The 144,179-nt window shown below is 34.5% G+C and overlaps 1 protein-coding gene across 1 annotated transcript; it reads left to right on the top strand.

The window, feature by feature from the left end:
* The first annotated feature begins 48,396 nt into the window (after positions 1-48,396).
* LOC138697601 (prion-like-(Q/N-rich) domain-bearing protein 25) lies at positions 48,397-107,655 on the top strand. Its single transcript, XM_069822982.1, has 14 exons — positions 48,397-48,508; positions 58,694-58,837; positions 60,406-60,549; positions 72,672-72,815; positions 75,025-75,141; positions 79,503-79,688; positions 81,201-81,320; positions 84,867-85,022; positions 87,225-87,356; positions 88,852-88,983; positions 99,663-99,794; positions 101,403-101,546; positions 102,181-102,312; positions 104,082-107,655. The coding sequence occupies exons 1-14, from the start codon at positions 48,454-48,456 to the stop codon at positions 104,177-104,179; spliced, it is 1,836 nt and encodes a 611-aa protein (XP_069679083.1). The 5' UTR covers positions 48,397-48,453; the 3' UTR covers positions 104,180-107,655.
* Positions 107,656-144,179: the final 36,524 nt, after the last annotated feature.

Below are 144,179 nucleotides of genomic sequence, written 5' to 3'. Positions count from 1 at the left end.
TCTACTAAAATTATAGCATACTAGTGGCTTGTGCAGCAAATACTGCTGCAAACTAAGTTCGTTAGACGTTCAAATAAAAATTTTTCAGATTTATTTTCAATGAAGAATACTTGTCTTTTTGATAGTTATTTGCTTCCATAATAATGAAACATACTCCCTCTGAATGGATTTTTTTAGGCCAAATACTTTTTCTTGAACCTATCCACTTTCAGTTTTTGAGTTTCAACGCGAAAACGCAAGTATCAATGTCAGGACGATAGCAGTAGCTATTTCAGGTCATTGTGGATTGTAGGCAAAAGTTAAAAGAATGTCAGGTTTGCTAAGCATTCGAACAAAAGCATTTTCGTATAGCTGCTGCATGTAGAACTTGAAATGTAGAGCGTAAAATCATTTTATCCTACTAAGAGATCTTGCTGAAATGATCTGGAGACTACAAAATTTTCTAGGCCTCTTATTTTATCAGTAAATAATACCTTTTTATCTTTCCTTAGGAACTGTAATTTTTGCGCTCTCTCGAGCCAATACTGAAGACAATGACACATATCAATATCTACACTACACCGCCATTAAATATATGAATAAGACCCAACCCCACTGGGTTAATAAGCATAAAATATTTGATTTTTAATAACAATATTATTATCTTACTTAAGTTTTGTAGTTATATATAGCAGCCACTCAGTAAATTATAGGAATGAAGATCAAAATTAAGATATTCTCTACATTTACTTACATAACCTCAAAACAGTTACTTTCATGTCATCAATATAGCATCAATATTATGTACAATTAATGAAAAAGACTATAATAATATTTAATTTCTAATGGTAATAATGTCATCAAACCACCTTAAGTTTCGTAGATTTGAATATCCAATACACAGCTGTACTCAGAAAATTATACACTGAAGAATCAGTTTTTAATAACAAATTGAATTGAGCTCTAAATATATCGGCAATCCTGCAGGTCATGGCCTTCGTGTAATAGCCTATTGTTTATTGTAGTGTGTGTTTTGTTCTGAAATTCAATCGAGTCGGCCGTGATTTAATAAAATTAGTTCTCAAAACTGACAATAGATGGATTTTGGAAAATAGGAAAATTATGTAGGAAAATTGACATTTCACTGAAAACTACTACTTTTCCGAAAAACTTTGGATGCCAGGCATGAAAATGAGGGGTCACTCATTAAAATCCGTTCAGCCGTTTTCCCGTAATTTCCATTACCAATTCAAATTATATAGATAGCCTATTAACCTGTTGTATCTTATAGGATACTTTGTCAATTTAAGGGTTAAGTAGTAAGCTTAGAGAATCATTATGCTCTCTGAAACTAAATTTATTAAGAAAAGCCCACTACTCGGCGTTACTGTAGCCTATAGAAGGCAATAGGATCGATGCAAAAAAATATTTCCTAAATCATCAAAACATTAGATTTGCAGCTACCTAATTATAATATATAATTTTAAAATAGTTTTCTATATAAATTACAGATCACCTAAAAATTTGAAAGGAGTTTCAGTTCACATTCGTATTAACAGATTATTTGGCGTTGATGGGAGTGGTGGTAGCGAGATGGTATTTGGCGAGATGACGCCGAGGATTCTCCATAGATTACCTGACATTCGCCTTACTGTTGCAGAAAACCTCGGAAAAACTCAACCAGGTAATCAGCCTAAGGGGGAATCGAACCCGCACCCGAGAACAATTCCACATCGGCGGCCGACTGAGCTACGCCGGTGACTCCATGCCTTCTTCACTTCGGCATTAGAATGAGGTTGACAACGCCACGCTCTGATCGTCTTTACCCCGGCTGATAGTCTTTGGCAACGAGAAAATCCCACCATCAACCGGAATTTAACCCGGAACCTTCCAACTGACCTTCCTGGCCACAAGCTTTTTATATAATAATAATAATAATAATAATAATAATAATAATAATAATAATAATAATAATAATAATAATAAATCATATAATTCAATAATATTATATTATATTTTCATTCATTTATTTATTCAGTGTTCTACCCAAGGACAGGTCTTTCACTGTAAACCTAGCATTCCCCAATCCATCCTTTTGTATGTCTTTTAACTACGAACTGCTCCTTTTCAGAAATAATTTAGTTCGGAATAAAATAATTTTTTGAAAATCAAAATCTAACCATAACCTTTTCGCGAATAAACCATAACAGGAATCACTTTTACCATCTGAACCACCGAGGACAGCGAAACGAAACGTCTTGTATTCTGTTGCTACTAGGTGGCGGAGTGTGCTTCAAGTTGGATGTTAGATTGTGTCGGGAATTTCGCAATGCAGTCAGTTGAGTGGCCTGCTTGGCATGTCTTTACAGTTCGCTGTGTTTTCTCATAAATTACGTGTAATATATTTTTACTAAGATAATTTTCTGCAATAAAGATGACTATCATCTACAGCAGTGAACAACAAAATAAAATAACCTCTAACTGGAACTCAGATGCTATTAACTAGTACATCTACTCGTATTTGAGCGGCTTTTATACATTTTATAGTAATACAGTTTTTATGCTCACTACGACGAGGCATTTTGTGGAATATGAAACAAAATTACCCACAGATTCCACAATTCTCAGCACATAATTCACTATATTTATTGTAGAGCGATGTGATAAATGTACGCATAGGCCTGTAAGGGTAAACATTTAGAAAATTCAGGAAATCTACAGCTTTTGATATAAGTACATATTAAATTATTCTGATTTGTACCTCTACTTGTAGAATGACTAATACAACTCCATCTCTATGTTATACATAATCTCTTCATCCTGTTGCAATACTTCGTTAAGTTACTTTCGGTAATATTTCAACTTACACTCTGCTTAAGTGTCCTAACCAAATCCTGTTGTATTACTTCGTTAAGCTACTTTCGGTAATATTTCAGCTTACACTCTGCTTAAGTGTCCTAACCAAATCCTGTTGTATTACTTCATTAAGCTACTTTCGATAATATTTCAACTTACACTCTACTTAAGTGTCCTAACCAAATCCTGTTGTATTACTTCGTTAAGTTACTTTCGGTAATATTTCAACTTACACTCTGCTTAAGTGTCCTAACCAAATCCTGTTGTATTACTTCGTTAAGCTACTTTCGGTAATATTTCAACTTACACTCTGCTTAAGTGTCCTAACCAAATCCTGTTGTATTACTTCGTTAAGTTACTTTCGGTAATATTTCAACTTACACTCTGCTTAAGTGTCCTAACCAAATCCTGTTGTATTACTTCGTTAAGTTACTTTCGGTAATACTTCAACTTACACTCTGCTTAAGTGTCCTAACCAAATCCTGTTGTATTACTTCGTTAAGTTACTTTCGGTAATATTTCAACTTACACTCTGCTTAAGTGTCCTAACCAAATCCTGTTGTATTACTTCGTTAAGCTACTTTCGGTAATACTTCAACTTACACTCTGCTTAAGTGTCCTAACCAAATCCTGTTGTATTACTTCGTTAAGTTACTTTCGGTAATACTTCAACTTACACTCTGCTTAAGTGTCCTAACCAAATCCTGTTGTATTACTTTGTTAAATTACTTTCGGTAATATTTCAACTTACACTCTGCTTAAGTGTCCTAACCAAATCCTGTTGTATTACTTCGTTAAGCTACTTTCCGTAATATTTCATCTTACACTCTGCTTAAATGTCCTAACCAAATCCTGTTGTATTACTTCGTTAAGCTACTTTCGGTAATATTTCAACTTACACTCTGCTTAAGTGTCCTAACCAAATCCTGTTGTATTACTTCGTTAAGCTACTTTCGGTAATATTTCAACTTACACTCTACTTAAGTGTCCTAACCAAATCCTGTTGTATTACTTCGTTAAGCTACTTTCGGTAATATTTCAACTTACACTCTGCTTAAGTGTCTCAACCAAATCCTGTTGTATTACTTCGTTAAGTTACTTTCGGTAATACTTCAACTTACACTCTGCTTAAGTGTCCTAACCAAATCCTGTTGTATTACTTCGTTAAGTTACTTTCGGTAATATTTCAACTTACACTCTGCTTAAGTGTCCTAACCAAATCCTGTTGTATTACTTCGTTAAGCTACTTTCGGTAATATTTCAACTTACACTCTGCTTAAGTGTCCTAACCAAATCCTGTTGTATTACTTCGTTAAGCTACTTTCGGTAATATTTCAACTTACACTCTGCTTAAGTGTCCTAACCAAATCCTGTTGTATTACTTCGTTAAGTTACTTTCGGTAATATTTCAACTTACACTCTGCTTAAGTGTCCTAACCAAATCCTGTTGTATTACTTCGTTAAGCTACTTTCGGTAATATTTCAACTTACACTCTGCTTAAGTGTCCTAACCAAATCCTGTTGTATTACTTCGTTAAGCTACTTTCGGTAATATTTCAACTTACACTCTGCTTAAGTGTCCTAACCAAATCCTGTTGTATTACTTCGTTAAGCTACTTTCGGTAATATTTCAACTTACACTCTGCTTAAGTGTCCTAACCAAATCCTGTTGTATTACTTCGTTAAGCTACTTTCGGTAATATTTCAACTTACACTCTGCTTAAGTGTCCTAACCAAATCCTGTTGTATTACTTCGTTAAGCTACTTTCGGTAATATTTATAGTCAACCACTCCGAACGTCTGCAGCGCCACTATTCTGTGGCTGTGGCTGTGTCTGAAGGCCTCTATTTAAATCCATTATTCGCGTTAGCAGCGCTTCTAAAAGTGTCCTCGTCTGAAGTGTCTTATTTATTTCAAATCTTCAATTCGTTTCTATAGCAACCAGTCTGCGTGTAGTAAATCCAACTGAAGGCCTGCTTCCACTTAGCAGAATCGAATTGAACAGATTTTCTCTTCACAATGTATTTAAATGAAACATAGCAGAAACCGGCGCGTCGAATCAAATCGAACAGAATAGAATTCAAGAGTTAGAATATTTATTCTACTGCCGGAACAAAATTTCTTGTTTCGGGTATGATCGTATGTTCTCGTGAAGCCTTCGTGAAAAAAAAGAAATGAACCACATCCATTTTTGGCAGCTTAATTTGTTTGCTATTTAAGGGGTTAGGTTCAGCTTAAAGCAGTAAAATTTTGGAAATATTCAACATTTTTTCCTCCATTATTGTATCTTGTACAATAATGAAAATTGGTATGTGTAAAACACTGTCCTTCTGCAATATGAAAAAAATATTTTTACGATTAAAAATAATTATTTAGATTTCTTTTCGAAATTCAGTTCACTGTACAGTGATGAAGCGTTTCCCATACAACTCGAAAACTATCCAACATCCTGTGATGAAACATTTTGTGTGTATTTTATGTATATCACATTTACAATATGATGTAAGATCACTTCTCTACCTTTGATAGATTGTCTGATAAAAAATAAATTCATTTTTAAAAATGGTAAAATATAAGTATTTTCTTCTAACACAAAATAAAAAAGATATTATTTATTAAGGAATGTAGTTGAAAGAGCATGATATTCTAAACATGAGTTTCAGCAACAAAATAAAAGAGCGAGAACATGAAAAAGTTAACAAGTTTACGAGTTACGAGGGAAACGGTTCATCACTGCACTGTGAACTACCACCATTTTGAATTTTGAAAAAAAAAAAAATATATATATATATATACAGTATATATATAACATTTTTTTTTAAATCATAAAAATATATGTTTTTTCATATAGCAGAAGAACAGTGTTTTACACATAACCATTTTCATTATTGTACAAGATACAGTAATGGCGGAAAAAAGTGTTGAATATTTCCAAAAATTTTACTGCTGTAAGCTATACCTAACCCCTTAAAGTTATTGCTGAAATAGTACGTATACAAAAATAACAACTTAATATGAACGAAGAAAATTTAATAAATCTTGTGCAGAATTATCCTCTTTTGTATGACAAAACAGAAAAGTACTGTTTGGTTCGATTCCACTAGATGTGAGCACTTTTCGATTCGGTTCGACTCCGCTAAGTGGCAGCGGGCCTTTAAAAGGACTATCAACAATAGGAGTAAGTGTAAAAAATTATATTATTAATGACTGTAATATAGAGTAAAGGTTGGTAATACTGTGACACGAGTAATATTGTGATAGGCTATTTTTGAGAATGTATTACAATTTTACTGAGTGAGAGAAGGGCCGGTTTTGTGCAGAAACTTGTCCACGAACATTCCCTTAATACGAGGCGCATCCAGAAAGTAAGTTTCCCTATTTTTTTTAAAAGAACACACACTTTCAGGAAAACATTTATTGGCAACAGGTACAGCAATGTTTCAGCTATTCTTCAACATAGCCACCATCAGAATTGAGACACTTGTCGTATCGTGGGATCAACTTTTGTATCCCTCTGTCGTACAACTCTGCCGCCTGTGAATGGAACCAGCGTGTGACAGACGTCTGCAGCTCTTCGTCGTTGCCAAAACTCTCACCGGAGGACAGGAATTTCTTGAGGTGCAAGAAAACGTGAAAATCGCTGGGAGCAAGATCAGGACTGTAGGGCGGATGATGAAACAATTCCCAGCCAAATTCCGTCAAAACAGCTGCTGTGCGCCGAGCCATATGTGGACGAGCATTGTCATGGAGGAGCACAACACCTGCAGTAAGCATTCCATGCCTCTTCTTTTGAATGGCACGTCGCAATTTTCGCATTGCTTCACAGTAACGGTCAGCATTCACTGTTTCATCTCTTGGAAGGAAGTCAATGAGCAGAATGCCCTTCTTGTCCCAGAACAACGTGCACATCACTTTCCGTACCAACAGCGTTTATTTGAATTTCCACCTGACCGGAGATCCACTATGCCGCCAATGCATTGACTGCTGCTTGGTTTCCGGGGTGAAGTGCGAAATCTAAGTCTCATCGCCCGTGACGATCCTGTCGAGGAATTCGTCGCCGTCATCGTGATACCGTTGCAGAAATGTCAGTGCTGCTCCTAAACGTTGCATTTTGTGTTCGGGTGTCAGGTGTTTCGGCACCCACCTGACACACACTTTTTTGAACAGCAGGTGACAATGTCATGCAACAATGATCGCGATATAAAATGGCTGCTCAGCTCCGTAATCCTGAAGCGACGGTTCTCCATAATGCACTGCCGCACCAGCTCAACACGATCATCATTGATGAGGGACGGTCGCCCACTGCGCTCTTCATCATGGACACTTTGAGGACCTTCGGAAAACTGCCTACACCAGCGACGCACCATCTGCTTACTCATGATGTTCGGCCCATAGACCTGACAGAGCTGCCGATGAATTTCAATTGGCGCATTGCTTTGTGCATTAAAGAACTTTATCACCGACCGAACCTCGCAGGCGGCGGAAGAAGGAATAAGAGCTTCCATTTCGGACCACTGCTGCCACGCTACTGGCACCAGGAGGGACCTGTCCGGCTGACATATGATTGATACGTCATAGATCTGTTACGCATGCGCAATTAACACGGCTAATTACGTTTACTTTCAAGGGAAAAAAATTGGGAAACTTACTTTCTGAATGTGCCTCGTACGTTGACGCAAAAAAACCGATCTTCCTCTCGCTCAGTAAAATTGTAATAAATTCTTAAAAAAGAAACTATCACAATATTACCAACCTTTACCCTATAGGCATATAGCTGTTTTATGTAAGTTTGTACAGATTAGTTACATATTCTAATCGTACTTAAAATGTAGAATTTATAACTGACGTCAACTAATTGCTTTAATTTGAAATCATAGAGACTGCCTTTGTGCGTAATCCTGAGATGGAAAATAGTTTTCATCAGAGTACATATTACATAGTTTCATTTGAGTTTGTGTTTCAAAAACATTGCAAGAAAAACTGAAAATGCATTAGTATTCGCAGCATGATGAAGAAACTGGATTGTTGTGAAACGTGTATAATGCTTAATACCTAGGTACTTAAATTATTCTGATCAAGGTACTTTTCTACTCTAATTAATGATCGCAGAAATCTTTAAACATAAATAAGTTACACACATAGGCCTACATACATACATACATACATAGGCCTACATAAATACATACATAGTGTTCTCCCAAATGGCAGGTCTTTCACTGCAAACTCAGCATTCTTCAATCTTTCCTATTTTCTGATTTTCCTCTTAAAGAATAGAATAGTGCAGATCCCTATTTCGGAATTATGAAAATCAGATGTTTAACCTTAGAACTGTAGACGTATTTTAATTTAAATTAATATCTATATTTTCTTTTGCAGATGATACTGTACTAACATTTAATCGGGAAAATGGTAATAACACTTATTTAAATGCTAGCAATGGAATTAATGCAGTGAAAAATTGGCTTGACTTTAGTCTCCCGTCCTTAAATACTAATAAAACTACCTATATTCCATTTTCTTTAACAACGAAAGGTTTACCTCAACCTATGACTAATTATCACTTAGTAATAGATAATATTTCATGCAATAAATTAACAAATAATTATTGTAATTGCCCATATCTAACAACTTCCACACAAGTCAAATATTTAGGAATTATTATAGATCAGCATTTACGTTGGGACAAACAAATTGATTTTATGTGAACAAGTATTATAAAGACAATTTATAAATTCATATTAGGCCTACTTCGAAATTTGATCACTAAGGAGGTATTGAGAATAATATTTTTAGCTTTGGTACAATCATTAGTACAATTCAATATGGTTTAATAAATTGGGGTGGAATACACTTTATTACACAAAAGATTAATAAAAATTTGTCTAACCAAAAATATGGATATACTCAATAAATTTAATTTATATAGATTTTAAAGTAGGGTATTAACTATTAAAGAAATTTATAAATATAGTTTACTAACCTACTACCACAGAAATCAAACAAAACATAAATCTAATCGACATGAATATCGTACTCGAAGACAAAAGTCAACTTTCCCATTAACTGAGCCTAAATGTCATACAAGAGCAGCTCTTAAACATTGTGCTAGTTTCGGCCCAAGACTTTATAATAAAATTACAAACCATTTTCCAAATTTGAAATATTTTAAAATTGAAGCTTTTAAAAAAGAAATTTATAAAATTATTCATGCTATATAATATTAACAAATGTGTGTATTTTTTTACCTTTTATTTCTGTCGACTATATTCATGTTTTTATTGAATATCACTGGCTTCTGTCTGATTGTCAATTTATACTAAATGTGTTTTTTTTTCTCTCTTTTTGTCTTTTTTTTTGCTCTTGTGTGTTATTTATTGGTTTGAATTAAGCTACTTACTGTATTTAGTAATCTGTCCTTGCAAATTTTACTGTATGTTATATTATTGACTAAGACCACACCGTACACGAGCCTGGCTCTTACGGTAGTGGCTAGAAACATGTTTGTTTTATAATTTTAATTTGTACTCACTAGCTAGCTAGCTAGCTAGTTACATAAAATTAAATAAATAAATTTAATGAGTGCAGTATAACCTTCCTTTGTTTCGTTACAAATATCTGCAACTCACTAAAACAAAACGAAATAATAATCATAATTACAGGAAAATGTATTATCTGTTAAGAGTGCTTAGTCAAGATGCTTATATGGAAAACCGTAGCAACCTTTAATGTCTTCGTAATGACTGGAACAGAAATAAAACAAATGAAAAATGTTCATACCATACTTTAATTACAAATCGTAGAAAAGGACTCTCTTATACTCACGCCACAATTATATTACGTATCTAGAAACAAGCAAGACAAAAGGAACAATATATTAAAGATAAATGCGCCTTATGTTCTCGAGGTCACGCAGAGCGTTACCGGTACCGCTTCTGCGATTCCACTAATGCGGTTGGCAAATGCCTACGTATTATAGCAGCGATAAAAACGTGTGCGCATTCTTTTGTTGAAGTTCGTGAAATTGTTTAGCGCATTTACATTTTCAAGACAATGTTCATGTCTAGTATATATTAAACAAACGAACACAATTTTTTTTTCGAACTTTCGAGACAATTCCAAAGCTCTAGAGCAAGTATGCTCATTCTCTGACTCCCGATTACGTTCTGTAATCACAACCTTCGAATGTACAGCGTGCTGTTCCTCGTTCGAAGCTCGACGGATGACTGCGGAAGGCAGTTCAAGTACTTAGTAAACGTACGAACATTGTGGGATAATGACACAGTCAAAACATTCTGTAAGCAAACGATCATTCCGTACAGTGTGGGAGGAAGACTATTTTTGTTGTGAAAACGTAAAGTGTTTGTTATGTTGTAAGGTACTGTCAGGAATACTACTGAGCAACATAAAACATTATACGCTTTGCCATCCAGAACATGACGAAATGAAAGGAAAGCTGTTTTCTATAATATGTATTCATATATCAACATTATTATTATTATTTTTATTATTATTATTACTACTACTACTACAATTATTGTTATTGTTCATGATTTTATTCCAACAGAAATACATGTTATGATACAGTAATTTTTCAGGGGTGCAACGTGGGCTACAGCTTCAAGAATTGAAAGCACTTCATCAAAGGCCAAACATTGAAGAGAGTCGAACAATTCAGAGTCTATGTTTAGGAGCAAGTTGTGTAGTATGTTGGGAATTAGCTAAGGCACTAAAAACCCTTCACGGATGGTGAACTTGTAAAGAAATCTCTGGTGCCTGAACAAAATATAGTTAATTACATCTCTGTACTGGAACAGCTCAAATGTGAATTCACAGAACATAGATTTAATGGTTTTAGACGTATGGAAAGTGATATTAATCTTTTTTATTAATCCTTTCATAGTAAATTGAGTATAATCCGTGAGAGTGCAGTTCCAGGACGAGTCAATTGATTTACAAAGTCACGTAGAATTCAGAACTAAATGCGGAGAATATGACTTGCCAAGCATAGAAGTATTCAAAAATGAACAAAACGAAATATCTCAAGATGAGCTTATTCGCTGTCACTCGAAATGCAGTATATGTGCAAACAATTATTTTCGAGAATGAAGGTTGCTAAATCCAAAAATTCAAACATAGATCCCGATTAGCAGATGAGGATCTTTTGTACATTGCAGTAAATTCGTTGGAAATAGATTTCCGATTACTTGCAGAAAAGAATAGGCCTACACATGTTGAATGTGGAATATGAAAATAACATTATCTATGATATAATAGTATCATAAATGTATAAAATATAATAAATAATGTAATAACTGAATATTTCCTTTTTCAAAACCAGTTTATTATCCGTATTTGTAAGACAGTGAGAGCGATGCCACGGGCGGTGCTGGAATGTAGTTGCGGAGCCCAGTCCGTACACAGTGTGTGTTATGCAGTGCAGTATCATCCGTGTAATCGGCGCTTTTACAATTTTGAGCATACCTGCTCTAGAGCAAGACCGTCTCCGTATTGGAGACGGTCTTGTCTAGAGCTACACTCTGAAAACCCATTTCTGTATAATGTATTAAAAAGAAGATAATCAACAGTAATCTCACTAGAGGTTTTGATTTATCTAGAGAAAATCAAAACTCGAGTGGGATTTAATTGACTATTACACGATTAGAAGAAAGTATATAAAGATTAGAAGTAACAAAGTACTCCAATACAATAAAATATTAATTGGCTTACGAAAATACAACTGTCTTCAAATGTATTATTGTACCATCTCAACATTACGCTAGATGGCAGTAGTGTTTTACGATTATGTTTTCTTGTTACCGGTATCAGTTGTGCCAACTATGGAATCATCATTGAACTCTGTGGACTGTTACTAGTCAAGAAGGCTTTGTTGATTCAGTTTCATTTTTATTAAAACATTTGCATTCCACTTCAATCATCCGGATCCCAGTAATCAACGTCACTTGACATATGATTTCCAATAAATCTTAGTATTAAACAATCTCTGATACGTGACTATCCATAATATCATACAGCAGAAGGTATAACAAATATAACCTAAATAATATAAACAAGTGTTAGAAAAGTTTTAATTAGGGATGATGATATAAACAAGAAACGTTTTAATTAACGATGATGAAATAAAAAATAATCAAGAATAATTTTAAAAGAAAAAATTATTGCAAGTACAATTTTCAAAGTTGAATGTTTTAGTGGTTGGTGGTTCAGTTGATGTTATATTGGACGTGTGCGTAAAAGAAGTGAAGTCGTTGATGTCCTACATGGTGTATCCCTCAACTTATTCAGGATTTCCGAATGGTGCTCTTCATATATGACCAGTGATCTTAATTAATTCTTGTTCTTGAATACCAATGCGAGTCATATTTGAAAGTGCTGTGCATCGACTGGAGTGGTTTGTAATTTTATGTTTTTTGACGTCCAGACCAGTGCAGTTTGAAATGTTGGCAAACAAAGAAACAAATGCTAGGGTAGTGATAAAAATAAACAAATGCTAGGGACGCGATAAAATTAAACAAATGCTAGGGACGCGATAAAATTGTACAATAAGCAGCCATGATTGGTTGAAAAACGTCCTTTCGTACTGTTTTATTGGTCAAAAGTAGTGTGACGTAGTAAAAGTGTAATAGTCAGTATAAGAACATAGACCTACTAGAACTGTTATATAGTGACAGAGTGTACGTACATTAAATATCACTTATTTTTGTTGAAGATAAACGCAAAATATTTGTTAAAATGATTAGGATGAAAAATACTACTTAAAAACATTGCTACGGGAAGGCATGGCGATGAAATTAATAAGAGGGAGAAATAAGAAATATATTGAAAAGTAAGTTAAATATTTTATCATTTACAACAGGCACAATAGGTGTAATATATAATATAGGCCGCGTCATCGTTTTCGGCATGTCAAATTAGTAACGAGAACCACAAGTGCGAGTGTCTTACATCTATAGTAGTCTATGGACGAATAAAGCTGGCAATTGTGATTGGCAGATTGTTGATGTAACGTGTATTTAGGAGGAGGTGCCATTCTCAGCTGCAGTGACAACAGAAACTCACGGGAAAATCGCAATAAGCAGAACGTAGAAGCTCCGCCCACGACCCCTTCCACTTTTTCCCTACAAGCCCATCAGACACTCTACGTGATAGGCGAGTGTTATGTCACATGCACATTTCATGTGGGTGAGGATAACTTCCCCTACTGGCGTTCTCTTTACTGCGATTTATCCAAACTCACTGACCGGACACTGTAGTCTACTCCAGGACACACCATAGGAACGCTAGCGTAGGGAAACTTATGGTCCGTCCCAGGGATCTGTAGACCAGTCAGTAGTTCCCAAACTTTCTGAAGGCGCGACCCACTTTTGGGCGTGACTTTCTTTTGCGACCCCTTCCTCCTACCGTACCGGTACTAAAGGCTGTGTGATGTATCTTGTCTCACTGTGAAAAGATAGAGAAAGGAGATATGTCTTACTTCGTCTGTGTTGTTATGGCGATGGGGGAGTGGAGCGATGCCATCCATCCATCCAGTAGTCCACATCTGTGGAGTAACGGTCAGCGCGTCTGGCCGTGAAACCAGGTGGCCCGGGTTCGATTCCCGGTCGGGGCAAGTTACCTGGTTGAGGTTTTTTCCGGGGTTTTCCCTCAACCCAATATACGCAAATGCTGGGTAACTTTCGGTGCTGGACCCCGGACTCATTTCACCGGCATTATCACCTTCATCTCATTCAGACGCTAAATAACCTAAAATGTCGATAAAGCGTCGTAAAATAACCTACTAAAAAATCCATCCAGTGGCGGAAGGGACTAGTTGATACATTCTGTAGCGCAAAATAAAATAACAAAATATCTCTCTTCTTACTGTGTAGTTCCGCCACTGAGCTTTCTTTCAAGGAACTGAGTTCCGGCAGCCTGTACAATAAGAAGGTTTTGAAAGGAATCCTGAAAATTTACAACCCTCCTATAATCTCCACCCTCATTTGAAGGGGCTTGGTTTTATTGCTACTGAGACAAGATAAACCTTACCAGGTATAAACCACATTTGAAAAATATAAAACTTTGTAAAATCGAAAATAATAACAATTTTATTCAAAATCAGTGGATGTCACCAAAAGTATAACCAAATTGAATTATGGAACAACAATTACACGAAATATTAGGCAAATATCGTTTATAGTACTTCAAACCATTACCATTGTGGCGTTGCGGTAATAGACTATTGTTCAATACAAAGTGGTAAATTCCATCAAAGAAAAGGCGTTGCAAACTCGTATTTTCAGCAAAATTTGTGAAGGTATGGGTTTGTTATATGAAAATACTCTTTATCACACGGAAGTTGGCTTTCTTGGGGTAATGTGTTGAAGAGTTTTACAGTTAAGAACAGAACTTTTAATATACCTGTACGCAGGGTGCGAATTAACGGGGGGATGAAGGGGATTTCCCCCCTGCTTGAACGTTATCCCCCTCTCATACATTCATATTAACATCCCTGTCAGGGACAACTTCTATCCCCACCTCACAAAATATAATTGTTTTAATACAACTATATGTACTTTATAAAGTGCAGTACAGTAGAACCTCCATTATCTGTGGTAATGTAGGGGGTAGAGTGAACGGTTAATCGAAAAAGTTGGATAATCCGTACCATTTAAGGTTTTCATAAATTAAGTGATAATACAGTTTCGTAATTTCCTCCATGTTCTTCTGTTTTAACACGCTAGATAGCTCATAGATTAGAAATTCACTAATTTAAGTCCGGTTTTCAACAGTAGTTGTATAGTACAGTTCTAATGTTATAGATTTACATACTTTATATTTGTTCTTCATTAAATGGTGCACAGTTGTAATTCCTATTTCGTACTCTGATGCGAGATGAACCACAATTTTTTTCCCCAAACTACTCAATTATTTACACTTTTTTCGTAGCACAGCATGTTTTCTTTTGACATCTGTGGAAGATATTTTGCATAGAAGTTAGACAGTACGGCCCCTCGAAGATGAGACCATACTGTATAAGGGTAAAAGTTTGTGAAAAAACACTCTGTATAAAACATTCGTACTAATATAATGTACAGTACTTCATATTTGTTCTGCAGCAAAAAAAAAAATACGAGAAAAACAGTCGGATAATCCATCAATCGGTTAATAGGGTGACGGAAAATCAGGGTTCTACTGTATAAAGTAAGCAAAGAAAATAATATTGATGTATTATCATCATCCCCAAGCTGAGAACAATCAATAACTTAGGAATTGCACATCTCATCCTAAGCCTGCTCACGGATATAATTATTATTATGATGAAGATGCAAGACAAGCAACTCAGTGCAACCAAGTGTTGAGCCGTATCGAATGAGGTTAATAATAATTTTATGTATGGTATTCTCTGTCTAGGATTCTACCCCCACTTCATCAGAAATCTTGATTAGCACCTTACCTGTACGTACAAGACGAGAAATCAGAATACATGCCAACTTATTTCCCAATTGAAAAATGTGATACCGAAACTCACTCAGTCCATTTGGCCATTTTTATTATTTACACATATATTATATATATGACTTTTTTATATTTCTGTCATATTTTAATTAAGCTTCTTTTCATACAAACAACAGTCCTTGTTGGTGACACTAACGAAACAAAAGAACGACCATGCGATAAATTGTTAGTGATAAATCGAGCTGCAAAAATTATCGCGATGTATGGCTGTGATTTGTTGGAATTCAAAATTTCATTACACTTCATTGGTCGAAAATGGAATGATGTCATATAAACGAAATGGTCACAAATAAAAGAAGGTAATATTATAGTTTTATCAACAGTAATCTCACTAGAGGTTTTCATTTATCTAGAGAAAATCAAAACTCGAGTGGGATTTAATTGACTATTACACGATTAGAAGAAAGTAGGCTATATAAAGATTAGAAGTAACAAAGTGTACAATAAAATATTAATTGGCTTACGAAAATACAACTGTCTTCAAATGTATTATTGTACCATCTCAGCATTACGCTAGATGGCAGCAGTGTTTTATGATGATGTTTTCTTGTTACCGGTATCAGTTGTGCCAACTATGGAATCATCATTGAACTCTGTGGCCTGTTACTAGTCAAGAAGGCTTTGTTGATTCAGTTTCATTTTTATTAAGACAGTTGCATTCCACTTCAATTATCCGAATACCAGTAATCAACGTCACTTGATAGATGATTTTCAATAAATCTTAATATTAAACAATCTCTGATACGTGACTATCCATAACATCATATAGCAGAAGCCATAACATAACATAACTAATATACACAAGTGTTAGAAAAGTTTTATTTAACGACGATGACATAAAAAATAAACATGAATAATTTTAAAAGGAATAATTATTGAATGCACAATTTTCAAATTTGAATGTGGTTGGTGGTTCAATTGATGTTATATTGGACGTGTGCATAATAGAAGTGGAACTCGTTGATTTAGGCCTACATGGTGTATTCAACTTATTCAGGATTTCTGAATGAATAATTTTAAAAGGAATAATTATTGAATGTATAATTTTAAAATTTGAATGTGGTTGGTGGTTCAATTGATGTTATATTGGACGTGTGCGTAATAGAAGTGGAACTCGTTGATTTAGGCCTACATGGTGTATTCAACTTATTCAGGATTTCTGAATGAATAATTTTAAAAGGAATAATTATTGAATGTATAATTTTAAAATTTGAATGTGGTTGGTGGTTCAATTGATGTTATATTGGACGTGTGCGTAATAGAAGTGGAACTCGTTGATTTAGGCCTACATGGTGTATTCAACTTATTCAGGATTTCTGAATGAATAATTTTAAAAGGAATAATTATTGAATGTATAATTTTAAAATTTGAATGTGGTTGGTGGTTCAATTGATGTTATATTGGACGTGTACGTAATAGAAGTGGAACTCGTTGATTTAGGCCTACATGGTGTATTCAACTTATTCAGGATTTCTGAATGAATAATTTTGAAAGGAATAATTATTGAATGTATAATTTTGAAATTTGAATGTGGTTGGTGGTTCAATTGATGTTATATTGGACGTGTGCGTAATAGAAGTGGAACTCGTTGATTTAGGCCTACATGGTGTATTCAACTTATTCAGGATTTCTGAATGAATAATTTTAAAAGGAATAATTATTGAATGTATAATTTTGAAATTTGAATGTGGTTGGTGGTTCAATTGATGTTATATTGGACGTGTGCATAATAGAAGTGGAACTCGTTGATTTAGGCCTACATGGTGTATTCAACTTATTCAGGATTTCCGAATGAATAATTTTGAAAGGAATAATTATTGAATGCACAATTTTCAAATTTGAATGTGGTTGGTGGTTCAATTGATGTTATATTGGACGTGTGCATAATAGAAGTGGAACTCGTTGATTTAGGCCTACATGGTGTATTCAACTTATTCAGGATTTCTGAATGAATAATTTTGAAAGGAATAATTATTGAATGCACAATTTTCAAATTTGAATGTGGTTGGTGGTTCAATTGATGTTATATTGGACGTGTGCATAATAGAAGTGGAACTCGTTGATTTAGGCCTACATGGTGTATTCAACTTATTCAGGATTTCTGAATGAATAATTTTAAAAGGAATAATTATTGAATGTACAATTTTAAAATTTGAATGTGGTTGGTGGTTCAATTGATGTTATATTGGACGTGTGCGTAATAGAAGTGGAACTAGTTGATTTAGGCCTACATGGTGTATTCAACTTATTCAGGATTTCTGAATGAATAATTTTAAAAGGAATAATTATTGAATGTATAATTTTAAAATTTGAATGTGGTTGGTGGTTCAATTGATGTTATATTGGACGTGTGCGTAATAGAAGTGGAACTCGTTGATTTAGGCCTACATGGTGTATTCAACTTATTCAGGATTTCTGAATGAATAATTTTAAAAGGAATAATTATTGAATGTATAATTTTAAAATTTGAATGTGGTTGGTGGTTCAATTGATGTTATATTGGACGTGTGCATAATAGAAGTGGAACTCGTTGATTTAGGCCTACATGGTGTATTCAACTTATTCAGGATTTCTGAATGAATAATTTTAAAAGGAATAATTATTGAATGTACAATTTTAAAATTTGAATGTGGTTGGTGGTTCAATTGATGTTATATTGGACGTGTGCGTAATAGAAGTGGAACTAGTTGATTTAGGCCTACATGGTGTATTCAACTTATTCAGGATTTCTGAATGAATAATTTTAAAAGGAATAATTATTGAATGTATAATTTTAAAATTTGAATGTGGTTGGTGGTTCAATTGATGTTATATTGGACGTGTGCGTAATAGAAGTGGAACTCGTTGATTTAGGCCTACATGGTGTATTCAACTTATTCAGGATTTCTGAATGAATAATTTTAAAAGGAATAATTATTGAATGTATAATTTTAAAATTTGAATGTGGTTGGTGGTTCAATTGATGTTATATTGGACGTGTACGTAATAGAAGTGGAACTCGTTGATTTAGGCCTACATGGTGTATTCAACTTATTCAGGATTTCTGAATGAATAATTTTGAAAGGAATAATTATTGAATGTATAATTTTGAAATTTGAATGTGGTTGGTGGTTCAATTGATGTTATATTGGACGTGTGCGTAATAGAAGTGGAACTCGTTGATTTAGGCCTACATGGTGTATTCAACTTATTCAGGATTTCTGAATGAATAATTTTAAAAGGAATAATTATTGAATGTATAATTTTGAAATTTGAATGTGGTTGGTGGTTCAATTGATGTTATATTGGACGTGTGCATAATAGAAGTGGAACTCGTTGATTTAGGCCTACATGGTGTATTCAACTTATTCAGGATTTCCGAATGAATAATTTTGAAAGGAATAATTATTGAATGCACAATTTTCAAATTTGAATGTGGTTGGTGGTTCAATTGATGTTATATTGGACGTGTGCATAATAGAAGTGGAACTCGTTGATTTAGGCCTACATGGTGTATTCAACTTATTCAGGATTTCTGAATGAATAATTTTGAAAGGAATAATTATTGAATGCACAATTTTCAAATTTGAATGTGGTTGGTGGTTCAATTGATGTTATATTGGACGTGTGCATAATAGAAGTGGAACTCGTTGATTTAGGCCTACATGGTGTATTCAACTTATTCAGGATTTCTGAATGAATAATTTTGAAAGGAATAATTATTGAATGCACAATTTTCAAATTTGAATGTGGTTGGTGGTTCAATTGATGTTATATTGGACGTGTGCATAATAGAAGTGGAACTCGTTGATTTAGGCCTACATGGTGTATTCAACTTATTCAGGATTTCTGAATGAATAATTTTAAAAGGAATAATTATTGAATGTACAATTTTAAAATTTGAATGTGGTTGGTGGTTCAATTGATGTTATATTGGACGTGTGCGTAATAGAAGTGGAACTAGTTGATTTAGGCCTACATGGTGTATTCAACTTATTCAGGATTTCCGAATGGTGCTCTTCATTTATTTGTAAATCGGATTTCAGAAGATGCATAAGTATGATCAGTGATTTTGATTAATTCTTGTTCTTGAATGCCAATGCGAGTCATATTTGAAACTGCTCTGCATCGACTGGAGAGGTTTGTAATTATATATATATATATATATATATATATATTTTTTTTTGACGTCCAGACCAGCGCAGTTTCAAATGTTGGCAAACAAAGAAAAAATGCTAGGAACGCGATAAAATTAAACAAATGCTAGGGACGCGATAAAATTGTGCGATAAGCAGCCATGATTGGTTGAAATACGTCCTTTCGTACCGTTTTATTGGTCAAAAGTAGTATGACGTAGTAAGAGTGTAATAGTTAACTTTAAAAAGTAAACACGAAAAAATAGGGAAATACACCTCACGAACTGTAAGAAGATTGGTTTTTCATTCAACAGAAATTAAGAAAATTAGTCATTTTGTTCAAGAAAATTGGTCATTTTGTTCAAGAAAATTGGTCATTTTGTTCAAGAAAATTGGTCATTTTGTTCAAGAAAATTGGTCATTTTGTTCAAGAAAATTGGTCATTTTGTTCAAGAAAATTAGTCATTTTGTTCAAGAAAATTGGTCATTTTGTTCAAGAAAATTGGTCATTTTGTTCAAGAAAATTAGTCATTTTGTTCAAGAAAATTGGTCATTTTGTTCAAGAAAATTGGTCATTTTGTTCAAGAAAATTGGCCATTTTGTTCAAGAAAATTGGTCATTCTGTTCAAGAAAATTGGTCATTTTGTTCAAGAAAATTGGCCATTTTGTTCAAGAAAATTGGTCATTTTGTTCAAGAAAATTGGTCATTTTGTTCAAGAAAATTGGCCATTTTGTTCAAGAAAATTGGCCATTTTGTTCAAGAAAATTGGTCATTTTGTTCAAGAAAATTGGTGATTTTGTTCAAGAAAATTAGTCATTTTGTTCAAGAAAATTGGTCATTTTGTTCAAGAAAATTGGCCATTTTGTTCAAGAAAATGAAGAAATACGTACTATTTCACTAAGGCAGTTATATCAGATATTGCATTAAGGGTCGTATGACTCAATCCCTCAGGTCAAATCGAAGGAACAAACAAAAGCCGCCCGTGTGAATGAACGTTAAGATTAAATTTATGAAACTTGAAGCAGAAATAAGTGAAGTTCAAGAACTTTCAAGTTTGAATCTGATTGCGTTCTTCACATTTTATCGTCTAGATTACCTGATAAACTTTAACACTTTTACTACAGGGTCAGAATAATAAAAGCTAACCTTTCCTGTCAAGTTCCCTAAAATATACAATCAATAATGGATATATTTATGGTTCGTGTATAATGTGGAAACCTTCGGTCAACTATGACAGATTTGACAACGAGATATCATTGTCAACGTTAAACATACATATATATGTCTCAGTTTACAAAAGATTCATCTTGTGAAAAAGTTAATTATGCCAATGAAAAGAAGTGATGTACATACTAGTGTCCTGCAGTGTTCGAATGTCAGAGAGGCAACCAAGACACTTATTTCATAGTTTGGCCATAGTTGAATCTGTTATCCAATATGGTATAACTGGATGGGGAGGCATTACAAAAACTGCTCTTTCTCCTCTAATTATGTTGCAAAAACGTATAATCAAAATTTGTTTGAAAAGGCGACTGGATTATTCAACAAATTTGATCCATTCCGAATTGAATGTTTTTAGAATTGACCAAATTTATAAATACTCTTTAATGAAATTCTATCATAAAAATAGAATGAATTTTGTAGCTCAGCCACATGCTCATAATACAAGACGAAGTGAAATTCTTAAATTAGTTGAACCTAAATGTTTCACATCTGCTGCTTTACTACACAGTACAAATTATGGTCCACGTCTATATAATTCGATAATAAAATTTCATCCAGAATTGACTACTTTAAGCAATGAAATTTTCAGATCCAGAATTAAAAAATTTATATGACAGACTTCCCTATATTTATATTATGTACCATGTATTGTAAAACAAGTTTATTTCTATCCTAAGTGTATTTTTCTATTTTATCTTGGTTACTATATCAACATGACCTGCACTAATTATACTACTAATAATAATGTAAATTTTATTAGTAACAACAATGTAATTTATTCGCCACAACAATAATTCCTTTCTACAATTCGCCTTAAATGCTCTCGTCAACAATTGGATTTTCACTCAACACAATATTCGTTATAAAACTCCACCGACGACAATGACAATTTACTTGGACTATCACGCACAACAATGAACTGTTAATCTTAACTAATATTTACAAAGCACTATTTACAAATCAGAACTACCAGTTCTCAGTTCACAGTTCTTCTATCTCAGTCACACGAGTTCACAGTATCTCGAACCACAGACTTTCAGAGACAGTTCACTGTACTCGAACTCGGGTCCCTCCAACTGCGGTCCACTGCACTCGAACTCAGGTCCCTCCAACTGCGATCCACTACACTCGAACTCAGGCCTTCGGATGCTGACGCAGATGCGGACGCACACTCGAGTCGAACTCCGGTTGGCTTGACTGGCTTGCTTGCTCTGGCTTACTCACTGACTGAATAACTGAAAACTCTGCTCTAGTTCGCTGGCGCTTCTTCTTTTATAACAAAATCATAGTTGCGAGAACCTTCTACAGGTGTGTAGAGAATTATCTGGATATCTCCACTTCGACGCATTTCTGGAAGGGCCGGGAAGGTCCGTTCCCCCTTCCCTCCGTAAGCAGCTGCGCGCGCGATCTCCCCTCGTCGCGTGGGCCCCTTTCCCCTTTCTCCGCCGCGCGCCGACCCAAAGTGCTCCGCGCGATCTTCTCTCTTGCGGGACGCTGGTCGTGAGTTCGATTCTCACGTCGCTGTCACAATAAGTTAATATTAATCCACCAATCTCAACATCGTCTCTTTTTTCACTCAGTTATTACTAGTATTATTATTTACTAATTTTATTATCATCTTTATGTTAGCTTTTTTCTTAAGTATTTTGTCTACAAAGTATGTATATCTATGTAACGGAACTGTCCCCGAACACGAGCTTTGCTCTTTCGGGGTATTTTAATGTAACGTTTTTATGTATATGTTATTATTAAATAAATAAATAAATGTTATAAAATTAATTGCAAGATCTGTGCTAAAATCCTTCAGCGGTTAAAACACGAATGGAGAACAACGAATATGTTTATAACAAAGTGGAACAAACACGACAAGCCTCCTTCTGCAGAAAGAACATCAACGAATAACGAATTTCACCATATTCGACAAACTTAACCGAACATAGCACCAGTATCACACAACGCTAGTACATACACCGGCCCACCTCATAGCTGTCTGATTTATCCAACGATTACTTTCATGATGAATATCGCCACCACTACCACCATAAAAATAAGTATAATAATTTATCTTTTAAAATTAGATTAAAGGGTTACATACACACATTCTAGGATAAAAGAATTATTTTTTCATATTTCTTTGAAGGTAGCCTATCTATAAAATTATCCAAGTTACGCATTAAAGGGTCCTGCCATGCAAACACAGACTAATACCAGCCAGCAATATGTAAACTTATCACTCATTATCTCAAAACTGATTAATCATAGGCTATTATCTTTCACAATTATTTAGATGATTGCATGAAATTTTTCGTGGCTGTTTCTCTTAGTAAGATCAACAAACTGTAGCTAAATCTCTAACCTACGTTTAACAGAAATTAAAAAAAAATGATAATAAAAACGTCTATGAATATTTTTTTTTAAATTTAATATATTTCTTACTTACTTACTTACAAATGGCTTTTAAGGAACCCGAAGGTTCATTGCCGCCCTCACATAAGCCCGCCAGCGGTCCCTATCCTGTGCAAGATTAATCCAGTCTTTATCATCATACCCCATCTCCCTCAAATCCATTTTAATATTATCCTTCCATCTACGTCTCGGCCTCTCTAAAGGTCCAAATCTCAAAACCTTATTCCTTTGCTGTGGTCGTGCCAGAGAATCAGTCCTATTCCGAGGCTTATTATAGGGATACGTAACAAGCTGTTTTTTACGGTGATGGGTTGTTAGCCCTTCGCCCAACCCCCAAGCTGGAGGACCACCCCTTATCGGCTGTCCACGACTGCTTATTCAATATATTCGCAGCTACCCTCCATATCTGGAGGCCGTCTCCTCTTCTACCTCTAGTAATACAGATATTCTAACTACTGAGCTAGGACTTGGTAATATTACGAATGTTGTCTTTAAAGCAAAAAAAAAATACTAAACAATATTAATAACTTGGGACTATTTTTTTTTTTTAACATCAGGTTGATAGAAATTGCAAAATTAAAATTCTGAAAATTTACAATTACAAAAACATTTTATGTATGCAGATATATTTTTTAGATCAAAAGGAGTCCACACCTGTGGAGTAACGGTCAGCGCGTCTGGCCGCGAAACCAGGTGGCCCGGGTTCGAATCCCGGTCGGGGCAAGTTACCTGGTTGAGGTTTTTTCCGGGGTTTCCCTCAACTCAATACGAGAAAATGCTGGGTAACTTTCGGTGCTGGACCCTGGACTCATTTCACCGGCATTATCACCTTCATTTCATTCAGACGCTAAATAACCTAGATGTTGATACAGCGTCGTAAAATAACCCAATAAAATAAAATAGATCAAAAGGTAATTTTCAAATATTACAGTTTCATACGAGATGTGATCGGGCTGCAGTATGTTCATCTCTTGAGTGGATCCTCCCCTTGCATTGTGTGTGAACACTGTAATCTGTAGGGCTGAAAACGTGCAGATTTCAATATTCTGCGAACAGATTCTCTACTGATAATACTTTCTCGACCCACATAGCGCACTGACCTTTTAGGGCTGGCCGTCATCTTCGCAACCACGTCTATTGGACCTTCCTGCTCGCATTTCTCCACCAACCCCCACATTCACAGCAATTTTCGACCTTCATTTGTAAAATTTGCTCGGCACTCAATTTCTTTTCTTTACGACATCTGTGACTCGTCTAGGACCCAAGAATGTAAATGGGTCATTTGCAGAATTTATATAGGCTAACAAATGATGTCCATCAATTCTTAACCTTCCCATTATTGCAGTTATAACGATAGAGTTATAAATTCCTAACAGTGAGTAGTTTCAATACTAATGTAGTAAACGTCACAAGAATTATTTCCTTCATGTGAAATATTTCACGAAAATAAAATAAAATTCTCATAGTGACAGCTAAAATGCCGTGTCCATACTAGTTAAGTTTTTAAAATGGAGCATGATTATGTCCAGATTAAGGTTTGTTTAATAATGTAATTGAGGAAAATTAAAGAAACATTTGATATTATTAAAACTTCTTCATTTATATCTGAGTTTATATTTCCTTGAACATGATTACATAATTACTCTAGTCCAGTAAGTCAGTCAGGTCTGTTACACCATTCTGTTCCTATGGATACACAGCTGAAAAAGAAATCCCACAGATGTCAGCAAAGCCAAGATGATGCACAAAGACCCATTTTGATTGTACTGCTATGTTCAGCCATTTTGATTTGGCGAGTTTGTGTGTCATACTCTTGCTTTATGTTTTAGTCTAAGCGTGCATTTTTACTCTGTCTGAACTGTTTGTGTTGTGTTTTCCACAAATAACAACATATAAAGTCAAGATCAAGAGGACATAATAGTACACGTGTCCAGTAGTTAAGTTGCTATTTTGAAGATTTTAAGCAAAAAAATTTTAGGTTAGTATACATCCTTGTTTGCTTTGTCAAGTCTGTTACCTGTCAGATCTGTTACTCCATGTCATGTCTGTTACATCATTCAAAACAACGCTGTAAAGCAATGTGAGTGTACAGTGGCTGATTACTATGACAGAGACATTGTACTACATTAAAACATGCAGGATATGCACTAAATAGTACTTTAATTTTGACGTTCTCAATCGTCCATTTGTTATACAAATTTTGCAAATGACCCAAATACATTTGTGTCTTAACGTGGTAACGCTATAGTAAAGAAATATCACAGAAAAATAATTTAGTGTTCCTATTTTGTTTGCGTTGGATTTTTGGTCAGTCACTGGATTCCTCCAATTTGCACTTGTTTCTTCAAACTTTTCCATTGCTCTGCTTAACAACTCCCAGTTCTCTCTTTGCTTAATGTCAACTGCTGTGTTCTATGTAAATATCGACCTAAACGATCAATTTGGGCGTTCTTACGTGCCCCGGGTGGCGTGCAATCAAATCCGCATGCGACCTGTCAGAGCATGAGAGGTGGTTCCTTTGGAAATAGGCGAATGTAATAACAACTCCGTATTACTTATTTCCAGTATCTATAGCAACTAAGTTTCTAGACTCCTTCCGATGCAAAATGGCTCGCTCTTAGCAAATACCAAACTTACCTGGTTTATATAAATAAAAACAAATAAGTTAGGCCTACATTTTTGTAAAGTGAAGCACTACATACAATGCATGTCAATTGAAATCCCACAAGTTAATAGATTTTTTAAGACGAAATTAAAAAGTAACTTATGCTTCTCAACAAAAAATTTTACACAGTACAGGAATATATTCAATGTAATTTTAACTACTCACAATTTGTATGAAAATAGCTTTAACTTTGACTAAGTCTATTGTAGTTTTATATTATTTAATAGCTTTTAAATAAACTAAACTAAGTAAACTAAAGTAAAGTAAACTAAATTAAGCTAAACTAAAATAAACTAAACTAAAGTAAACTAAATTAAATTAAACTAAACTAAAGTAAACTAAACTAAAGTAAACTAAAATAGACTAAACTAAATTAAATTAAAATAAACTAAATTAAAGTAAACTAAACTAAATTAAACTAAACTAAAGCAAATTAATGAAACTAAAGTAAAGTAAACTAAACTAAAGTAAATTAAACTAAACTAAACTAAATTAAAGTAAACTAAAATAAACTAAACTAAAATAAATTAAACTAAACTAAAGTGAAGTAAACTAAACTAAAGTAAATTAAAATAAACTAAACTAAATTAAACTACACTAAAGTAAATTAAACTAAAATAAATTAAACTAAAGTAAACTAAACTAAAGTAAATTAACTAAACTAAACTAAAGTAAACTAAACTAAACTAAAGTAAATTAAACTAAACTAAACCAAAGTAAACCAAAATAAACTAAACTAAAATAAATTAAACTAAACTAAAGTAAATTAAACTAAACTAAAGTAAATTAAAATATGCTAAACTAAATTAAACTAAACTAAACTATAGTAAACTAAAATAAACTAAACTAAAATAAATTAAACTAAACTAAAGTAAACTAACCTAAACTAAAGTAAATTAAGGAAACTAAACTAAAGTAAATTAAACTAAAGTAAACTAAAATAAACTAAAGTAAACTAAACTAAATTAAACTAATCTAAAGTAAAGTAAAGTAAACTAAACTAAACTAAATTAAACTGAAGTAAAGTGAAGTAAACTAAACTAAAAAGAAAACTAAACTAAATTAAAAATAAAGTAAACTAAACTAATTAAACCAAACTAAAGTAAACTAAACTAAATAAAAAATAAAGTAAACTGAACTAAAGTACACTAAACTAAATTAAACTAAACTGAAGTAAACTAAACTAAATTAAACTAAACTGAAGTAAACTAAACTAAATCAAACTAAACTGAAGTAAACTAAACTAAATTAAACTAAACTAAAGTAAACTAAACTAAATTAAACCGAACTAAAATAAACTAAATTAAACTAAACTAATCTAAAGTAAACTAATCTAAAGTAAACTAAACTAAATTAAACCAAACTAAAGTAAACTAAACTAAATAAAAAATAAAGTAAACTGAACTAAAGTACACTAAACAAAATTAAACCAAACTAAAGTAAACTAAACTAAATAAAAAATAAAGTAAACTGAACTAAAGTACACTAAACTAAATTAAACCAAACTAAAGTAAACTAAACTAAATAAAAATAAAGTAAACTGAACTAAAGTACACTAAACTAAATTAAACCAAACTAAAGTAAACTAAACTAAATAAAAAATAAAGTAAACTGAACTAAAGTACACTAAACTAAATTAAACCAAACTAAAGTAAACTAAACTAAATAAAAAATAAAGTAAACTAAACTAAATAAAAAATAAAGTAAACTGAACTAAAGTACACTAAACTAAATTAAACCAAACTAAAGTAAACTAAACTAAATAAAAAATAAAGTAAACTAAACTAAAGTACACTAAACTAAATTAAACAAAACTAAAGTAAACTAAACCAAATAAAAAATAAAGTAAACTGAACTAAAGTACACTAAACTAAATTAAACCAAACTAAAGTAAACTAAACTAAATAAAAAATAAAGTAAACTGAACTAAAGTACACTAAACTAAATTAAACCAAACTAAAGTAAACTAAACTAAATAAAAAATAAAGTAAACTGAACTAAAGTACACTAAACTAAATTAAACCAAACTAAAGTAAACTAAACTAAATAAAAAATAAAGTAAACTGAACTAAAGTACACTAAACTAAATTAAACCAAAGTAAAGTAAACTAAACTAAATAAAAAATAAAGTAAACTGAACTAAAGTACACTAAACTAAATTAAACCAAACTAAAGTAAACTAAACTAAATAAAAAATAAAGTAAACGGAACTAAAGTACACTAAACTAAATTAAACCAAACTAAAGTAAACTAAACTAAATAAAAAATAAAGTAAACTGAACTAAAGTACACTAAACTAAATTAAACCAAACTAAAGTAAACTAAACTAAATAAAAAATAAAGTAAACTAAACTAAATAAAAAATAAAGTAAACTGAACTAAAGTACACTAAACTAAATTAAACCAAACTAAAGTAAACTAAACTAAATAAAAAATAAAGCAAACTAAACTAAATTACACTAAACTAAATTAAACAAAACTAAAGTAAACTAAACTAAATAAAAAATAAAGTAAACTGAACTAAAGTACACTAAACTAAATTAAACCAAACTAAAGTAAACTAAACTAAATAAAAAATAAAGTAAACTGAACTAAAGTACACTAAACTAAATTAAACCAAACTAAAGTAAATTAAACTAAATAAAAAATAAAGTAAACTGAACTAAAGTACGCTAAACTAAATTAAACCAAACTAATGTAAACTAAACTAAATAAAAAATAAATTACTCTGAACTAAAGTATACTAAACTAAATTAAACCAAACTAAAGTAAACTAAACTAAATAAAAAATAAAGTAAACTGAACTAAAGTACACTAAACTAAATTAAACCAAACTAAAGTAAACTAAACTAAATAAAAAATAAAGTAAACTGAACTAAAGTACACTAAACTAAATTAAACCAAACTAAAGTAAACTAAACTAAATAAAAAATAAAGTAAACTGAACTAAAGTACACTAAACTAAATTAAACCAAACTAAAGTAAACTAAACTAAATAAAAAATAAAGTAAACTGAACTAAAATACACTAAACTAAATTAAACTAAACTGAAGTAAACTAAACTAAATTAAACTAAACTGAAGTAAACTAAACTAAATTAAACTAAACTGAAGTAAACTAAACTAAATTAAACTAAACTAAAGTAAACTAAACTAAATTAAACCGAACTAAAATAAACTAAATTAAACTAAACTAATCTAAAGTAAACTAATCTAAAGTAAACTAAACTAAATTAAACCAAACTAAAGTAAACTAAACTAAATAAAAAATAAAGTAAACTGAACTAAAGTACACTAAACTAAATTAAACTAAACTAATGTAAACTAAACTAAATTAAACCAAACTAAATTAAAGTAAACTATCACTTAAAGTTCTTTGTTCCGATATTACTAAGAACTCATTACCATCCGAAAATCGTACATTCAATAACTTCTGAATAAAAATATAAATTATGAATTAGATTTTTCCACAATTAGGCGCTCTGGCATTCGTTCCGCGTTCTACATGTGCCCATAAATCACAGCGCCGTAACAGACACCGCCCGTTTCTTCTGTAGCATAAATAAAAGTTATCAATGTGTCTAACCTTTGGAGTTACTTTTATCAAGAGTCATAATCCGAGCACCTTACACTTATTCGGCTTCTCATTAATTCAGAACAAGCTGCCGTGGTAAGAAGGCACTTCTGTATCGCTGCTAGAGATATTCTGATTATAGCAACTTCCGGCGTAGGCTCTGCAGGCAAACACGTGAATTAGCTGACCATTCACTGCAGCAGAATAAAGGTCAATGGACTATATATAGCTCGCTATATTCAATTTTTTTCCCGTAATGAAATTCATAATAACATAATATATGGTATTAAGATTGTTGTAACAACACTTGATATACATAATCTAATAAGTAACTACAGATTTACACGCCTCAGGTTTCCACTTTACAAGTTACTGAATCGAAACATTTCGACGATTCTGCACCATGTAATGAGATAACGTGCTCTCAGAGTATGATAATGCCTTCAGTATCGACAATTTGGGTCCATTTCGCCAGATCACTACACATAACTTGAAATAAACTTTAACAACTCATATATGTTACGTCTCAGGAATCTTCTATGCCACCTTAATACATTTAAGAATGCAGTTATATTGTCAGAGTCCAAAGCAGCTATTCTATCAATAGTCTCTAGACACACACCTTCATCTCAAACAGCAGAAATAACTAAAATGCTCTCTCAATTAATATCACTCAATAAAAGAATTGTATTCCAATGGATACCATCCCATTGTGGAATCCTGGGAAACGAGAATGTGGATGCTTTAGCAAAGAAGGGCAGCACTGCTACTTACAGACCTGTTACTAAATCTACGTATTACTCTGTGAAAAGATTTATTAAATCTACATACTTAGACTTCAACAAACAAAATTTGATAACACAATCACAAGGGAAAAAATGTAACTCTCTGCATCATAATCTACAGTTAATTCCCGATTTACTACGAAAATCGTCTCTACCTGCATTTAGATTCGCAACAGGCCATGATTGTTTGGCCAAACACCTGCATAGAATTGGAATATATCAGTCCCCTAACTGCCCATTGTGCAACTCAAGCCAAGAAATGGATTCGGAACACCTCAAAATCTGTGCTTCAGTGGCTGACCATGATAATATCTTTGAAAAATATTGGAGTGCAAGAGGTCAAATGACTTTATATTGTCAAACGCCTGGCATTAGAAAACAACAACATATGTTGCTACTCACAACATGTAATTTGTAGATTCGGAAAAGATTTGGACATAATATGACGCGTAGTAGCGTTTTATTTAAAGATACGGAATTGACATTTTTGACAACGTTAATTTATTTCTTAGATAAAGAACGTTTTTGCACGATCGTGTTTTTGTTGTATTTACAGCTATTGTTGTTAGGCCTTGAAAGTTAGAATTCCTCCACAGAAACTTGTTGCTAGGGGAACCATTCTTCATAACTTCAAAATATCTATACTAATAATAAATCTGTAGCCGAAATTTTCTGGTAATTTTCTATTTTCCAAAAATAATTGGTCCTAACATATATAATTAACCACCCTGAAACCGAAAATCGCTTTTTTGAAATTTTTGTTTGTATGTCTGTCTGTCTGTCTGTCGGTATGTTTGTTACCTTTTCACGCGATAATGGCTGAATCGATTTCGATGAAAATTGGAATATAAATTAAGTTCGTTGTAACTTAGATTTTAGGCTATATGGCATTCAAAATACATTATTTAAAAGGGGGGTTATAAGGGGGTCTGAATTAAATAAATCGAAATATCTCGCTTATTATTGATTTTTTGGGAAAAATGTTGCATAACAAAAATTTCTTTAAAAATAATTTCCGATAAGTTTTACTCTTTGAAAAATTTTGATAGGACTGCTATTTAATGAGATAAATGAGTTTCAAAATTAAAATAACTGCCATCTAAGGCGGTGTAATGAAATAAACAAATGAATTCGTCTATAAGGGGCCTTGGTCAACAACAATCGAAAGCTATGAATCATAGCCTACAGATAATGTTTCTGTGTTTGTATGAAGTAATATCGGAAGCTAAATTGACCGATTTGTGTAATTAATTATTATTTCACCATTGGAAAGTGTAGTTTCTCTATATGGACATAATGCTATAATGTTATTACAGTAACTTCGGAGAGAATTGAGGACAGGTAAGATTAAAATAGCTTCTTATGCACAAACAACTTGATATGCTATTCTGTGTATTCGTTTCCTGTATTTCTTAAAATAATGTTTATCTCGGAGAATTAATGAACCATAAGAGTGTATTGATTTAGTATGCAGTAATAATATGTTAGCTTAGCATTCCATTATTTTTTAATCCAAATTTTAACTATGCTCAATTGAATCGTGTTAAAATACATATGCATTAAATGCAATGCAAAACAATTGGGTAATGAGCCAAGCAGATTATGTTGCGCTGTTGTAAAATAAAATTTGTTCCTCCTGAGATTCAAGAGCCCCCATAACAAATTAAAAACTTACTTATCGGTGTACATCCGTTATCAACACATTTTTATATAATATAATATAATATAATATAATATAATATAATATAATATAATATAATATAATATAATATAATATAATATAATATAATACAATATAAGTTATTTGAAGGGTTCAGAACCATAGTGGCCCAAGCGCCATTTACTGAATACGTAGAAAACAAGGGTTAAAATTAAGTTATCATAGTTCAATGGAAACATATAGCAAGTAAAATAAAGTATACACATTAAATCTAAATGATATGTCAGTCTTCATTAAAGTATGGATGCATGTAATAAAAATTAGAAACATGTTAAAGGAATTGTCATTGCACCAATGAGTGGTCTCTGGACCAAAATGATCGCATTTTAATTATTTGGATGCAATTTAAATTAAGTAACATATTAAACGATTTATCCTTCTATCAAACACGAATGTTCCCTGGATCAAACGTCCTATTTTAATTAAGTAATTACTTTATATTTATTTCTAACGGGTGCAGCGGAGCGAACGGGTACGGCTAGTACTGAAATAAACTCATTATAATGCACTTATCAGACAACACCTAAATGTATCTATCGTAACTGTAGCATATAATCACAGTAGCAACTTCGGTCCAAGGTTTTATAACATGATAATAGCTAAATTCCCAAACAAACAATTTGCTAATGCTCCTTATTAAAAAAAAACAATTTAAGAACTGCTCATTAGAGAGAAAATTTAAAGTTCAATTATTGTGATATCTGCGTTTTTCTTCTTCTTTTTTCTACTTTTTACATTGTTATTTAATAAAATGTCTTAACATTATGTGGCTAGAGCATGAGTATGTAACTTACTCTTTCTGGTAGTGCTAGAGTGTTTTACATAAAAATAGAAATATAGATCTTTGTTCTGGTAATAAAGTATTATTATTATTATTATTATTATTATTATTATTATTATTATTATTATTATTACTACTACTACTTATTCTTACTTAGTTACTATTACAGTGCAGTTTTGCCAGGGGTGGAATAATATTGCTCTAAATTTTCAATTTAAAATACAGAGTGTTTCCGAGGTGGTGTTACAAACTTTCAGGGTTGATGACGAAGGGCACATGTATCAATTTGAGATAAGGAAACATGGTTCTGAAATTACTGAGTCGAAAGTTATGAGCAAAAATAGTTGCGTGGAAATGGAATTGTAATATGGCACCACGTAGCTTACTTCCCTTAACTTTTGGAACAGTCGTGGAAAAATGGTATGGGCCGGATGTCTCCTACGTGGGTACTCGGCCCGATACAATCTGTGAGCTTGTCTACTGTTCCCATTGGCTCATCCGTATTCGAAAATCAGGTCTGCTTATTCCGCTCTCGTGTACTCCTCCATTTCACTAGGACTGATCGACTGGACATTGCAACTTGTACACATACACTGCTGTCTACAGACGTGCATATCAGGACCGACCATGTCCGTTACACATTACGCTATTTGCATTGCTTTAGTGTAGATTCCTGTCCCCACCCCTCAGACAGCGCACTGAATGGAATACTGTAAGTAGACAACGTAAACAACGTCAGATGAATACAGTATGTGTAAGATGTACAGATAAATACACATAAATAAGGTGTACAGAGGAATAAAATTATTTCATTTCCACACAACTGTTTTTGCTTATAACTTTCGACTCGGTCATTTCCGGAACATGGTTCTTTATCTCAAATTGATACATGTGCCCTTCGCCATCATCCCTGAAAGTTTGTAACGCCACCTCAGAAACATCCTGTATATTCCATTGGCAGTATTGGAGATCGCCAACCTCGCACCTAATGGCCAGTATGGTAACAATGAGACGACACAGTTGAAATAAATTTTCAATTGTAGAGTTTATCAAGCAAAGAAAATCTGCATGAACGAGAAAAGACCAACAAATTTTGCCTACAGCCCTGTATCTGAAACAGAGTCCTATTACGTACCTACACATAAATCCTACATGTGACCTATAGACAAAGGAAGCCATATTAGGAATTTATCGTCCTCTGCAGGGTTTGAACTTGCGAATATCGAATTCAACGGCCAAAATAGCAAACTGTCCTCCAAGATATTTTCCATACGTTACACTTTACTGACGGTTTTCACATGCCTTTTTTTTTTTTTTTTTTTTTGTGCAATGCAGAAGTAGATTCAGAGTTGCGTGTTAGTGTTATTTCTTTTTAATCCAGGATTGCGGGGTTACTTTCCATTTCCTTGTCCTCTTATTGCACTCAATATCCTACCTTCTTATCACTTCCATCTTTAAATAGAGCCTGGCGACCTCGGTAATGTGTGAACTCTTAAGTAAAGACTTCCAACAAATTGCCCAAGAAAATAACATCTAGTGAACAAGAACGACAGAAGTGTTGTTAGTCATTTTCATCGCGTGTGTTGAAATATTAAGAGTGGCCCACTCGTGTATGTATTTCTTCTAGTAAGGTGAGGCGAAGATCAATCCATGTTATTTACAAATAGTCACGTAGTTTCATAAATATACTCAATCATATTACAACCTTCCAAGGTATAAAAAGTTTTTGCCCACATTATTTCGAATCTAGATACGTTCTATTCGAATGTATGTACGTGACTCCCGTACAAATATTCTAATCTAATTTTCCTAATGCCCCTTATTCCAAACATAATTCTTCCCAGAGTCATACGTCCCAAACAGAAATTTCCCAAAACTAAATTTCCCAATGATTAAATCACGAATTTTTCCCAAACTCATTTCTTTGAAACACAAATTGGATGAGAATAAATGGGCACAAATGTGCATAAGGTGACTTAATTAGTCTGAGCAAAACTTATTAAGCGATGAGCGTCTTTCAGCGCACTTTTCGACGTGGTATCGTTCACATGGGTTTTTGCACAATTCGCACACGCAATCTTGGTTCGGCTCATTGAAACTCTTCGTGCTGCATACCTTGTGATGAAAACCAACAAACAAAAATTTCCCAAAACTAAATTTCCCAATGATTAAATCACGAATTTTTCCCAACTCATTTTTGAAACACAAATTTCCCATTGATTAAATCACGAATTTTTCCCAAACTCATTTCTTTGAAACACAAATATCTCAAAACTAAATTTCCCAATGATTAAATCACGAATTTTTCCCAACTCATTTCTTTGAAACACAAATTTCTCAAAACTAAATTTCCCAATGATTAAATCACGAATTTTTCCCAACTCATTTTTTGAAACACAAATTTCCCATTGATTAAATCACGAATTTTTCCCAAACTCATTTCTTTGAAACACAAATATCTCAAAACTAAATTTCCCAATGATTAAATCACGAATTTTTCCCAACTCATTTCTTTGAAACATAAATTTCTCAAAACTAAATTTCCCAATGATTAAATCACGAATTTTTCCCAACTCATTTCTTTGAAACACAAATATCTCAAAACTAAATTTCCCAATGATTAAATCACGAATTTTTCCCAACTCATTTCTTTGAAACATAAATTTCTCAAAACTAAATTTCCCAATGATTAAATCACGAATTTTTCCCAACTCATTTCTTTGAAACACAAAGTTCTCAAAACTAAATTTCCCAATGATTAAATCACGAATTTTTCCCAAACTCATTTCTTTGAAACACAAATTTCTCAAAACTAAATTTCCCAATGATTAAATCACGAATTTTTCCCAACTCATTTTTTGAAACACAAATTTCCCATTGATTAAATCACGAATTTTTCCCAAACTCATTTCTTTGAAACACAAATTTCCCAGAACTAAATTTCCCAATGATTAAATCACGAATTTTTCCCAAAGTCATTTCTTTGAAACACAAATTTCTCAAAACTAAATTTCCCAATGATTAAATCACGAATTATTCCCAAACTCATTTCTTTGAAACACAAATTTCTCAAAACTAAATTTCCCAATGATTGAATCACGAATTTTTCCCAACTCATTTCTTTGAAACATAAATTTCTCAAAACTAAATTTCCCAATGATTAAATCACGAATTTTTCCCAAACTCATTTCTTTGAAACACAAATTTCTCAAAACTAAATTTCCCAATTATTAAATCACGAATTTTTCCCAACTCATTTCTTTGAAACATAAATTTCTCAAAACTAAATTTCCCAATGATTAAATCACGAATTTTTCCCAAACTCATTTCTTTGAAACACAAATTTCTCAAAACTAAATTTCCCAATGATTAAATCACGAATTTTTCCCAACTCATTTTTTGAAACACAAATTTCCCATTGATTAAATCACGAATTTTTCCCAAACTCATTTCTTTGAAACACAAATTTCCCAGAACTAAATTTCCCAATGATTAAATCACGAATTTTTCCCAAACTATTTCTTTGAAACACAAATTTCCAAAAACTAAATATTCAAATATACAACTTAACAGCCACAAAATAATTACTACATAACATGTTTGTAATCTGCACCTCGGGACGACCAAATAGGGCCGTACCAGTGTAAGTGCGCTTGGTCTTGTCCACTTTTCCAAACCCAATCCATACAAAACCATGGTAATATTCCGATCAGTTTCCAGCGCCAAAATATTGGGATAATCAGATATTAACTTCTTGAAGATCCAGTGAAAACAAAACAATATTGATATACCAACATAACAGTAAAAGAGAAAGAAAAGGAATTGGCAAACACAAGAACTGGCACTCTGTGTCTGCTTCTAGTTTATCTGTAGTAATGTCATGAGAGGTCTGAGCTTTATCTAGGAAATCTCAGACCACGAGTGACATTTATTAGGCCTATTTCGTGAATAAAATAAAAATTTAAATAATATATCCCTAAAATTAGATCACAAAATGTTAATAATTGTATATTTACGAATACTTAATCTATTCAGACATTGTGAAGTTAAAATACTCGTAGATTACTACAATAAAGAAATTCGATGTTATTATTCAATAATGTCAATTGCGAAAAACGAAATACAGGTTTAACAATGTTAATTACATGTACTGCACTTTTCTCTTATCATTATAACACAAATACATTTTCATTATCTGCTGAAATCATAATTTAATTTAACAGTAACAGTGGGTACAGCTATATACCAATGCGTATGTATTCACAGCGAGAGATGTTGCTACACAGTGAAGTCATCTCTGTATAGATAGGCCTAATCAAAACACGAATTTTATTACGCCATAAGAAAGGCAGTTTGATCAAAGACATTATTACTATGCAAGGTCTTTGGATTTGATATGTGATGATGTTACATAAATTTGAACATCTGACTTTCTATTAATTGTTTCATTTCATTCACAAAATACAAATTTTATAGGCTACAATTATAGGTTAAGTTACCTGTGGGAGCAGGCCCAATGTCAGCTGTGCCTAATTTCGACCGTTACTTACAATCAGTGCTACACGAAAGCATTTTTATAGCTCGACAAACGCAATCTCGCTGTAGTGTGTAACGGAACTAAAGCTGCATCTACACAGTTCAATATTCCAATCGCGTATGCGTGCAATCTGGGAAGAATATTGAAAGAATCAAGTTTAAAAGGTACGTTCAATTAAGATGCATGAAGATTTTGTGTCTACATGGTGCGTTGTTTTGAATGTCGTCTTCACTGCGTAAATATATTAATTAATATTAAATATCAATCTTGCATTCATTGCTTTAAAGTTGAAAGAAGTGTTTAACCGTATAGTTGCATCTTAATGTATTCATGATCATCAATTTACGGGGAAACAGTTGGCGACAACGACTAAACAAAAGAACGACCATGCGATAAATTGATAGCGATAAATCTAGCTGCAAAAATTATCGCAAAGTGTGACTGTGATTGGTCGAAAATGGAATGACGTCATATAAACGAAATAGTCATCTAAAAAGATCCATCTGCTTAGACATGAAGGATGCTATTCATTGACATTTCGCAGCTCTACGAGCGTACTAAGCTAGCCCCGGCTATCCACTGGTTACTAGTACAGAATTCAATTCATATCGCTAATACTGGTTTATGAATACGAAAAACGCTGATCATCCACCGGAAGCCTGCGCTAAAAATGTCTATGAATACGGCCCTAAGCCAGTTTTTAGATGGAAATTTGGTATTGCCGGTCATTGTTTCTAATGACAAATTTTGTAGATAGTAAAATCTGAGCCTACTTTTTCACATACACATTGAGATTATTATGCCCAGTAAGAGGCGTGTTTTCTATCTACGCAGCAGATCCGACGGGCTTCCATCAAGAGCTAAGCTGTGACTTAACCTCGCAACACTGATGTTCGGTACAGTAAGGAGACAAAGAAGTAACAGACAGGAACGCGCAGTAACTTAGTTTGATGAAAAACATGCTTGTGTGTCATCTTTAACTGATCTACAAGAACGACGGTCATTTTCAATGGCTTTCTTACGAGCAGGACCTTCCGGCAGAATGAGAATATCCTGTTCTTGCTCTGTAATAAATTAATAAGCACTTTTTACAGCTAATTTCTTTCTCTCAACAAAAATTAAAAGTCATTTTCACACTATAAATATATTACTAAATATAAATTTAGAAAAATTATATATATATATATATATATATATATATATATATATATATATATATATATTCATATACTGATGATACGGTAGTTACTTTCAGTGGTTTTCTTGGCAAGAAGCATATAGAAATGCTAATATAGGTGCTAATATTGTTAAAAATGGCTTGATTTCAACATCCTTTCTTTAAATATATCTAAATCAACCTTAGTTCCTTTTTCGTTAACAACTGACAGTGTTCAAAATTTAAAAATTAGCGATGAATATAGACTTATAATTAGACATCGGATTTTTAGGCACTAAAAATTGCAGTTTTAGGCACCTAAAATAAGCTCAAAATTTGTAAAATTAGGCTCTATTTTAATGAAAATAGGCATTTTAGGCACATCAAGGTATCATACTTATTTCTTTCACTGAAATTTTTAGTTATACACTAAAATACGCACAAAAAAGTATGTTTAAACATTAAAAAAGAATACTATATTATATTTATAAACAGAGCTGCACAAATTTAATATATTGAAACTAATGAAATAATGATTATTGATATCAAGATTACTCATTTTAAGTTATTGAAATTCAGTTCCATGCTCAGACTTTATTATAATTATCTGCACAGTACACCACCAGAATTTTTTCTAAATTCTCCACAGTTAACCTTTGCCTTTTGTCACTGAGAATCATTTTGAAAGCAGAAAAACTTCTTTCAACCGAAACTGATGTGAGAGGCGCAAATTTTAAATTAGGTACAATAGAAACATCAATACTTACTGGAACATTTACACTTTCCCCCGATATCACTCTTGATACTTTTTCCAACAATGAAAATCCTACATTCTTATTTAATAAGTTGTCCCACTTATTTTTAACTTTTTTCCCAGTTTCGCCCAAAGCAGAATGTATGTTCACTTGAGCTTCCTTTACTATTGCTATTTGGCTACAAAGAGATTGTTTTTCACGTTCTAATTGTTCAATGCTTGCAGATATGAAAGAAAAGTTTGATGTTATGTAGGCAATATCGTTTTTCACTCGTGAGTCATTCAGACAATCTTTCACTGCTTTCACACACGCTGCACTATCAGTTTCAGGTAATTTATCAATAACTATGACCACTTCTTTAAAATACTTAGAATAATACACCACTGACTGAATCCAGGTTCCCCATCGTGTAACAACCGGCTGAGGTGGGAGTGGGATATCTGGAAAGTTCTCTCTGAATATTGAAATCCTGGATGGGGCTTTACAAAAACATTTTTTTTTGTGTTAGAAATAAACGAATTGACAAGAGGAAATTCATTCCGGATTGTTTCAGAAACCCTGTGAAGGCCATGTGCTAGACAGGTTACATGCGTGAGGTTAGGATAAAATGTTTTAAGAAGTGGAGCTGCAGCAACCATGTATGAGGCAGCATCAGTACAAAACAACAGAACTTTAGAATCGTCTATATTACCTGAGTATAAAGACTGTAGGCCTTTATTTACAAAATAAGCAATGGCTTGGCTATTCACTTTCGAAAGTTCCTTAACACATACGAGGTGTGGAATCGAAGGTCCATCAGGACTAAGTTTTCCTACTACCATATTTGCTATATACTTATTCATAGGATCTGAGGTTTCATCCACAGAGACCCATATGTAAGAATCACCTATATCCTCCCGAATGGAAGCTAAAGTTTCATTGTATATTCTGTCTAAGTAATTTTTTCTTAGGGTCGACTCAGATGGGATATTTTGTTTGCAGTATTTTTGTAAAAACTGTCTTAAAACCGGATTTTCAATTGCATTCCAGGGAATGTTAGCAGCAACAAACGCTCTGGTTAAATCAGCATAGAAATTGCTGCTGAGATTGGATGAAGTAGGCTGTGTTAGTAAAGTTTGTTGCAGTTGATTTTTCTGCTGAGCTTTAGCCTAATGAGCCGCTCCTTGCACATGCTGCTTTAGGTGGCACTTCTTTTCTTGCGAAATCTAAAAATGTAAAGTAAACTGAATTAAAATAAAATCCTAATTGTTGTATTGCCGTATTTCTATCACAAAGTTAGTGGGTTCGAACAATCAAAATTTTAATGACCTGCAAATACTTTAACTATCGGAATTTAAAAGGTTAAAGTGTAGTGGTCTTAAAAAGAATTATACCTCAGGATAGCTCAGTCACTGTATAAATATTACAGGCCTACTCATTAAAATTAATAGAATTTATATATTTCAACAATTGTTACATACCCGTTTGCTACAAATCTTGCAGAATATTATTTTTCCATCATAAGTGAATTCTGAATATTCTGTTAGCCATTGCCGGATCAATGTAGATTTTGCACTTATATTTTTCGGCATTATCGCGTTAAACTTCACAGGAAAACGTCCTACCGCTCAAAACTTCTCAACACAAATAAGGTGAGGGAAAGAGCAACTGTTAACGAGCATTCAAATGAACCGTTGGACAAAAATACAAAGTTCCACTTATTGTTGCATTTCCTGGTAGTGTTAACACTAGGAGGGCCATTCTTTTAAATATTTTGTAACGGTTTACCCTACTAATTCGCAGTTTTACGACTTTTCATAAATATTTAAAAAAACACTCTTTCTCCAAAAATTGTGATTTTATGACACTCTGAAGGGCAGTACAGCTAATCGGTTTCAGACCGAAAACAGTCATTTTTATAGTATAGTATATCTCTGAATCGGTAGCAGCACATGTTGTGATTGTTAGATGCTTCAAAACTAAAGTTGGTTCTTTGTCGGCATTTATGCCTCCAAACTCCAAACATGTTAAATTCGGTGAAATCTATTGCGAGTGTCGTGAGATTCAAAACATTTTGTTTCCTTTATCAATGGTTTCATGGCCGGTGTGAAGCAAACTTTCCACTTTTTAAATGCCTTAAATTTCGCAGTGAATGCATGTATAAATTATAAAAAGTAAGAGTAAAATGCGAAACTTTACAGTGAGTTAGGCATTTTTAGGCGAATATTAACAAATTAGGCTCTAATAACCGTTTTAGGGCATTTTAGGGCACTATAAACTCTTTGAATACCTTTCAATTTCCATGAAACACAAACATTAATAATTATTTTTACTTTTCTCCTAAGGAAACAAAATAGGCATTTGCCCTAGAATCCGATGTCTGCTTATAATACACAGTGGAAACTGTTTAGATCCCAAAAGTCCACCATTAAGAGAAGCCACATATGTGAAATATCTGGGTATCATTACTGGTCAAAATTTAAAATGGCCTCATCACATTACTTATCTTTGTAAGAGGCTTCGTAAAACAATTTATAAATTCGTTAATCTTCGATGCTATTTACCCATTAGAGTTCTACGAAATGTTTATTTGGCCATTTTTCAGTCTATCATTCAATATGGCATTATTGTTTGTGGTGGAAGTACAAAAATTAATCTTAGTCCGTTAAATTTACTACAAAAACAAATAATTAAAATTTGTTTGAAGAAACATTTTGATTATCGAACTAAGTTAATTTATTCTGAATTTAATGTAGTATTTAATATTGAACAAATTTATAAATATACTCTGTTAAAATTTTATCATAAAAATCGTAATAAGTTTGTATTACAGGCACATAATCATGACACAAGACGAAATAATAATTCAACATTAGTAGAACCTAAATGTTTCACATCTGCTGGTCTAAAGCACAGCATTAATTTTGGCCCTCGGTTGTATAATTCTTTAGTTAAATTACATCCAGAACTTCTAACATGTAACCTACTAACATATAACAAGAAAATTAGAAACGTGTTTATATCTTCAATTTGATTAAATACACTTATAGCCTACGTATATGAATTAATCAGCATATATTATTATTTGTATTCTATAATTTCTGAATAATATATTTTTCATGAATTGTCCTATTTTATTCACGTATGATATTATTCTTCTGTATGTTAATATTAGCTGTAATTTTAATGTTAGTTTTTATTTTATTTTCTATATTCCTCTTATATTGATAATGTGTCTGAACTGCGACCGAACACGAGCGCTGTCCATTCGGTCCTCAAATTTTGTTTTTTGTATTGATTGTATTATTTTATTTCTATTTCTATTGTTGTAATGATATTCTGTAGTCTGATACTCTTAAACAAAAAGAAAAAAACACTAACGTCCCCTATTTCAGGAAACAGTCCCTCATTTTCAATTATGGTCAACCGAGAATAAATGTAGCCATTTTTGTCCCCGCAAAATAGTCTTGTCCTCTGATGTCTTCTTTTGTTGCATTAACATTTTAATTGTAGAATATGAGTATCTTGGTGGAACTATTGGGATTAATGTAATCTCTGGATGCTACTCTCTATTGGATCAAATAAATCTGGTCACTCTCTTTTATAGTTCCTTTCACTTGGACAGTTAAATTAACTGTAAGTACCTATTTTCTCCCAAGAATATACTAAATTACATTAGACCTAGATCAAAAGTTTGGAAAATAGGTTCAGTTATCATGTTTCAATCAAATAACTTTTATATTCACTTTTATGCATTATTAAAAACTGAAAGAAGTAAACTAGTCCGTATGAATACAGTATAAAGAGGTATGAATATTATAATACGTTACAAATTACAAAATACTGTATAGTTCATTTCATTCTCTAACTCATGAAGTTGGATTATATTATACAGTATTTCGGTTTTAATATATTGTATATTAATGAATAATAATTTATTGGCAATTAATTTAGAAACGTTTAGTCTAATGGTGAGATATTTTCGTATGTGGAAGACACTGTTATTATTTTTACAGTTAAAACTTATGATGATACCTACCTTAATGCTAATAGTACCTTCACTTTGATTAAAAAGTTGTTTGATTCACAACAATAAACCAGTCTCAACAATAGTACACAAGCGTTCGGATTTCAACCAAACTCGCGATATGAGCAGAGATGTTAAAGCGAGTATATATAACAGCGAGAAATAAAAATAAAAACAAATTATAATAAGTACAATATTACAATAATGACAGCAATAAAATAACATAAAATAATTTGATAAACATGATGTGTGGGTTTTTATATTAATTAAATAGATATGTCCGTCAATTTTCTTATCAATATTATAATTTATAAAATATTTCAATATTTTATCAACATTATTTCACGGTGTTAAAACGTTTTCGGCGCAAACTGCCATCTTCAAAACGCGTAACAATTAATAACACGTGAATGTGAATACAGTGTACGCATACTGTACATATGTGACTGATAGAGTAAGTACATGTTCATTACCTACAAATAAAAGTGATGCACATCTGGTGCATGAATGACAAAGAAGTATTTAATAACCGTTATTTCCAAGTGGCTAATTCTGGTTATAAGTATGATTTTGCACAGTTACACGCAAATTAGTGCAGTGATCAATCATTTGTGCAACGCCTGCACGTTCTGTGGAGAAACCAGCATGCCAGTCTGATTATTTAAATTAATTATTAAGACTCGGCTTCCCATTGTTGGCAAATAAATGTGTAGGTTCAATTATGTCTGATTAAGGGAAGTGTTTAAAGAGCGGAACAGAGGCGTCGGTGCTGATCATGTACGGCTTCTGCACTAAAAAAACTCGTCTACCTATTCTTGAGTTAAGGGAACGCCGGCGCGACACGGAACTTCCTGCCACCATCGATCCATCTTCGCATATCATGCGAATAATCTGTTAAGTCCAGTTCCTCGGTGTACGATAACCGACTCCAACTATTTGATGTGAATTATTTCCATTCCTGTGACGAGATTGCCGACAGAAAACATTTTCAAGCAACACAGCAGGAATGCAACAAGACACCCGTCATAATGTATGTATGACTACCAGCTACGTATTATTCTTCTTCTAAAAGAGCGACATAATAGTACATTATGCAACGAGCCTATAATGGTAATAATTAAGACGCGAGTAGGTTTATGAAACGAGCGCGAGTTTCATAATTTTCATACGAGCGTCTTAATTACCATTATAGGCAAGTTCGATACGACTTTTTATGCTCCACCATATTTCTAACTTGAAATTATTCATAAGTATTCATGTTATTATGTGACTGGGGAGTGGAACTGACCTTGTGCAATATCTCGTAAATTGTGAGATGTGCGCAGACGCGAAAGTATTGATTTTTTCCGAGGAACAAATGTCATTGACCTTGATATAATCTAGAGAGTAAAATGAACATTAATCTTCACATAACCTTGAAATTGATTTAGACATTGAAAAACGAGATGACAAATTGAATTTATTTGAATATTATTTACAATTAACGCTAATTATTATAGTAACAGAACATAACCTTCTGCTACAGTATTGGCTTTCCAGCCTCCGTGACGTTTCGCTAGTTGTCTTTCGATTGCATATCCGAGAATAATCGATACTTGCGCTTTCATATTGCTACAATGGTGCTTTCTGATTGGTGGAACACCTGAACTTTAATGAATAGGTGTACTTTAATGAGGTCCATTAAAGGGCTGCTACCAGGTGTATAATTATTACATTTCGGCATGGTCGAGCATAAAGAATCTACTTCCATTGAAGTATAAATGTGGAGCTTGCGTCCAAAACCAGACAAGTCCATAATTTGAAGAAAATGAATTTATGATGTTAATGTTATGTTTTATTTAACGACGCTCGCAACTGCAGAGGTTATATCAGCGTCGCCGGATGTGCCGGAATTTTGTCCCGCAGGAGTTCTTTTACATGCCAGTAAATCTACTGACAGAGCCTGTCGCATTTAAGCACACTTAAATGCCATCGACCTGGCCCGGGATCGAACCCGCAACCTTGGGCATAGAGGGCCAGCGCTATACTAACTCGCCAACCAGGTCGACTGAATTTATTATGTTTCCGTTATAATTTTACTCGGTTCTATCGATATCTGCATCAATCTTGGGTCAAACTTGGATAAATCAGATTCAAAATTACATTTCAAATATGGGTTTTCGGTCAAAACCAAACACGTCCAAAGGTAACTTAAAAAATAAGATGTTAACACATTTTCAGTCGATATAAAAAAATTCTAAATTTTGTTGTTGTTTTCTAATGCCAGGCGTTTGACAATAAAGTCATTTGACCTCTTGCACTCCAATACTTTTCAAAGATATTATCATGGTTAGCCACTGATGCACAGATTTTGAGGTGTTCCGAATACATTTATTGATTTGAATTGCACAATGGGCAGTTAGTTTCTCTTATCTATACTCTAACCACGACGTAAATACCATATCACTTATCTGTGGCACGCTAAGTATACCTCTTCATAGAACATCTTGTTATTCATCATCTTTTACATTATCCACCTCGCGTCAATGGAATTCCTTGTCACAAAGTATTAGGGGCTGCAAGACAATAAACACCTTTAAGAACAGCTTAAAAGATAACCTTATTAGCATTTCACTCCAATCATACTGATTTAAACTATCACTGACTACATTGTTACTTTTTTCTTTAGACATCATCCTGATTGTGCTGTATTTTAATTGTCTCGTAATAATCTCTTTCTATTATCTAATATTATTTGAAATATATTAACATTCTATGTATTTTAGTTTAATTCTGCTACACAGTTTATTTCAGTGTTTAATTAATAGTTCATAGTATTTTGTTGTTTAATTTGTAAATAACTTTTGTATACGGTACATGTAACTCTCATCTAAATCAAATTGTTGGATTCTTTGTAAGTTCATGCATATGTATATACACTTTTTGCTGGTTGAGTGGAAGAGAAGGCCTTACGGCCTTAACTCTGCCAGCTAAAATAAATCATTATTATTATTATTATTATTATTATTATTATTATTATTATTATTATTATTATTATATATTCCAATTCTATGCAGGTGTTTGGCCAAACAATCATGGCCTGTTGCCAATCTAAATGCAGCTACAGACGATTTTCGTGGTAAATCGGGAATTAACTGTGGATTATGAAGCAGAAAGTTCCATTTTTTCCCCTTGAGATTATGTTATTAAATTTTGTTTGTTGAAGTCTAAGTATGTAGATTTAATAAATCTTTTCACAGAGTAATACGTAGATTTAGTAACAGGTCTGTAAGTAGCAGCGCTGCCCTTCTTTGCTAAAGCATCCGCATTCTCGTTTCCCAGGATTCCACAATGGGATGGTATCCATTAGAATACAATTCTTTTATTGAGTGTTATTAATTGAGAGAGCATTTTAGTTATTTCTGCTGTCTAAGATGAAGGTGTGTGTTTAGAGTCTATTGATAGAATAGCTGCTTTGGAGTCTGACAATATAACTGCATTCTTAAATTTATTGATGTGACATAGAAGATTCCGGAGACTTTCACTTATTGTACTGATTTTTCCATCAAAATTTGTTGTTCCATATCCAAGAGATCTATAAAGTGACAAGAGACTGCACGTAACACCTGCACCGGCACCTTGTTCTCTGGAGATCAAGGATCCGTCGGTGTATAAATGAAGCCAGTTTTGTGGAGGGTACCTAATATTAATTGTCTCTAAAGACAATTGTTTCATTATTTCAGTGATTATTTCTGATTTCAGTATTTCTTCTGTTAAATTTAGATTATACTCTATATTTAATAGAGTTAAAGGGTTTGGTTTAATTTGCAAGTTTTCTTTTAAATTCGGGATGTTGATTTTCTGTTTTAATTCTTGAACCACGGATGTATGTAATCTAATGTATTCTCTTTTTGTATCAAAATTAAACAGATCCCTTTTACACATTATCTTGTGAAAATGTTTGTACAGATGTCAGAAACTGACCCCTACTCTTCTTGGGAAAACCAAATAGATCTGTTGTGCAGAGGACAGTAACATACCTCAAGCCCTTCTTGGGAATACCAGTTGGATCTGCTGTGTAGACAGTACTCCAACCTTAAAAATCAACTTGTTCAAACTATTTCCAATTAATGCTGAACAAGGCCTACAGATTTTTACAGTAGCTCGAGGGCATTTTGTGTAAAGCAGGATGTGATTTGCATAGGTTGGATAAAAAGTAATGGCAACACTGCTGTCAAGTGACGATGGTGCGTTCGAGAGCTGACTGTTAGATGAGTTAGTGCAGCCAGCGGCGACAGTACTCCATCAATCTACTGCAGTGTGTAGAACGTTCACTTTCATAGGGATAGTGCGAGCGCCCTAAGACCATCCTTACAAAACTAGAGCAACGTTCCTGGATCAAAATTGAAATTGCACGAGGTCATAGTACACAAGAATGTTTTCAGGGACTGCGTGAAGCATGTGGCGATGCTGCGTTGCCATATCGCACAGTTGCACGATGGGTTAAAGCGTTCCGAGAAGGACTTGTTGCACCGGTACCAAAGGGAAGGTGACGACTTTCTTGGACGAATCGTCGATATGGACGAAACCTGGACTCGCTCGTATGAACTAAACTTGAAACGCCAATCAAATGAATGGAAGCATCCCTGTTCTCCTCGTCCAAAGAAAGTGCGCCCTACACAAAGTGCTGTGAAGGAGATGTTCATTGTGGCGTATGACATTGATGGGGTAATACTGCACCACGCTGTACCTCCAAGGCAGACGGAAAACGCGGACTACTGGAACATCCACCGTACTCACCCGATGTGATCCATGCGATTACGATCTTTTCACCAAAGTGAAAGAACCACTGCGAGGGACCCGGTACAATACCAGAGATGAACTTATCCGTGCTTTAGGGCGGTCAATACGGAACATCAACAAAGATGGACGCTCTGATGGTGTACGACGCCTTCCAAACATTTGGCAAAAGGTAATAAATAAGGGGGGCGACTATATAGAAGGTACGTAAATGTTGTACCCCTGTGAATAAAGCCATGTCAGAAATATCGAAATGTTGTCATTACTTTTTATCCAACCCATGTACAATATTAATTTGTAGGTGACCTCTCAATGTCCTCACAAAATATTACATTCATAGTATTAATGCGAGGTTACCGAGAATACCGTATCAAATTTGAATCACCCACAAATGTGTATGAGCCAATACGCTTAAGAAACAAACTGTATCAAATCCTTTATCAACGCTCTTTCGTTAGACAATATTAGACTTATCGAGTGATATCTCTGAACTTCGTAATGATGGAATCACATCAAGATAAAGTCGTTGACACAGCTTTTAACAAAAAGAGTATTAACATCTCAAGTCAGTCGCAAAGAGAAGCGAAGTCAGTGCTATCGTCATGTTCAGAATCAGCAGCCTGGTGATCGGGACTCTCACAATTGTGGGATTATTAGGTTCGTATTTTCAGTTGAAAATGTTCCTAAGAATGATTGTGCACATAGACTATTGTGAATAGGATATTTATATTTCTTCAAAACAGCAGAATCCCAAAACAGCAATAGAGAAAACTTAATAACTAGCCTAAATATTTTCATAATTTGTTTTCAGTATAGTAATACTACTTTCATATTTTTGTTCTAAACATAAGAAACTTCTGAAAATGTGACATAACAGGAATATATGAGTAAATGGCGCGAAGTTTATGCTCTCGTTAAACTTCTCTCAATGTACTGATATGCAGAGTTATTCACGAGGAGATGCCTCCATTTACTGAGCTTATTTCCGAAGACATTTTGAGTAAAAAATCAAATAAATATGGGTCCTATTCTCAATATTTTCAGTGTTACACTAATTTGAAGTTATTTAGTTTTCAGGGTAAACCAATATTGCAAATAGAAAATGAGCTATTCAGAAATATTATTTATTTACTAGCCGTACCCGTGCGCTCCGCTGCACCCGTTAGAAATAAATATAAAGTAATTACATAATTAAAATAGGACATTTGATCCAGGGAACATTCGTGTTTGATAGAAAGATAAATCGTTTATTAGGTTACTTAATTTAAATTGTATTAGAAAAATTAAAATGAGATCATTTTGATCCAGAGACCACTCATTTGGTCATAAAAATTATTTTAGGAAATACAGGAAATGAATGCCTATCAAGTTTTCTGTGCATAAGAAGCTATTTTAATCTTACCTGTCCTCGATTCACTCAGAAGTTACTGTAATAACATTATAGCATTATGTCCATCTAGAGAAACTACACTTTCCAATGGTGAATTAATAATTAATTATACAAATCGGTTAATTTAGCTTATGATATTACTTCATACAAACACAGAAACATTCTCTGTAGGCTATGTTTCATAGCTTCCGATTGTTGTTTTGTCCAAGGCCCCTTATAGACGAAGTCATTTGTTTTTTATTTCATTACACCGCCTTAGATGGCGTTTTTATTGTAATTTTGAAACTAATTTATCTCATTAAATATCATTCCTATCAAAATTTTGCACGGAATAAAACTTATCGGAAATAATTTTTAAAGAAACTTTTGTTATGTAATATTTTTCATGAAAATTAATAATAAGGGAGATATTTCGATTTATTTAATTCAACCCCCCTTATAACCCCCCTCTTAAATAAAATATTTTGAATGCCATATTGCCTAAATTCTAAGTTACACGAACTTAATTTATATTCCAATTTTCATATAAATCGGTTCAGCCATTATCACGTGAAAAGGTAACAAACATCTAGGCAGACAGAGACATACAAACAAAAATTTCAAAAAAGCGATTTTCGGTTTCAGGGCAGTTAATTATACAGTTAAGACCAATTATTTTTGGAAAATCGAAAATTACCAGAAAAATTTCGGCTACAGATTTATTATTAGTATAGATTGGCTAGTATTCTGAAACTAAAAATGTGTTGTTAATTCCCTAGTTGCTTTGTACATTCTTTTTCCAAGTTCTAACTAAAAATCACATTATTCTTACACACTTTTCACAACTGTTACAAATAACATCACTTCTAGAGACTTGATTCTTTGAAATTCAATTTTTCATCCTAATGTACATTCTTAAAGAGTTTACAACATTGGCGTGATTTGTAACAATTGTGATAAGTGCGTAAGAGTAATGTAATTTTGTAATTAAAAATCGAACTTTCCACATGCGAACTTTCCTAATGGCAAATTCTAGAGCGAAGTTAAAAAGTAAAGGTGACAGTGCATCTCCTTGCTTTAGCCCACAGTGAATTGGAAAAGCATCCGCCAGAAACTGGCTAGACACATTTCAATTAATCGAACTTGTTTCTTCAGAATACAGAATTCTACAAGAATATTATACAAAACTTCTCTCTTAACCGAGTCATATGCCTTTTTGAAATTTACTGATGAATAACTGATGTACTGTACCCTTATACTTACTCTCATTTTTCCCCAATATGTCGAATACAAAAAATCTGATCAATAGTCTATCTAATACGCCTAAAACAGCATTGATGATCCCTAACAATTTCATCTACACATGGAGTTAATCTTCTCAAAAGAATATTGGAAAAAAATTTTGTATGACGTCAATGAAAGTGATATTCCTCGAAAGTTACTACAGTTAATCTTTCTCCCCTTCTTAAAAATAGGTACAATTACGGACTCTTTCCATTGTTCTGTTACAATTTCGTACAAGTTTATAAATTTCGCTAGATAATGCATTATTATTATTACTATTACTACTTACTTACTTACTTTTAAGGAACCCGGAGGTTCATTGCCGTCCTCACATAAGCCCGCCATTGGTCCCTATCCTGAGCAAAATTAATCCAATCTCTACCATCATCTCTCACCTCCCTCAAATCCATTTATTACTAGTATTATTATTATTATTATTATTATTACTATTATTATTATTATTAAATATATTGTCATAGTACCGCTATATGTCCATTATGTGCTTTTAGAGCATTTAAGGGTGAAAACTTTATCTTATTATCTAATAATTCACTTTCAAATTTTACGCATCTGAACATTTCCGAGTTCTCATTTTTAATTTAAATTGTTTCTTTGCAAATGTATTCAATATCGTGTAAATTTATTAGTTTAACTCACCGAAAAGTGAATTCTCCTCACCTCTAATATCATAATTCGCTTCGATCCACGATGTTGACTAAAACGATATTTGTGAAGAGTAAGCTTGGAAGATGAGAGTTCTCCCGTTTTCCTCAGCATTGCAAGATGGTGTGCGAACGTTTGTCAGGCCAGATGGAAGTGTTTTTTTTAACTTGTTATTTAACGACGCTGTATCAACTACTCGGTTATTTAGCGTCGATGAAAATGGTGATATCGAGATGGTATTTGGCGAGATGAAGCCGAGGATTCGTCATAGATTACCTAACATTCGCCTTACAGTTGGGGAAAATCTCGGAAAAGACAAAACCCAATTGGCCCAAGCGGGAACCGAACCCACGCCCGAGTGCAACTCCGGATCACCGACTGGAACTAACCTACAGACTAATATTTCCCTATGAAACGCTTACCATTGTGCACAGGCGACAGTAAGAGACTGGTCTATATGCAGAAGGAATCTCATCCACCTCCTACGCACACACGCAATTGTTCGAACCAGCTTTCTCCGATATGCAAAGCCCTCACTAGTTATTCAGCGAAAAATATGCTGCAACTTTAAGTATATTAATACAGTAAGTTGGTCATCGTATTAAAAGCACTGCTGTCGCAGGTGTTCGATTAACTTATTCTTTGTAATCACAGCTGTATAGATAGCGAGAGCTGATAAGTTGTTGGAATGTGTGCAGCCACTCATCCACACACCTGTTCCCCACGTTATCTTGAGAGTCGAGCCGATTCCACATTGATCACCTGCATTGTGTTTTAAGGATACAACTCAGGCGATGATTAAGGGTTACTGAACTATGGAATCCTTGACTTCAATACGAAACTACAATAAATACGTAACTAAATAAGATAGTCGAACAACGTAATTGGCTAACGAGCTACATATACTTCACTTGTAATATGTAATAACAGTTCCATTAGCTGTTCGCGTAAGACAGTAGACGTCACCAATCGCTGAAATGGGTATCGGGTGAGGAGTGTATCGGAAAATGCACCGTCGTGCAGAAGGGAGAGGGAGAGTGGAGTCGTAGCTGATGCAGTCGATCAGACGAGGACGCTATTTTCCGAGCCGTTAACCCTTAAATTGACAATGTATCCTATAGGATACAACAGGTTAATAGGTTATAAACTATAATTTTAATAGAATGGAAATAGTAATATACGTTACAAGAGCGGTATGTTGACGTTCTCATGGTCGAGGAAAAGTTTGAAAAAGCGAAACGTAGTTGAGCTTTTTTAATTTCCGAGAATTGAAAGAAAACATACCGCTCGTGTATCGTACATTATTTTGTGCGAAGATCGTTTATTACATACCTGAAAGACGAATTTCTAATTACTTGCAATGAAATCTCCATGTTGGTTTCTGTTTAATGACGCCAACTTCGGTACACCAAAATATCTTTCTTTAACATTGTTGCTGTAAAATGTTTTCTGTGTTTACTATAGTCCAGCAGGCCGTGATTTACGTCTGTCTTTTTTTTCCCCCAGTCTATAAATGCGGACTTAAAACAAACGGTAAGGTTATGTAATGATTTATTTTTCATTTTAATATTTTAACAATATTATTTATATAACATATTGCAGTAATAACATCGGCATCTGGAATCTCGTTGATTTTTTTCACGGCTTCCTTAATGTTACTTGTATCAGGAATGCAGTAAGTTTCGTGGAGTAGTAGACTTTACTTAATTTTTTCAAATATTTAAAAACAATAATTAACATTGCAATTTAGGTGAAATTGCAGTGGTAAGTTTCCAATTTATAATTATTACTATGTTAAACGTCTCTAAAAATAATATGTTAAAAGCCTAAAGCAGTAAAATGAATGTCGCGCTTAAGCGGTAAGAAGAGGGAAATTGTTATGTGTGTTACGTTGGGAATACTGAATGTGGTATTTCACACTTACCGCGTATTGGTTCTGTGCGGAAAGCAAGCAAATACGCACAATCTCGCACAAAAGAATTGGTAGGAAAATTGAAATTTCACAATACTTTAATATTGTACAACATATAAAAATATGGACATTGCGATAGTTGTTTTCTTTACGGTCCGACAAGGTTTAATAAACTAGTGTGAGAAATGAAGCTTTGCCAAGTCAAGGGTTAGACGTTATTTCAGTAATTTTTAGGATTCATAGATAAATGTCTAAGGAAAGCATAGAAAAAATTTCGAAATCAAAATCTTTTTTAGAAAGTGAGAAAAGAAATAGTAATTTCGGAGTGAGCTGTTCAAAATAGACATTGACACTCTAAAAGGTTTGTAAGCAGCAAACTTCTTTATTTTTAAATTTAGATTGGGGGGGGGGGTCAAAGCGAAAGAAATGTTTAGAAAGAATGAAAATTAGTTTTAAATATGGTTATTCAAATTTGTTTTGCTAGTTACCGTGTTACGGCTAGTTAAACAAAGGAGTATTTTTTCTGGCGGACTTCAATATGCAAAATGACTAAACTTAGAACTGCGGATTCTCATAGAAATCATCGCGGTAATTTCAAATTTGTTTTAGAAGTGTTTCCATTGCTGAAAGTTTTCGAGTTAAACGTGAGTTTTGAAATTTAATAAAAAATAGTTTTATTACATAAATAACATTTATGCTTATTAAACATATTTCAAAATTCAGAAAAATGAAAAGAATACCATAGCAGTTTTTATATTTATTATTGGTATTACTATAACAACAACAACAACAACAACAATAATAATAATAATAATAATAATAATAATAATAATAATAATAATAATAATGTAGGTATTTATTCGCACTGCAAATGGATATATACCCGGTGGCAGTGTTAACTATTTACACTCAATAATGGCAATTAATAATAAACACAATTAATAAAAAATACAACTAATAATAAATTAATAATAATAATAATAATAATAATAATAATAATAATAATAATAATAACAGGGAGCATCCTAAATTAAATGAAGCACGATCACTTAAAATAACATTTAAAGTAAATCTAATCCTGATCCTACAGCACCCAGCCTATCAGTCACCAGCGAAGACGTCTTGAAATCTCTACAGAGCTTTCCTCAAGGTTCCGCGGCTGGTATCGATGGTTTACGACCTCAACACCTTAAGGATCTGGTTTCTGTATCTGCAGGTGATTCCGGTAAACGGCTTCTTTCTTCGTTAACCCACCTTTGCAATTTTCTGTTACATGGCGACTTAGATCCTGGGATTTGTCCTGTATTTTACGGAGCTTTCCTTATTGCGATCAATAAGAAGGATGGTGGCATCAGACCTATTGCCATTGGGAACACTTTCCGAAGATTGGTATCCAAAATAGCTTGTGTTAGTGTCAAAGAAGAAATTAGTGCATATTTTAGACCGAATCAATTTGGCTTCGGTTGAGCTCAGGGCTGTGAAAGTATTATTCACTCATTGCGCTCATTTATTTCTGCCAATTCTCACTCTGATAAAATCGTTCTTAGGTTAGATTTCAGAAATGCCTTCAATTGTATTGAAAGAGATACCATGTTGCGAGCTGTCAAACTTAAAATTCCACAACTTTTCCCCTATTTCTGGCAATCATACAGACACCCTTCTACTTTATTTTTTGGTTCTGACAATTATGTCTCAATCAGGTTGCCAACAAGGGGATCCGGCTGGCCCTTTACTTTTTAGTCTAACAATTATCCCCTTATTAAAGACCTTATTAGTGAACTCAACCTTTTTTACTTAGATAGATGATGGTTGCTTAAGTGGAGACCCTTCAGATGTTTTGTAAGATCTTAATACAATCATTCAATTCGGTTTAACTATAGGGTTAGAACTTAATCCTGATAAATGTCAAATTTATTTTTGTTCTAAGTTTAATCAAACTGTTTTCTCTTCTTTTCAAAAACTTGCTCCGGGTATTTTACTAATGTCAAAATCCACTTTAACGATTATTGGATCTCCCGTCTTTTTGGAAGCTGCCGATCACATCGCTGAAGAAAAACTAATTTCTTTGCAATATTTCATCGATCGTTTAAAACTAATACATCCTCATATTTCTTATTACCTTCTTAAAAATTGTTATCTAATCCTTAAGATGACTTACTTTATGCTTACTACTCCTTTATGGCTTCTTCCAACTTTCCTACATAAAGCTGATGCTCTTTTTCGATCCAGTTTGGAAAGGATCCTCAATATAAGTTTTACCGATACTAGTTGGACTCAAGCCTCTCTCCCAATTAAATTTGGTGGTGTGAGCATTCGGAAACTTTCTTACGTTTGTATACCTGCTTTTCTTTCTTCTGCCTTTGGAGTTTTCCGTTGCATCAAATCGCTTTTTCCTTTATACAGTGATGCAGCTGAAATCTGCCATATGCGTGATCCTCTGACAAGTTGGTATACTTCCTCACAAACCACTCATCCTCATGCCCATCCTGAATTTCAAAAACAGTGGGACGTTATCTTTTCCCAAAAAATTTTAGATACACTCCTTTCTTCTTTCACATCCGAACAAGACATTGCACGTCTCCTAGCTCTTCAAGAGAGTGAGTCTGGAGCTTGGTTACACGCATTACCTTCTCCTCACATCGGCACCCTAATAGATAGTACATCCTTTAAAATCGCAATAGCTTTACGCCTTGGTTGTAAATTCTGCCAGCCACACCAATGTATTTGCGGGGGAATTGCTGATAAATATCAGCATGCACTCAGCTGTGCGAGCAAGGGTCGCATTCCCAGACATACATCACTCAATGATATCATTAAAAGATCTCTGACTTCTTGTGGCATCCCGTCTCTTTTGGAACCACCAGGTATTAGTCGCGCAGATGGTAAACGACCCGATGGTCTCACCTTAATTCCATGGTCTAGAGGAAAATCTTTAATTTGGGACTCCACTTGCGTTGACACTCTACTCCATCTCACTTGCCGAATACCTCCAGACGCGCAGCATCTGCTGCTGAATTAGCCGTGAAGAAGAAAGTCAATAAATATGCTCATCTTTTAGACAATTATATCTTTGTCCCATTTGCTGTGGAGACCTTCGGTCCTTGGAGTCATGACGCTAAAGTTTTGGTATCTCAAATCGGCCAAATTTTTATCTCCATTACTGGTGATCGCCGTTGCGCTACTTATTTGCGTCAAAGCTTAAGTATTGCTATTCAACGCGGAAATGCAATGAGCGTTTTGGATACTCTTCCAGAGTCCATCCCTTTGGACGAACTTTTTCTCCTGTAAAATTTTTTATCTCTATGTAAATGTTTATATTTAGTTTTTATATATGTGTAATTGTAACGGTGAAAATATTGTTAATCAACTATTTTTTTTATTTATTATTTATTTATTTTTCATAAGTGTATATTATTTTTGGGAGTGTTTTTTGTAAGTAATTTTATGAGGTTGTTATTGATATGCTGATAAATTATTTGTACTGTAATTTAAAAAAAATTGACAAGTAATTCCTAAATAAAAGAAGAAACATGTTACAACTAATAGTATGTAACTATTTGTATCTTAAACCTAAGTTCGAACTAAAACCCACGAGTATCATTATGTTCATACATGCACAAGTACCTTTCGGCATTACACTCATTTCGCTGACAACTCACTCACTACACTGGAACTACGACACATTTCACCGATTCTATCCTGATTTCACTAACACTTCAAAAACATTAATAATAATAATAATAATAATAATAATAATAATAATAATAATAATAATAATAATATCTGGACTGAAGCTGTCTTGTTTCATTTTCCTGCCCTAGCACAAAAGCCATTCCACTTCAAACATATCAAGATTATATATTGCCATCTCCAATTTTTTTCAGGCATTCTTTTACTCTAAAATAAATTTAATCTGTGTCAGCCTACTTGAGCTGTGTAGAATATAAAGGGAAGAATTGGGACGGTGTTCGGGTGTAGTTCCTGGGTAGCTCAGTAGGTAGAACATTCGTGCGCTAAGCGAAAGGTTCCGGGATCGAAACCCGGCCCCCGAAACAATTCTTTCCTTGCAATTGTTCAATTCTGCTTCACAGGGAACCATATCTGAATGCCAGATTTGCATAATATATACGTCATTGTAGGTACGTTAACAGAAAGCCACAATTCAAGTCATACAGAGTTTGTGTGCACTCAAAGTTGGGTTCTGGCGTTGTGTCAGCCCACGTGAGCTGTGTGGATAAAAAGGGAAGAATTGGGACGGTGTCGGGTGTAGTTCCTGGGTAGCTCAGTAGGTAGAGCATTCGTGCGCTAAGCAAAAGGTCCCAGGATCGATACCCGGCCTGGAATATTTTTCCCTTGAAATTATTCAAGTCTGCTTCACAGGGAGCCATACCTGAAAGCCAGATTTTCATAATACGAGTATTTATTATCTTCTATTTCATCAAAACTTTCAATAAGTTCACTCATTTTCTAATGACATTACAATTTTGCATTGAAATATAATATATTGTAAATCGAAACTAACCTTTTTACTAGAAAAATCGTAGATATATTAATATAGTGTTAATGAAGTTCAACAGGAATACCAGTTTAAAGCTACGCGACAGAAGGTTTAAGTTTGAACCACGTTTAAACTTGATACAAAGTTTAAACTAACGTGAGGAAAATGATTTTTAGTTTAAACTCAGGCTTAAACCAGCATAAAATAAACCCAAGTTTACAGGTTAGGTACAGCTTACAGCAGGAAAACTTTTGGAAATATTCAACATTTTTTCCTCCATTACTGTATCTTGTACAATAATGAAAATTGGTATGTGTAAAACACTGTTCTTCTGCTATATGAAAAAAATATTTTTACGATTTAAAAAAAATTAATTATATTTTTTTTAATTAAAAATGGTGGCAGTTCACTGTGCAGTGATGAAGCGTTTCCCTCATAACTCATAAACTTGGTAACTTTTTCATGTTCTCTCTCTTTTATTTTATTGGTGAAACTCATATTTACAATATCATGCCCTTTCAACTACATTCCTTAATAAATAGTTTTTTTTTTATTTTGTGTTAGAAGAAAATACTGATATTTGACCATTTTTTAAAGGAATTTATTTTTTATCAGACAATCTATCAAAGGTAGAGGAGTGATCTTGCATCATATTGTAGATATGACATGTATAAATACACACAAAAAATTTCATCACAGAATGTTGGATAGTTTTTGAGTTATGTGGGAAACGCTTCATCACTGCACAGTGAACTGAATTTTGAAAAAAAAAAAAATGTAATTTTTTTAAATCGTAAATATATATATATATATATATATATATATATATATATATCATATAGCAGAAGGACAGTGTTTTACACATACCAATTTTCATTATTTTACAAGATACAGTAATGGAGGAAAAAATGTTGAATATTTCCAAAATTTTACTGCTGTAAGCTGTACCTAACCCCTTAAACTCATTTGGAGAAAACGGCCCTTTGAAACATATGGCCATCTAACTCAGAATTACCCTATTAGTAGGCTGAACTTGATGGCTAATATAATGTATACGACTTACGTTCGTAGGAATACTAGAGAATTTGGCGTTTTATTATTGTAAATTACTTTCAGGATTAGGCAGGACAACTTTTGAAGGAATTGAGTGCGGAGATGAATTACCGTGCATCGAAAATTCATTCTGCAACAACGAAACATGGACATGTGAATGTAACGACTTCTTCGTCATGAGCGCCGACTGGACAAAATGCCTTCCAAGTGAGTATAAATTATGAAATTAAATGTGCCCAATAACAGAATAATTATAAATTAGCGTTCGTGAAAGTTCTAACAAGATTTATTAAAATTACTGATTACGTACTCTAATATTCCTTCCTGAAAGCTTTAACCTTCACAGTGGAGGACATGCAATATTTTTTATTCTTTAAGAGATTCTCTGACCCTTAATTACACAGGAAAGATACGTATAAGTTTGATAAGCCTCTCTTTATTGCATATAGGGTAATACTGTAATACGAGCAATATTGCTGATAGTTCTTTTTGAGAATTTATTACAATTTTACTGACAGCGTATTCTGAATCTCACCGGTCCGGTGGCATCAATGACGTCACGCTGCAGCGAAATAAGGAACAAAAGTGCTGGAAGGATTGATGACTGTCATGGCGACTGTACAAGTTGTTGTCTGTGCTACGCTAGCAAAATTTTGCGAAATTTCCGTACTGTCATCTCGTTCAAAGAAAAGAGAGCATAAACAATTTATTTCTTGAACCGGTAGTAATAAATGGTCCGTTGACATGTTCGCTCATAAGCCATTAACATATTGTTTTTACGTTGTGCTCATTACAAACAATACAGCAGAACACACCGCCATGACACAACAGTGCACGATGTTATTCGTCTGCTAATTCCCGCCCTATACAAGAGCCAATCAGATTCACTGATGGCGGCTGATGGAGACTGCCACCACCTCTGCAAGTTGATGGCACCGGTGCGACACCGGTGGAGCATCAATGACGTCATCGGTGGAATTCGGAACACCGTGATGCCATCGGATTGCTCACTGGTGAGATTCGGAATACGCTCTGAGCGAGAGGAGACCGGTTTTGTGAGGCAACTTGTCCACGAACATTCCCTTAATATAATCCGGGTCAGCTTACGTCATACCCTAAGGGTGAATTTTATGCAATAAACTAATTTTCCTTATAAATAGCAGCAAAATTCAGATATCGCATTCTTGTTTTTTTTCCGACTTAAATTAGCCTGCCATCAACAGATCTGTGCAAATATCTCATTTCTTAAAAATTGTCGGTTGGTCTATTATTGCGTAACTCCGTCCAATTGTTATAGTCCCGTCGCTCTAATTTTCGGCAGCCAATCGCGTTGCAATTCGGCTACATTTAAACGTGTGCGTCTTGTGATTCGCTGATTCATTTCTTAAGGCTCGATAAATACTTAATATAATCGCCCGCCATTTCAGCTCTTTCGTTGGCGTTCGCAGAAAGCACACGAAGATGCTATTTGCCGCTCAATTATTTGCTGAATTACATTGCGTTTGATTTATTATCATAGGAGCTACGACATGATAATGTTTAACGGTGTGGCAAATAGATTCCTCGTATGGTAGCTCGGCAACGTAAGAACAAAAATGGCGAAGGATACTACCTACCTAGACTTCATAGAACCTTCACTTTCTAAGACGTAAGCAAAGAGGCGGAGTCACGCCGGAAAAAACAGCGTCGGGACTATAGCTTTGTTCGAATACATAATGCCCGAAGAATATACCTTGGAAAGTTCAGAAATGTTTGTAATGTGATTATGCTAACAGTCATAGCTACCCCCTACCTGTCTGTGTGTGAGGAGAGCACCCAATGCACACCCAGGATGGGCCAGGGAGCGAGTTGCGAGGAAGCCAAGTGTGTGTGCACAGAGGGCTTCCATTATCTGCACGGACTCTGCTATAAAAGTTCAGGTAAGAGCATTATCTTCAAGTGAGCTTCAATTTTATTTTTATTTAAGTAGGTTATTTTACGACGCTGTATCACCATCTCAGGTTATTTAGCGTCTCAATGAAGTGAAGGTGACAATGCCGATGAAATGAGTCCGGAGTCCAGCACCGAAAGTTACCCAGCATTTCCTCAAATTGGGTTGAGGGAAAACCCCGGAAAAAACCTCAACCAGGTAACTTGTCCCGACTGGGATTCGAACCCGGGCCACCTGGTTTCGCGGCCAGACGCGGCCGTTACTCCACAGGTGTGGACAAGGGAGCTTCAAGTAGACCAGCCGTTTTAAATTATTACTTTTCTTCAAGGGTCTCATAGAAATTTAGTTCAGACGCGGGCTAGAGGACAGAAATAATATTTTACAATGAATGCTTGAAAAAAATTATTTCTAATTTAGATTAATTACAGTACTGAAAATGCTATTCATGATGCTTAATACTATTACATGGCTGAGTTTTTCTGAGGTTTTCTCCAACTGTAAGACGAATTTCAGATAATCACATGGAGAATACAAGTGTCGTCAGATAGCATCTCTCTATCACCAATTCTATCGACGCTAAACGAGTTAGTATAGATTGACAAATCGAACTGAAACCCTGACCGAGTTACTACGTGAGAGCTGGCTGTCTTGGGGAGGAGCAAGTGAGAAAGCACGGGAGGAAGGGAGAGAGCACTATGCACTATGTACTTGCAGTCCACTCACAGTTTGTCAAACCTGATAACAAAAGCATTAAAAGGTTGACTAGTTGCCTGCAATGCTAGCATAATGGAACCTTCCTAGCCGACAGTCGAGGCAAAAATGAAGAATCCGTTATTGTGGTAATACTGGAGAGTGGTTCTTCTATTGGTCGCGATGCCCACACACACCCTCTCAGATATTTACGTGGTGATTGGTGACTGAATGACGAGGAGCGAGGGAGAGAGAAGAAAGAAAGAGAGAGATTCCAGAAGTTGGCGTGTTTTACGGGGTTTCACTTGAAGTTGTCGAACTATAGTAAGATGCAGGAAAGTTAAGTAACCGAATAAAGAAAAATACGAATACAGTGAAACTTGTGTAATTCGAACGTTTTTAATTCGAATTATTCTTTATTTCGAAGGTTTCCTTTGTCCCCTTGAATTTCCTATGGAAACAGTGCATAAATATCGTCTTTTATTCGAACACAATTTTGTTTAATTCGAAGAAAAAAATCCAGAATGGACATGAGTTTTACAGTGAAATGTGGCAAAGGCGGAACGAGCCTGTACTGTAACAAATTGACCTGACCATAGGGGTTGGAGGCTGGAACCGGGAATGCATTGTATCTCCTTATCGGAGAAAGTGGTCCCAGTGCGAGTTGACAACCCTTGGAGTGTCATTCACCTCGAAAGTGCAGTTACCGTACTCAGTTAAAACGGTCACTGTGCATTGCTTTTCACAAACTCCGAAACCCCGATCTTTCACTTTCGAGAGCTAAGAAGATTCATTCAGGGACACCAAAATGTGCATGGTTCTCTGTTTGATGCATTAAATAAACTGGAGGACTTTACAGTAACCCAGAAAATCAATAAAAAGATGCAGACTAAAATCACATCCTACTTAACAAAGGCCTAGTAAGGTATGTTTTTTAACTACTGTATGTGTTGTGCATAAATGTTTACTAATTACTGTACCGTACTGTATTTATGTAATAGGCCTATCATTATACAGCACTGTATTTTCTTGTATTGTAATACCCTGTTGTCTTGAAATGTTATAGTAATACATAGTACATACAGTACACCTGTAGTTTGCCTTCTGCAGTACCAATTTTTTAATTCTTGTATTATAATACCCTGTTGTCTTGAAATGTTATAGTAATACATAGTACATACCGTACACCTGTAGTTTGCCTTCTGCAGTACCATTTTTTTAATTCTTGTATTATAATACCCTGTTGTCTTGAAATGTTATAGTAATACATAGTACATACAGTACACCTGTAGTTTGCCTTCTGCAGTACCATTGTTTTAATTCTTGTATTATAATACCCTGTTGTCTTGAAATGTTATAGTAATACATAGTACATATAGTACACCTGTAGTTTGCCTTCTGCAGTACCATTTTTTAATTCTTGTATTATAATACCCTGTTGTCTTGAAATGTTATAGTAATACATAGTACATATAATACACCTGTAGTTTGCCTTCTGCAGTACCATTTTTTAATTCTTGTATTATAATACCCTGTTGTCTTGAAATGTTATAGTAATACATAGTACATATAGTACACCTGTAGTTTGCCTTCTGCAGTACCATTTTTTTAATTCTTGTATTATAATACCCTGTTGTCTTGAAATGTTATAGTAATACATAGTACATATAGCACACCTGTAGTTTGCCTTCTGCAGTACCATTTTTTTAATTCTTGTATTATAATACCCTGTTGTCTTGAAATGTTATAGTAATACATAGTACATATAGTACACCTGTAGTTTGCCTTCTGCAGTACCATTTTTTAATTCTTGTATTATAATACCCTGTTGTCTTGAAATGTTATAGTAATACATAGTACATATAGTACACCTGTAGTTTGCCTTCTGCAGTACCATTTTTTTAATTCTTGTATTATAATACCCTGTTGTCTTGAAATGTTATAGTAATACATAGTACATATAGTACACCTGTAGTTTGCCTTCTGCAGTACCATTTTTTTAATTCTTGTATTATAATACCCTGTTGTCTTGAAATGTTATAGTAATACATAGTACATATAGTACACCTGTAGTTTGCCTTCTGCAGTACCATTTTTTTAATTCTTGTATTATAATACCCTGTTGTCTTGAAATGTTATAGTAATACATAGTACATACAGTACACCTGTAGTTTGCCTTCTGCAGTACCATTTTTTAATTCTTGTATTATAATACCCTGTTGTCTTGAAATGTTATAGTAATACATAGTACATATAGTACACCTGTAGTTTGCCTTCTGCAGTACCATTTTTTAATTCTTGTATTATAATACCCTGTTGTCTTGAAATGTTATAGTAATACATAGTACATATAGTACACCTGTAGTTTGCCTTCTGCAGTACCATTTTTTTAATTCTTGTATTACAATAGCCTGTTGTCTTGAAATGTTATAGTAATACATAGTACACATAGTACACCTGTAGTTTGCCTTCTGCAGTACCATTTTTTAATTCTTGTATTATAATACCCTGTTGTCTTGAAATGTTATAGTAATACATAGTACATATAGTACACCTGTAGTTTGCCTTCTGCAGTACCATTTTTTTAATTCTTGTATTATAATACCCTGTTGTCTTGAAATGTTATAGTAATACATAGTACATATAGTACACCTGTAGTTTGCCTTCTGCAGTACCATTTTTTTAATTCTTGTATTATAATACCCTGTTGTCTTGAAATGTTATAGTAATACATAGTACATATAGTACACCTGTAGTTTGCCTTCTGCAGTACCATTTTTTTAATTCTTGTATTATAATACCCTGTTGTCTTGAAATGTTATAGTAATACATAGTACATATAGTACACCTGTAGTTTGCCTTCTGCAGTACCATTTTTTTAATTCTTGTATTATAATACCCTGTTGTCTTGAAATGTTATAGTAATACATAGTACATACAGTACACCTGTAGTTTGCCTTCTGCAGTACCATTTTTTAATTCTTGTATTATAATACCCTGTTGTCTTGAAATGTTATAGTAATACATAGTACATATAGTACACCTGTAGTTTGCCTTCTGCAGTACCATTTTTTAATTCTTGTATTATAATACCCTGTTGTCTTGAAATGTTATAGTAATACATAGTACATATAGTACACCTGTAGTTTGCCTTCTGCAGTACCATTTTTTTAATTCTTGTATTATAATACCCTGTTGTCTTGAAATGTTATAGTAATACATAGTACATATAGTACACCTGTAGTTTGCCTTCTGCAGTACCATTTTTTTAATTCTTGTATTATAATACCCTGTTGTCTTGAAATGTTATAGTAATACATAGTACATATAGTACACCTGTAGTTTGCCTTCTGCAGTACCATTTTTTAATTCTTGTATTATAATACCCTGTTGTCTTGAAATGTTATAGTAATACATAGTACATATAGTACACCTGTAGTTTGCCTTCTGCAGTACCATTTTTTTAATTCTTGTATTATAATACCCTGTTGTCTTGAAATGTTATAGTAATACATAGTTCATATAGTACACCTGTAGTTTGCCTTCTGCAGTACCATTTTTTTAATTCTTGTATTATAATACCCTGTTGTCTTGAAATGTTATAGTAATACATAGTACATACAGTACACCTGTAGTTTGCCTTCTGCAGTACCATTTTTTTAATTCGAATTTTTCCATAATTCGAATTTTTTCTTATGCCCTTCAGATTCGAATTACACAAGTTTCACTGTATCAGTAAAGTCAATGAGAATCTTCGAGCTAATGTGGCCAAAGTACCATCTTGCTAATATCTAATTCATTAAGGAAAGGTAATCGCAGTTCATAGAGCGTTATTAAATAAACAATCCGAAAATAAAACCAAATTCCAAACCAACAACTGAAATGAAACCAACCGACTCAACTGGACATCAAAGCATACAGCCTCACCAAACACTGGCACAACAAATATACAAATTAATCATCAGATGGAACAAACTAACAGTTATTATTCAAATCCTTCAAAGAAACTAAGAAAACAATCACTAAATCACACAAACAAACAAAATCAGACATAGGGGAGAGTTGGGTAATATCGGACAGTGCGTTTCTTTCATCTACCACTAGATGATAGTACCTGAATAACATGGTTACGTTTCTGTATGCGACATCACAGAAACGTAACCAAGTTATTCAGGTACTACCAACTGGTGGTAGATGAAAGAAACGCACTGTCCGATATTACCCGATGTCCGATACTACCCAACTCTCCCCTACCAGTGAATCAACTCGCCAAACCATGTAGCCAAGCAAACTAACAAACTCGCCAACAACTGAATCCAAGTAAACAAAAATTTAACCAACCCAACGGAGTAACCATACAATACAAAGCAAATTCACCAAACATTCATACCAGACCAATCAACAAACCACAAAACCAACTTGCCACTCAGCTAAAGCAAGCAGGTACTAAATCATACAGCAACAAACATAATCATCCAAATTGTTCAACCAAACCATGGAATCAACCAGCCGAGTCAAACCAAACTAAGCAAACAACCCACCAAATCATTCATACCGAGCGTTCATTTCAAAACTTCCCAGTGTAAATGAATATATAAAATAGAGAGAGAACAGAAATCATCCTTATTGATTAAATTTAGGAAATTACACAAAATAAACTGTTTTCATCCTACAATTAACTCAAGGCTTCTAAACTTCTCAGAGGTTGCATTATTATCGAGCTTGTCGGCGAGGGATTGACGGGGAAAGGAGAGGGATTCTGACGTCACAAGATAGCTAAGCGCGCCAAAGCTCAAATGCTTCAAAGCAGTATCTCGTGTTTTTTCTTGTTTATGTTGTTTAAAATGAATTATGCCAGGTCAAAGGTGTGCTGTTACGGTATGCAACAATTCTAACGATAAAAATACCATTCCTAAAGATTTAGGAATTAGAAAAAAATGAGTAATTGCGTGCAAAAGACAGGATAAATTCAATCTTGATACAAGCAGAGTATGCTCTGATCATTTTAATGATGGCGATTTTGTTCATGATTTTCGAGCAGCTTTAATGAAAATAAAGTCGAAATGACCGAGAATGTTAAAGCCTACAGGTAAGTTTAAATAAATCACATAGGCCAGTATAAGTAGCCTATGATAATACCATCTTTGTATCCACGACGAAGGCGCCCATTGTTGGGTGACGTTTGAGGGGTGAATAAACTGTATAGAACGGTTATGTATTACGAATTTATGTTGCATGCCGTAATAAATAGTTGTGTTTTACAGTGAATGCGTGTTATCACTTGACTACCTCGACTCCCAGATTACCATCCTGATCATAACGATTCATGGCAGGGTTACTTTATTATTTAAATGTCTTGTTTTCCATCTAACAAGTTGAGACGTTTAGAGAAGACAGACAAATCTAAGTTAAAAGAAGAAGGCCAGAGGATGTGTCAGTGGTAGCAGAGAGTGGTTCATGTATGTTAACCTATAAATTATTTTCTCTCTTTTGTAATCTCTGCTGGGTCGTAGCCTACATAACTTACAATAATAATAATAAAATAATCATGCTACTTATACTAACAATCGCAAATCAAAGGGGTGGAGGGTTAACGACTGATACTAGTGATGTTTTTTCACTATATATCTCATTATGTTGATTTTATATTAACGATTTACGACATTTTGTCATTATGGCATAATCAGTGCGTTAATCATAATAGCCTTCAGTGACAGTTCATTGTTGAATTATAATGATTATTGTAAATGAACGTTTTCATTACCGGTACATGCCCCTTTTTGCAAACTTTAGAATGAGATATTAAAATCAATCAATGTTAGAATTTTTATAAACATACATTTAAACAAAAACCCTACCATCTTGGCGGAATATTATAAAAAGAACCAAAGAATATGTCGCAATGTTCGTACATAACGTTCCACGTGAAATTTTATTGTTGATTGTACGGTCAAAACTAGGTTCCTTATACGACTCTAGTTTGTGAACACAAGACTGGAAACTATCAAACGAAAACGGACGTCAGACACTGAGAGAAGACGAATTGTTAAGAAATACAAAAAATAATACAGTGACAAATGTAAGTACAGCTTTTATATACACGGTACAAACACTTTCAACGTATTTATTTCATTCCATGATATGTACACACTTGGTTTATATTCCTTGTAATGTTTTTATTTGAGGCGATTATGTTTATAATGCACGCTTATCATTGAAAATAAAGGACCAATCAGCATGGACTCTTCACCCGTCATCAGCCAACTAGCTATTTGATTGGCTATTGAAAAACGAGATAACCTATTGAGAGTATAGAAGCCTTGCAATTAACTGACAATAATAACAATCCAAGTTGTCAGGCGACGATAGAAAACAAAAGATGCGAAAACTAATGAATAAGATGTATAAACAATTGAATACTCTTTCAAATTTAAGTACCACAAGACAGGGGTGCCGTTTGAAATTTAAAAGTGGGGATGGCTGGAGGTGAGGAGGTGAAACTTAATAATCAGTTAAGACTGGCTTTAAACTTCCCCCTCAATATCTAAATTGACGTGTTTTTGTTTAACTAAGTCCTATTTAAATTATATAGTTATTTAGACTGGGAAGTTTTGAAATGAACGCTCTGTATAAAACTAGCAAATCAACAAAATTAACATCTAACAAAATTACCTATTTACCTACAAACCTAACTTTCTACATGCCTGCTGTCTGCAAACGTGCTCATGCACTAAGCATCGCGAGTCAACTGTTTATTAAAGTGGAGCTCTCTTATTATTTTCTGCAGTTATTAGCCAAATGACGCGAATTGATTCTCGGCTGCTCTGCGAAGTTCCAATTTTACCGAACCCAAATCGATTAATCAACTATTTTACGGGACCCACCCAATCTAATACACAGAAATAAGGATGTCCATACATATTCACACACCCTCCATCAAAAACTTGCACACACTTGCCTACCTTTAGTCTTAGTGACACATTCATGAGATGGTTTTTTAAGTAGGTTATTTTACGACTCTGTATCAATATCTTAGGTTATTAAGGCCCGATTGTATAAACCATTTAATCTTAGATCAGAGGTTAAATTGATCCTTGTTTCAGCTGAACTTGGAATTTTGTGTTGTATAAAGTCTAATCTGAGATTAATTTGTCTCAAACTAAAGTCAACTTTGACTGAAGAAATTTCTCCGATTAAGTTAGATGATCCAAGTTCAGTTATTTCTTTTCTGTTTGAAATATACGAGTGACAGATTGTGCAAATAAAATATCCATTATTATTAATATTAATAGATATGATAGGTACATTTATATATATTTCTTTCAATTTCTTGCCTTAATACACAAACATTCTTATATTTTATAAGGCTCTATCGTGTTCAGCAGTATCAAATAACATAACCTATAATTATATTATGTTTATAACAACCATTAATTATTAATGGATATGATAGGTACATTCATAAATTTTCAATTAACTGTATTACTAAACGAAAATTGTCGTTTTATAAAGCTTTATTATGTTTAGCAGTATCAAACACCATAACATGATAACAACTTGGAGAACAGTCAACCTTCTTCTTATTGTCCGCCATTATTTACATTGCAAAAAAAAACCAGTGTCTCCAACAGAGTGTAATACGGAAAGTCGCGAAAAAGTAGTTGTAAAGTCGCTAGATTTCTCATTATCAACAAAGAAAGATTAAATTTTGTCACTATGGGGTGCTAAAAAGGTCACTAAATCCCTATTTAAGCAATATAAAAGTTAAAAGAAATTGTTGTTGAAAAAGAGTTAAAATCGCTAGGTTGGCAACACTGAACAAACCTGTATAACATGGTCCGCGCATCACGTATTTCACCTGTTTATGCGATGTTGCCAAATCCTTTTCACGTGAACTTAGATTGCATTTGAACCAAGGTAATTTGATGGCAGAAAAGTTTTATACAATAGAAGAAGTGTCTGAACTCGGTTTACTTTTCGATCTTCGATCAAAGTTGATCTTTAGTCAGGGAGTTTTATACAATTGGGCCTTAGCGTCTGAATGAGATGAAGGTGATAATGCCGGTGAAATGAGTCCTGGGTCCAGCATCGAAAGTTATCCAGCATTTGCTCAAATTGAGTTGAGGGAAAATCCAGGAAAAAACCTCAACCAGGTAACTTGTCCCGACAGGAATTCGAACCTAGTTTCGAGGCCAGACGCGCTAACCGCTACTCCACAGGTGTGGACGAGATGGTATTGCATACCCCATGGATGAGAGATATTTTCTTTTCCTTTTTCTCACTTCTTTGTCTACAGCTTCTCGATAGCCGATCTTTGCAACCGATGTCTTCCGCTGTTATAAATACACGAGTCTTATCATTTTCCGTAATCTAGTAGTTACCGTGTTAACCGTTGAGTCAAATGGGAAATAAATCGAACACAGACGTTAGTTTTCGTCAAATTCTATTTTATTGCTTGTTTAATGGTTTCCGTAACCCACAGATTCTCTGAAATCTTTCATAGAGTTAAACACCGGTCGTAACTGATTATTTCCTGTACAACTTCAGTTCTGGAGTTTGAATCGATTTTACTAAGCTACGTTACTCACAGTCCTCCAATTATTTTCTTGAGTGGCAGAAATGAGTAAGACAATTTTGTCATCTTACATTTCCGACGCCATCGTGGAATTTTTGGCCAGCCGGACACGACATTTGACGTTCGATATTTCTATTATTCTTATCTCAGGACACACGCACATACATCATACATATAATAATAATAATAATAATAATAATAATAATAATAATAATAATAATAATAATAATAATAATAATAATCCATTTTGAATCTTGCGTACACTACTTTTAACACTTGAATATAAGTAATTGATTAACTTGCGGACTTACTCGTGTTAATTATGTACGTCTGTGCGGCTTACAGCTGTTTCGGTGCTTCATCACACCATCCTCAGAGCCTACTAGATCTCGGCGTCATCTCGTACTTCTCTGGTTGTTGTGTGGGTGCGTTTGATTGTTGAAAAGTGTTGAAAAGTGGAGTCAAATAGTGTGTGTGTACTGAAATTGATCTGTGTGTTGAGAATTTGATCGGGGTGTGTTTTAGTGTATTTGTATATTTCGTATTGTTCTAGTGCGTTGAGTTTTTGGTTCTTGGGTTGTATGTGTAGGATTTCCATGTCCGCATTTATGTTACTGTATGTATGGTTAGCATTGGTTATGTGATCGGCGTATGTAAAAAGTCACATGTAATAGTTGCGACAAGTTCTACATTGGACAGACAGGCAGATCATTCCAAACACGCTACAAAGAACACATTAAAGCAATAACCAGAGGACACAATACATCTACAATTCATCAGTGCGGTTTTCGGCGTAATAGATCGACTATTGATCAGATTTTTTGTATTCGACAGATAATGGAGAAAAAATGGGAGTATAAGGGTACAGTACATCAGTTATTCATAGATTTCCAAAAGGCATATGACTCGGTTAAGAGAGAAGTATTATATGATATTTTTATTGAATTTGGTATTCCCAAGAAACTAGTTCGATTAATTAAAATGTGTCTCAGTGAAACATACAGCAGAGTCCGTATAGGTCAGTTTCTATCTGATGCTTTTCCAATTCACTGCGGGCTAAAGCAGGGAGATGCACTATCACCTTTACTTTTTTACTTCGCTTTAGAATATGCCATTAGGAAAGTTCGGGATAACAGGCAGGGTTTGGAATTGAACGGGTTACATCAGCTTCTTGTCTATGCGGATGACGTGAATATGTTAGGAGAAAATCCACAAACGATTAGGGAAAACACGAAAATTTTACTTGAAGCAAGTAAAGCGATCGGTTTGGAAGTAAATCCCGAAAAGATAAAGTATATGATTATGTCTCGTGACCAGAATATTGTACGAAATGGAAATATAAAAATTGGAGATTTATCCTTCGAAGAAGTGGAAAAATTCAAATATCTTGGAGCAACAGTAACAAATATAAATGACACTCGGGAGGAAATTAAACGCAGAATAAATATGGGAAATGCCTGTTATTATTCGGTTGAGAAGCTTTTATCATCCAGTCTGCTGTCCAAAAATCTGAAAGTTAGAATTTATAAAACAGTTATATTACCGGTTCTTCTGTATGGTTGTGAAACTTGGACTGTCACTCTGAGAGAGGAATATAGGTTAAGGGTGTTTGAGAATAAGGTGCTTAGGAAATATTTGGGGCTAAGCGGGATGAAGTTACAGGAGAATGAAGAAAGTTACACAACACAGAACTGCACGCATTGTATTCTTCACCTGACATAATTAGGAACTTAAAATACAGACGTTTGAGATGGGCAGGGCATGTAGCACGTATGGGCGAATCCAGAAATGCATATAGAGTGTTAGTTGGGAGACCGGAGGGAAAAAGACCTTTAGGGAGGCCGAAACGTAGATGGGAGGATGATATTAAAATGGATTTGAGGGAGGTGGGGTATGATGATAGAGACTGGATTAATCTTGCACAGGATAGGGACCGATGGCGGGCTTATGTGAGGGCGGCAATGAACCTTCGGGTTCCTTAAAAGCCATTTGTAAGTAAGTAAGTATGACTTTCCTTTCCTCGAACAGCACTATTCTTCATTAAGTATATAATTCCCAGTACTGTATAATCATACATTATTTTATGCTCGACCATGCCGAAATGTAGTAATTATACACCTGGTAGCAGTCCTTTAATGCATGTCATTAAAGTACACCTACTCATTAAAGTACAGGTCTTCAGCCAATCACAAGTCAGCTTTGTATCGTTATATCGATTATTCTCGGATATGCAATCGACAGGCAATTAGCGAAAAGTCACGGAGGTTGGAAATCCAATACTGTCGCAGAAGGTTATGTTCTGTTACTATAATAATTAGCGTTAATTGTAAATAATATTCAAATAAATTCAATTTGTCATCTCGTTTTTCAATTCTAAATCATTTCCAGGTTATATCAGACTAATGTTCATTCTTATTCTGTGCCAAGGTCAATGACATTCGGCCTCGGAAAAAATCAATACTTTCGCGTCTGCGCACATCTCACAATTCAGGTCAGTTCGCACATAGTCATAAAAAGACCTAATTTTCAATACTTTCAAGTTAGAAATATGGTCGAGCATAAAAAGTCGTATGAAACTTGCCTATAATGGTAATTAGGACGCTCGTATGAAAATTATGAAACTCGCTTGCGCTCGTTTCATAAACAATCATACTTGCGTCTTAATTACTACTTGCATAATGTACTATTAATTCATTTTAATTCTGTAGATTGCTGTCTTCTTAACAAGCTCATCTTTGGCACACAAGATTTCCACTCATACAAGAATATAAACAAAACATTACTTTACATTTTCATCTGTTTATAAATATGAAATGATTTAAGATGTGTAACTGTTACATTTATAGGTTACGGCGAAGACTGTAGTACAGATGATGACTGTTTCGGAGGGTTCAGCCATGAAACTCTGTCTTGTGTGAATAACAAATGTACCTGTTCAGAAAATTACTACTTAATTGGAGCTGATGACTGCAGAAAGATTGGCACCGCTGGTTAGTACACATTTTCGCAAATTATATTTCGAGAAAATCTTAATTTATATTACGTCTTGTTCATTCATACTCGCGCTTTCTGTGTTATATTAATTCATAACGTTAAAGATCTTAAATGTTTTCTGTGTATTTTTTTCTCGCTGTTATTTATACTTGCTTTAACATCTTTGGACATATCGCGAGTTAATCTTTTGGGTGAAATCACAGTCTACTATACAGGGTGTTTCAAAAATACGGGGCATAATTTCAGGTATGTATTTCCCACATGTAGACAATCAAAATAGTCATTACAATATGTGTCCGGAAATGCTTTATTTCCGAGTTATGGCCTTCACAACATTGAAATTCACCGGAACGTTTTTCTTTCCGCAGGTCGTTGCCGTCAAAGGAGACAATAAGAGGGCACTCTGACAGTTCATTCCGAGGCGAAGGTTACATTCAGTGTTGTGTAGGCGTTAGACTGTGCGACATGTATTCAAATCAAGAGCTGGCAGATATACACTTCATGTACGGTAAGGCGGACGGCAATGCTGCGCTGGCTCGTCGTTTGTACCAGGAGAGGTACCCACAGCGGCAATGTCCAGATCGGAAGACATTTGTACGTCTGTGCGAGTATGGAAAATTTAACTCTCCTGGTTTGGGAAGGGGACGACCAAGATCTACAACTCCAGAAGTACAGGAGGAGATTCTGGAGGCTGTGAACATGACTCCTTCTATCAGCACACGAAGGGTAGCGTTTCAAGTCAATGTTCCTCATACGACTGTCTGGAGACTGATGGAATCCCTTCAGAATCGAATTGTGGCATGTTCTGAGGACATACGCAGTACTCCTGGAGTTTGGGATCGTGTTCGCAGGTCAATGGGACATCGATGAGAGGTCTGTATTCAAGCAGGAGGTGGACATTTTGAACATCTTCTGTAATGACAACGGCCTGCGGAAAGAAAAACGTTCCGGTGAATTTCAATGTTGTGAAGGCCATAACTCGGAAAAAAAGCATTTCCGGACACATGTTGTAATGAACTATTTTGATTGTCTACATGTGGGAAATACATACCTGAAATTATGCCCCGTAGTTTTGAAACACCCTGTATACAGTCGCGAAGCTCAATATGTAGTAAAAATGCAAACATGGGTAGTTGCCCACCACTAGGATCGCTACTATCGTCTCATCATCGTAGATCTCTCTCCTAGTAGACGACAAAATATGTTACACTTTCGTTGTGTTCTTTTGGAAAAATTAACACCTTCCTTCCATTATTGAAATATTAAATGCATAAAGTTAATTTATTATTTTAATGAAGTATATTAAATTCCACCATAAACTCGAAGATACCTGCAAGAAATAGGTTAATATTATTTTTGTTTGTGCAAAACGAACTGAAATTTACTATAATCGCTTCACTCATTCAAGATTATGGCGATAATTAACTATGAAACCAATAAATATTAATTTTCATTTTCCTTTACAACAATAATAATGGAAATATGAATTAATGGAGTAACTTACGTGTACCGGTACTTGCAGTGTAGACTTACGTAGTTAACAAAGTGGGATGAGTTTAAGCAATAATAATCACACCAGAATTGGAAATAAAACGTGATCAATAAATTTGACTTTTTCTACGTCTCTAGTAAAGTAACAAATAAAAATAACAACAAAATTAACAGCTATAATTAAAAACATATTATTTGAAAAAAAAGGCCTAAGCAATAATAATCCCACCAGAATTGAAAATAAAACGTGATCAATAAATTTCATTAAAACGAACTTAATTTTTCTACGTTTCTAGTAAAATATTATTATTCCAATTATTGTATTTTAGCCATTAACATTTTCATTACAACCAATAACGAACATTTCACAAGCATCAATGTGAAATACGCAACGAGCTAGCACTCGATGGAAATACGACACAGTCCAAAGTCGACCGTGGACAGTCTACTGTTTCTGGTTGCTAACCGCTTGGAGCGCTTTATCACGAGATTTGCAAAAAATCACCTCAAGCTTCGCGACTGTATATAGTAGACTGTGGTGAAATCCGAAGGCCTGTGTACTATTGTTGAGACTGGTTCTATTGTTGTGAACTAGATGGCGACTGTATAATATGCAGGCCTACTACTGATTATTCTGTGTATTACGTATTTAAAAATCAACATTTCATAAGATATTAAAATAAGCAGCTGATTTTATGTTAATACTGTTTACAGATGGTGACGATTGTGCTTTTGATAATGACTGCCAATATGAAGGCGGATTTTGTAACACAGCTGACTCAAGAAGTTATGTTTGTACTTCTGCAAATGAAAGTGTACTGTCACTACCTGGTGAGTATCTATATATATAATTTGAACTGGTAATGGAAATTACGGGAAAACGGCTGAACGGATTTTAATGAATGACCCGGCATTTTGAAGCTTGGCATCCAAGAATTTTCAGAAAAATAGCAACTTTCAGTGAAGCGTTAGTTTTCCTACATAATTTTCCAATTTTCCAAAATCCATCTTTCGTCAATTTTGAGAACTAATTATTGCATTTCAGAATAAAACAAAACACACACTACAATAAACAATCGGCTATTACACGAAGGCAGGATTGCTGACATATTTAGAGTTCAAATTCAATTGGTTATTAAAAACTTCAAGACCTACTAAAAATAATTTACAGGTTTGATTCTGTGACGTGCAATTTTCTGAGTACAGGAGTATATTGGATATTAAAATCTACAAAACTTGAGGTGGTTTGATGACATTATTACCATTAGAAATGAAATATTGTTATAGTTAATGCCATGATGTGATTATTTTTCAATATATTAATTCTATATTAATGATATGCAAGTGAAACGTTTTGAGGTTATATAAGTAGATGTAGAGAATGTCTTAAATTAGATCTTGATATTTTCTATAATTTACTGAGTGGCGGCTACAAAACTTACGTAAGATAATATTGTTAATAAAAATCAAATATTTTTATAGTTATTAATGAAGTGGGGTTAGGTCTTTTTCATATACTTAATGGCGGTGTAGTGTAGATATTTATATGCGTCATTCTCTTCAGTATTGGCTCGAGAGAGGAAAGACCAAAAGGTATTACTTACTGATAAAATAAGAGGCCTACAAACCTACAATCGACAATAACCTGAAACAGCTATTGCTTCACTCCCACATGAAAAACTCACTGATCGTCCTGACATTGTTACTTGCGTTTTCGCGTTGAAACTCAAAAACTAAGGTGGATATGTTCAAGAAAAAGTATTTGGCTTAAAAAAAATCTATTCAGAAGGAGTATGTTTCATTATTATGGAAGCAAATAACTTCCAAAATGTCTGGTATTCTTCATTGAAAATAAATCTGGAAAATATTTATTTGAACGTCTAATGAACTTAGTTTGCAGCATTTGCTGCACAATCCACTAGTAACAGTATATTGTGATACACTGGAGCCTGAAGTTTAGGCAGGAAAAATGTCTTGTTTATCCTTTCCTTATAAGGCAGTAGGGAGTGAAGAGTAAGTGAACGAAGGTGAGGTATTCGTGTACTGTTATTTAGAATCTTGGTGTTGTCGGGTGTTTCGTATTGAGCTGAACCACGCTTAAAAGAAAAAATAAATTCGCACTGTATTAGATGAAAACCAAGTTCGCTGTGATGGAAAGACTAAAGAAAGGTGAAAGTGTGGCAAGTTTATCTATAGAACTGTCCATACCAGAGGGTACATTAGCGAAGTGAAAGAGGAGTATTACTGGCAACAGTGATTTTGGTACTATTTCCAGTTCAATACTTGAAAATACAGGGACATCATTTTATTTTTACTTCAATTTTTATTGTACCTCAGTTTTTTAATGTACTTCATTCCCACCCCTTCTACTAACGAAGTTCAACCGTCTTCCACACAGATCTAAGACCGCATATACAGTCATAGTAGCCACAGTACGTTCCAAAAATATGTTCGCGTTTTCCAGTGACGAAAGAGCTTTCAATATTAAATTATTTTCGCACAGGTACTGTCGTCCATTTGCCTACGTCGTATCTCGGTTAACCCCATCAGCTTTTATTCGCCAGCTAGTGGTTGGGCTACCTTAGCTCTTTCCTGAGGACATTAATTTCTGTTAGGAATTGGACGTATACGTAATATTACACAACTGTTTAAAATAACTTAAATAAAAGGGCTTCGTTAAGTAATTAACTGTCACGTGATTTCCCCTCCTTTCTACGACCTTACGACATAACCACTTGGACGGACAGTAGATAGTATGTCTGAATAATTTTATCTTTTCGGATCGGGCAGAAGTGAAGATTGAATTTACTGTACGTAAGGTACTCTTTTATAGAGTAAGTACAGAATTGTTTCAACATGAGTTACTAGTACGAAGAACGAAACTGGTAATTGGGATTAGGTACAATACTCTATAGTGCGAAATATGCACATTAGAACTGAAGCCTGTATCGAAATGAACGGCCACCATATAAAAAAGTGTGTTTAAATATCCATATGATTATTTTTCAATTTAACTTCATTCTCTATAGTGTACGCTAATGTGCTGTAGACAGTATAATATACACTGCATAATGAATACGTCCACACGCACAGCTCAGTTCGTGAGTAAAAACACGCATTGTTAATACTGTACTGTATTTTGATTAAACAAAAACCTAATGAAAATTATTAAACTCAAAAGCGCAATATTTCCTAGTTTACGTAAATGGATGAACTACTTTTCTTCCCTCCTATACCTAGTTAGAGTGATTCGTTTGTATATTAGCCTACGCCAGTATCATTGAACTCCAGTTGTGGAAGGGGATAGCAAACGGCGTTGATCCAGAGGTATAGGCAAGTTAATATTAAAAATGTTAGTAAAAATAAAATGATGTCCCTGTAGAAAAACAGTAAAGAGACCAACTATAAATAATGGACAGATTATGCTCTTTCTTTGTTCTCTCAAAAGGATCAGTATGTACTGTGATATATAAAGGAAGTCTATTTTATGCGGTGGCACAAGCAATAATTAATTTCATTTCATTTATGAGTATATATATATTTTTTTTTAATTCTCTAGAGTGCAGAGTCCTTCCATGAAAAAGATGTCACGAAAGTTTAAAATTCCTTGTTTTAATAATCGTCCATTTACTTATCAGATGTTTAAATTCAACCGCAATACCTATTTGTTACATTCTTGCGATCTAATTTACGAAATTGTCTCGATTCTCTGGTAAAAAATTATAACGAGAACCTGAAATAGTGAACATTGTTCTTGCGGACCCTGTAAGGTGGCTGAGCTCTGAGTCGATGTGCTCCATCCTATACTCCGTCGCGTCGCTCTTATTTCCGGTAGCCAATCACATTGCAGGTCGGCTACATTTAAACGTGTACGTCTTGCCATTCGCTTCTGATGACGTTATGCACTTCCTAAGGCTCGATAAATACTTAATATAATCGCCCGCCATTTTTGTTCTTTCGTTGGCGTTCGCAGAAAGCACACGAGGACATTATTTGCCGCTCAATTATTTGCTGAATTACAGTGCGTTTGATTCATTATCATAGGAGCTACGACATGATAATGTTTAACGGTGCGGCAAATAGATTCCTCGTCTGGTAGCTCGGCAACAAATGAAGAAAAATGGCGAACGATACTACCTACATAGACTTTATAGAACCTTCACTTCTTAAAGGTATATGTACGTGAACGACCACAAATATTATGAGAAAATGCAGCCTCTAAATTTCTAACATTTTATAAGAAAATGAACTCACAATTGGACAAAAATTACAAGGTACCACAACAAGACTTAATAGAACTTTCATATCTGATAAAAGTATAAAAAAGGTTACTAATATTTTTCAACCCAGTTTTATCAAAGTATGAAAAAAAAATTTGTGCAGTTACATAATTTGTTAACCATAACATTAAGGTCTCTCTGACATCTTTAATATTTTTACTGTATGTTATAAACACTTATTCTGAAAAGTAGACTACTCTCAGACATGTAGAGTTGTTTATTTTAATACAATTAATTTATTATTTGTCCTATATAAAATATATTAAAATTTATATAATGTTTTGTGATCTAACTTTCTATTTTAAAAGAAATGGGCATTATTGTAGTCTACCTTTTGCATAAATGCCCATTAAATCAGTGTACAAAATTTCAGAATTCTATCTCTAATGGTTGTGGAGTATGACATAATATATGTGAAAATTTTCAAATTTTAGAAAATTTAATTTAAAGTAAAAAGTGAACTCTTAAAAATATTATTAGTAACCTTTTTTATACTTTTATCAGGTATTTAAGTTCTAATAAGTCTTGTTGTGGTACCTTGTAATTTTTGTCCAATTGTGAGTTCATTCCCTTACAAAATTAAAAAAATTTAGAGCCTGCATTTTCTGACAATATTTGTGATTGTTCACGTACATATATCCTTAAGGCGTAAGCAAAGGGAAGGAGTCACGCCGGAAATAACAGCGACATAACTACAGAATCGAACAGCCTAAAACCAAACTGCCTAAAATTGAGGTTCCACTGTATATTGCGTTACTAGGTTGGTAAGTGCTCCCAAGAGACTGTTATGCACTTAACGCCCCTGTATTGCATATTATTTTTTGCACAATCATAATTTATATCTTAATTTTATTTATTCAATCACTAATATCGTAAACAATGATCGAAATCTAAATCACATATTTGTTGCAGATGACTCGGTACTGACACAATCTGCATTAAATGCAAAAGTCGATCAAGCAGCAAGTACGAATGCACTTGGAGGGGTATGCACAACGTCAGAAGAATGCAGCAGCGATCTGCCCAATTCAGAATGCTTCGGAGGAATCTGCGTGTGTGAACTTGGTTACTCGGATTACAACTCTGAGTGTAAGCCAGGTAAGCACATCCCACTGACGCACATTGCTCAATTATTTTATGTTGTTGTTGTTGTTGTTGTTGTTGTTTTCTAATGCCAGGCGTTTGACAATAAAGTCATTTGACCTCTTGCACTCCAATATTTTTTAAAGATATTATCATGGCCAGCCACTGAAGCATAGATTTTGAGGTGTTCCGAATCCATTTCTTGGTTTGAGTTGCACAATCGGCAGTTAGGGGACTGATATATTCCAATTCTATGCAGGTGTTTGGCCAAACAATCATGGCCTGTTGCCAATCTAAATGCAGCTACAGACGACTTTCGTGGTAAATCGGGAATTAACTGTGGATTATGATGCAGAGAGTTCCATTTTTTCCCCTTGAGATTGTGTTATCAAATTTTGTTTGTCGAAGTCTAAGTATGTAGATTTAATAAATCTCTTCACAGAGTAATACGTAGATTTAGTAACATGTCTGTAAGTAGCAGTGCTGCCCTTCTTTGCTAATGCATCCGCATTCTCGTTTCCCAGGATTCCACAGTGGGATGGTATCCATTGGAATACAATCCTTTTATTGAGTGATATTAATTGAGAGATCATTTTAGTTATTTCTACTGTTTGAGATGAAGGTGTGTGTTTAGAGACTATTGATAGAATAGGTGCTTTGGAGTCTGACAATATAACTGCATTCTTAAATTTATTGATGTGGCAGAGATGATTCCTGAGACTTTCACTTATTGCAATGATTTCTCCATCAAAACTTGTTGTTCCACACCCAAGAGATCTATAAAGTGAGAAGAGACAGCACGTAACACCTGCATCGGCACTTTGTAATTTTATACAATAATAATCTAGTATCTTCAATGATTAAATCTCAGCTTGAGTTATTCAGTAGGTCTACACTTCCTTTGCGCCAACACTCCTGCTACCAAGGGAAATATTAAGATTACCCCACTCACAATTTTTCAATATTTCCATTTTCTTCAGATATTTTTTTTTAATTCCATATATTTGTCAATTGTATGTCTACTAATATTTTGAAATAAGAAAACCACACATAACACAAACTTGCAAAATTAAGGGTCATAAAAACTTTCTTCTAAAAATGTATGCTACATTTATGGTGTCTTGTAGTGCTGAAACCAAAACTCAGCTCAAATTTTCCCTATCACGTACCATTTTTCCGCAACATACATTGGCACTTTTACAAACGTGAATGTAGCGTTATTGAATTCAATATGGAAAACTGATGAAGTGAAACACCACCGCAAGCCTTCGCCTGCCCGGGACAGCGAAACATTTCGAGAATACAGAGGGCGGAAGGGCAGGCTGAGATGACGTCACAAGGCATGGATTTCTTACCACTGCTTTATGTTATTAAAACAACATACTTTGCAAGACGTAAAACTAATAGAGTTGACGAGGTTAGAATTTTTATTAAACAGACACATAGATTATTATACACTTAAAAAAATTTGGTATATGAAATAATGCTACATTCATAAATTTATTGCAATCTAAACTGTTGCTTCAGATCTTGGTGAAAAGTGCTCCAATCCAGAAGAATATATTAAATATGCCAAATGTACAGATGAATTAAACAGCTGTCATCTTCCTAACATTATTTCTGAAGATAACAGAAGTTGCAGGGCAGGTGAGTATTATTATTTTACAAAATAAAAATGTGTGTAGCAGTAGTAGTAGTAGTCGGCCTGGGTGGCGCAGTCGGTACAGTGCTGACCTTCTGTGCCCGAGGTTGCGGGTTCGATCCCGGCCTAGGTCGATGACATTTAAGTGTGCTTAAAGGCGACAGACTCATGTCAGTTGATTTATTGGCATGTAAACGAACTCCTGCGAGACAAAATTCCAGCACACCGGCGACGCTCATGAAACCTCGCCAGCTGCGAGCATCGTTAAATAAAACATAATTTAAATTTAGTGGCGGCGGCCGCAGTAGTAGTAGTAGTAGTAGTAGTAGTAGTAGTAGTAGTAGTAGTAGTAGTAGTAGTAGTAGTAGTATTAATAGTAGTAGTAGTAGTAGTATTAGCGGATGACGTTAATATGATAGGAGAAAATCCACAAACGATTAGGGAAAACGCGGAAATTCTAGTTGAAGCAAGTAAAGCGATAGGGTTGGAAGTAAATCCCGAAAAGACTAAGTATATGATTATGTCTCGTGACCATAACATTGTACGAAATGGAACTATAAAAATTGGAGATTTATCTTTCGAAGAGGTGGAAAAATTCAAATATCTTGGAACAACAGTAACAAATATAAATGATACTCGGGAGGAAATTAAACGCAGAATAAATATGGGAAATGCCTGTTATTACTCGGTTGAGAAGCTTTTATCAACCAGTCTTCTGTCAAAAAATTATAAAGTTACATTACCGGTTGTGCTGTATGATTGTGAAACTTGGACTCTCACTTTGAGAGAGGAACAGAGATTAAGGATGTTTGAGAATAAGGTTCATAGGAAAATTTGGTGCTAAGAGGGATGAAATTACAGGAGAATGGAGAAAGTTACACAACGCAGAGCTGCACGTATTGTATTCTTCACCTGACATAATTAGGAACATAAAATCCAGACGTTTGAGATGGGCAGGACATGTAGCACGTATGGGCGAATCCAGAAATGCATATAGAGTGTTAGTTGGGAGGCCGGAGGGAAAAAGACCTTTGGGGAGGCCGAGACGTAGGTGGGAAGATAATATTAAAATGGATTTGAGGGAGGTGGGCTATGATGGTAGAGACTGGATTAATCTTGCTCAGGATAGGGACCAATGGCGGGCTTATGTGAGGGCGGCAATGAACCTCCGGGTTCCTTAAAAGCCAGTAACTAGCTAGTAGTATTAATAGTAGCAGTAGTATTAATAGTAGTAGTAGTAGTAATAGTAGTAGTATTAGTAGTATTAATAGTAGTAGTAATATTAATAGTAGTAGTATTAATAGTACTTATTAATAGTAGTAGTATTAATACTAGTAGTAGTAATAGTAGTATTAATAGTATTAATAGTAGTAGTAGTAATAGTATTAATAGCAGTAGTATTAATAGTAGTAGTAGTAGTAGTAGTAGCAGCAGCAGTCAAATTTTTAGATTCCACAAAAGTAAGAACACCAGTTTGTTCGTAAAGAAATGGAATTTTATTAAAACACAAAAAATTAAATATGACCACCACCGTGTTTTCCAATAAGAAATAGTCTTTCTTCTATCCTATAAACGACATTAGTAAGCACATTCCTAGGGATGCTTTCAATGACATCCGATATTGACTGTTCCGGTTCCTCACGTGTAGTAGGTCTACTAAGAAATATATTTTCTTTTAGATAATCCCATAACCAGTAGTCAGCTGGATTTATGTCTGGTGACCTAGAAGGCCAATTGTTCGGAAAATGCCTACTAATTACACGCTCACCAAATATGTTGCGCAATAGTGTTTTTTCAAAGCCTAGCTTGTTCTTTGAGTTCAAAACGCATTTTCATTTTATAAGGATAGAACCGAATCTGTTTTCTCAGAATTCGCCACAATGGTGAATAACTCATGTTCAGACGCTTTGCAGCTTTATTACCACTACAAACATTACAGTCTGAACTTTCACTAACTTCCTGAACTTCTCGTAAAACTAGAGCTGTATTCACCTCGTTTTCTATCGTCAACTGACCCAGTTTCCTCCAATTTTTTCATCAACTTACGAAATTATTTTACATAGTAGGATCCATTTCTCACTCCATGTAACATTCGATATCTTCTCAATGCATAGGCATATTGTCTATTGCATTCGTAATAGCACTGAAGGAGGTCAATTCGAACCAGTAAAGGTAAAGCCATTGCAAAAATTATTAAAATCACTCTTCTACAACTGCAGTCTGTATTCTGAACAACAATTATTGTTTATACAAGCGTGACACAGTTACCATAGCAACGAAACACGCATCGATAAAAAAAACCCAAACCAGCGTATAGGTAATTAAGTATGGACACTTCGCGTCGGTACCTTTGATGTAGCCGGACTGATTTCAATGACCTTCAAGCCAGCTAGAGTGTGAGATTCTACTGTCTCCCTAGAGTTGGCGCTGACATCACACCAGCTACCAGTCGACACAGCGGAAATATAACACACATAATTAATACATCTATAGTCCCGTCGCTCTAATTTCCGGCAGCCAATCGCGTTGCAGGTCGGCTACATTTAAATGTGTGCGTCTTGTGATTCGCTGATGAAGACGTTATTCATTTCTTAAGGCTCGATAAATACTTAACATAATCGCCCGTTATTTTGGCTCTTTCGTTGGCGTTCGCAGAAAGCACACGAAGACATTTGCCGCTCAATTATTTGCTGAATTACAGTGCGTTTGATTTATTATCATAGGAGCTACGACATGATAATGTTTAACGGTGTGGCAAATAGGTGGCAACGTAAGAACAAAAATGGCGACCGAAACTACCTACCTAGACATTATAGAGCCTTCACTTCCTAAGACGTAAGCAAAGAGAAGGAGTCACGCCAGGAATAACAGCGTCGCGACTATAGGTACATTATGTACTCAAATAAAATAAATTGGATCCATAAAATAATAAATCCGTCATTAACTGTAATGTCTAGACTCTAGAGTTCCTTTATAATGAGAGTTGAGACGTTGACCCCAACAACAATTAAAATATGTAATGATTTGATAGCACTGAAAATAGAAAAACAAAACTCCTATGAGAAGTAAAACCATATACCTATTATATTATATACGAATATTAAACGAATTTGATACATAATTTTATAATGTATTATATTATTTTATAACATAATTTATTATATCTGAAATATAAAAAAATATTATAACTAGTTTGTCACTGAGAAATAAGGAAGAGCTGTTAACTTGAATTTATTTGAAGCAAAGCGTTACTGGATTATGCAATAAGGTAGGCGATGTTTGGATCCTGTGTATCAACTCTATACTCATTTATTATCTTAGCGTATGTTCGATTACACTAACCTCTAGCGCTTGAAAGTGGAACTAAACGCCGGCGCACAGAGAAACAAAACACAGGAAAATTCACTCAGTGTCCATTCTTTATAATCCCTATTCGCTGCCCAAACCTTCTAAACAGTAATGGTAGCTGTATGAAACCAAACTGCTGATATGTACAGAAGATACAGCTGTTTCAAAATGGGAACTTACTTTTGAATCACCTTATATTTCAGGCAGACTGTCTACGAACAATCAATGCCAGGTTCCTGAGCAATGTAGGTTAATCGGAGGACATACAAGATGCATCAAGGTTATCACCTGGCCTACCTGTGAATGTGAGGTTGGGTACCATTTCGTGGACGAGATAAAAATCTGCTTAAAAGATAAAGGTGAGAAATAAACACTGTTAACCTCATAGCTAAATACAGGGTGTGGTGTAACAAACTTTCAGGGAAGATGGCGAAGGGCACATGTATCAATTTGAGATCAGGAAACATGGCCCGGAAATGACTGAGTAGAAAGTTATAAGCAAAAATAGTTGTGTGGAAATGGAATTTTAATTTCGCACCAAGTGCCCTCCTTCCCCTTTGGAATAGTCGTGGAAAGATGGTATGGGCCGGATGTCTCCTACGTGGGCACTTGTACAGATACAATCTGTGAGTTTGTCTACTGTTCCCATTGGCTCATCCGTATTCGAAAATCAGGTCTGCATATTCCGCTCTCGTGTACTCCTCCATTTCACTAGGACTGATCGACTGGACACTGCAGCTTGTACACATACACTGCTGTCTACAGACGTGCATATCAGCACCGACCATGTCCGTTACACATTACGCTATCTGCATTGCTTTAGTGTAGTTTCCTGTACCCATCCCTCAGACAGCGCACTGAATGGAATACTGTAAGTAGACAACGTAAACAACGTCAGATGAATACAGTATGTGTAAGATGTACAGATAAATACACATAAATAAGGTGTACAGAGGATTAAAATTATTTCATTTTCACACAACTATTTATGCTTCTAACTTTCGACTCTGTCATTTCCGGACCAGGGTTCTTTATCTCAAATTGCTACATATGCCCTTCCCCATCATCCCTGAAAGTTTGTAACACCACCTCGGAAACACCCTGTATATCAATGTACGAATAAACGCGTCAGACTAATAGTAGTGCGCTTCCTATTTAAAGGAATATTGTGTAACTTTCATGTAATAGAAGTCTGGTATAAAACATTACTAAGGTTGGTATAGAGTAGCAGTATCAGGATAGGCTATATAGCTGTATTTGCTTCAGACTAAGTAAACACCACCCTCTTCCACTAGCTAAAACTCCATCTCCTGGGAAGAGAGCTCCCCACCCCTAGCTAAAACATCAGTGAATGGACAGTACAGCCATTAGGAACTGAATATACATCGTCACTACTTCGGCTGGGGGACAAGCGACAACTATACTTCGTTCCATAATGCCTGACAGTAGATGTAAACATTGTTGGCAGAGTAGGAGAGAAGTATAATTGCTATTCAACCAATGACAGAGGTCTCATTCCACGCTTGCCTTGAAGTTGAATGGTGTGAAGCGTTCTACCCCCGCCAACTTCAAGGCAAGCGTGGAATGAGACCTCTGTCATTGGTTGAATAGCAATTATACTTCTCTCCTACTCTGCCAACAATGTTTACATCTACTGTCAGGCATTATGGAACGAAGTATAGTTGGAGTTTGTAAACAAAACGCACGGACCGAGGATGCCTATCCTGATACAGCTACAATATCCGAACCACAATTATTACTTAATATTAATACACGTAGATATTTAAATACCAATTTGGGGTTACAGAATTCCCAGTAGCGATTGTGAATAAGTACTCATAATTCTTAGGGGTAGGTATGAGTTCTAGGACCCATGTTCGTTAGACTCTTTTCTTGTTTTGGTGCATATTAACTCCTCTCAAAATATGGAATACTTTTTTTACACCCTGTATACATACATACATACATACATACATACATACATGCATACATAAATACATACATACATACAGTCCACACCTGTAGAGTAACGGTTAGCGCGTCTGGCCGCGAAACAGGTGGCCCGGGTTCGATTCTCGGTCGGGACAAGTTATCTGATTGAAGTTTTTTCCAGGGTTTTCTCTTAAGCCAATATGAGCAAATGCTGGGTAACTTTCGGTGCTGGACCCCGGACTCATTTCACCGGCATTATCACCTTCATCTCATTCAGACGCTAAATAACCTAAGATGTTTATAAAGCGTCGTAAAATAACCTACTAAAATAAATATAAAAATACGTACATACATACATTTACTAGGTGGGGATTATTTTTTTATAGTTACTTCATTTGGAAATTATATAGGAAATTATTACGTGTATGAACTTTCATTGTAGTATATAATTCTTTAGTAAATATATTTAGTGTATTTCTAATAACTACCCTCAGCAGAATTATTGTGCTGTTAACGCATAAAGTTATGCCCTTGTACACAATACCCGGCTTCTCATTTCTATGTTGTATTTGCTAAAACTCTGAAACTGAATTTAAAATATTTATTTGTAAAAATATATTATATTGTAGGAATTGGTGACACCTGTGAACATGGATATGAATGTGCAATAAACACAGGGAATGCGACTTGCATTGAAAATGTCTGCCAATGCCTAGAAGGACACCACGCCACGAATGGTGACTGCACTGTAGATGTCGTTGGTATGTATAAAAGGATACATTACACTTACCATCTTATTCTGCAGACACACGGATAACTGTAACTTGCAAAGTAATGATCCTTAAAGACAGACAAAAAATATCTAAAAATAACACCGAAAATAAATATGTTCAGAGAATTATTCTAGTGTTTTGTTTGTTAACACTATTATTACGTTAGATTATGCATTATTATTATTATTATTATTATTATTATTATTATTATTATTATTATTATTTGCTTCCGTTCTGTATACTTGCAAATCGTCTATAATAAGATTGTGAACCAGGTGGCCCGGGTTCGATTCCCGGTCGGGGTAAGTTAACTGGTTGAGGTTTTTTCCGGGGTTTTCCCTCAACCCAATACGAGCAAATGCTGGGTAACTTACGGTGCTGGACCCCGGACTCATTTCACCGGCAGTATCACCTTCATTTCATTTAGACGCTAAATAACCTAGATGTTGACACAGCGTCGTAAAATAACCCAATAAAAATAAATAAGATTGTGTTTCAAATGTTACTTAATGTGTCACATCTATATATATAATTTGAACTTGTAATGGAAATTACGGGAAAACGGCTGAACGGATTTTAATAAATAGCCCCTCATTTTGAAGCTTGGAACCCAAAGTTGTTCGGAAAAATAGTAGTTTTCAGTGAAATTTCAATTTTCCTACATAATTTTCCTATTTTCCAAAATCAATCTGTCGTCAGTTTTGAGAACTAGCTAACTGCATTCAGGAGAAGCGAAGCGAGGATCAAGTCGGCCGAGTTGCATTTCAGAATAAAACAAAACAGATTACTACAGTAAACAATATTACACGAAGGTCATGATCTGCAAGAATGCTGATATATTTAGAGCTCAAATTAAATTGGTTATTAAAAACTTAGCTTACTAAAAATAATTTTTCAGGTTCGATTCTGTGATGTGTAATTTTCTGGGTACAGCTGTTTATTGGATATTAAAAACTACAAAACTTGAGGTGGTTTGATGACATTATTACCATTAGAAATGAAATATTATTGTAGTTAATGCCATGAATTGACTATTTTTCATTAATTATACATATTAATGCTATATTGATGATATGAAAGTGAAACGTTTTGGGGTTATATAAGTAGATGTAGAGAATAACTTAAATTAGATTTAGATTTCTATATTTTACTGAGTGGCGGCTATATAGTATATGTTACTGAAAGCTATAAAACTTACGTAAGATAATAATATTATTAAAAATCAAATATTTTTATAGTTATTAATCAAGTGGGGTTGGGTCTTTTTCATATATTTAATGGCGGTGTGGTGTAGATATTTATATGCGTGGTTCTCTTCAGTATTGGCTCGAGAGAGAGTATCTTTCATTATTATGGAAGCAAATAACTTTCAAAATATCTGGTATTCTTCATTGAAAATAAATCTGGCAGCATTTGCTACACAAGCCACTAGTAGGCTACAGTATAATATAAGCCCTTTAATGTGTGACAATTTCGTCCTCAGCACTGAATGACTCATGTCTAGCAAAATCAGATTGCAGCGACGTTATAGAGTTTTCTTCCTGCATTGGCAACACATGTCAATGTGATAGTGGGTACTACCAGGATCCATCCAGAAACGACACCTGCATCACAGGTAAGGGTCGACAATTGTAATAGTCCCACTCATGTGTATGTCCATAAATGTTCTCAGCTAACCTTAAGTCATTTTGTTCTAGTTTGATTCCATATTAAAATATCCTAATTATAAAACTGAATTACTGTTCTATAACACATTTCTCCTTTATAAAACTCGCAATATTGAAATTATGTAGATTGCTGTATATAATAGTTATTTATATAGCAAGTGTATAATATTGAGGTTATGGCATGCGAGAATGTTTGGCGCATGATCGAAGTGAATGCGCTAATTTTCACGAATGCTATAATTCGAGATTATACTTCTATCCCTAAAGAAGAATCCAACTGAATTCCTCTTTAAGAATGCAATACGTTTTCTATATTTACTAATATCAATGTTATCATTTACCATTAAACAAGATCTTAACATAAAATATTGTGCTCATATCGTAGAAGACTTGTGTTCCTTCGCTCTTTCCGTGAATTACACCAACAAGACATTTTCTGAATACATTTGTATATTCTTCAATAAACACCATTCTTTAAAACGAGTGTATGCATCTTCATATAATCTTCTGGATTTTGGTCGATGTAGAGTATCCACCGAAGAGTTGAGTCATATAGTGTGTGTGTTCTGAAATTGATACAGTATGTGTGTTGAGAATTTGATCAGGGTGTGTTTTAGTGTGTCTGTATATTTCATATTGTTCTAGTGTATTGAGTTTTTTGGGTTGTACAGTATGTGTAGGATTTCCATGTCTGTGTTTATGTTATTGTATGTGTGGTTAGAATTAGTTGTGTTAGGCATATGTAGATGTATTGTGTCCTCTGGTTATTGCTTTAATGTTTTCCTTGTATCGAGTTTGGAATGATCTGCCTGTCTGTCCAATGTAGAAACTGTCGCAACTATTGCATGTGAGTTTGTATACGCCTGTGTGGTTGTATTTATTTGTTTGTGTTGTTTGTGTGTTGAGATGTCTTTGTAGTGTGTTTTCTGTTCTGTATCCTATGTTGTATTTCTGTTTTCTGAATGAGGATGCGATCTTATGTGTTTTTGTTTTCGTATGTTAGTGTGATGTATTTCTTGTGTTCTTGTGTTTGTGTTGTGTTTTGGGTGTTTTTGTGTTTGTTGAGTTTTTGTTTTGTCTTCCTTATGATGTTATCACAGTCTACTATATACAGTCATGAAGCTTGAGTTTTGAAGGTGCTAGAAACAATAGACTGTGCCAGTACTATTTTGCATTGCCTGTAATGAGGCGATATTAGCGATCCTAGTGGTGAGCAACTATCTAATGTATGCATATTTACTACGTATTGAGCTTCGTGACTGTATATACCGGACTGTGATGTTATCTATTATGTTTGAGTTGTAACCATTTTCTTGTGCTATGTATTTGATTGTGTTCACTTCTTCATTGTAGTGTTGTTGGCTCATGGGTATGTTGAGTAATCTGTGTACCATTGTCCTGAATGCAGCATGTTTGTGTTGTGTGGGGTGATTAGATGTGTTGTGTATGTGTGTGTGGTGGTGGTTGGTTTTCTGTATATTTTGAAGGTGTGTTTGTTGTCAACTTTTGTTATGGTGATGTCTAGGAAATTTATGGAGTTATTGTTTTCAAGTTCCAGTGCGTATTGGAGTTTTGGGTCTATTTTGTTTATGTATTGGTGTAATTTTGTATTTGTCGTTTGTTTCCTTTGTATAGTATGATTATGTCGTCTACGTATCTGTGCCAGTATAATATGTTGTCTGCATATTTGTTGTGGTCATTGTTGTGTATGTATGTTTGTTCTATGTTGTGTGAAATTATCTCTCTAGTATGCTAGATATGGTAAGATCGTCATTTAATCAATTATTTATATTCAAATGTTAAAAGTAGTGTACGAAAGATTCAAAATGGATTATTAAGAGAAAACACATTCAGAGACGAAGAGGAAAGATTGGAGAATGCTGGGTGTGTAGTGAAGGACCTGTCCTTGGACAGAAAAGTATGAACGAATGAATTCACCATTTTGCAAGGCACAGTACAAGAAACATTAACCTTTGTGGAATCCTGTATGACCTATACACAGAGATTATAGTACCACTGTTCTCAATCTGCGTAAAAATAACGATCAGGGTTTGAATCCCAGGTAGGACATAGGGGAGTAGTGGGTACAGTGAGACACAAAATATTAAGACATTTGTATGCAAGTGAAATTTCAAGTATTTTTAAAATCAAGTGCAAAAGAATTACACATTAAAACATGGAGTACAATAATACATAAATAGAAATGTTAATAGATAAACGACATAATATGTAATGCGTGTTTGTCAAAAAAATGCAAATGTTTCACTGTTCCCATTCAGGAGGGTACAGTGAGACACCACAGTGTCTATTAACGGACATTGTAAATGATTTACATTTATTTCAAAAGAAAATGAAGCTTGCTGTCTCTTTATCTTGCCATATTCTGTAGACTTATTTAGAATCATTTTGATGTCTGACTTCGAAACCATTGAAACATCTGGAACATTTGGAAAAGTGAATTTTCCATGACTTTTCAAACTATTGCGAAAAAATAAAATGAATTTTTGGTGACAACAAAGCTTATAATTATAAGAATTTAATATAATTCTTTATTATTTTTAATATTCTCTTAAAAATTTGTGAACAATTTTTTATTTAAAAAACCATTAAAATGTAAGGTATCCATTATTTTAAGCTATAGTTCCTAAATTGGTTACTAGTATGTTCATTTTTAATGTTAGTTACCGGTAAATGTAATATAATTACCAGGGAAAGGATTTATATGTAAATACATATTTACTTATAAAGCTAATATAATTTATATTTTGCATTATCTTTATGTTTCACAATGTGTAGGGATGAAAAATCCTACTTTTATTTTCCATATTTTTCCATATTTTAGAGTTTAGTACATATTTTCGTTAATTTCCATATATTTTCCATATTTCATATAAAACAGTCCATATTATATTAGGTTTAACAATAAAACAAAACAAAATTCCATTAACTTTTAAAAATACATTTCAACAATAGAGATTTAAACACATGTTCAGTAATCCCTTTAACATCAGAGTTATTTGAAAATTAGCAGTCCTATCAACAATGGGAAAGTAAGTTACAAAACTGTATTAATTTAATTTAAAATTTTTAACAGACTTCAGTTGTGCAGCTCAACAGTTAAATGCCAGTCAGAGTACACATAGGTTCAGTTTTGTAAATCATACTATAAAGACGGTAAATATGCCAAAAGTACGTCATTCAGTCAATTTAAAATCAAAACTAACAAGTTACATTTCAGAATTTAAAGAAGATGGTTTATCAACTGACAATAAAATATTATTTTGTAATTTGTGTCAGTGTGCAGTATCATCTACACAAAAGTTCCTGGTGCAACAACACATTACAACTAGTAAACATCAGGCCAACAAACAACTAAATTCCAAGCAGAGACAATTGTTTTTAACACAACCAACAACATCGAATGTAAGATCTGAGTTTAACATCGACCTGTGCCGTTCTCTCATCTCTGCTGATATTCCTCTCTACAAACTAAAGAATAAGGTCTTCAGGGAATTCCTTGAAAAATATACTCAACATACAATCCCGGATGAGTCAACACTTAGGAAGACGTATGCTCCATCCATCTACGATGAGACAATACAGAAGATAAGAGATGAAATTAAAGATAGTTCAATTTGGGTTTCCATTGATGAGACTCCCGACAAAGAAGGTAGACTTGTTGGTAATGTAGTTATCGGTTTGTTAAGTGAACAATATTCTGAACGAATTCTTTTACATTGTGATGTTCTAGAAAAGTGCAATAACAAAACTATAGTTAAACTGTTCAACGAAGCTATGGGTATCCTGTGGCCAAAGGGTATTATGTACGATAATGTGTTATTCTTTATTAGCGATGCTGCCCCTTATATGGTCAAAGCTGGACAAGCATTATCTGTTGTATATCCTAAATTGACTCATTTTACTTGTGTGGCGCATGCATTTCATCGTGTGGCAGAAGTGGTCAGAGACAATTTCCCTAAAGTAGATTTGTTGATTTCATCAGTGAAAAAAGTATTTCTCAAAGCTCCCAGTAGAGTTAACGTGTTGAAAGAAATGTACCCTGAAATTCCATTGCCACCAAAGCCAATTTTAACTAGATGGGGTACATGGCTAGAAGCAGTTGAATATTATGCCGAACATATAGACTCTATTAACAATGTTCTCCTTGCATTGGACTCTGAAGATGCAGTCTCAATTGATACTGCGAAAACAGTTACCTGTGACATAAGTGTGAAGAATGACTTAGCTCACATTCAGCATACATTTTCATGCATCATAAAAACGCTCAAAAGTCTCCAAAATAGGCACCTTTCACTATCTGAAAGTTTTGAAATTATAAATAGTACTGTGGAACAACTGAATCGTGGTAGAGGTAAAGTTGCAGATGCAGTAAGAGCTAAGGTGGACACTGTACTTTCAAAAAACCCTGGATATGAAGAACTACAAAAGGTTGTTGCTGTGATGAGTGGTGAATCAACAGTGAAGATTAACTTGGACTTATCCCCAGCAGACATTGTGAAATTGAATTATGTACCAGTTACTTCTTGTGACGTCGAACGCTCTTTTAGTCAGTATAAATCTATCCTCAGAGACAATAGAAGAAGATTCACTTTTCAGCACTTGAAAGAAATGTTTGTAACCTATTGTTATGGTAACAGACAATAAAAATTGTGTTTTGTTGAAACTACATTGGAAGATAAGGTACGTCCATTATATTTTTTGTTTAGTTTGATTAAAATGTACCAATATTTAACGTACATAGTCATTTTTTTATAATTTTAAGTCCATATTTAATTCCATATTTTGGTAAAAATCCATATTTAATTCCATATTTTGGTAAAAATAACTACATATATATTTACATATTTAATATATTTTTAGTCCATATAAATCCGTTCCCTGATAATTACAGTTTATTCTTGCAAATCATTGGTAAATGGGAACAGTGAGACGTCTCAGTGTACCCTTCAATGGCATGTCTCACTGTTCCCTTTACGCATAGTTCGTTTAAAAATGGCGCCATCACTTCAAAATCAAAACACGAAAGACGAAACTTTGCCAAACATAACGTCAAATACCATAGTATTATGTAACAAAATATTCATATTTCTATTTAATTTGTACATCCAAAATAACCTTCATTAAACACAAGACAAATTTTTACTTCTAGAGTGAAAAATTACGAATTATTTTTTCATCACTCAGCTTTATAACTAGAATCAAATCGAGTATGAAAATACTGTTACTTTACTCATGCAACATACAACTCCACTGTTACAAACATTTCAACATCAAAATTTACCATCTAATAAAAAATGTCTCACTGTTCTTCCTGTCTCACTGTACCCACTTCTCCCCTACTCGCAGATGTAGACTGTGTTTGCTGCTTATATGGTTTCCTGAGGGGGAGGAAATTTTAAACGTTTTATACAGTAGCGGCCGGTGATCAAAATCCTCGGTGAGGCCAGATGCAACTAGTTTAAGTGCCTCCGATATGAAATGTTTGTTTATGGTATTAATTATTATTGTTATTATATTATTAATATCATTATTACTGTATTATTATTATTACTATTATTAGTCTATTCTTATTACTATCAATGAAAAATAATAATTTCACTCACCAAATAAGCTGTCATGCTCTGAGTTTCAGTGATTGTTTCAGTGTGATGAAGCATCCCATATTATGTGTTGAAATTCCCCTTTCTTTCTTTTCTTTTTATTTTTTTCCTTTGACAGCAACAAACAAGGCCAAGAGAAGTTTATTTTGCATCACATTACCACATAACCATTTATGTTGCCCATACCAGGATGCAATAGAAACTCGCGTTTTAAGATTATGTGTCAGAAAAATTATCAGCGATGTCGTAGATATCTCGGTAGTCTCTCTCTTTATTTAAAACTTACTTTCTTTCAATATTATTTCTTCTTGAAAAAGGACACTCTAACAATGAATTAACTTCTCCAGCATTATTTCTCGCATTTGTTTCTGTTTATATTTTCCCAAAATACATAACAACATTGGCCCAGATTCACTACAGTACTACGAAGTACAATAGTACAACACCCTCGCTTACATCATAAACTGAGACATAAGGGGAGAGAATCGAGTGGGTCTCTGCCTGCCAAAGAGCTGGAATTTTGTTTTTTATGGCCTAGTTAGGAAAACAAGTCACCACTGCTATTCCCACCCCACTCTACCCTTGAGGCCGGCCCATGGATGGGACGAGTGAAACCTGACCAGGCCAGCCGAATTGTGCCTCAGCTACAACGTTTTAAGCGTAAACTCAAAGCCCGCGAAAGGACATGAAATGCATTAAGCCAAACCCGGCACGAACGATTCTGGCCTCAGGAACAAATTTTACTGCAAAACAGGTCTATATACATCACAAACCAGACCCGGCACGAGCGATCCCGGCCTCAGGAACAAATTTTACTGCAAAACAGGTCTATATACATCACAAACCAGACCCGGCACGAGCGATCCCGGCCTCAGGAACAAATTTTACTGCAAAACAGGTCTATATACATCAAAGTTTTCAAATGCTTCTACAGCGATATATGCTTCATTCAAATAACTAATACATTATATAAAAACACAAAATTTGATTTCAGTTAAGCCAAGTGACTGAGGCCCGGGCTCACTTGCCTCAGTCAATCAGCCGCCACTGGTTTTATGGTAAAAACGCGCCTTCCTTTTAAGCCAGTGTGAAAAATGGCACACATGTGAAAAATCAATTCCCTTCTTCAATCGCTGTAATTACATCTCATAACTTAAGAGCTTAAACTAAAGACTCGCGGTATTGTTATCAGATTGTATCCCGTATAATTCACATGGAGCAATCACGAGCATTGTTCAAGTAATGTGTGTACACGAGTCACGCAAGTGTTCTTGATAACCCATCTCGGTATGAATATATTATTGTGCAGTCTGAGGTCACATTAGGCTCCGTTGTACAGTGCTTCAGACGAGTTCATCTCATTGTATACTATCTCAAACATTGTAATACTCAAAATTCTTAACTGTCTTGAGTCTTTATTTTTACTCATAGTGAGATATTCGTAACCAGTTGTCGTGGAGCCAACTGCCTTCAGAGCACCTTGTAAGGTTACCGAAGTTAGCGAGCGAGACTCGTGCTCCCAGGCGTAAGTCCGAATTCTGTTTGATCTCAGTAGGCCTACCTGACTTGACTTTTTCTGAATTTTACCCCAAATGTACGACAAATGTTAGGTGGAACTTTGCTGATTATGTTTTTTACATTCGAATTGATTTATTAAATCTACATACTTAGACTTCAACAAACAAAATTTGATAACACAATCTCAAGGGAAAAAATGGAACTCTCTGCATCAAAATCCACAGTTAATTCCCGATTTACCACGAAAATCGTCTGTAGCTGCATTTAGATTGGCAACAGGCCATGATTGTTTGGCCAAACACCTGCATAGAATTGGAATATATCAGTCCCCTAACTGCCCATTGTGCAACTCAAACCAAGAAATGGATTCGGAACACCTCAAAATCTGTGCTTCAGTAGCTGGCCATGATAATATCTTTGAAAAATATTGAAGTGCAAGAGGTCAAATGACTTTATTGTCAAACGCCTGGCATTAGAAAACAACAACAACAACATTCGAATGAAGCCAACTTTATTTTGCATAACTGCATAAGCGCGGATGACGTGAATATGTTAGGAGAAAATCCACAAACGATTAGGGAAAACACGGGAATTTTACTTGAAGCAAGTAAAGAGATAGGTTTGCAAGTAAATCCCGAAAAGACAAAGTATAAGATTATGTCTCGTCACGAGAATATTGTACTAAATGGAAATACAAAAATTGGAAATTTATCCTTTGAAGAGATGGAAAAATTCAAATACCTGGGAGCAACGTAACAAATACAAATGATACTCGGGAGGAAATTAAACACGGAATAAATATGGGAAATGCCTGATATTATTCGATTGAGAAGCATTTATCATCCAGTCTGCTGTCAAAAATCTGAAAGTTAAAATTTATAAAACAGTTATATTACCGGTTGTTCTGTATGGTTGTGAAACTTGGACTCTCACTTTGAGAGAGGAACATAGGTTAAGGGTGTTTGAGAATAAGGTGCTTAGGAAAATATTTGGGGCTAAGAGGGATGAAGTTACAGGAGAATGGAGGAAGTTACACAACACAGAACTGGACGCATTGTATTCTTCACCTGACATAATTAGGAACATTAAATCCAGACGTTTGAGATGGGCAGGGCATGTAGCACGTATGGGCGAATCCAGAAATGCATATAGAGTGTTAGGTGGGAGGCCGGAGGGAAAAAGACCTTTAGGGAGGCCGAGACGTAGATAGAAAAATAATATTAAAATGGATTTGAGGGAGGTGGGATACGATGATAGAGACTGGATTGATCTTTCTCAGGATAGGGACCTATGGCGGGCTTATGTCAGGACGGCAATGAACCTCCGGGTTCCTTAAAAGCCAATAAGTAAGTAAGTACTGCATAAGCTATTTCGAGGGTTTTTCCTTTTAAATGTATATACAAAGTGATTCACGAGGTTTTACCGTCACTTACGGAGCTTATTTCTGAAGACATTTTGAGCTCTATTTAACAAGTTTAACTGCTGACATGTCGAAAGAAAAAAGTAGCGGAAAAGTTTTATTAAAGAAATGAGTTTCTGAAAACAAGTGTTTTTCTATTGATAGGAAAATTATCTTCTGTGCAATATGACTTCGTAACAATTGAGACAGGGAGATCAAAAACCCACTAACTCCAATTTTTGACAAAATTGAATTATGGGCTGGATGATGCTTTTTTTATTGTCCCGCATGCGTGGAAGGCAAGAATACACTAATATCGACATTCATCTGCATTCAGGGGGCTGTTTTGAAACTCGTGGAAGTCAGAATTCCACTTACTCCATGGAATAAGAGAGTTTTTGCATTCCGAGCTTAATTTCCCGGTAGGTGGCAACACTATCGCTCAACCAGCTGAGTAAAGTGACAAGATACGGTATTCAGAATATCACAAAAATCTATGAAATCCATGTAAGTAAGCCTATTAAAGACACAATATCGAGTCGATTAACTTCCAGAAACCCAATACAGATGAATCATTCCCCAATCAACTAAAGTACAATTCAGCATTGCCATTGAAAGAAGAAAGCAAAAGGACTTGCAAAATTTAATGCAGTTTATTTCTGAGGAAAGTAGGATGAATTACCAAACTCTGTTTGCGGACAGTAATAATCTAGAATCTAGATGCACAGGAAGAACATGAGAGTGAGAGAAAAAAACAGAATCCTTAACATGAATGAGACTGTGTTAACATTTTAATATTGTTTGTGGTTTTATTTGTGTATTTTGATGTGCTTCATGGTAATTTGTGATTTTCTATCAATGTAGCAATGTTAATCTTAATAATAAATTTCCATTTTCTCGTAGCCTATATTCCAATGTTTCATACGGGAATTATGATATACTTATATTCTTTTTCTTCACATGGCTCATATTTATTCACTTTTCTTAATTCCTATACTGTGGAAGTCAGAAAACCACTAACTCCAGCAGTGTTTATTTCAAATTGTAACGTAAGACAATGTAAAAATTTAGGTTTTGAAGTATTTAATTAATAAAGAATGTAATTTTACACAATAATATGAATGTATAATATTTAAAGTTAGTAAGACAGAGAGGAACATAGGTTAAAAGTGTTTGAGAATAAGGTGCTTAGGAAAATATTTGGGGCTAAGAGGGATGACGATACAGGAGAATGGAGAAAATTACACAACACAGAACTGCACGCATTGTATTCTTCACCTGACGTAATTAGGAACATTAAATCCAGACGTTTGACATGGGTAGGGCATGTAGCACGTATGGGCGAATCCAGAAATGCATATAGAGTGTTAGTTGGGAGGCCGGAGGGAAAAAGACCTTTAGGGAGGCCGAGACGTAGATGGGAAGATAATATTAAAATGGATTTGAGGGAGGTGGGATATAATGATAGAGGCTGGATTAATCTTGCTCAGGATAGGGACCAATGGCGGGCTTATGTGAGGGCGGCAATGAACCTCCGGGCTCCTTAAAAGCCAGTAAGTAAGTAAGTAAGTAAGTAAGTAAGAGAAATAATTAGTTTTTTCTCTCTCCTGTAAAATTTTGTTTACTGGAGTTAGGGAGTTTATGATTTCTCTGTTTCAATTATTACTTTAAATTATTTTAATTTATATCGTATTATTAAACCTTTAAATTTATTTTTTTTTACCAATTTTAGCGCATATTTCAACAGTTTTTACTGCATAGTTGTATGCATATTTTCAGATTTATTAGTGCATAAAGTTCCGTGGTATACTTAGTTATCACCAATTCTATAACATGACCGTGTTGTTAATACAATGTCGCTAAGTAACCGATAAAGGAAATGTAGAAGAGGATATAGCCTATGTTCTCCCTTAAACTCCTAACGCTGCCAAACGCTTTAATGAAGTCATCAACAAGTAATCAGTTACGACCAAACCTATATGAATCCAGTAAATAAGTTTAAATCTAGCCTGCTGTCCTTACAGTTTATTTAACTGTATAGGTCTGTTGTCACTCACGTTCCATGTTAGTCGAAATACTTGTTTTTCAGGTATTGGAGGAGCATGTTCTAGTGACAGTGGCTGTGGGCATATCCATTCCTCCTACTGCAGTGAAAGTGAACAGAAATGTGCATGTGTGGACGGCACAGTTCAGAATGAAGAAGGCAGCAAGTGTTTACAAAGTAAGTGGGTCATTTTCAAAATTTGTATAACAAATGGACGATTGATTGTCAGCCCACTTTGAGGTCTGTGGATATAGAGGAAAAATTGGATCGGTGTCTGCTAGAGTTCCCGGGTAGCTCAGTTGGTAGAGCGTTGGTACGTTAAATCAAAGGTCCCGGGTTCGATAACCGGCCTCGGAACAATTTTTCCCTCGAAATTATTCAAATCAACTTTACAGGGAGTTATACCTGAAAGCTTGATTTGCATAATACACGTCACTGTTCGTTAACAGAAAACCACAATTTAAGTCACACAGAGTTAGTGTGCACTCAACGTTGGTTGCTTGACGGTTGTCAGCCCACTTTGAGGTCTGTGGATATAGAGGGAAAAATTGAATCGGCGTCTGGTAGAGTTCTCGGGTATCTCAGTTGGTAGAGCGTTGGTACGTTAAACCAAAGGTCCCGGGTTCGATACCCGGCCCCGAAACAATTTTTCCCTCGAAATTATTCAAATCAACTTTACAGGGAGTTATACCTGAAAGCTTGATTTGCATAATACACGTCACTGTTCGTTAACAGAAAACCACAATTTAAGTCACACAGAGTTAGTGTGCACTCAACTTTGGTTGCTTGACGGTTGTCAGCCCACTTTGAGGTCTGTCGATATAGAGGGAAAAATTGAATCGGCGTCTGGTAGAGTTCCCGGGTAGCTCAGTTGGTAGAACGTTGGTACGTTAAACCAAAGGTCCCGGGATCGATACCCGGCCTCGAAACAATTTTTCCCTCGAAATTATTCAAATCAACTTTACACGTCACTGTTCGTTAACAGAAAACCACAATTTAAGTCACACAGAGTTAGTGTACACTCAACGTTGGTTGCTTGACGGTTGTCAGCCCACTTTGAGGTCTGTGGATATAGAGGGAAAAATATGCATACATACATGCATGCATGCATACATACATACATACATACATACATACATACATACATACATACATACATACATACATACATAGGCCTAGTTACAAAGTTTTCACGATTACATACGAGGAAGATTATTAATGAAAAAATATGCTGACAAGCCACGGGCATTATTTGTAGTTTTTTTTTAATAGTGCTACATGATTCCCTAGATTTGGCTCCTACTATTATTCTAATTACTCTTTTTTGTAGTAGGAATATACTGTTTCTATCTGTGGAATTTCCCCAGAATATTATTCCAAAACTCATTACCGATTGGAAATATGCAAAATATATTGTTTTTAAGGTAATGATATTTACTATCTTTTTGCATAGATCTAATAGCAAAACATGCTAAATTTAGTTTGGGGGTAATTTCTTTAATATGATTTTTTCAATTTAACACATTATCGATTTTTAATATATATGAAATTATTTAAAAGCAACTGCTATTTTTTATGAATCTGTCAATATTATTCAATAACAGCCATATTGCCACCTTCCAGACGAAGAGACTAACTCCAAAAAATCGATTTTAGAGATACTCCGGTCATGTAAACTACATCTCTTAGTCTGAGAGGCGACGATATGATTGTTAACGGAGCTTAAAATGTGAAATTTTATAATTATAGGCCTACGTATTTATAATGGAACGAATTGCTTTTCAGTTGCTTCAACGTTTGGAGATGATTGTGAAGAAGATGTACAATGCATAGACGCCCTCGGAAAAGAAGGAAGTGCTTGCCTGATGGGTCTGTGTTTGTGTACAGATAACTACCATTTTCGAAATCACATCTGCGTAGAAAAGAGATGTAAGTTCCTTACATAAAACAAGTGATAACCTTTATAATAAAAATTTAATTAATGTTGCAAAATAATGATGATTATAATGATAATGATAATAATAACAATACGTACCAATAAAGAAATTCGAAAGTCGCCATTTATACATGTCTCTCTAGAGCGTACGGCGTTTCTAATTCAACAAGATTATAATTCAGCTCTTGTCTGACTCCTAAATGAAAATTTACGCGATTCATATTACGGTATTCAATCATTTCATTTCTTTTCTGTTTTATATTTGACAAGCGCCGCCACGGTGGTCTAGTAGTTAGGGAGCTGGACGTATAATCGTGTGGACCCAGGTTCGATCCCCGACGTACCTCAAATTTATAACTTGTGTTGGACAAGCCTGAGGTCCTGGTAACACAGGGATTTTCTCCTAGATTTCCGGTTCCCCTGGAACATCCCAGATTTAACACGTGAAAGCATATACTTTATTTTCAGAAACAATTTATTATTATTATTATTATTATTATTATTATTATTATTATTATTATTATTGAAGTAATTCGTTTAAACATTTTAACAGCAAATAGTCTTTCGTTCCATTTTACAAGGCTTACACCAACGTTATTAATTTAGGTTTCTCTGAATATATTTCAGTTTTGGGTGATGTATGCGAAAAAAATATGCAGTGTTATTTGGAATCGAATCAGACTGACAGAGTTCAATGTCAAAACGGAAAGTGCCTATGTACGTATGACTACGTGCAGACAGAAGATCTTGACTGCAAAAGTGAGTAAATAAGCAAGTAATCCAACAATCACATATAGGCCTACAATACAATACAATGCAATACGTATATTGCAATGCAATGGAATAGGCTACAATACAATACATATATATAAATTCACACATATAGTATGGTACCATACAATAGAGTAAGGTTGCCTAGTTCCGTGACTTATTTCATAAAGTCTATATTTATGCCAAAATTGTACTAAAAATTTTCAAATCACACCTAAATGACGTTAGTTGGACCTTTAGCTACAGTTTTTACAACATTCAGTGTCAACAGTTTCACAAGTTTGGTATATAATACGAGGCGCATTCAGAAAGTAAGTTTCCCTATTTAAAAAAAAAGAACACACACTTTCAGGAAAACATTTATTGGCAACAGGTACAGCAATGTTTCAGCTATTTTTCAACATAGCCACCATCAGAATTGAGACACTTGTCGTATCGTGGGATCAACTTTTGTATCCCTCTGTCGTAGAACTCTGCCGCCTGTGAATGGAACCAGCTTGTGACATACTGTACGTCTTCAGCTCTTCGTCGTTGCCAAAACGCTCACCGGAGGACAGGAATTTCTTGAGGTGCAAAAGAGAGCGAGAGAGACAGAGACGGAGACACAGAGAGAGACACAGAGAGAGAGACTGAGAGACAGAGAGGGAGAGGGAGAGTGAGAGAGAGATATAGATATATTCGGCCCATAGACCTGACAGAGCTGCCGATGAATTTCAATTGGCGCAATGCTTTGTGCATTAAAGAACTTTATCACCGACCGAACCTCGCAGGCAGCGGGAGAAGGAATAAGAGTTTCCATTTAGGACCACTGCTGCCACGCTACTGGCACCAGGCGGGACCTGTCCGGCTGGCATATGATTGATACGTCATAGATCTGTTACGCATGCGCAACTGACACGGCTAATTACGTTTACTTTCAAGAAAGAAAAATCGGGAAGCTTACTTTCTGGATGCGCCTCGTATATGATTATTCGTTGTTATACAGTGGCTCCTAAATCCGTGACAGGGATCCAAATTCCGTAATAATGGTTTCCTAATTCCGTGACACTAAAATAATCCTCATTAACTGCTCAGAAAACAAACGTGTATTTGGAAAAACACTATGAAGTCATGATATATTGTTTTAATATATATTAAGCAAGAAATTACAACATAGAAAAAGGGCCTAAATGAGAAATTTCATAAAAAATACTTGTGTAATTACAGGAATACATATTACACATTGATATATTATAAACAAAATAAACTGAAAGTTAAATTCAATACAAAATTAAATTTGAATAAATTGAATTATAACACAATTATTTCTCATTATTTATATTCCTAACAAGAACAGTAATTAAGTTAAATATATGTCCTATTATTTTATTATATTATAATTGATGTTTTCTATAACTTATTTCTATTATTATTTCCATGAACTATTTTCTGTCATAGACATTAATTTTCACAATTTAGTGTTGATATCACTGGTCGAGTGAGCCAGGAAGGAGAAATATGAAAATAAATGCGAAAATGGGAAAGCCCCTGTAGCATTGTTATTGTCTCACAATGTTTAAATAATCCTACACATTGATTCAGCTGACTATAATCTACAGTAATATATCATTTTTATAATGCTATATTAATTCTTACTTCAAATATAAAATGTTTCTTCAGGAGCGGTCACAAGAGAAAGAAAAACTTACTGGTCAACCACCTTCTTCTGAATCACCCTGTATATGGATTAGAAATGGATGAAGTGTTGTCAATTTCAGGTTCAAGCGCTCGGGTGTCATCGTCCACGATCATAACGGGAGTCTGTCTGGTGATCGGGGTGGTCCTGCATGACACGGTCCTCACGCTGTGGAAGTAGGACACGCGTGATGGATGGACAACAGGAAGACCTTGATCGATGGAAGAAACTTCGCTGTACCCAACAGTTACTGTAACGACTAAAGGAAACGAAATTCCACCACGCAACTATATTCACGCGACTTACAAGCATGCTGTTGTATCGACCGAAGGAATTGCGTGACGTATTATGTGACGTCATGGGATATTCCTTACTATGCAAACGGAGGCCTTACTACTTAACAATTGAAGTATTTGTAGCTCAAGTCTGCCATATTTAAAGAATAAACACTAAACAATCATTCATGATAGTTTGTTAAGTGACATTTATTCTCAGTGCAACAAGTTCCGAGTCACATCTCATCATGGTTTCGATATTCTTATTCTTCTTTTCTATTTCAAGGCTTAAGTTATCGCCTGTTTCGATTTCTAAAGCTATTGTATCTTTCGAGTGACCTTCCATGTTTTATTTCCCATTTTAGTATATAATAATAATAATAATAATAATAATAATAATACTTTATTGCCAGAACAAAGGTACATATTTCTTTTTTATATAAAACGCTCTAGTACTACAGTCTAGTATATACAGTCACGAAGCTTGAGTTGTGAGGGTACTAGGAACAATAGACTGTGCCGGTACTATAACGCATTGTCTGTAATGAGGCGGTAGCAGAGTATAGATAATTATACAGTATGGACACTTCGCGTCGGTACCTTTGATGTAGCAGGACTGATTTCAATGACCTTCAAACCAGTTTGAGTGTGAGATTCTGCTTTCTCCCAGGAGTTGGCGCTGACACCACACCAGCTAGCAGTCGACACAGCGGAAATTTAACAGACATACAATTAATACATCTAGGTACATTATGCTTACTTACTTACTTACAAATGGCTTTTAAGGAACCCGAAGGTTCACTGCCGCCCTCACATAAGCCCGCCAGCGGTCCCTATTCTGTGCAAAATTAATCCAGTCTCTATCATCATATCCCACCTCCCTCAAATCCATTTTAATATTATCCTCCCATCTACGTCTCGGCCTCCCTAAAGGTCTTTTTCCCTCCGGTCTTCCAACTAACACTCTATATGCATTTCTGGATTCGCCCATACGTGCTACATGCCCTGCCCATCTCAAACGTCTGGATTTAATGTTCCTAATTATGTCAGGTGAAGAATACAATGCGTGCAGTTCTGTGTTGTGTAACTTTCTCTATTCTCCTGTAACTTCATCCCGCTTAGCCCCAAATATTTTCCTAAGCACCTTATTCTCAAACACCCTGAACCTATGTTCCTCTCTCAGAGTGAGAGTCCAAGTTTCACAACCGTACAGAAGAACCGGTAATATAACTGTTTTATAAATTCTAACTTTCAGATTTTTGTACAGCAGACTGGATGATAAGAGCTTCTCAACCGAATAATAACAGGCATTTCCCATATTTATTCTGCGTTTAATTTCCTCCCGAGTGTCATTTATATTTGTTACTGTTGCTCCAAGATATTTGAATTTTTCCACCTCTTCGAAGCATAAATCTCCAATTTTTATATTTCCATTTCGTACAATATTCTGATCACGAGACATAATCATATACTTTGTCTTTTCGGGATTTACTTCCAAACCGATCGCTCTACTTGCTTCAAGTAAAATTTCCGTGTTTTCCCTAATCGTTTGTGTATTTTCTCCTAACATATTCACGTCATCCGCATAGACAAGAAGCTGATGTAACCCGTTCAATTCCAAACCCTTATGCACTCAAATAAAATAAATTGGACCTATGAAATAATAAATCCGTCATTAACTGTAATGTCTAGACTCTAGAGTTCCTTTATAATGAGAGTTGAGACGTTGACCCCAACAACAATTAAAATAAATAATGATTTGATTGCGCTGAAAATGGAAAAACAAAACTCTTATGAGAAGTAAAACCATTTACCTATATTACATTGTATATAAATATTAAACAAATTTGATAGGTCTACATAATTTTATAATGTATTATATTATTTTATTTTTTTATTTTATTATATCTAAAATATAAACAAATATTACAATTAGTTTGTCACTGAGAAATAAGGAAAAGCTGTTAACTTGAATTTATTTGAAGCAAAGCGTTACTGGATTATGCAACAAGGTAGGCGATGTTTGGATCCATTGTCTCAACTCTACTCTCAATTATTATATTAGCGTGTAATCGAGCAGATTACACTAACCTCTAGCGCTTGAAAGTGGAACTAAACGCCGGCGCACAGAGAAAGAAAACACAGGAAAATTCGCTCAGTGTCCATTCTATATAATTCCTATTCATTGGCGATATTAGCGATCTTAGTGGTTATCAATTATCTATGGATGCATATCCCCTACGTATTGAGCTTCGTGACTGTATATACTAAACTGTGATAGTACTCTGAAGTGTTTTTTTTTATTATTATTATCGCGTTTTTTTTTCTCCCAAGATTGACTTTCTGTTATAAGAAGTTCTAATACACAGAATGGTTTTGGACATGCAGTTTGTCTTTCTATATAACTTTATCCTGAACTTTATGGACGGATTTTTTAATATTCAGTATCTACAATTTATTTTTTTCGGAAATGGAGGACTTGAAATAGAAGAACAAGTTACTGATTAAAATAAAAACATAATGATGAGTTATGTTCAAGTTCAAAAATACGTTTTGTAATATTCTGCATTGCATTTTATAATAAACTAACAAAAGAGACAGAGACGCTGTAATGATGAAACACTCTTTGTTAAGAGAAATTAATTACTATATCATATACTTTTCGTTGTGAGTTTTCTAAGTCCCAGGCTCCTCAAGTTAGGCCCTACACCGTGGCTAACGAGAAATACAGACTTCGGCACAAATCGGAGTCACGTCATTATCGTGGTCTAGTCATGGCCATTTTGATAATCGCCTAATATAAATACATGTTCAAAGTTCTAAAAAACAAAGTAATTGCTATATTAAACTCACGTTAAATGTGCATTTATATAAACTTGTTCAATGTTGGCCATGTTATGACTAAGAACGTGGCTTCTTCCACAACTGGAACAGGACATCAAAGGTCTCATTTTTCAGCAGGACGGGGCTCCACCCCATTACCACTTAGATGTCAGAAACGAACTGAATACACGACTTCAGAGGAGATGGATTAGACGTGTGGCCGTGAAGATTTAGAATGTTTGCATTGGCCTCCACATTCCCCCGACCTCACTCCTTGTGATTTTTTTCTGTGGGTTTTTATAAAACAACAAATGTATCAGCCACCATTACCACTTACCATTGAGGATCTTCGTGTCCGCATCACACAGGCCATTGCACTGGTGGATGGTCCAATGCTACAACGTGTATGGCAGGAAATTGACTACAGACTTGATGTGTGTCGTGTGACACAAGGAGCTCACATTGAGCACATGTGACTTACTTACTTACTCTTTCTGTTTCATGTTTCATGTTTTCCAGTGAAAGAATTAAAAAATTGTTGGAGTTTCTGTTTCTGTGGATACCAATTTCATGTTTTCTAATTTTTGCTGATTTAAGAGTAGCACATGTAATTTAACCGAATGGATAACAAAAATATTTGAGTTTCTCTTTCCATTGATACCAATATCATGTTTCTAAGTCTCTCCTAACGATAGTTATTCAAGTTTGTAATCGGAAAGATCATTTATAGTAACACTGTACATTCAAACTTATCCATATTGAAACAAAATTGAGTCCTTTGTGAAAGGCAGGCTGAATTTTATTTTTAAGCACTGCTTTTGTTGGTGGATAATTATTACGATTATTTCTTCCTTCCATAGGAAATGTAAAGTAAATTGAAAAATACACTCTAACTCTTTGCGGAATAAACCTTTCATATCGAATTATATAGTGCACATGCTGGAAAATGATTAAATAGTATTGTTGACGATATATTATATTGGTAAAATAACAGAGTTGTGATTACTATTCATAGCGATAATATAATAAGCAGGGAAAGGATTTATATGTAAATACATATTTACTTATAAAGCTAATATAATTTATATTTTGCATTATCTTTATGTTTCACAATGTGTAGGGTTGAAAAATCCTACTTTTATTTTCCATATTTTTCCATATTTTAGAGTTTAGTACATATTTTCGTTAATTTCCATATATTTTCCATATTTCATATAAAACAGTCCATATTATATTAGGTTTAACAATAAAACAAAACAAAATTCCATTAACTTTTAAAAATACATTTCAACAATAGAGATTTAAACACATGTTCAGTAATCCCTTTAACATCAGAGTTATTTGAAAATTAGCAGTCCTATCAACAATGGGAAAGTAAGTTACAAAACTGTATTAATTTAATTTAAAATTTTTAACAGACTTCAGTTGTGCAGCTCAACAGTTAAATGCCAGTCAGAGTACACATAGGTTCAGTTTTGTAAATCATACTATAAAGACGGTAAATATGCCAAAAGTACGTCATTCAGTCAATTTAAAATCAAAACTAACAAGTTACATTTCAGAATTTAAAGAAGATGGTTTATCAACTGACAATAAAATATTATTTTGTAATTTGTGTCAGTGTGCAGTATCATCTACACAAAAGTTCCTGGTGCAACAACACATTACAACTAGTAAACATCAGGCCAACAAACAACTAAATTCCAAGCAGAGACAATTGTTTTTAACACAACCAACAACATCGAATGTAAGATCTGAGTTTAACATCGACCTGTGCCGTTCTCTCATCTCTGCTGATATTCCTCTCTACAAACTAAAGAATAAGGTCTTCAGGGAATTCCTTGAAAAATATACTCAACATACAATCCCGGATGAGTCAACACTTAGGAAGACGTATGCTCCATCCATCTACGATGAGACAATACAGAAGATAAGAGATGAAATTAAAGATAGTTCAATTTGGGTTTCCATTGATGAGACTCCCGACAAAGAAGGTAGACTTGTTGGTAATGTAGTTATCGGTTTGTTAAGTGAACAATATTCTGAACGAATTCTTTTACATTGTGATGTTCTAGAAAAGTGCAATAACAAAACTATAGTTAAACCGTTCAACGAAGCTATGGGTATCCTGTGGCCAAAGGGTATTATGTACGATAATGTGTTATTCTTTATTAGCGATGCTGCCCCTTATATGGTCAAAGCTGGACAAGCATTATCTGTTGTATATCCTAAATTGACTCATTTTACTTGTGTGACGCATGCATTTCATCGTGTGGCAGAAGTGGTCAGAGACAATTTCCCTAAAGTAGATTTGTTGATTTCATCAGTGAAAAAAGTATTTCTCAAAGCTCCCAGTAGAGTTAACGTGTTGAAAGAAATGTACCCTGAAATTCCATTGCCACCAAAGCCAATTTTAACTAGATGGGGTACATGGCTAGAAGCAGTTGAATATTATGCCGAACATATAGACTCTATTAACAATGTTCTCCTTGCATTGGACTCTGAAGATGCAGTCTCAATTGATACTGCGAAAACAGTTACCTGTGACATAAGTGTGAAGAATGACTTAGCTCACATTCAGCATACATTTTCATGCATCATAAAAACGCTCAAAAGTCTCCAAAATAGGCACCTTTCACTATCTGAAAGTTTTGAAATTATAAATAGTACTGTGGAACAACTGAATCGTGGTAGAGGTAAAGTTGCAGATGCAGTAAGAGCTAAGGTGGACACTGTACTTTCAAAAAACCCTGGATATGAAGAACTACAAAAGGTTGTTGCTGTGATGAGTGGTGAATCAACAGTGAAGATTAACTTGGACTTATCCCCAGCAGACATTGTGAAATTGAATTATGTACCAGTTACTTCTTGTGACGTCGAACGCTCTTTTAGTCAGTATAAATCTATCCTCAGAGACAATAGAAGAAGATTCACTTTTCAGCACTTGAAAGAAATGTTTGTAACCTATTGTTATGGTAACAGACAATAAAAATTGTGTTTTGTTGAAACTACATTGGAAGATAAGGTACGTCCATTATATTTTTTGTTTAGTTTGATTAAAATGTACCAATATTTAACGTACATAGTCATTTTTTTATAATTTTAAGTCCATATTTAATTCCATATTTTGGTAAAAATCCATATTTAATTCCATATTTTGGTAAAAATAACTACATATATATTTACATATTTCATATATTTTTAGTCCATATAAATCCGTTCCCTGATAATAAGCAAACATCCAATTTGATTTTCAACAATGCATTCTTGTTTATTACAAGTAGTTAAATTTAAGCACTTTCATAGTATAGTAATATAATACCAGCATTAAATATAACTATGCAGCTGCACACTTTCCTTTTACTCTCGCCACGACCACGACCATATGATAACAAAACAATATTCGACTTCCACAAGGTGTACAAAAACAAATTTCAGAAAAGATTTACTAAAAAGTGTTTTAAAAACAAATTCCACTCTAAAATGAAAATGTAAAAAAAGAAAAAGGAAGAGAAAGAGAGAGAAAATGCCGCGACCCTGGAAATTGCCGTCCTAGGCAACTGCCTCGGTTGCCTACGCCTAAATTCGGCACTGTGCGTAGTGCTTTTTTTTCTACATAAAGCACTCGACACAACTTTTTGTTGCAAACTCATCATTTTTAAATATGTTTATTAATTGAGATTCAAAAATAAAGGTCATGACCTATATAAACATTCTCATCTTTTGTAATGACTATTGGCGAACAGAATACAAATGTGTTCATAGCTTGTAAAGTTACTGCTATTGAATACTGTGACGTTATGATCACACTGTATTGCTTCTCAGTTATTTATTATAATTTTAATCAACACGAATGCCTGCAGGGGCGCTATTAATATGTATACTTGTCAAAGTCTTCATCTGCATGTAGGATAATTTCTTAAATTTAGCATATAAGAAGCAGTCAATAAAGGAGTGTCGAAAACATGTATTACAGACGTTATTTTATACGAAATCTTTTGCAATAAAAAAAATAATTTTGTGCGAGATCGTGCGTATTTGCTTGGTTTCCGCACAAAACCAATCCGCGGAAAGTCTAAAATTCCACATTCAGTATTCCCAACCTAACACACATAACAATTTCCCTCTTCTTACCGCTTAAGTGACATATTGATTTTACTGCTTTAGGCTTTTAACATATTATATTTAGAGACGTTCAATATAGTAATAATTATAAATTGGAAACTTACCACTGCAATTTCACCTAAATTGCACTGTTAATTATTGTTTTTAAATATTTGCAAAAATTAAGTAAACTCTACAACTCCACTAAAGTTACTGCATTCGTGATGCAAGTAACATTAAGGAAGCCGTGAAAAAATCAACAAGATTCCAGACTCATCATGGTGGCTACTTTGAACGAAGGAGATGTGGATCTTGAAGTTGAAGAGGATTGGGAACAAGGCTGTGCTTCTCTGGCTCCCGACAAATCCAGGGCAAGGAATGAAAGAGCCTATAATATATTCACAAATTGGTTGGAAGGAAAAAAAAGAGAAATTAATGAAAAAAAAATGCTTGCTTATTTCGTGAAAAGGACTACAACTTTGAAATCTGCTAATAATCTGTGGTAAATCATTAAATCATTACATAACCTTACCGTTTGTTTTAAGTTCGTGGGGGAAAAAAAGACAGACGTATATCACGGCCTGCTGGAGTATAGTAAACACAGAAAATATTTTAAAGCAACAATGTTGAAGATAGATATTTTTGTTTTGCAAATTTGCCGTCATTGAACAGAAACCAAGATGGAGATTTCATTGCAACTAATTAGAAATTCCTCTTTCAGGTATGTAATAAACGATCTTCGCGCAAAATAATGTACGATACACGAGCGGTATGTTTTCTTTCAATTCTCGGAAATTAAAAAAGCTCAACTACGTTTCGCTTTTTCAAACTTTTCCTCGAACATGAAAACTTCAACATACCGCTCTTGTAACGCATATTACTATTTGTTGCAAACTTGTCATTTTTTACATCTGTTTATTAATTGAGATTCAACAATATAAGTCATGACCGATATAAACATTCTCATCTTTTGTAATGACTATTGGCGAACAATAAAAATGTGTTCACAGCTTGTAAAGTTACTGCTATTGAATACTGTGACGTTATGGTCACATTCTACTGCTTCTCAGTTATTTATTATAATTGTAATCAACATGAATGCCTGCAGGGGCGCTATTAATATGTATACTTGTCAAAGTCTTCATCTGTAGTGTAGGATAATTTCTTAAATTTCATTAGTCAGTGAAAGAGTGTCGAAAGCATGTATTACAGACGTTATTTTATACGAAACCGTTTGCAATAAAAATAATTTTGCGAAGACTTGTTTTTAATGTTTTGTTTCCATATTCATACTTATCCAACCATTCAAGTTAAATCAATTAACACACAATAAGGGAACTCGTAAACTTTTTGCATACTTCTTTTTCTTCTTCCTCTGTAGCATGTGCATCTTCATATAGGTTTTGGCTGAGAATTTCTTTTCGCGAATATCCAGTATTATGTCATTTTCGAGAAATAAAAATAATACGGATCCTCTGAAGCACCCAGTATACTGAGTCCGTTAGCAAAAGTCTCTTTTCATTGTCTTTTCTGAACATTGAGACGATGTGTCGCTTCGAAACGTTGGATATTTTAGTACACGATACGAACAAAATGTAAAATTCGCATCTACATACCACATACTTAGTAGGCCTACATACAACAGTTTACGATTCGTGTCTTAAGGGGAAAGGATGGTATTTTTTTAATTTTTTTCCTATTTGGTGTAAAATATTAATTTTTTGTATGTAGAGAGCTCATGGCTGTGGAAACTCAACCAAATAAAAATATTTGAAAAAAAAAATTGGAGGCCCAAATTTGAAAAAAAATATACCCAATGCAGGATTGTACTAAAACCGATATATCTTAACCGTTTTTGAAGATAGATTCAAACAGTTTTTTGCAATGTATTTGCAAATCCATGTTCTACAAACTCTCTGTAACAGAATTTTGATATTAGTACCTACGTTTGTAAATAAACAATTAAAATTTAATAACAATTTTCTGATTTCCTTTCTTGAAAACAAACGGACGTATTTTTAAAATGAAATCAATTAACAAAATTCTATTACAGAGAAAAGTTTCCTAACAGTCTAAAGAATGTGTGTTCTAAATTTCATGCATGTATCTTCAATAGTTCAGAAATTATATCCATTTTTGTCTGGCAATGTAGCAAAAAAAAAAATTAAGTTACTGGAAACCGATAAAAGCGGGCGTGTGATTTAAAAATCCATAGCGCAGGAAGTTTAAAAATGACGTCTCAATATCCGACAAGGGTACAAATACCCACAAAATGTTATGCAATGCATTCCACATATATCAAAGGGTATTTTAAAGAAAAAAAAATTTTGAAAATTTAATTTACCGGAAACAACAATAAAAGTGCGAGTGATTTAAAAATCCATAACGCAGGAAGTTTAAAAATGGCGACTCAACATCCGATAAGGGCACAAATACCCACAAAATGTTATGCTATGCATTCCACACATATCACAGAGTATTTTAAAGAATTTTTTTTTTAGTTTATTAATTTTTCACCAAAAAATACCATCCTCTCCCCTTAAATTCATTTCTGCACATTGATGTCCGAAATCAATCCCCAGAAACTTCAGAACATTCATTTTCCCGTTAATACTCCGCACTCGTCAAAAGTTCTACAGTATTTATGCCAATCGCAGAATCATGACGTCATTGTTGGCTTTACGTGCTTACCAAAGGGATATTACATTTACAGCCACCATGCAACGTTTATCGACTATTCGTTTTAAATGCAATAAAGTATTTGGATTCCATTAATAGTCACACCACACACCAGTCAACATGTTGAACAGGCAGTAAAAGCTTTCCTCACGCCATGGTGCAATAACGCCTACTATTATGTAATTCTTTATTGTGTAGTTGTAACTCTGTCGACTGAAGTTAGGAATGGTCCGTCTTTAAGCTCTTGCATCAGTTCATCGAATCAAGACCTCCAATACCTCTTAGAGCTCTACTGCTACATTATTGTGAGTATATCACACGAAAAATACAATTTTATTTTTCTTATTTCTATCTTTTAACGTCTATTCTATCTTCCTTCGTTTTTCTCTCTCTTCTTTTATGCATCTATTTCTTTCTGCCTCCGTATTTACGCCTATCTTTATCTTTATTATTTCCTTCTTTCTCTCTTTGACCTTGCAATCTTCTTCATTTCTGCTCTTTCTTATTCCTCTTTTACCGCTATTACTTTTTTTTCGTTTTCTCTGTTCTCTTCCTTCCTGTATTTATTCTACCTTAGCACTATCTCTGTTTCGTTTCCCTTTCACTGTCCCTAATCGCGTATTATTTCTTCAGTTTTTTCTTCTTTTCTTCCTTTCGTTATTGCTTCCTTTATGTTTTTTTCCTAGTTTCAGAGAAAAATGCACTTAACTTTGAAAAATGTCAACTTATGGAAAATAGCATTTTAAAAAAAGAAGGATGTATGAATTACATGCACCGCCAAATTTAAAGGGCTTATCTGCAGAAATACCCCCCCCCACACACACACACACACAATATTTATATTGTTTCCAAGAGCAAGTTTTGTAAATCAAAAAAATAAAAAATAAAAATAAAAATAAAAAATTGGATTTTTGATCCCTAATCACCACCTGGTTCTCATGATTACTTTTTTCTTTAGTCATTTCTTTCTTCCGTCTTTTTCTTCTATTCTCTTCCCTGTAACAATTCAATTTCGCTGTAGGGTAAACATTGGTAATTTCGTGGCAGTGGTTATTTCCTGATACTTTTTCTTTGCTCTTTTGTGAACTAACCAATGGTGTTACGAGATCCAAATTTCCGCCAAGGGATTGCATATGTTGTCCAGTTTCCAGAAGCATACAGATAAGCTTTGTGTGACTATTGTAGTTTCTTCAGTGAGCTTTTATGTTTGGAGAGAGCAAGTTTGCGTCGACTTCTCAGGCATACTCGTACAAATTTTGTGGATGTTTGTAATTACATTACATACTTATTACTAAAGGTAAGCATATGATATTTGGTACAAAGATTTATTGTATCTTCATGAAATTTTAGGAAATGTTTTTGGAATTTTAGATACATCTGGAGTCGCCATATAGGCTTAGCTTTACTGATAGAAATCTTAGCTGTTTGAGGCGAAATTTTGTTGAGCATTAAGTGTTACAATTTTTAAAATAGTATAAAATGTATTACAATAGGAATTTTAGAAATCTGAAGACAAGATGTGATAACAAAAAAGAAAACGGAGACGCAATGGGTTCAGTGTAGCTTCTGTTTGATTTGTTATCATGCTAAGTGCCAATGATAAGTGCTAGATGACTTACTTGCAAGAATTGTGACAGAAGATGGAATATGGTTCCACCATTTTGGACCGTAGACAGAGGCAGACAATGGAGTGGCATCATGCAAATTCACCAAAGAAATAGAAATTCAAAAGTACACCTTCGGCAGGAAAAGTTATGGCTACTGTGTTTTTCGATTCAGAAGGACTCTTCCTTGGGACATCATGCCACACGGAACCACCATTAATTCTGACGGGTATGTTGCAACTCTCAAGAAACGTCAAGTTCGACTGAGTCGTGTTCGACGACATCGGGAGAAGCAGGATGTCCTGCTATTGCACGACAACGCACAGCCATACGTCAGTCACAAGACCACAGACCAAATCAGAAAATTCGGATAGACAACACTGAAACATCCGCCTTACAGTCCTGAACTGGCACCGTGCGATTACCATCTCTTTGGTAAACTGAAGGATCCCTTCGCGGAACGAGGTTAGAAGATGACTCCCTTGTGCACGCTGCTAAAGAGTGGCTCAGACGTGTTGGTCCAGACTTTTACCGTTCTGGTCTACAGGCCCTCGTTCCTAGATTACATAAGGCAGTTGAAAGGGACAGGGATTATGTGGAAAAGTGACATTTTGTTCCTTAAGGATGGATCTACATTCTGTGAAAATAGCAAAGCTGTAGGATAAAAATATAATTTTCACACAAACGTTATGCATTGCTTTTGGAGTTACCCTAGTAATATAGGCTATAGTAAAGTCCGTAATAAAAGTGTTCACCCTTTCAGGGCAAAGAAGATCTCTTTTCAATTTAAATTTTTACTTTGATTTCATTCTTATTATGTGTTGATATGCATTTCTATGTTTTCTTGCTATGAATATTAGACGGAATTACTATGTTTCAAGTCTTGTAACAATAAATGAGAATTTAAATTGACTTTAATGAATTTGTCCACAATTTTTCTACCTCTCACGAAATTATCAATGCAATATCACGAAAATACCAAGGTTATCACGAAATAACCAACCTTTCAGCTTAAGTTGTAAAAGTGGTTTTTGGCACATATTCAAGAACGTATCCAATCTTTTATATCTCCAGATTTGTACAGCAAGTTATCGTCTTTTAGATGAAAAAATCGGAATAAAGATATATTTACACATTTGTATTTTAAATTAGTTTTCATGAAATTATCACGAAATTACCAATGTTTACCCTACTTTTGGTTACTTAACAAGTAACCATAGTCATTATAATAACTCAAACATTTTAATAATCACACCAATTTTAAATATCGTCGATTTATAAGTAAAACACATTAAGTCAAAAATAATACTTCTGTAAGAAAGGCGTATATTTTTCACATAATGTATGTGTATAAACTTGGAATTGGAAAATGAAATACACTTAAACAGAAAAGAAAATTGTAAAAATAACAATGTTCTGAGGATTCAGTTTTGTCAGAAGAAAAACGCCTTTTTCTCATAATAATATTATGCTTGTAAACCGACGATATGGTACCAATTTTCGTAAATAACGAAATAATATTATAAGCGATTACAAAACGCAAAATTGATTGCTATTCAACGCGGAAATGCAATGAGCGTTTTGGGTACTCTTCCAGAGTCCAGCCCTTTGGACGAACTTTTTCTCCTGTAAAATTTATTATCTCTATGTAAATGTTTATATTTAGTTTATATATAGGCTTATGTGTAATTGTAATGGTGAAAATATTGTTAATCAAATAATTTTTTTTCATAAGTGTATATTATTTTTGGGGTGTTTTTGTATACGCAAACCTATTATTAATTTGGTTATAACTTTTATATCACCTTTATAAAGGTAAACACGCTTTGAAATATTTAAGTGGGAAAATCGTCGTATCTCGGTTATTTTGACAAATTTTATATACATTTTCACTTTATATGAGGCATTGTTGCGAATCATTGACATGAACTTGGGAAAGGTTATTTCTATACATTTAGGCCTACTTAAACCATAAAATGTATAAAATAAAGTCAGGTCCCTTAAACTTTTGAGATTTTATAATTCCTTTTTGTTGCAATTCAGAAAAAAATTGAGTTTATCACCTTATTTGCATGCATAGCAAATAAGTTACTAGTTTGATTCGTGTAAATGTTTTCAATCACAGCACAAAAAACTATAGACATAAATATCACTGACAACATAATAAAGAGGCCACCGGCGTAGCTCAGTCGGCTAAGGCCCTTGCCTGCCGATCCGGAGTTGCATTCGGGCGCGGGTTCGATTCCCGCGTGGTGGTTGCGTTTTTCCGAGGTTTCCCCCAAACATAAGGCAAATGTCAGGTAATCTATGGCGAATCCTCGGCCTCATCTCGCCATCACCAATCCCATCGACGCTAAATAATCTCGTAGTTGATATAGCGTCGTTAAATAACCAAGTAAAATAAAAAAACATAATAAAGAAATCAGTTGTTACAAATCGTGTAATGAGGAAGAGTTTGCCACCTTCACAGCACAGAAAGCTACTCTGTTCTTAGGTTTAATTCACTCGGTTTTAATATTGATATTGATATATATTTCTCAAAAATCTTCGGTCCTGCTGGCCCTTCACATTTCTGTATTCGGGCCAGCATTCCCTTACTTGCACTATTTACAATTTTAAACAAGACGTGTATTGACCCTTGAAGCCTATTCTTGCCACGTCTTTGATGTCCCTTCATTTTCACTTGACCATCATTTTACTTTATCCACTATTATTCTACTTCCCTTCTCTTATTCTCAGTTCCCTTAAAAAATAATTGTAAAAAATAATTCTAAAATTAATTAATAATTCTTCCCTCCCAAACTAATTTCATACTTTAAATAACAATGCACATAACTTATTTAATATAAAAGACCAACCCTTGTTGACTATTTCACTACAAACTTGAACTAATAATATATTCACTGACTAAACACTTCTCCACCACACATTAGCGCTCGTATCCTAGCAACATTGCTTTCACTTCATTTATAACACAATTTAACACTGGAACAAAAGAACTACAGTTCACCTCTATTTAACCATTACCTAGCTAACCTACTATTATTTCAACCCACTGATGCATCATTTCCTCAGATTATAGACAGGTTTTTCTCTACTATTGCCCCCTCTTTTCTCACTCCTGGCACGCTTTACACACTCACTACTTCCTCTTCTATTCCCCGCACTTATTTCGCTTCCTCGTTCACCAGTCTCTTCTTTCGTCGATTCAACCTTCCTCTCTCTCCCCTTCTGCCTTTCTCCACTTCTGTTGCCATCTGATACTATACTCGGTTTTAATATAATTGCTTTAATGGAACTTTTTGATCTGCAGGTCAACGTGAAGTCTGAATTCCGTTTCTGATCGTAGCATTAAACAGCGACAGTGGTCGGTTGATTATTTCCGCCCATACTTAATCGCAGTTTCGCGCTGAGCAATACTCTTCCTTCCACTGATTCCTCTGCCTTTCCTCAGCATCCGGAGTAACTTAATTTGTCTCACCCCGTCCTGGCACAGAATGTCAAAGACTGGATGTAGAGGAGACAACAGAAGCTGTCCAGAACTAAACACACATAAGAGTTGAAATACTGAGATAATCGGAGAGCTTACTTCCAAACTCCACCTAAGGCATTTTCTTATGATTATCAGGAGGAACAAAAATCTTATACACCTGTTATTCTATTTTAAACGTAATTTATTTTAACTGTATCCATTGTTATGTATAACAACATTTTAAGACATTAAAAAAAAGTGTTTCAGCATTAAGGTCCAAATGGCATTTCTAATCATATTTTTTCCCCCCATAGATAAGATAATTTGTGTAAACAAAAGCCGCCCTAAATAAGGGTTCGATAGATCGGCCTACTAATCAATTCATAAAGAATAATAAGTAAACAAAACAATTTTGTGACACTTGGAAAGAAAGAAAAAACATTAAGATAAGAAAACATAGAAAATCATTTACAATAAAAATTTTGTTGGGTACTTAAGTCATAACATTTGAGGGAAAAAAATCATAGTAATTGATAATAAATAGTTTATGCTAATTACACTTGAGTTGAACAATTTACATTCTCAGAGAAATTAACGAAATTGACAGCAAATTTAGCAGCTGTTCGTTCCGTTCCCGGCAGATCTCTCGACGGTACCCGGTGCAGACATGGCTGCCCGGAGATTGAAACTTTAGCACACGTCTTGGGATTCTGTGAACAGGGATTGCTCTTGAGGAGCTATAGACATCATCTTGTACGATCCAAAATTGCTGCCACATTAAGAAATAAGGGCTGGATAGTAGAAGAAGAAATCTCCTGTCTAGCTGAAAATGGGTCAACGAGACGAGTAGATATTTTAGCGTACAATGCTGACACTAAACAGGGCATCATTGTGGACCCCACGATACGTTTTTAAGTAGAATGTCATCAGTCAGCCGAGGTCCACTTTGAGAAGAAGTCGATCTATGAGCCTACAGTCAACTATTTCAAGCTGAAATATGCCTTAATTCATGTTGAGGATTCGGCGGCTTGCTCATAGGAGCTCGAGGGACTATGCCAGATTTTTTCGAAAAATTTCGACGGCAGTTTGCTCTGCCAACATCTCTGAGGGATGATATTGTGATAATTGTGTTAAAAAATCCTGCCAAATCCTAATTAATCACATGGTGCCACATTAATAGCAACTGTAATTTTTCACGCCCTTTTCTTTGTTTCCCTTCCTTAAAATTTAATATCTATGTTTACATATGTATAACAATTTTTTTTAGGATATACTGAGTCCGTAAGGGCTACCCTCAATGTGGGGTAGTTTACTATTATTATTATTGTTATTTGTATATTACTGAATATTGAACAAAAAACTTTCTTTTATTGTCAGTTACAGAATCCTTATAGGAATGGTTCCTCAGCACACTCCCTCACAAAGGTTCTTCAGTGTGAACTAACACAGAGTAAACATCTTTGTAAGATTACTGACATTCGTCCTTTTTGTCATTTGTTTACATCACTGATGAAAAACTATTCTGGTAACAAAGATTGGTTAGCAAGAGCCACAGTTTACTACATATCATTTCTATAATGTGTGTTGAGTTGTATAAAAAAGAAGTACACGAGTTATACAGAGTGTTAAAAAAAGTATCCAATATTTTAGGAGGTGACAGTATGCATCAAAACAAAAAAAAAGTCTAATTAACATGGGTCCTACAACACATACTTTCTGAGATCTGAACACTTGTTCATAAGAGGTGCTCAATGTGACGTCCATTCATGGCAATGCATTCCTCTGCCCTACAATGCAGCAGACTACCAGATAATCATACCGTAGTTGACACCCCTGGCATGGAATACTGATACGTCGCAAGGAATACTGAAAACAAAAGTCTGGTTGCAATATGAGCGGGGTTCAGCAGAGATGGTGTTGTGAATTTTCGTAATCAGTATGTGTGGGCTGATGAAAATCCCCATGCAGTTGAAGAAACAAGGCATCAGCACCGATTCTCAACCAACTTATGGACAGGTGTTCTTGGCGATAGATTAAGGGCCATACGTGCTACCACAGAGATTAACTGGGGCTCGTTATCAGGATATTCTAATTAATGTATAGCCTACCTTGCTGGAGTATGTGCCATGTCAGCAAAGACTACAGATGTGGTTCATGCATGATGACACACCAGCACATTTTTTCCGCAATGAGCATGAACATCTAACGCTGACATTTCAGGACCGCTGGATTGATTGGGGAGGCCCCACACCTTGGCCTGCTCGTTCCTCAAATCTAAATCCCCTAGACTTTTGGTTATCAAGAACATCCAGGTCAATTTCAAAGAGTGCGTGATTCCTTATGCCGAAGGGCAGAGGAATGCATTGCCATGAATGGACGTCACATTGAACACCTTGGTTTGCATATTAATAATACAATAAATTGGAAAAATCATATCAAAGAAATAACCCCCAAATTTAGCTCAGCATGCTTCGCAATTAGGTCGTTACAACAATTTCTAAACAGCAGTATCTTAAAGACAATATATTTTGCCTATTTTCATTCCATTATGAACTACGGAATAATATTTTGGGGAAATTCTGCAGATAGTAAAAATATATTCTTATTACAAAAAAGAGCCATTAGAATAATAGTTGCAGCAAAGGCTAGAAAATCATGTAGATTATTTTTTAAAAAAATTAGAGATTCTAACCTTAACAAATCAATACATATACTCTATAATAAATTTCCTCTTATGTAATAAAGAAAATTTTCTAACTAATTCAGCCATACATAGTATAAATACCCGCAGAAAGAATGATTTTCATATGACATCATCAAATTTATCGTGCTATCAAAGGGGAGTACGTTACATGACGATAAAATTGTTCAATAGTCTTCCTGAAGACATTAAGAATCATAGCACTGCATTATTTAAGATAAAACTAAAAATTTACTTAATATCTCACACTTTCTATTCTATAGATGAATTCTTGGCATTTCACAGTACTGTGTAAATATTTTAATACTATTAAATGGTAAACATATTACATTGTATAAAATATTATTGTTATTAAGGTATTAATTCTGTACATATTTCATATTTGCATTTTATATGTATTACATTTATATTTAAACGTAAGAATTGGACATGTTTTTTATTCTATGCTACTAAACCAAATGTAAGAGTATTATGGAACGAATAAATCTATCTATCTACCTCCTATGAACAAATGTTCAGATCTCAGAAAGTATGTGTTGTAGGACCCATGTTTATTAGACATTTTTTTCTTATTTTGATGCATACTAGCACCTCCTAAAATATTGCATACTTTTTTCTTAACACCCTGTATTTGCTCAATGTCCTGTAATAAGGTTTCAAAGTTTAAATTTCATTTCCTGCAAAATTAAATAAATTCGACATTCCCCTTTTTTCTAGTGGATTCTTCATTTATTTCTGCAATTTAGAGAAAATTTCCATGAAATTCAGTTGCATCAAAGTGTGCATAGTTCGTTCCTTTGGAAACTCTTACTACAAAAGATCATTCCTCCTTTGCCTTTTGCATTATTCATAGCTGACGTCCGATTGTTACGACACACCGCTGCATTTTACATGTATAATACAACCCGTTGCATTTAATTACATGCTACACGTACAGTACACACTACTGCATCTGACACAAAGGCGAGGGGAATACGCAGTATAGATTTTAACTAAATCATCTAGATACACTAATATGCAAAGCAATACACTTCACAGCATGTGGAAGGAGTAGTCTATAATATAGGACATCGATTTTTCACTAATATCGCAATAAGGAAGATTGAGAGCACGCTAATAATAGACAGACCATCAGAATGTTGCATAAGGCCAGCGGAAATTTTGACGAACTGTTTCCGACGTTCCAGACTTGCTAGAAGTGGAGGAAACCGTGTGGCTGTGTTCCTGTATAATAATGAAGCCCATGTGTGCGTATGGATATCTCAGAGAGAACAATGCAGCCAGCCAGTTAAATTTAAACGCAATCTACACTTCCAATTGAATATCACTGCTTCAAACTCAATTGGTTCCTCATAGGCACAAAACATCCACAATAAATATTACATTAATCACGCGTGACAACGAATGAGATGGCAGTTCTGCTTAGCTGGTTGCATTATTCAAAGACGCTGTGACAACGGTTCGTTTAAATAGCATCCTATCCTATCAATGATGACAGAATCATTACCAGAGCTCAATGTTTTTAATTGAACGTGTATTATTTGGCCTATTACATAACATTATGGATTAAAAGTTTAATGTAATAGTAATATGCGTTACAAGAGCGGTATGTTGATGTTTTCATGTTCGAGGAAAAGTTTGAAAAAGCGAAACGTAGTTGAGCTTTTTTAATTTCCGAGAATTGAAAGAAAACATACCGCTCGTGTATCGTACATTATTTTGTGCGAAGATCGTTTATTAGGCCTACATACCTGAAAGAGGAATTTCTAATTAGTTGCAATGAAATCTCCATCTTGGTTTCTGTTCAATGACGGCAAATTTGCAAAACAAAAATATATATCTTCAACATTGTTGCTTTAAAATGTTTTCAATGTTTACTATATTCCAGCAGGCCGTGATATACGTCTGTCTTCCCCCCCCCCCCCAGTCTATGATGAGTCTGGAATCTTGTTGATTTTCTCACGGCTTCCTTAATGTTACTTGCATCACAAATGCAGTAACTTTAGTGGAGTTGTAGAGTTTACTTAATTTTTGCAAATATTTAAAAACAATAATTTACAGTGCAATTTAGGGGTGAAATTGCAGTGGTAAGTTTCCAATTTATAATTATTACTATATTGAACGTCTCTAAAAATAATATGTTAAAAGCCTAAAGCAGTAAAATCAATATGTCACTTAAGCGGTAAGAAGAGGGAAATTGTTATGTGTGTTAGGTTGGGAATACTGAATGTGGAATTTTAGACTTTCCGCGGATTGGTTTTGTGCGGAAACCAAGCAGATACGCACGATCTCGCACAAAATTATTATTGTGAACTCCATTTTTTCACGGAATAGCAATGGCGTCACGAAGCTAAGACATTATTGTACTTTCTCACTCCATCTCTGCGTTACGCAATAAAATAAAATTGAGTTGAACTAGTTGAAAATCATATTACAGTAGAACACCGATTATCTGTTAATCTATTAACCGATCGGCTGATTATCCGACAGTCTTTCTCTCGCTTTTTTCTTTCTTTGCTGAGGAAAAAAAAAATGTAGTACTATACCTTATATTATTACCTAGTTTTCCTAGAGTGTATACTCGACTGCGATCACCTGATAACATGATGTAGATCTAGACCAGGTCTGCAGAACTCGCAAAGTAGGGGAACTATGACGTCAGCATCACTCCACTTCTATTGGGGATGATCGACTTCCGCCCCGAGAATGAATGTTGATGCAGCCGAGCGTAACTAGAACGCCGTGACCGCACAGGTAGAAAAGGTGGGTGGAGTGAAAGAGGGGAGGAAAGCAGTCGCTCTCAAGAGCTACAGTTCTGCAGGCCTGGTCTAGACACTAAGAAGAATTGATGTTTCTACTGGTATCAATGATGATTTTTTAATCTTTTTCAGCTATTTATAATTGTAAAGTCATTTGTAAGTAAGTTACATATGAATCAGCCGCTCTGAGTGCGGTTAGGAGTCTAGTCTTGGCTGGTTCACCCTATAGTTGATACAGCGTTGTTAAATAACCTACTAAAAACCATAACGTACTGTAAATTGCACCTAGGAAACCGATATTTATATATATCATTTGAACTGGTAATGGAAATTACAGGAAAACGGCTGAACGGATTTTAACGAATGACCCGTCATTTTGAAGCTTGGAATTCAAGGATTTTCAGAAAAATAGTAACTTTCAGTGAAGCGTTAGTTTTCCCACATAATTTTCCTATTTTCCAAAATCCATCTTTCGTCAGTTTTGAGAAATAATTGCATTTCAGAATAAAACAAAACACACACTACAATAAACAATAGGCTATTACACGAAGGCCAAGACCTCCAGGATTGCTGACATGTTTAGTGTTCAAATCCAATTGGTTATTAAAAACTTCAAGACTTAATAAAAAAAATTTACGGGTCTGATTCTGTGGTATATGTAATTTTCTTAGTACAGCTGTGTATTGGGTATTAAAATCTACAAAACTTGAGGTTGTTTGATGACATTATTACCATTAGAAACGAAATATTATTATAGTTAATGACATGATGCGACTATTTTTCATATGCTATATTGCTGATATGAAAGTGAAATGTTTTAGGGTTATATAAGTAGCTGTAGAGAATATCTTAAATTAGATTTTCATTTCTATAATTTACTGAGTGGCGGCTATTATGTATGTATATATATATATATATATATATATATATATATATATATATATATATAAACTACCAAACTTACGTAAGATAATATTGTTATTAAAAATCAAATACTTTATACTTATTAATCAAGTGGGGTTGAGTCTTTTTCATATAGGCCTACTTAATGGCGGTATGGTGTAGATATTTATATGCGTCATTCTCTTCAGTATTGGCTCGAGAGAGCGCAAAAATCACAGTTCCTAAGGAAAGACCAAAAGGTAACACTTACTGATAAAATAGGAGGCCTAAAAAATTTTGTAGTCTCCCGATCACTTCAGCAAGATCTCTTAGCAGGATAAAATGATTTTACCCTCTACATTTCAAGCTCTACATCCAGCAGCTATACCAAGATGCTATGTCTATTGTTCGAAAGCATAGCAAACCTGACTTTTTTTTAACTTTCACCTACAATCCACAATGACCTGAAATAGCTATTGCTTTACTCCCACATGAAAAACCCACTGATCGTCCTGACATTGTTACTTGCGTTTTCGCGTTGAGACTCAAAAACGAAGGTGAATAGGTTCAAGAAAAAGTATTTGGCATAAAAAGATTCAGAGGGAATATACATAATTATTATGGAAGAAAATAACATTAAAAATAATAATAATAATAATAATAATAATAATAATAATAATGATAATAATAATAATAATAATAATACTTACTGGCTTTTAAGAAACCCGGAGGTTCATTGCCGCCCTCACATAAGCCCGCCATTGGTCCCTATCCTGAGCAAGATTAATCCAGTAATAATAATAATAATAATAATAATAATAATAATAATAATAATAATAATAATAAAGGTAAAGGTTAATAATAATAATAATAATAATAATAATAATAATAATAATTTATTTTAGCTGGCAGAGTTAAGGCCGTAAGGAATTCTCTTCCACTGAACCAGCAAAAAGTATACATACTGTACATATGTATCAACTTACAAAGAATTCAACAATTTGATTTAGATGAGAGCTACATGTATACAAGAGTTATTTACGAATTAAATAACAAAATACTATGAACTATTAATTAAACACTGAAATACAAACTATGTAGCAGAATTGAGCTAAAATACATAGAATGTTTATATATTTCAAATAATGTTAGATAACAGAAAGAGATTATTATGAGACAATTTTGAAAATACAGCACTATCAGGATACATGTCTAAAGGAAGGAGTAACAATGTAGACAGTGATAGTTTAAGTCAGTATGATTGGAGTGAAATGCTAAGGAGGTTATATTTTTAAGTTGTTTTTAAAAGTGTTTATTGTCTTGCAGTCCCTATTACTTTGTGACAGGGAATTCCATTATCGCGAGATGGATACTGTAAAAGATGATGAATAACGAGATGTTCTATGAAGAGGTATACTTAACGCGCCACAGATAAGTGAGCTGGTATTTACGTCGTGGTTAGAGTATAGATAAGAGAAACGAGACGAAAGGTAATTTGGTGTTGAAGTGTGCAGAATTCGAAAGGGTAAAGACAAAGAATGTAAAGTTCTACGTTGTTTAAGTCGGAGCCACAAAAGACTTGCGAAGGACGGTGATATGTGATCATATCGTCGGATGTTGCATACGTATCTGACGCACATATTCTAAACTTGCTGTATGTCTGGTATTCATTGAAAATAAATCTGAAAAATGTTTATTTGAACTTCTAATGAACTTAGTTCGCAGCACAAGACACTAGTTACTTATAAGACGAACTGATAGTCTGAAAACATTTCATCCGCTCCATCAAATATGTAAATGACGTAGGCTCTCGTGCCTCTGAGTTTGCTGGGCGTGAACAGTTCTAAAGTTCAGATAATTCCTGCTTGATGGCAGATCAGTTAAACATCAATTTCGCTGAACTTAATTACGCCATTGTCTTCGCGATAAAACTTCAGGCTCGCAAGCCCACTGCCTTGACCGCGTTCTCCACAGTAGGGGAGAAGTGGGTACAGTGAGACAGGGAGAACAGCGAGACATTCTTTATTAGATGGTAAATTTTGATGTTGAGATGTTGGTAACAGTGGAGTTGTATGTTGCATGAAAAAAGAAATAAAATAGTCGCATCGTATACGTTATGGGGTGAAACCATTCCGGAAGTTAACAAATGTAAATACCTCGGAATAACATTTAGCAGCGATCTGGGCTGGGGGGAACACGTTACAGACACAGCGGGAAAAGCATGGAGAGCGTTACACTTTGTGATGAGGGTACTAAGAAAAGGTTCTGATAAATCCAAAGATATTGCATATAAATCACTAGTACGTCCAGTAATGGAATACGGTGCTGCATGTTGGGATCCTTACAGATTAGAACATATTAAGACACTGGAAAAGATTAAAAAACGGGCTCTCAAGTGTTGTCGGAAAAATTCACCATTAAAATGGGACACACTCACGGACAGGATAACGCGAATTCGATTATGCGCACTGTTCAAAACATACAGAGGTGAGCCTGCCTGGAGATAAATAAAAAATAGGTTGCAGCCGCCAAATTACTCTTCAAGGAACAACCACTCATATAAATTGAGGGAAAGAAGGCAGAGGACGGACACTGGAAAGTTTTCTTTTCTCAATCGTACTATCAGGGACTGGAATGCTTTACCTGCAGACTTACTAAAGGCTTTACCAACAACCAAAAATGTATTTAAAAATACGCTTAAGGACTTCGCTAATAGACGGTAATTATACACAGTATTTAAAGAGTGTAAATGATATGTTGTTATTGAAGTGTTGTATCAGTGAAGAATTATGTTGTGTCAGTGAAGTGTGTTGTGTCAGTGAAGTGTGTAGTGTAAGTGAAACGTGTTCCTGTCAGTGAAGCTTTATAGTTTATAGTGCCAGTGCAAAGTATTTGAACAGTGAAATGTTTTTGAAGTGTTAGTGAAATCAGGATAGAATCAGTGAAATGTGTCGTAGTTCCAGTGCAGTGAGTGAGTTGACAGCGAAATGAGTGTAGTGTTGAAAGGTACTTGTGTAGATATGAACATATCATACTCGTGGGTTTTAGTTCGATCTTAGGTTTAAGATACAAATTAGATTTATTTCAAATGTTATTTTAAGTGATCGTTTCATTTAATTTAGGATATTCCCTGTTATTATTACTATTATTATTATTATTATTATTATTATAAATTATTGTTAGTATTAATTATTAGTATTATTATTAATTGTATTTTTAATTAATAAGTTTATTATTGTCATTATTGAGTGTAATTAGTTACCACTGCCACCGGGTATATACCCATTGCAGTGTGAATAAATACATACATACAAAGTAACAGTATTTTCATACTCGATTTGATTCTAGTTATAAAGGTGAGTGATGAAAAAATAATTCGTAATTTTTCACTCTAGAAGTAAAATTTTGGCTTGTATTTAATGAAGGTTATATTGGATATACAAATGAGATATAAATATGAATATTTTGTTACCTAATACTATGGTACATGAGATTATGTTTGGCAAAGTTTCGTCTTTCTTGTTTTAATTTTGAAGTGATGGCGTCATTTTTAAATGAACTATGCGTAAAGGGACCAGTGAGACATGCCATTGAAGGGTACACTGAGACATCTCACTGTCTCCATGTACCAATGATTTACAAAAACAAACTGTAATTATATTACATTTACCAGTAACTAACATTAAAAATGAACATACTAGTAACCAATTTAGGAACTGTAGAAAAAAATAATGGATACATTACATTTTAATGGTTTCATAAATAAAAAATTATTCACAAAATTTAAGAGAATATTAAAAAAAAATAAAGAATTACATTAAATTCTTATAATTATAAGCTTTGTTGTCACCAAAAATTCATTTCATTTTTTCGCAAAATGTCATGGAAAATTCACTTTTCCAAAGGTTTCAGATGTTTCAATGGTTTCGAAGTCAGACATCAAAATGATTCTAAATAAGCCTACAGAACATGTGAAGATGAAGAGACAGCAAGTTTTTGTTTTCTTTTGAAATAAATGTAAATCATTTCAATGTCCGTTAATAGACACTGTGGTGTCTCACTGTACCTCCTGAATGCGAACAGTGAGACATTTGCATTTTTTTGACAAACACGTATTGTATATTATGTCCTTTATCTATTAACATTTTTGTTTATGTATTATTATACTCCATGTTTTAATGTCTATTTCTACTGCACTTGATTTTAAAAATACTTGAATTATCACTTGCATACATATGTCTTAATATTTTGTGTCTCACTGTGCCCACTACTCCCCTAATCATTTAATTGGTCCAAGATCTGAGAAGCAGCTAAGTAATAAAGGGGTTGTGTAGGTCGCTGGAGACGTCGTGACGGAAGCTGGCACCGCGTCGACAGGTCTTTACATAGCGTCCAGCGAGAGACATTATCATAAATTTGAACTGTAGCGTGTTATAAGGTTAATTAGCTGAGACAGCAGGTCCTCATCAGGACGACGGCACATCCTAGTCCTGCTTTTATCTAATCATCTGCTGCAAAGGTCAAGGCGAGACTCACCGCTTTAAAAAATAATTTGATGCATACCTGCCAAGACATTCAATCTTTGTCTCTATATTTATTGATTTTTCTGTCAAATTTCACTGCCTCCCACCATTCTCTCTCGCTCCTCCGCCCCTTCCTCCAAAAATAGTCACATCTTGAGAACCACAAATAACCAACCTCGCTATAATCTATAATTGAAGCGTTGGGCCGAATAACGGTATATGTTACAATCTGCTAACTGTACAGGAGTAACAAAAATGTTACATCGTAATTCCGCTCATAAATTTACTATCGGACGGACAACATAGACCGTTATTCCATCAACATGTTTCGTACACTAAGCGAAGTATACGATTGTATGTTATTGGAAGTCATATTAGCCCTGCCAAGACTCTGGAATTCGCTACCTGCTAGCATCAGGGACTGTCGAAATAAAATTGAATTCAAACGAAAACTTACTAGGCACTTGGTCAGTAATTGATTTCTTGTAAATAGTTTCTTTAATCTATCACAAAATATTTCAATATTCAGTAATTTCATCACTATACAATTTTGTTATTCTAGATTTAATTTGTAATTCAGTAAATATAAAATATTCTTTGTTTCTCTATGATAAATTATCTAGCTTTAATTATTCAGATAATCTTTTCGTACTTTGATTTTATTGTAATTGTAATTGTAAATTTAATACTAATTGTATTTTTATTTGTAATTGTAATTGTAAATTTAAAACTAATTGTAATTTTATTGTTCATAATGTAGTTGGAATCTCCTGGTAGAGGGGCAGAGAAAGCCTGACGGCCTTATCTCTACCAGGTTAAATAAATAAATACTACTACTACTACTACCAAATAAATACTACTACTAATATTACAGATCACAGAAGTTTGTAACATTTTTAACTCCACAGAAATGCTACTGGGGAATACAGACAATAAACTGTTTTATACAATCACGGTCTTACTAATAAAAATTCTATATTCAGAAGTTTAACTGTCTTATACTTATACAATGAGTAGCTCGTTTATAAATCGCGTGTAAATTCCTTACTAATTATCACTACATACGTTGTGTATAACTGTTACACAACTATGTCATATTTTCGTCATTACTTTATTACGAAAGGTAATAGAATATCTGAGGTTCTCTATTGTATCCAGTAGAGCGCTCTAGTGTGCCATGTCAAGTATCGATTGTACAACTGGCTATGATCGATTATCACGCTATATTTTGGTCAAAGAGTACAAGCTACAGCAATGTTATTCTAATTATTCTATGCTCTTTGGTTTGTTCTTCTGTGGTTACAAGGAAACCATCATCATAAAATGACAGTCGATACGAACAGCTGTTAGAGAGGCGGCCATTTTTTCTCTATATACAACGCATAAACAAGGGGCTTCGTGTATATAACTACTGCAAAGCAATTCCCATTGTATAGTTACAGACTGTTTATATATCCATCGCTTATGCATGGTTTATTAGTAACGTTTTCTGTATCAACTCTGCCTAAGTCTCGTATAAAAACTATACACGTTTTATTAGTAACACCGTCAGAATATTATGAAATATACAAAATCAATAAAAAAAATGGTTAAACTAGCCCCGGCTATCGATTGATTACTTGTACAGGATTCATATCATATCATATGGCTAACACTGGTTTATGAATACGAAAAACGTTAGTTCGCTGATCATCCACCGGAAACCAGGGCTAAGAATGTCTATGAATATGGCCCATAAAGTTCAAGTTATGAAAAATATTTAATATTCATTAAAGCATGTAGGATTTTTTAATGTCATTCGCCGACAGTTTTGCTTTTCTCTTAACTACATACATATAGGATTAGAATATGTAATCACATAAAATTCGGGTTGTAGTAATAACATTAATCAAATATAAACGCACTTTACTTGGAAGGATTGACTATTCTTACTGATTCTGATATAAGAAAAGGGAGTTTAAAACACTTATTTTGTGAGATCTATTTATTCTCACATTTTGTGAGACAAGTCTGTAAGTATTAAAAACAAGTAAACGAAACTCTATGCCCACAAAATGGAACAAAAACAAAATAAAATGAATACGGAATATGTATTATATGTCTTTCTCGTGTTAAATATTACTGTACCTGGTTAACATGTTTCGGTCTGTTATTGACCTTCTTCAGAACTGGCTGTTGCTGGTCTTGGCACCTTTAGTTTTGTTTCCTGTGATGGTATAATACATATTCCGAAGTAATATAGTGTTAAAAGTTGTGTAATCAAGATGTATAAAATGAATAGGTTAACATTAGCCTACATCAGGCATGTCAATTGATGCCCACAGGAGCAAGCGCGCGCTTTAGAGCCCAGGAGAGCCTGAGCGCTTTACAGCGGAAAGGAAAGAGACAGACGAAAGAGGTGGTATATGCCGCTTGGTCGAGCTATATTCAGGGATGGCCAGCACTGATTCAATAGATCAAGGGAAGAGAACTTATTAAAACTGTATCCATATTAATTTTTAGATTTGCCTGAGAAGTATAAGTGCATTATAAGAATGTAAGTTTTAATTTTAATGCTCATTTTTCACAAGTTTGATTTTTTTATTCAAAAGAAATATTTTCTCAGCTTTTCGTATAGAAAAGTGAAATTTTCGGGTATAGGCCTATTTATTTAGTAGCCTTACAAAATGTTTTCGTAAATCTAATATGCCGTATATACGTATTACTGAAGATAGTATTGAAAATTTTGAAAATATTCGCATGGAAGTTGTTTGTAAGGAAATGAATTAACAAAGCAGCTACTGTTACATCATAAGCAAAAGATACGTGCCCATGTGTTGTAAAAATGTCAGCTCTATAGCTTCAGCAGATTTCGAGAAAATAATTTAATATTCTGATGATAGGAAGTTGCTCACAAATATCACTTTAAAAGCATAATGCGATAAGAGTTTTGTTATGTAATATTAGTTACACTTAAAACAGATACAGTACCTAGGTAACTTTGCTTTGTACAGTAATATTGTTTTGATTAGTTTATTGATTACTTTTGTAAGGCTAAAGATACCATCAATATCAATTCCAACTTATCATGTCATACTCAGTCTCTTTCTTTGGAATATCACTTTCTTTATGAATGATGTGTTTCATCCACTTAATACAGTATAATATTATACTACTATGGAATTTATGTGAATATTCCTTCTTAACTCTCTATTATGTTATTAAGATTTAAAACATAAGTGCAATATTAAGAAATCAGTGTTAGTACTTTTGTTTTGCAGACAATATAGATAATATCAAACAGAAAGAAGCCATATAAAAATAACGACATAAAATTTCACGTTCCGTTTGAAGTTTGTGCACCGCTGTTTTCTTAATCCAACAGGTTGCTTATTCATATACACAACCCTTCCTCTTTCCATAGTTAGCGCTTGCTGCCCGCGCATGACGTCAAGGTCAGAAAAATGCGCTTGCTTTGACATCACTGGCCTACATTTTTGTGGGTTCGTTCCTTCCTGCAGAATGTGGTCCAATTTAACTAGTCAGTAAAATAACGATGTTGTATCAACTACTTGTTTACTTAGTAACCGATTAAAAGTATAAGTGAGAGTAAAGAGCATAGATGTCGATCTGTTTTGTGTAGGCCTGCTCTCTACGGGAGACGTGAATTAAAATTAAATGCGAGATTCCTTAGCCACACGGACAGCGATACTGACGTCAGAAGAAAGGGACACAATTCTATTTCTCCCGCTCGAAATCTGACCTTCTGTTAGACTTACCCACGCGCATTTCCATAAGACAAAAGAACCAAATACTGGCGACACTGAAAATTTTACTTTGAAGCAACGGTTACATGCATAAGTAAAGATTCATGACTGGCAACAGTGATTCAGATTTCATGTTCTTCATGTTTACGACAGGCAATTTTCAGTGTATACTGCGACAATTTCTGAAATTTGCATATGAGGACATAGAGACTGAAGGAAGAGATTGGAGTGGGAGGTATAGGGAGGTGCCTTCCGCTTTAGAAAATGAAACGCCCCCACCACCGTGCCTGTCTGTCCCATCGCAACTCGCCCTGTATAATTAAAACAACTCACTCCACCTCGTGTAGCATCTACACAATTCACGTGTAATATCGATTTCTGTTGCCACTTTTAACAAATTCAATCGATTAGGTTTGTTTGATGTCTGACGTAACACGGATTCTATAAACCGTTCAAATCACGATATGCCTCTTTCATGCGAACTGATTACTCCAAACGAGCACAGAATGAACCAAGTCCCTAAAAAAAACATTATATGAGATCCATTGCTTTGTGCTGCAAATAAGGAATTATTTTTCATCATCATCATCATCATCATCATCATCATCAACAACAACAACAACAAAAATAAAAACAACAACAGAACTGGTTTTCTTGTTATTACCGATAAATGTGAAATCTGACAGAGAGAGACGCACTGAGAAGTACAACATTTAATTTTAATTTATTGGTCTGACCCAATATTTTTGGTTTGCCCTGCGACACAGAATAGCCCACAATAAAATTTAAAATGAAAAATTATATAAACAGGTTTCAGAAAAAATTGATTAAGACATAAGAAAGAAAATACAATCAAATATCATTTAAATTGAATGTACACCATAAAGATGCTGACGAAATATCGCTACAGAAAATTTTATTACGGTGGTGACGATGGCATCTTGAAGATCTCTCGCCAGCTTGTATTTTTCCCTCCACTTTACAAAGGCTTTCGGGATGATGCCTCTCGCTCCGAAGAAGAGACCGGTAACTGTGATTTTTTCAATGTTGTATTTCGCCGATAGGTACTGAATCGTGGGCTCGTAGATTTTCTTTTTCTCTACGTTCACTTCAGATGGTTGAGTGGCTGAGATTTCAAATCTGATTGTAGGATCAATTATTTCGGCTGTCTGTTTATTTCTATTTATAGCTATGATATCGCTCCTACGATTGCTTCCACCATCAGCAATACAATGAACTTCTTCGTGAACGTCTAGATTTTTGGATCGAAGTATATCATAGAACGTATGATGTTGTGACGTTTTATTCTCCCTGTGGGCAACTCCCAAGCACATGTGGTAAAGTTTCATACTCACTGCAGTGCCTACAGTGCGTTTTGTCTGTAGAGCGACCAGGGAGAGAACGTACTGGTGCCACCATCGCAGTCATTTTTAGCATATCTCTCCAATCATCCACGCCTGTGGAGTAACGGTCAGCATGTCTGGCCGCGAAACCAGGTGGCCCGGGTTCGAATCCCGGTTGGGGCAAGTTACCTGGTTGAGGTTTTTTCCGGGGTTTTCCCTCAACCCAATACGAGCAAATGCTGGGTAACTTTCGGTGCTGGACCCCGGACTCATTTCACATTGCTAATATAACCTTAGATGTTGACACAGCGTCGTAAAATAACCCAATAAAATAAAATCTCTCCATTCAGAACTTGATAATCCTTCATGCTTGATGATCTACGAGTTGGCTGCAGGTACTTCTTCAAACAATACAACTCCTTTTCCCTTCTGGGGGTATGCACACCAGGTTTTAAATTCACGGTACCGAAGATGTTGCCTTAATTGCTTCACGGATCCTGTAGCCTCATCTCTGCTCACTTGCAATTCCGACAAGCAACGGTTTCTTATAGTGTCGTAGTCTCGTACAGCATTAACGTGCTGGTTTAATTCTGAATGTGACTGGTTTATGACAGTAAATTTGCCATGACGTTTTATGAAAATCGGCTCTTCCCATGAAAAATCTTCATTTATGCGCTACAAACGAAAAAAAAAAAAAACTATTTCAAAATTATTCTGAAGAAATAAAGTGCATTCATTGGTTTACAAGATGTTAGGTGCAAAAGAATAGAGAGACAAAATTCTTCGGGAATTGTATTAGGTATTATCCTTAATAGCCTACAAGCCCAAGGCTCATTTACGAGATACAAAGATACCACTATCACTAAACATTATTATTAGGCCTATTATTATTATTATTATTATTATTATTATTATTATTATTATTATTATTACTAACTAATGGCTTTTAAGGAGATTCATTGCTGCCCTCACATAAGCCCGCCATCGGTCCATATCCTCAGCAAGATTAATCCAGTCTCTACAATCATATCCCACCTCCCTCAAATCCATTTTAATACTATCCTCCCATTTACGTCTCGGTCTCCCCAAATGTCTTTTTCCCCTCCGACCTCATAACTCTATGTTTGCATTTCTGGATTCGCCCATACATGCCCCGCCCATCTCAAACGTCTGCATTTAATGTTCCTAATTATGTCAGGTGAAGAATACAATGTGTGCAGTTCTGCGTTGTGTAACTTTCTTTATTCTCCTGTAACTTCATCCCTCTTAGCCCCAAATATTTTCCTAAGCACCTTATTCTTAGACACCCTTAACCTCTGTTCCTCTCTTAAAGTGAGAGTCCAAGTTTCACAACCATACAGAACAACCGGTAATATAACTGTATTATAAATTCTAACTTTCAGGATTTTTGACAGCAGACTGGATGACAAAAGCTTCTCAACCGAATAATAACAGGCATTCACCGTAATATTCTGCGTTTAATTTCCTCACGAGTGTCATTTATATTTGTTACTGTTTCTCCAATATATTTTAATTTTTCCACCTCTTCAAAGGATGAATTTCCAATTTTTACACTTCCATTTCGTACAATATTCCGCTCACGAGACATAATCATATACTTTGTCTTTTCGGGATTTACTTCCAAACGTATCTCTTTACTTGCTTCAAGTAAAATTCTCGTAATTTCCCTAATTGTTTGTGGATTTTCTCCTAACATATTCACGACATCCGTGTAGACAAGCAGCTGATGTAACCCGTTCAATTCCAAATCCTCTCTGTTATCCTGAACTTTACTAATGGCATACTCTAGAGAAAAGTTAAAAAGTAAAGGTGATAGTGCATTTCCTTGCTTTAGCCCGCAGTGAATTGGAAAAGCATCCGACAGAAACTGGCCTATTTGGACTTTGCTTTACGTTTCACTGAGACACATTTTAATTAATCGAACTAGTTTCTTGGAAATATAAAAATTGGAGATTTATCCTTCGAAGAGGTGGAAAAATTCAAATATCTTGGAGCAACAGTAACAAATATAAATGACACTCGGGAGGAAATTAAACGCAGAATAAATATGGGAAATGCATGTTATTATTCGGTTGAGAAGCTCTTATCATCCAGTCTGCTGTCCAAATATCTGAAAGTTAGAATTTATAAAACAGTTATATTACCGGTTTTTCTGTATGGTTGTGAAACTTGGACTCTCACTCTGAGAGAGGAACATAGGTTCAGGGTGTTTGAGAATAAGGTGCTAAGGAAATATTTGGGGCTAAGCGGGATGAAGTTACAGGAGAATGGAGAAAGTTACACAACACAGAACTGCACGCATTGTATTCTTCACCTGACATAATTAGGAACATAAAATCGAGACGTTTGAGATGGGCAGGGCATGTAGCACGTATGGGCGAATCCAGAAATGCATATAGAGTGTTAGTTGGGAGACCGGAGGGAAAAAGACCTTTAGGGAGGCCGAGACGTAGATGGGAGGATAATATTAAAATGGATTTGAGGGAGGTGGGGTATGATGATAGAGACTGGATTAATCTTGCACAGGATAGGGACCGCTGGCGGGCTTATGTGAGGGCGGCAATGAACCTTCGGGTTGCTTAAAAGCCATTTGTAAGTAAGTAAGTAAGTAAGTTTCTTGGGAATACCTAATTCAATAAGAATATCATATAAAACTTCTCTCTTAACCGAGTCATATTCCATTTTGAAATCTATGAATAATTGATATACTGTATACTCCCATTTTTTCTCCAATATCTGTCGAATATAAAAAGTTTGATCAATAGTCGATCTATTACGCCTAAAACCACACTGATAATCCCCAATAATTTCATCTACATATGAAGCTAATCTTCTCAAAATAAGTATCTCTTCCTAACAGGACAAATGTTTAGGCCTAGTTATTTTCTTATTTCTTCATCTTTAATGTTATCTCACTCTGAAAGTTCCATACATACGCATAAATTTCACATAGAAGCAAATGTCTAAATCACATTCACTTTATGCTTTCGAAAAATACTGCAATGACCTACGCTGCATAGGTAAATTACTATTCTTTCAAATGAATTCTCGTCCTTATATTATACGGAAACTAGCACGGTAATTTACAGTCTTGTATCGGAAGTAATTACGTTTTGTACAATATGCACTACGCTGGCTTCATCAAAGTACTCTACTAGCAGCCGAAGAAAAACAAATGCCATGCGTTTAAATATGTCACTTACACTAGTCGGAGAACTATATTACAGAGCACGTAATTGTATGTAAAGCTCATATAAGATCACATACAGCTATTCAAAAAATTGTTACGTCTGAGAACATGCGTGTCTTTGCCTAGGCTCTAGAAAAATTAGATCCATAATCTGCATGAAAAATGTTGCTTATGTTGTACGTTGCACGCAGACGGGTATGAAGACGGCGTTGTTCTTTGCAGAAATATAAAACTCGCTATTGTAGTCAGAGGTCAACACATAGGTCAAAGTTCAAAAGTATGAATCGTTTAGACGTGTAAGATTCGCGCCAGCAGAAGAATGAAGGCGCATTTACACTATAAGGCTGATACATTATCAACAGGGGCAGGTATTTATGGACATTAATTTTACCATTTGTGTTTTTTAATACTGATGGATATATACAACTCAATAGACATTTACAACTAGATTCATTACTCTTTGCAGACGATTTAGCTCTGGTGGCATCCTCAGAAGATGAATTACAATGTTCAATTTTTAATTTTAATAAAATTGGAATTAAATATGATATGAAAATCAATAAAGAAAAAAAAAACTAAAATTATGGCCTTCTGCGGAAAATACCCTGTGCCTAGCAAAATATGTTTAGATTCAAAAATATTAGAAGGATAAATAATTTTGTGCGAGATCGTGCGTATTTGCTTGGTTTCAGCAACAAAACCAATCCGCGGAAAGTCGAAAATTCCACATTCAGTATTCCCAACCTTACACACATAACAATTTCCCTCTTCTTACCGCTTAAGCGCCATATTCATTTTACTGCTTTAGGCTTTTAACATATTATTTTTAGAGACGTTCAATATAGTAATAATTATAAACTGGAAACTTACCACTGCAATTTCACCTAAATTGCACTGTTAATTATTGTTTTTAAATATCTGCAAAAATTAAGTAAACTCTACAAGTCCACTAAAGGTACTGCATTCGTGACGCAAGTAACATTAAGGAAGCCGTGAAAAAAATCAACAAACTTGCCGATGTTATTACTGCAATATGTTATATAAATGATATTGTTAAAATATTAAAATGAAAAATAAATCATTACATAGCCTTACCGTTAGTTTTAAGTTCGCATTTATAGACTGGGGGGGGGGGGGGAAGACAGACGTATATCTCGGCCTGCTGGAGTAGAGTAAACACAGAAAACATTTTAAAGCAACAATATTGAAGACAGATATTTTTGTTTTGCAAATTTGCCGTCATTGAACAGAAACCAAGATGGAGATTTCATTGCAACCAATTAGAAATTCCTCTTTCAGGTATGTAATAAACGATCTTCGCACAAAATAATGTACGATACACGAGCGGTATGTTTTCTTTCAATTCTCGGAAATTAAAAAAGCTCAACTACGTTTCGCTTTTCCAAACTTTTCCTCGAAGATGAAAACTTCAACATACCGCTCTTGTAACGCATATTACTATTACATATCTCGCATACACATTATCTTTTTTCGATGAAGTAGACATTTCACAGAAAATTTCTAAATACACCAACACAATGGGAATAATAATTAACACCATTATAAAACCTTCCCTAGTACAAAGGCATACTAGAATTCGCCTTTACAAAACCTTGGCGAGACCTGTACTTTGTTAAGGCAGTGATGCATGGACATTGAAGAAGAAAGATGAAAGCAGAATAACGGCTAATGAAATGAAATTTATGAGATATACAGCGGGATATACGAAATGGGATCACAAACGCAATGAAGATGTAATGGAAGAATTACAACTAGAACCTGTAATTAATCACGTAAAACATTATCAGAACAACTGGATAAATCATCTGCATCGCATGCATAGAGATAGAATCCCAAAAGTCATGCTCCACTATCGTCCAAACGGGAAGAGATCTCTCGGTCGTCCAAAGAAGCGCTGATTGAAAATTCAACTGTGAGATCGTAACAGGGAAGAAGAAGGAGAAGAATATTGATGTCGGCGGAGATTGTTGGAGATTGATTTGTACTCTTGGCGGAGATCAATGGAAATTTTGGAAAATACAATTAGACCTATTTCGAAATGGGAGTATTAACTCAGTACGAATATTACATTCCAGATAATTAACATTAAAGGTTCGTTGGATTCTGGTAAAGGTGCGGTATGGAAAATAGACAATATTTGTTGGATTGAGACTATTTAATACAAATTCATTAAAAACGAAAAAAAAAAAAAAAAAAAAAAAACTTACAGCACTCAAATTAACATTTTAAAATTATAAGTGAAATGTTCAACACTCCGTTTTCTGAGTTCACTAATGTAATCAGAACACTTGGAATACCATGTATATACTTAGATATACAACAAATTCAAATAAAAAAAAATCCGAAAAAACTCAGAATATGAAATTCGCTATAAAACGACGCAATAGTAATAATTCGCGAATGTGTTCATATTTCGCTACTAGAATTCTATTTCGCGATTTATCGCAATTGTTTTATCCGCATATTATTAATCAGAATCACTTAATTCGTAAAGATTAGTAAAAATCTATTGTATGTCTATTATGCCGAGTGTCCGCTACAAGAACGCAAGAGATACCGGCTAGAAACCCATCTAAGCATGTGCGATACAACTTTCTTACCACCATTAACAAAAGTTTTTCTGAAGCAATGTTGCTTAAAGGAATTTAACAGATTTATTACAGAAGTATTTAAGACCTTGTAGAAGAATAGTAATTAGTAACAGTGTCCTATTTATTCTTCTTGGAGCCAAATTTGTAACTTTTAAAAGTATGGTTACTATGTTGAAGTGTATGTGTTGCAACGGATGCTTGATTTGTTATGCGAGTCATAGTTTTGGGATGCTTGATGTCGTCGCAATGTCGTAATTATAGTTTGATTGTGTTTGTGTGACTAATGTGTATTAATTTATGATGTATGGTACGGAAAGCTGCATATTTGTCTTATAGAAGTGTTACGTATGTGTGTTGTTAATGTTTTTGTATGTTTCAAATTGATGCCTGATGTTTGCTTTGCAATCGCAATGCCTAATTTACGGATTGTTTATGTTTTGTTTACATCGCGTAAGCTAATTTAATTTTATTTTCCATTTCTCTTTATGCTTATCTTTTTGTGTAAAACTATAGCCCTAACATACATATGTAAAACCCCCATTGGAGATACAATAATAATAATAATCTATTATGTCGTGATTTTCGCGATCTCCATAAATACCCGGCCCAGATTATCAATTTTACATCTAAATTCAATACTTATTTTAGATTTATTAGGTCTATAGCTTAAAAGTCCACCGCTGTGGAGTAACGGTTAGCATGCCTAACCGTGGAGACAGTGGGCACGGGTTCAAATCTTGGTTGGGACAAGTCACCTAGTTGAGGTTTTTCCCTCAATCCATTAAGAGTAAATGCTGGGTAACTTTCGACGCTGGACCCTGGACTCATGTCATTGGTATTATCACCTTCATCTCATTCACACGCTAGATAACCTCAGCAGTTGATAAAGCGTCGTGAAATAACCAATTAAAAATAAAAAATAACTTTAAAGAAATACGGAAAATACTAATATAAGAACTTTATATTATAATGGAGAAAGTTACATAACGCAGAACTGCATGCATTTTATTCTTCACCTGACATAATTAGGAACATTAAATCCAGATGTTTGAGATGGGCAGGGTATGTAGCAACGTATGGGCGAATCCAGAAATGCATATAGAGTGTTAGTTGGGAGGCCGGAGGGAATAAGATCTTTGGGGAGGCCAAGACGTAGATGGAAGGATAATACTAAAATGGATTTGAGGGAGGTGGGATATGAGTAGCTTAATATCAAAGGCGGACATCTGATCTCAGATCGAAATTTATATAGCTGTGGATTTTTATACAATTTTTCATTCTGTTTCCAGTTATAGTGAAACCACATGCAAATTCTAACACTACATTTATAAAATAAATTGTGTTAAATATTACAAAGAACACTGTGAAACAAAAAATTGTCTCTAGATCAAAACTACGGAGACGACAGATGTCCGTCTTTGATATTAAACTACTCATATGATGATAGAGACTGTATTATTCTTGCTCAGGACAGGGACCAATGGCGCACTTATGTGAGGGTGGCAATGAACCTCCGGGTTCCTTAAAAGCCATAAATAAGTAAGTAAGTAAGTTACTCGTATATTACAATGTGCTCCGTTTCTTTCTAGGCTCATTGCTGTAATAATGCACTGTAATGTTATGTGAATCAACTATAAACAAAACGAATAAATTTGGGTTTTGGTCACCCGATTCTCGCTTGGGCTAATACCTGGTTGGATTTTTTCTGAGGTTTTTCCCAAACATAAGACAAATGTCAGGTAATCTTTGGCGCGAATCCTCGGCCTTGTCTCGCCAAATACTATCTGGCTATCACAAATCCCATCGACGCTAGATGATCTAGCAGTTGATTGAGCGTTGCTAAGTAACCAAGTAAAAAAAATTGATATCTGAGATTCGTTATAGTAACATTATCTGTGTTTATCTTTCAAATTAGACTAAGATATTACAAATTGTAGATATTAAAATTATTAAGCGTCTACTAAATAACAAACAATTTACATTAATAATGCTATCCGCATCCGAGTACGAAAAGTAGCATTTTGATTAATACACACAATGAGCTTAAGAGTGCGTTCACACCGGAAGGTTTACCTTAACTCCGATAAGAAATCGTATTCGTGCACAATTCTTGAAGCATTAACAAAATAATGGGTTTATTAACTTTCTGCTTCGTTCGTGAACTACTTTTCATTAACTCTTCCCAACGAAACATTTAATTTATTTTGCAACGTTTATTAACCTTTATAACTACGAATATGCTCGTTTCTGCTTGTTTTCAGAGATAAAAACAGATATATTCTATAAGACCAAAAATTAATCTTTACGTAGATTCTTCGCCCAACAGTGCATATTACTGTGGAATCCCGGCCACCAAGTCACTCAATTGAGTGCGCTCCTTGTATAATAGCAGTTGACTTAATATAAGATGCCAATCTTGAGAAATGCTAGCCCCAAATCGAGGGAAATAGCATATCTAACTTTAATGCGACCGTTAATGGAATACGGAACTACATGTTGGGATCCCTATAGAATATATCAGATAAATTCATTAGAAAGAATCCAGTATAGGGCAGCGAAATTTGTTGAAGGTAAAAGAGAAGATGGAAACGATACGATAAAAGAACTTAAATGGGAAACTTTGGAAAAACAGACGTAGGAAAACTAGAATAACATCATTGTATAGAGCACATCTAGGTCAGAAAGCATGGGTAGACATAACGGCTCGGTTAGAAAAGCCAACGTACTATGGTAGGAACGATCATGATTTTAAAATCAAATGTAGGAAACAGAAAACGGATGTAGGTAAATTCTCATTTTTAAATAGAACTATAAATGATTGGAATGACCTACCTGCAGCGGTCATTGAGGGCTGTCCTTCCTTAAGGAGATTCAAGAATAACTTAAAAAGTTGTGTATAAAGTGCAAATTAAAATTAAGGTGACATTTAACATTTAATTTTTTAAGGTGACATGTATTTATTTAGCCTGACGAGTTACTCCCTTCGTTTGAATTGTAAATTATTTAAAAACAGCATGTAAGAGAGTCTTAGCTTAAATGTAGTTCTGTTTATAAGTATGCATAAGGGTGTAATTATTTGACTTATTTGAACCGTTGTATCAGTGAATCGAGGTGATTCAGTGAAGTTATGGTTTTACAGTGCAGTGAATAGTTCCGATCAGTGATAATTTATAGCGTTAATGAAATGTGTTCTATAGTGTCAATGAAATGTGTTATAGAGTGTCAGTGAAATGTGTCCTAAAGTGTCAGTGAAATGCGTCGTAGTGCCACTACAGTGAGTGAGATGAGAGTAAAATGAAAGACTATTGAAACTTATTGTAGGGTCTATACATATGTAGGTTTTATTGTAAAATTAGGTTATTTTATGTTTTATTATTAATTGTAATTTTGTGTTAAATTGTATTGTTTATTCTTATTGTATTGTGTATTGAATTGTAATTTTATTG

The sequence above is a fragment of the Periplaneta americana genome, chromosome 4 (genome assembly GCF_040183065.1).
Source record: "Periplaneta americana isolate PAMFEO1 chromosome 4, P.americana_PAMFEO1_priV1, whole genome shotgun sequence".
In the NCBI taxonomy this organism is placed as follows: domain Eukaryota; kingdom Metazoa; phylum Arthropoda; class Insecta; order Blattodea; family Blattidae; genus Periplaneta; species Periplaneta americana.
The sequence above is the reverse complement of the archived record's forward strand: the minus strand, read 5'-3'. Positions and strand labels throughout refer to the sequence as shown.

Bases quoted from the DNA above. Each gene is read 5' to 3' on its own strand.
- LOC138697601 (XM_069822982.1), top strand. From the start codon at position 48,454: ATGTTCAGAATCAGCAGCCTGGTGATCGGGACTCTCACAATTGTGGGA. The intron at 99,795-101,402 runs GTAAGTGGGTCA...ATTGCTTTTCAG, and splicing joins AGGCAGCAAGTGTTTACAAA to TTGCTTCAACGTTTGGAGAT. The intron at 102,313-104,081 runs GTGAGTAAATAA...TGTCAATTTCAG, and splicing joins AGAAGATCTTGACTGCAAAA to GTTCAAGCGCTCGGGTGTCA.